This window comes from Vigna umbellata, chromosome 3 (genome assembly GCF_029865625.1).
Source record: "Vigna umbellata cultivar VRB3 chromosome 3, Vumbellata_1.0, whole genome shotgun sequence".
Lineage (NCBI taxonomy): Eukaryota > Viridiplantae > Streptophyta > Magnoliopsida > Fabales > Fabaceae > Vigna > Vigna umbellata.
The window spans coordinates 17,265,235-17,388,473 of NC_142167.1; the positions used below are offsets into that span (position 1 = coordinate 17,265,235).

At 34.1% G+C, this 123,239-nt stretch overlaps 8 protein-coding genes and 1 long non-coding RNA gene across 13 annotated transcripts; 6 read left to right on the top strand and 3 right to left on the bottom strand.

Annotated features, from left to right (window-relative positions):
• Nucleotides 1–2,149: 2,149 nt before the first annotated feature.
• PRR3 (pseudo-response regulator 3) lies at nt 2,150–31,970 on the top strand. Of its 3 annotated transcripts, XM_088108770.1 has the most exons (14): nt 2,150–2,252; nt 2,418–2,472; nt 3,042–3,113; nt 3,555–3,676; nt 3,782–3,923; nt 5,121–5,282; nt 5,390–5,523; nt 17,445–17,606; nt 24,734–24,914; nt 25,001–25,448; nt 25,535–25,562; nt 30,204–30,977; nt 31,418–31,491; nt 31,579–31,970. In XM_088108770.1, the coding sequence occupies exons 4-14, from the start codon at nt 3,578–3,580 to the stop codon at nt 31,652–31,654; spliced, it is 2,280 nt and encodes a 759-aa protein (XP_087964896.1). In that variant the 5' UTR covers nt 2,150–2,252; nt 2,418–2,472; nt 3,042–3,113; nt 3,555–3,577; the 3' UTR covers nt 31,655–31,970. The 3 variants fall into 3 exon arrangements, with proteins under 3 accessions (XP_087964896.1, XP_087964895.1, XP_047147556.2); XM_088108769.1 differs by having other exon boundaries at nt 3,042–3,676; XM_047291600.2 differs by having other exon boundaries at nt 3,042–3,923.
• Nucleotides 25,569–29,437, top strand: LOC148201744 (uncharacterized). Its single transcript, XR_015784811.1, has 2 exons — nt 25,569–28,832; nt 28,911–29,437. It is a non-coding gene; the product is annotated as an uncharacterized LOC148201744 (long non-coding RNA).
• A 22,363-nt stretch (nt 31,971–54,333) lies between the features above and the next one.
• Nucleotides 54,334–58,389, top strand: LOC124843719 (putative serine/threonine-protein kinase PBL5). Its single transcript, XM_047320530.2, has 5 exons — nt 54,334–54,615; nt 55,231–55,484; nt 55,758–55,947; nt 56,047–56,438; nt 57,786–58,389. Exons 1-5 carry the CDS (start codon nt 54,516–54,518, stop codon nt 58,098–58,100), a joined length of 1,251 nt encoding a protein of 416 aa, XP_047176486.1. The 5' UTR covers nt 54,334–54,515; the 3' UTR covers nt 58,101–58,389.
• A 4,314-nt stretch (nt 58,390–62,703) lies between these two features.
• Nucleotides 62,704–63,759, top strand: LOC124843720 (uncharacterized). The gene is made up of 2 exons (XM_047320531.2): nt 62,704–63,208; nt 63,409–63,759. The coding sequence occupies exons 1-2, from the start codon at nt 62,944–62,946 to the stop codon at nt 63,615–63,617; spliced, it is 474 nt and encodes a 157-aa protein (XP_047176487.1). The 5' UTR covers nt 62,704–62,943; the 3' UTR covers nt 63,618–63,759.
• A 640-nt stretch (nt 63,760–64,399) lies between these two features.
• LOC148201745 (uncharacterized) lies at nt 64,400–65,077 on the bottom strand. The gene has a single exon (XM_088109478.1). The coding sequence runs from the start codon at nt 65,075–65,077 to the stop codon at nt 64,400–64,402; it is 678 nt and encodes a 225-aa protein (XP_087965604.1).
• A 7,063-nt stretch (nt 65,078–72,140) lies between these two features.
• LOC124843715 (phototropin-1-like) lies at nt 72,141–82,901 on the top strand. 3 transcript variants are annotated; one of them, XM_047320527.2, is made up of 25 exons: nt 72,141–72,418; nt 72,515–72,812; nt 73,828–74,477; nt 74,767–74,949; nt 76,146–76,237; nt 76,637–76,913; nt 77,150–77,369; nt 77,684–77,754; nt 77,977–78,083; nt 78,299–78,348; nt 78,459–78,563; nt 78,830–78,889; nt 78,968–79,057; nt 79,214–79,290; nt 79,572–79,656; nt 79,853–79,933; nt 80,203–80,306; nt 80,533–80,582; nt 80,912–81,018; nt 81,105–81,227; nt 81,356–81,407; nt 81,648–81,760; nt 81,990–82,130; nt 82,209–82,309; nt 82,715–82,901. In XM_047320527.2, the coding sequence occupies exons 3-24, from the start codon at nt 73,840–73,842 to the stop codon at nt 82,305–82,307; spliced, it is 2,925 nt and encodes a 974-aa protein (XP_047176483.1). In that variant the 5' UTR covers nt 72,141–72,418; nt 72,515–72,812; nt 73,828–73,839; the 3' UTR covers nt 82,308–82,309; nt 82,715–82,901. The 3 variants fall into 3 exon arrangements, with proteins under 3 accessions (XP_047176483.1, XP_047176482.1, XP_087964906.1); XM_047320526.2 differs by having other exon boundaries at nt 72,141–72,812; XM_088108780.1 differs by lacking the exon at nt 72,515–72,812.
• A 4,196-nt stretch (nt 82,902–87,097) lies between these two features.
• Nucleotides 87,098–89,603, top strand: LOC124843721 (BTB/POZ domain-containing protein). Its single transcript, XM_047320532.2, has 2 exons — nt 87,098–87,941; nt 88,211–89,603. The coding sequence occupies exons 1-2, from the start codon at nt 87,408–87,410 to the stop codon at nt 89,159–89,161; spliced, it is 1,485 nt and encodes a 494-aa protein (XP_047176488.1). The 5' UTR covers nt 87,098–87,407; the 3' UTR covers nt 89,162–89,603.
• A 616-nt stretch (nt 89,604–90,219) lies between these two features.
• Nucleotides 90,220–111,234, bottom strand: NRPC1 (nuclear RNA polymerase C1). The gene is made up of 28 exons (XM_047320535.2): nt 110,859–111,234; nt 110,440–110,548; nt 110,220–110,349; nt 108,947–109,096; nt 107,558–107,720; nt 105,599–105,786; nt 105,332–105,441; nt 105,003–105,102; nt 104,491–104,706; nt 104,128–104,276; nt 103,891–104,032; nt 103,678–103,818; nt 102,028–102,216; nt 101,242–101,455; nt 99,804–99,897; nt 99,131–99,365; nt 98,859–99,050; nt 98,102–98,200; nt 97,488–97,691; nt 97,083–97,352; nt 96,760–96,907; nt 96,480–96,631; nt 94,466–94,621; nt 94,269–94,385; nt 94,086–94,171; nt 92,588–92,795; nt 92,278–92,480; nt 90,220–90,732 (listed from the first exon to the last, which is right to left on the bottom strand). Exons 2-28 carry the CDS (start codon nt 110,511–110,513, stop codon nt 90,678–90,680), a joined length of 4,185 nt encoding a protein of 1,394 aa, XP_047176491.1. The 5' UTR covers nt 110,514–110,548; nt 110,859–111,234; the 3' UTR covers nt 90,220–90,677.
• A 3,136-nt stretch (nt 111,235–114,370) lies between these two features.
• LOC124843732 (kinesin-like protein KIN-5D) lies at nt 114,371–120,349 on the bottom strand. Its single transcript, XM_047320542.2, has 22 exons — nt 119,922–120,349; nt 119,691–119,820; nt 119,243–119,398; nt 118,678–119,154; nt 118,340–118,437; nt 118,075–118,231; nt 117,893–117,962; nt 117,657–117,733; nt 117,518–117,571; nt 117,360–117,440; nt 117,141–117,252; nt 116,910–116,996; nt 116,644–116,819; nt 116,406–116,567; nt 116,220–116,327; nt 115,992–116,150; nt 115,796–115,879; nt 115,498–115,703; nt 115,319–115,420; nt 115,126–115,235; nt 114,874–115,025; nt 114,371–114,736 (listed from the first exon to the last, which is right to left on the bottom strand). Exons 1-22 carry the CDS (start codon nt 120,089–120,091, stop codon nt 114,515–114,517), a joined length of 3,150 nt encoding a protein of 1,049 aa, XP_047176498.1. The 5' UTR covers nt 120,092–120,349; the 3' UTR covers nt 114,371–114,514.
• Nucleotides 120,350–123,239: the final 2,890 nt, after the last annotated feature.

Consider the following 123,239-nt stretch of genomic DNA (forward strand, 5'->3'; position numbering starts at 1 on the left):
CACTCATTCCACAATACCCAATAGACACTCATTCCACAATACCCAATAGACACTCATTCGGATGATACGTTGATGAGCGGTCACGGGAGGTTATGCACTTGTGATGACTTCTACTTCTTCTTACAAATACACTTCCAAAATACTCCACACCATCCACAAGATTAGTCCTCAACACTATGTCTAAAACCGACACATAGACTAGGACCTCCTGCCCCTCTCACAACATAATTCATCCTTCTCTACTTGAGACGGGATGATTATTAGAGTATCAGGATAACCTCTAACAACAGGACCCTCAACATCAACATATACACTCATACCATATCATTACAGAATCTCTCCACGAGACTCATGTCATGTTCATATTCATCAACTCATACCATGCTCAAATTCATAATTCCATATCCACCACAATAACATGAATTCATTATAAATTTTCATTCCAACAAGATATATTGCACAATAATTTAACCGTACATAATCTGTTCAATAAGATTTAAGTTAAAAACTTGTCGAGTAGACTTCCAGGAAAGAGAGGTGCGTCACAATGGACAACTTAAGTACCAAGTCTTTCCTTAGCCAAAATGTTCCTCAACTAGTTTTAAACAAATTTCTTATTTACAGATTCAAAACAACAACATATAATATTAACACAGAAATTCAATATTGATAGATATATAACAAGCACATATGTTTTTCTTTAATAGTATTCACACAAAATTTCAAGACATAAATAGTAATAAAATAATACTAAATCATAATATAAAAGCTTAGAAAGTTAGCTCCCCTAACTCTATTCCAGACTTGGTTTCTTGATCAGAGGTTGTTCCCGGAAAACTTCCAGAATCTTCACACTAAAATCCTTCTTACTCTAAATTCTTCCTAATCTTTTGATTTCTCTCTACTTCTTGGTGCAAAATCCCCCTCCCCCTTGCTTGGTATTTATAGGCCAAGATTTTGGTACTATTTGGTGTTTATTATTATTATTATTATTATTATTATTATTATATATATATATATATATATATATATTTTTATCATTTCAATCACTGAAAGATATTTTGGTGTTTTGCTATTTCAATCACCGAAAGTTTATTTGTCCATTTGTTTTTTTTTAAACAAAAAGGTAGAAAAGAGTTTGAACCCATGTTCTTGAAATCACCACAATTTTCTACCATTTAAGGTACCAAAATTTATTATTTAGCTTTCCACATTTTATGTTTAGATAAACTTATTAGTAATAAAATTATTACTATTAAGATAGATATTTTTTTATAGGTCTTACAACTGCCTCTGTCATTTTTCTCATCTCCTACAATCATTGTTTTTTTCTTTTATAAATCACTTAAATTACCAAACATAATTATGTTTCAATCCAACCATTCAAATATTCAATAAAAAGAACTTTGCAAGCAACACCATAGTTTTATATACAATTAACTAATATAGAATGGACAAAAATTCTCCAACAGCATGAAGCTAATATTCAATAATAAAATAAATTTTTTTTTTAGTTCTTAAGCCTGATAATGTGATTTTTTTTTTCAAATTTTAATAGGTCTTCAAACTTTTAAAAAGAGATTGATATAGTTTTTCAATCTAAAGAAGTTAATTTTTTTATTATAGTGTGAAAGTTTAAAATAAAGATGAAATTATATATAAAGACTAAAAATATATTTAATTTTAATATTATTAATATTTTATAAAAAATAAAATAATTATTACAAGAGTGAACTAATCATGTGTTGAATGGATAATGACCTAATCATGTGCTGAATGGATAATTTGAAATATAAAAAAGATGAGATTTTGAAAAAAAGTAGGGGCATTTGAAGGAAGGCACTTACCAGAGTGGTACGGTGTGTGAAGTAAACGACAGCGTTTCGGGGCTTGTGGGTTTGAGGGGAGAACCTTTATACGCGAGGCGAGTGAGCCACGTGGTGGGATCCAGATCTAGAAGATCGTATTAGATTCGGAGGGGTGCACATAACCTCGCGGCTTTTGATTTTGTCCACGTCACGCAATCAACTCGTCAACAACGCGCCACGTCACGCGGGCCCAGCGTCCTACGTGGAGTTCCGAGCCATTCACGCCTTCATTTTGTACACGTCAGCGTGCTCAGAATAATATCTTCTCCCCACTCTCTCTTAACCTTTTGGCTTCGCTATTTCTCTGCCAGTCAAGTGGTTTCCATAGAAAATCGTTTTTCGCCGAATTCGAAACGGAAAGAAAAGAAAAGCTTTGGGAGAAATGTTAGAACCTTGTTTCCTGAGTTGCCGAGTTTCTTTCTTTGATTGTGACTTATTTATTTAATTTTTTGCTGTTGTGATTTTTGTTTTGCTCTAATTTCGAAACGAGATTGGTGCTCTGACTGTTACGATTTTTGATTTTTTTGGTGTTGGATTGTTTTTTCCAAGTTGCTGCATCGAGCTTGCAAATGGAGGTCTGGTTCTTGTCAGTGAAGCTCTGAAGGTTGGTTTCGTGGTCCTGTGAATTTGGTGTTTTTAATTTTTGCGCCTCTTTTACTTTTTTGGGTTTACTTAACATAAAATAAGCGCTTGAAAACGCGGTTTTAGATTGTGCTTTATGGATTTTTTTTTCTTCTGTGTTTTGTTTGGTTTGGATAAGTAAAAGCTTCATTGCTATATTTGTAAGAGACATTAACCTTTTTAAGTTTGAATTTGGTTTCCTTCCCTAATTTATGAGGTCCGAGCTAATATATTCGTGTAAAAGAATCTACGGTGCGTTTCAGTGTAATTATAATTTTGGCATCAAATTTATAGTAAATAAAAAGAGTGCATCTATCCGGTGATATGCAAATTGGATGGAAGTCACTTTTAAAAAAAGAAAGTAAACAAAGAGGATATTTAGGTTGTAGTTTTGGACTTTGTTTGTTTTATGTTGTCGTATTAAATAAGCCACTAACTATTCGAGTTTCTGAAGTCTGCTGGAATCTCCATGTAAAATAATCTGTGAACTGTCTCTATTTATGTAAGGAATAGGGCTGTTAAGTAAGTTTACTTATTATATTAATTTAACAGGATATCGGTATGAATGGGAAGTTTACCTTGTGCTGAGACAAAAGCTTTAAGAGTTCTTTGATGCAGGAACAGGTTGTCGTTCCTTTTCATGAAATTTGATATGAATTTTTGTTTTTGAGCTTTTGATTTCTGTCTGGGGGCTGGAGTTTGGAGGTATGGATCTATATTTTTCTATCTTAACTTTTTGAATCACAACTTTGCTTTTATTACGAAGTGTAGGTTTTTGTCATGTAAAGTCTGTTAACAATTACCGTATGCAAATTCTGATTTACTCCCATGATATTTGTGTGGGTATAAATTTGTTTTGGCCTGTGGAGTATGCTCAGGTATAGGGTATTTTTTTTGTTTCTTTCAGAGTTATTATAAAAGTATCATAAAAGTACTGACTTGACTGATGGATAGGGTTGTTATTTGCAGAAATTGATAGTTGAAGTGCTTGAGATGTGGGGAATCCATGACTCACCTGACGAGGGTGTTGCATTTGTGTGTTAATTCCTCACAATGTTTTTTCAGTGTGGTTGATATAGGCTGGTCCAATGAACAATAATGTTGGGAAAGGGAAAAGAGGTTTGGCAGAACGTAATCATATGATTTTTGACAAAAAGAGCCTCAATTTTGGAGTAGCCAATGGAGGGGTAAGTTCTGGATCATCAACAGAAGATGACCCAAGATTTAATAAGCTGAGTCAAGATGGAAACAATGGATTGAAGGGTCTGATTCAAATCAATGGGAGCTTGCAGGTTTCACAGCAACCACCTCAAGGGCCAGTCATTTGCTGGGAGAGATTTCTCCCTGTGAGATCAATAAAAGTTTTGCTGGTGGAAGATGATGATTCAACACGCCACGTTGTGCGTGCTCTTTTATGCAATTGTAGTTACGAAGGTATTTATGCTATCTTTGTGGTCAGTTATGCCTTAGTAACAAGATTATAACCTAAGATTCAAATATTTTTTGCTAAGCTAATATTTTGTTATAATATGGACTGAATTGTAAGATTCACTAGCAAGAAAAACTAACCTTTTAAGCACCATATAGATGATATATAGTGTTCAATATGATACTTTTAAAGTAAAAACAGATAAAACAACTTAACCATAGGTTTTACTAAATGAAAGTATAGTTAAATTTGTGTTTGTGAATTCTCTATTTTGGAAGAATGGAAACAAATCAATGAAATCCAAATAGAGTCCACGCATTGCATGAGTGAGTGAAAAATAAAGTAACTCAGTAATCAAATAAAATAAGTTCACGTTTGCTTCTTCGAGATTCCTTTTCGTTTAACAATTTTAGCATATACGAAGTTTCGGTTTATTTCTTGAGAATTAGTGAAAAAGAAGTTGGTAAAGGAATTTTTTTTTTAATCATGTGATTTGGATCAATGATATGAAATTGAACCAATTTATTCATGTATTGTAAGATTTAAAGTCATTCTAGATTCATCTTATGCTATGAATTGATAGCTTGTTGAATCATATTGTACATTTCAAATCATGAATTGTAAGATTTTTGTATTTATGATTGTATCTTGAATGCATTTGTATCAACGTGTATAAACACACATATACATACATACGTACACATACAAAGTATGGTTTTTGATATATCCAAAGTCATTAAGTTTAAACTTTCTTATAGGTTTTATGTTTTATGCATTTATTATACAGTCTTGCTTTATTCTTACCGTTGAATGATTCTTGGCCACTTATCCACTCAAGGGGTCCCAACATTGGTATACAACCTTTCAGTTAATGTATTTTAATATGTTCTGTGGTTATTTTGAGATATATATTCTTGCATATTTTATCGTGATAGATAGCTTATATACGAAGGGAATGATCCTGTGTTGAGGTTAAATGTTAAGCTGAAAGGTGAGGATGATGCTTCCTAGTTTCCAGCGCTGATGATAATTACAATCTTTTTGCGTTCAAAACTGTTAATAGTCAGATTTTGGGCCTGGGGTGACTTTAATGTGTCGTTATATTTATTTTATTTTAATATGAACCAAATTGTTTCTCTAGATGTAGGAGCTCAAACAACAAACACCAAAATCATAAAATCCATGTTCTTCATCTATTACAGTTACTGCTGTTTCCAATGGTCTTCAAGCCTGGAAAGTCCTAGAAAATCCAGAAAATTGCATCGGTCTGGTCTTAACAGAGGTAGCTATGCCAATTTTGTCTGGAATAGGTCTTTTGTGCAAGATCATGAACCACAAAACACTGAAGAATATCCCTGTGATTAGTAAGTGGTGTACCAAAGTTATACTTTGTCACAAATTTAATAATATATTTTCAATGATTATTGCTCATGTGTTGTTTCTTTAATTGCACGTGTTCAAATGCATGCAGTGATGTCGTCTCATGATTCTATGGGTATCGTCTTTAAGTGTTTGTCAAAAGGTGCTGTTGACTTTTTAGTGAAACCTATTCGGAGGAATGAACTTAAAAATCTTTGGCAGCATGTCTGGAGAAGATGCCACAGTGTGAGTTGATTTACATTTGTCTCAGGCATTACTGTAACTAATTTCAACGTTGTTTTATCATAGATAATTACTTCATTCTTCCACTTGAATATTAAATGATCTTTTATATTCCTGTGTTTTGAATATAAGCTGTTGTAAATAGAGGATTATTGGGATAAAAATATCCTCAATATCTTCATAGTAATTAGGAGAAAAATATCTTTAGAATCTTCCTATTCATTTCAGCATATTTTTATTTCTTTACTTTTGAATGTTTGATTGTTGTAAATAAAGGTGGTGAAAATGTAATTTGTGTGATTGTTATCAATAAAATCATTCTATTTCCTTGCATAGTTTAAGTTGGTAACAAAGCTCCTGATGTTGGGAGCTCTATTTCTGCTGCCACGTAAACAGCTGTTGCTGTCCTTGCCCTTTGAGGTGGGGGTGGTCAAGAAAGGTGTACCCACACTGGTGACAGCTAGGTCAACAATCGCTTCACTGACCATTGTCATGCACCACCACCAATATCAGCACATGTAGCTCACTCCCTCTCAAGTTGGTAAATGAATATCATTCATTTTCAACTTGCCTATAAGATCATGAAATGTATCCTGAGGGATCCCTTTTGTAAAAATATCTACTATTTGAAGTTCCGTAGAAACATGAATTGTAATCATAAAGCCTCTGTTTAGATTATCTTGGATGAAATGAAATATCTGTCAAACTTAATGTGTTTGGTCCTGTCATGTAATGGATTATGGGCAATACTCATGACAAACTTATTGTCAAAGTATAATTGCATGGGGTTGTCCACCTTGACTTTAAGGTCATCCAAAATGATTTTTATCGAGAGTCTGTCACACATTCCTCTAGCAAGAGCTTGGAGTTAACCTTCTGCACTAGAACGTGATACTCTATCTTACTTTTTGTTCTTCCACGTTACCAAACTATCTCCAAGAAACATACAATACCCAAAAGTAGATTTTCTTTTAGTAATAGAACCTGCATAGTCAGCATCAATATATATTTTCATAGTCAATGTGTTTTCCCTTTTGAACAATAGCCCTTTTCTTGGACTTGACTTCAAGTACTGGAGAATTTTGACAATTGCTTGCATGTGTCTCTCTCTTGGATCATGCATAAATTGGCTCATTACACTGACGGCATAAGCAATGTCTGGTCTTGTGTGTGATAGATAAATCAATTTTCATACCAATCTCTGATATTGGGCCTTCTTTACAGGAACACTTTCTTCACTTCCAATTTTGTGCTTTTGTTCTATAGGAATTGTTGAGGTTCTACATCCCATCTTTTTTGTTTCTTTGAGGAGATCAAGTGCATACTTCCTTTGGGAGATGAAAATTCCGTTCTTGGAGTAAGCAACCTCTGTTCCAAGAAAAGATTTGAGTTTTGCTAAGTCTTTCATTTCAAATTGGGCTGCCAATTCTTTTGCTTCATCATCTCTTGCAATAATCATATCATCCACACAAACAAGCAATAGAGTGAGTTTACCTGTAGAAGAATGTTTTATGAATAGAGTATGATCTCCTTGGCTTTATCCGTATCCCAAGGAAACCATTGCTTTTGTAAATCTTCCAAACCATGCTTTAGGAGATTGCATAAGATCATACAATGCTTTCTTTAGGAGACATTCCGCGTTTCTTTCATTTTTCACTTCAAAACTTGGGGAAATATCCATGTACACTTCCTCTTCTAGATTTCCATGAAAAAAGGCATTCTTCACATCCAACTGGTGTAAGTCCCAACCAAAATGAGCAGCCAAAGTGAGAACAACTCAAACTTTATTCATCTTTGCCACTAGGGCAAACATCTCCTCATAGTCAATCCCATTAGTTTGGGTATAGCCTTTTGCCACTAAGACTGCATTCAGGACTCATCAAGGGCATTATGAATTTCTTGTTATGTCTTTTGGGCTAACAAATGCCCCAGATAGTTTTCAAGATATGATGAATTCTGTCTTAAGGCCTTTTTGGAGGAGTTGTGTATTGGTATTCTTTGATGAGATACTTGTTTACAGTAAGACATGGGAGGAGCACACACAACATCTCACGCAGGTCTTGGGAGTGTTAGCCAAACAGAAACTCTTTGCCAATGGAAAAAAAGTGTGAATTTGGCAGAAGGCAAGTTAGATATTTGGGACATAAAATATCTGAAGCAGGGGTGGAGATGGATGAAGAAAAAATTGCAGCTATAGTGGATTAGCCTGAGCCAGAAACATCAAAGAGTTGCGTGGTTTCCTGGGCTCACGGTTTACTATCGGAGGTTCATTAGAGATTATGGGAGGATGGCTAGGCCTCTTACTGATCTACTTAAAAAGGGGATGTTCCAGTGGTCTATCACAGGAGTTGAAGCTATGCAGAAGCTCAAAGAAGCTGTCACTATAGCCCCAGTGCTGGCAATACCAAATTTCTCCCAAACTTTCTACGTTGAATGTGACGCGTCTGGAACTGAAGTGGGGGCGGTTCTATCACAAAACAAGAGGCCAATAGCTTACTTTAGTCTTCCCTTACTAAGTCAGTATATGAGAAAGAATTGATGGCTCTTGTGTTAGCCATCCAACACTGACGGCCATACCTATGGGCCAGAGATTTGTTGTGTATACGGATCAAAGAAGCTTGAGATATTTGCTGGAGCAACGCATTACTACCCAAAACCAGTAAAATTGGCTAGCTAAACTACTTGGGTACGAGTTTGATATAACTTACCGGACGGGGGCATCTAATTGAGTGGCTGATGGGCTTTCAAGGAAGGGGGAAGAATGGGAGGAAGGAGACAAGGTTCTGTAGATGATCTCTAGGCCATATTGGTTTGAATTCAAGGAGATAGTTGAGGAGGTTGAGAATGATGAGAGTTTGAAGAAGATTGTGGAGGAAGTGAGGGCAGATCCCTGTTCCCACACTGCATATACCATGGAGAATGGAAGATTGCATTATAAGGGGAGGCTGGTTCTCTTTGCTCAGTCTGCTTGGATACCTTGGCTGTTAGCAGAATTCCATATCACAGGAACAGGAGGGCACTCTGGAGTCTATAGGACCTATAGAAGGCTGGCTCAATCTCTACATTGGGTGGAAATGAAGAAAACGATAACAGATTATGTGGCTGCGTATTTGGTCTGCCAGTAGAATAAATATTTGGCATCATCTCCCCAAGGCCTTCTGCAACCATTACCCATTCCTAAGGCGATATGGGAGGAAATTAGTATGGACTTTGTGGTGAAATTGCCTAAGTCTCACGGCTACGACACTATATTGGTGGTGGTGGATAGACTTAGCAAGTATGGGCATTTTATCCCATTAGGCACCCATATACCACAAAGACCGTAGCTGAAATTTTTGTGAAGGAAGTGATTAGACTCCATGGGATACCAATGACTATAGTAAGTGACAAAGACTCCACTTTTCTGAGCGTGTTTTGGAAGGGGATTTTTCGGTTGCAAGGAACACAACTCCGGATGAGCACAACCTTTCACCCAAAAACTGATGGACAAACTAAAGTTTTAAATAGAGTGTTGGGGACATATTTGCGCTGTTTTAGTTCATAACAACCAAAGAGTTGGAGTTCAGTGTTGCTATGGGCAGAATACTGGTACAATACCAGTTACCAGGGGGCCTTTAAGTGCACACTCCCCTTTGAGACAGTCTATGGAAGACCACCTCCAACACTGACTGCAGTTGCTCAGGACTTACAAACCCGAGATGAAGCTTTGAAGCAATTGAGGTTTCATCTGGCCAGAGCCCAATACCAGATGACCTACTATGCTAACAAGAAGAGGGTGGAAGCCAAGATTAAGGAGGGAGATTGGGTCTTCCTTAAAATTAGACCTCATAGACAAATGTCTATGCCTACTAGACTACATCCTAAGCTATTAGCATGGTATTACGGGCCATTCCTAGTGGAAAAACAAGTTGTGCCGGTAGCTTTTCGGTTGCAGCAGAAACAACGAGAATACACTGAATATTCCATGTTTCCCAGCTGAAAATAGCCATAGGCGCACATTCTGTTGGAAGAGCATTACCTGTGGAATTGCAGGATGACAAACCCCTATATAGAGTAGTGAAAGTGCTACAGAGGCGAAACAAGCAACAACAAGGGGAGGAGATACCCCAAGTTCTGATACAATGGCAGGAAGGCGGATTGGAGGGTGCTACTTGTGAAGAGGAGCAATATATCAACCAATAGTTCCTGATTTCAACCTTGAGGACAAGGTTGATGTTGGGGAGGAGGGTAATGTTAGGAGATTAAAAGTATATGAGAGAAGAAATAAAAGAGGAGGGAACTAAAGGCGGGAAAAGTGGTTAGTTATTTAGTAGAGAGAGAGAGTATAAATAAAATTTAGTTTGCTGAGGTGAGGGGATTATTCATTTTTACTTTTGGGTATAGGCTGGATCTCTGTTCCAGTGGAGGGAGTCATGCTTCCTTGAGGGGGTGAATACTTGTATTTTCCATTAAGTCATGATCAATAATACATATACTTATACATTCAATTATGTTGTGTGTGTGTTTTGCTGAGAAGAGAGGGATCAACCAGGTTTCTTGAATAAAGAAACCTAACATATTCCCAGAGCCGCATATAGGTATACCCTGATTATTCGCAATTGTAATAAGTTGTTCTCTATTTCTTTTACTATGAGTTGAAGGACATACAAAGGTGTCATATGATCAGTTGCTCTTGAATCAAGAATCAAAATACCTTGACACACATGACCAATAGTATTGAGACAAATCTTACTCATTGATTCAACAATTGCTTTCAAATGCTCGACTTCCTCCTTATAAGCTTTCATATCAAGATCTGGTGATGGTGAAGTACTAGATTGATTGGTCCCTTGGAACGCAGTCAGGTGTCTCCGGTGACCCTACCCGAGACAATGATGACATGTGGGCTACACCGGGAAAAAGAGAAGAACTTAAAACTCATATCTACTAAAATATAGGCCAAATGGGACGTCATCAACCCGTTGAACGAACTCAGAGGCGGCGGCGAAACTTTTTGTGACGTCTGTGTTAAAATGGAATACAGGAATATGTATTACTTGAGGTCTTAAACACCTCTACACTTACATAGAAAACAAAGTAACTAACCACACTCCTTTCCAACTCACTCTTAGTTGGAACACACTTGAACATAACTCATACACAATAACCAATAATTCTAACACTCCCCCTCAGGCTGGAGCATACAAATTGTATGAACCAAGCTTGGAATAATTGAACTCGGTTTTGAACTGGATGATTTGTCTTCAAGAGTGTGAGGCAAACAGAGATGGGTTATCAAATGTCAATGAACTAACAACAGCTTGTGAAACTTCAACTTCAAAAGTGGATGAAGGAGAGCAGCGGTGGACAATGACAAACTGCAATGACTGAATCCCCATCAATGATGGATGAGTGACGGGATCTGCAGTGGCCGAAAGCTATAAAACTGCAGGGACTACACTGAATCCCCATCAATGATGGATGGGTGATGGGATCAACAGTAGTAAAAGCTACAAAATTGCAGGGACTACACCCATGCTAAACTGCCTTACTTGGTTTGCAGGATGGGGGATGGGATCAACAGTAGTAGCTGAAAGTTAAAAAACTGCAGGGGCGGCGCGGTTTGATGCCGATGCCGAGAAGGCGGCGCATGATGAACACGCATCCGAGATCTACCGGAGAGAGGAGGCGCGTGATGGTGCATGCGGACGAGACAGATACGGCGACCACCAGGGTTAGGTCGCGCTTGAAGAGATGGTCCAGATCCACAGGACACCGGTCGGAACTGTGACGGTGGCCGACGAGAAGGCGGCGCGTGACAAATACGTACCCGAGACTAGCTGAAGACAGGCGGTGCGTGAAGAGGAGTCTGGTCTTGACTCCGACTAGGTTGGCCGTCGCTCGAGGAGACGGCGGAGAGGGGCGATCGGTTGGGTTGCGGCTCGCGACGGCTGACTGTTACGGAGGGAGTGTCTTTCTAGGGTTCCCAGGAGACTTTAGGTCTGTTTGATTCTGGGTGCTGAGATTTAAGAAGAAGAGAAAATGGATCTTATGAAATTTTTAGGGGCTGCCGGCCGCCAATAGACAGCAAAGACCACCAGAAGAGATCAGAGAACCTGCTCTCATACCAACTTGAGATGAAAATATGTTCTTTAGGGCTTCCATCTTGCTCAAGGTGGTCATAATGTCCTTGACCGAGAAACCACAGTTCTACGGCAGCGACCAAGAAAGGTAATTCTTTCCGTTTAGCTTTTTGGAAGTAATTGAGGGACTTCCAAAGAAAGAAAGAACACTTCCAGACGCCATTGTTGATAAAAATAGGAGAGGAACCAGAAAGGAGCCAGAAAACCGAGAGGAACTAGAAAACCCTAGGGGTTTCTTAGGGTTTTCTTCAAGGGGAGCTTCTGGACCTCATTGAAGCAGGTTTTGAGGGGCAGCTACCATGTTAAAATGGAATACAGGAATATGTATTACTTGAGGTCTTAAACACCTCTACACTTACATTTATAGAAAACAAAGTAACTAACCACACTCCTTTCCAACTCACTCTTAGTTGGATTACACTTGAACACAACTCATACACGCATAACTCATACACAATAACCAATAATTCTAACAGTCTGGAACTAGGCAAGTGGGCTATACATGCGAACGGCGGCGGTGCGTGGCGGCGTCTTTCCTAGAGCGATTTTCGGTGTTATGTTTGCCAGAGTTGGGCACACTTGTCTACCTTATCAACGACCAGGTATCGGTGGCAGTGACTAACGGAGCTCCCAAGATCGGGAGCTCTGATACCAACTTGAAAAGGAGAAGGATTTTTTATTATTATTATTCATACCTATTACAATCTAATCTTCCAAAAATAAGGAAAAAATATACTGAAAAATAAACTAGAAGATTTTACCTATATTTTCTCTAATTAGGAAGATTTTCCTCTAATTACAGCAGTTATGAACAATAAGTATGAGGTAATTCAAAGTTTTTAAAAACTTTTCCATCTTGTCCAAAATCAATTTGAAAAAACATCAAAATAATTATGTCTAATAATGGTAAAGAATATATGAACATGAATTCTCAATTTTTAATGATATTGTTCATGAACTAATGTGTTAATACTCCCCAAGAATGTATGTCATAGAAATGAAGAATTGTCTTCAAGAAGTAGGTAAAGCCCTTCTATTCCAAATGGTTTTTATCAAAACCAATTGCTGCGAAATTGTGTACTATCACATACCTCATAGGTAGGTTATCCACTCTTGTCTTAAAAGACTTAGTGAAATTGAGTCTCTATTGTTTTTTGTTTTCTCTTCTCCCTTACTGTAAAGTCTACCTTGCAAGGTCCTTCAATGTATTGTGTTGTGCTGTGTTTTTTTTTTATTTTTTTTGTAAAACTCATGCTAGGCATCACTATGCTACTTGACATCTCTGCTATGATGACACCCCAAGGTACTTCTATCATTTGTCATCACATGAAAATATTGTTAAAAAAAATAAATAAATAAACAAAGCTCATGTTGGTACCACACCAAAACCCATGAACAAAATACAAGCCAACTATAAAGCTATTCACAACCTAACTGGCCTTATACATAGGAAAAAGAAACCTGTTATGATAAATGCTAGCATTACCGTGTACCATTTAAACACTCGTTAGAAGACAGGCCTAAACTTGCCAATTTATCTGCACAACAATTTCCTTCTCTACCACTACAAAACTTTACACATTTCCTCCAACGAACTTTAATACACTACAGTACCAGCTCTTGATGAGGGAAGGCTTGACGAACCAAAGTTGAATCACATTCCAACCAGTCTTCTAAATCTGACACTTCTAGCATACTCAATGGTGTGAATAGCTCCCATAAACTCAGCAAAAAGTGCATTCTGAAGTCCCAGAAACGCAGAAACTCTCAATATATTCCCCCCTACTTCCCCTGAACATACCTCCACAAGCTGATAAACCGGGACTTCCCCTAGCAACTCCATCCATGTTAACTTTAACCCAAGAAACCTGAGGAAACTGCCATATAATCTATTTGTACTCAGTAGCTTTGCTCGATCTTTTGCTAAATACCAATAACTTTCAAAATCCTCAAATCAGCCACCGTGTTTTGTGTATAGGTAGCTTTGAGTTCTAACCTGATCTTCTCATATGCCAAATCATCCAGCCAATACCAATAACCTCTGAGTTGAAAAAAAGGACCGATTTTATTATTCTCAATCATAGAAAAAATACATTTTCATATCCTCTATTTGTAATAATCTAATTCTCCTAAAAAGGGAAATAGGGAAACTAGGTAAACAAAATAAAATAGAGGATTATATATTTATTTTCTCTAATTAGAAAGATTCTAAAGATATCTTCTCTAATTACAACACACTGCCTATCAAATCAACCTGAGACTGACTTGCCTTTTGAGAAAATCAATAATTAAATCAGTAGAAGCAACCATCAAATTTACAAAAAATTGTTTCACCCACAACCAGAACTTGATGGCCAACATCAAAATAAAAATAGAGATGAGATAGAGACTCCTCTTTCTTGCCACATAAGGAACACAAGGAACATAGAAAGATCCCTCTTCTTTGGGCAGTATCATTCACAGGAAACCTACTATGTAAAAGTTTCTGTTGGAAGTCTCACATCGACTAGAGAGAAGGCCAATTTAGAGTATATAAGTGGTTGTAAACCTCACCTTACAAGCCGGTTTTGTGGGGTTGAGTTAGGCTTAAAGTCCACTTTTTAACATGGTAATAGAGCTAGGTTAGAGCATATCTTAACGATATTTGTTGTTTGTTGGGCATAGTGTTTCATCTGCTATCGGGTCACTATCGGATCACCCATTAATGTCTAGTCTCACGCTTGAGATGTATATACCTCGGCGTGAAGGGGGTGTGTTGGAAGTTCCACATCGAGTAGAGATAAAGTCAATTTAGAGTATATAAGCGGGTGCAAACCTCACTTTATAAGCCGATTTTGTGAGGTTGAATTAGGCTTAAAATTCACTTCTTAAAAGTTTCCATAACACGGGATTTGGCAGGAAGAATAGCACCAAATAAAATCAGCCCCCCGCCCCACCACACCAAAAAGTAATTCCTAGCAGCTTTTTGATTCAGAAATACCTGAGTTGTCCAATTTCCAATTCGGTGTATCCCTTTCCTCAGGGATCTCCAGGGGAAAAAAATTCGCATAAACCAGAAAAAGCAGGAATATCTTGCCATTCAAAACCCATCCAAGCATCCATAACACGAGACATTAACTTAATCCTGTCTTGAAGAGGCACTTTGGCCCATTTAGATATGCATCTATTAACAGTATCTCTCCTACCCAACTCGATCCAAACATTACATTAGAACAACATATATACCTAGGCCACCCTACCCACATTGAATAAAAATTCTCTTTCATTATTGTGCTGTTTTGCTGTCACTGCTATTGCAGCGGCTGCTGTTGCTTCCACTTATGCTGCTGCCATTGTTACAGCTGTTGCCACAAATTGCAGTAATTTGCAAATCCACCCTACCCACATAGAACCAGCAACTCCTACGTTATGTTTTACTGTATTTTAAGTTTTTAACTTGAAATTTGTGGTGTTTTAATTTGATTTTATTGTTATTTGAACTTCTTAGACAAGATATTAATTGTTATTTATATTTTTGGATTTTCTAAAATTATCTATATCTATATATTGTATTTTTTATGTTATCAATATGTATATATTATATTTTATTTCTGTCGACAATGTTTCCGCCATAACCTGTGACGACTTTTGATACATTCTCATAAAGGATTTTTGGTATCCAATATTATTCGATATTAATAACAGTGATCAATATTCATTTCCCAACTTCAATGAAGTTGTTGTAAATAAAGGATTATTAGGATGAACATGTCCTCAATATCTCCATAGTAATTAGGATAAAAACATATTTCCTATTAATGTCAACATTTTTTTTTATTTCTTTATTTTAAAGGGTTTGATGGCTTGAACTAGAGGTGATGAAATAATTTGTGTTTTTTATCGATAAAATAATTCTTTATTTTCTTACATAGTTAAAGTCAAGCAATAATCTCCATTTTATAGCCTAAAAATTCAAGGTTATCAAAATCAATATTTTCCTTCATAATGGAGAGGGAAGTTTGGATAGTAAATCAGAAAATCGTAACATGGATTGTGTTTGAAGTCCTACATCTACTAGAGATAAGGCTAATTTAGAGTATTCATGTGGGTGTAAACCTTACTTTACAAGCTGGTTTTGTAGGGTTAAGATAGGCTTAAAGTCCACTTTTTAATATGGTATCAAAGTCATGGATTAAAGCCTATCCTAGCGAGATTTGTGTTTGTTGGGCATATCATTCCACATGCTATCTGGCCATTCCACCTGCTATCGGCTATCGGGCCCCACTAATGTCTAGTCCCACGCACGAGATGAATATAGCTCAGTGTGACAGGGTGTGTTGAAAGTCTCACATCGACTAGAAATAAGACTAATTTAGAGTATATATGTGGGTGTAAACCTCATCTTACAAGTCGGTTTTGTATGATTGAGTTAAACTTAAAGTCCACTTCTTAACCGATTGTTAGATTCCTCAAAACTTATGAAGTGCACAAAGGGAGAGTGGAGGTCTTTGCTTTTTGGTAAAGGGAGAGAGGTAGTTTTTTTGGGTTACATGAGGTTTTTAAGCAACAGGGCTATCTTTCTTCAGTTGGTTGGGTTTAGAGGGAAAAGTAATTGTGACGCCCTTTGTTCAGCTTGTGAGAGCAATTACGCTCACCTATTGGGAAACTAAAACAGAGGAGTCATCATCAACGGAAGCAGGTATATCAACAATAACTTTACTTGGTACATGAAAAATGGTGGAACAAGTAGAAGCAAAATTAGGGACATCAGGGGACCCCAAGATCTGATCATATGAACATATTGTTTCATGAATTACATTTGTACTACCGTAATTTCATAAAGAAATAACTTCAAATATGAGGAAATCACTAATATTAATTTTTGAGTTTTGGTGTGCGACAAAGGACTACAAGTACAGCCCTATTCATATAATCATATGCTAGAATTTTGGGTACAAGTCAAGCTCAATAAAAATGATGGAAATCTCACATCTAATTATAATATAAGTGAATGCAAATCTTGCTTTACAAACTGGTTTTGTAGGTTTAGGTTAGGTTTAAATCCACTTTATGAGACAAACAATCCTATTTAGGATTAAATCATATTAAATTTGTTAAAAAATGGAAAGAAGAAATAAACACAATAAGCACATGCTGAACATGTTACAACAGAATGACTTTGGAACACATTATGCTGAACATGTTACTTCGATGATTTGAAACCGTACTAGGCAATTACGGTATATAGACTAAACAGCGCAGTTACTTTCTAAAATAAGACTGAAAATATGGTACATATCAATCTTAATTACAGTACACTAGTTAGGGACTGCTTCCACAATATATATTAGCCTGGATGAATAATTACTCGACTAGAATATAGCTATATGACGACCCATCTAGAATATAGCTATATAGCTATATGGCAACTTATACTAAGTCAGTACTGTTCATTATAATACTTAACCACAACCCATCTAGTTTGTACAACATCGTTTACCTTGTTGATCTTATATTTGATAAACTTAAATATTCAATTTTCTAGTTCATTAATGTTCAATACCTCTCCTTAACTGATATAAGGATCGACCAAGAAATTTTGCAAAAGATAGATACTGTTCACCTCCTTTCAATCAAATTGAAGTTTCTTTTCTTTTATGTAGAAACCTATGCCTTAAAGAATCAATAATGAATTAATGTATTTCATATGGTTTTTGTGCATGATATTCTATCCTATGGACCTCATCGTTAATCAACATGAACATTAAATTCATTATTTAAGAACCAATTCTTTCCTCAACTTGAACTAACACGCTTCCTCAGTCTAGCGGCAGTGGGAGTGAAAGTGCGACCAACTTCAGAAAATCTACGAAGTCAAGAAGTAATGATGCTTCTGAAAACAATAGTGACAGCAATGAGGAGAATGACTATGGAAGCAAAGGCTTGAGCATTCGAGATGGAAGTGACAATGGAAGTGGCACTCAGGTATTACACATATCTTATAGTATAGATTAGATTCTCTTAACTGGATAACCCTTATGTAATATTTTCCTGTACGGGGGCAAGATTACCATAATTTTCTGTGTTGATATCATTTTCTGCTCATGAAAATTAGTTTCTAAATTCTTGTGTTGTTACTTTTTTCTGTTTATTTTGAAGCACAACAGATGCGGTTCTGCTTTTAAGAACACATTCATCATTTTTTATGGATAGATCAATGATTTTCTAATGTCTCAGTAATAGTGTGTAGTGTTTCATACTGACTTGCTTCACATGTGCAATTTGATATGGTAATTCTAAGCAGCCAGAAAATAAGGGTTTAGAAATTCTGTAGAAGCCATGTGGGTCTACAAAGCACGGCTAGTACTGCAATAGATAAATAAACAACATAAGAACTGTTGAGTCTGAATTGTCGTTTATGCCTTGTTGGGTTGGAAGGCGAAAGATGGAACATGATGTAGATAATGTAATGTGTTTGTTGGGACAGAAAAAGAGGAGAAATAATTTTTAAAAATGGTGGGACCCATTGGGTTCTCACTATTTCTACTCATCCCTATCCTCATCTGTTCTCTATTTCTCTTAAACCAAACATCTTTAATTTCTATTTCATTTCCCATTTATTTTCACTCTACCAACTTATTTCTATCTAACCTATTTTTCTCCTTTTAAACAGAGCATTAGGGTAATTATTAGTTAACTTGAGTGATCAATAAAGATGAGAAGGTAATGGATGTCTTTAGTTGTTCAATTTAACCTACATAGGGTTCACTTAGCATGTGGCAGTTACTTCTCATAACAGCTACCTAGTGCAATAAGTCAATAGGTGTCATCCATAGTTCTTTTGTCATTCCATTGTCCCATATGCAACCATTGATGTTCTTGTTGTTGTTCGTGGAGTTGACAACAGTATGAAGCATGCTATTTTTTTTTTAATTATTATTGCACCCAATTTTGAATCACATTATAGAAATTAGCTATTAATTTAGGGAGAATCACAATTTTGGAATTTTAGCAGTTATTTTCTGTTCAGGAACAATTTAGTGTAGAATTGTTAAAGTTGTTAGGTGGGTGGTTAATGTATCAATTACCTCCCTTAAAAAATATATTTATAGGGTTATCACTTAAATTCGGAGTTTCACTTGAAAAAACTTGAGCATTAAAGAATCTAGTGAATTATGCAAGAGGTTATTTGTTCTCTCTAGATGTGTTTTCTAGGAATTATAAACCAGAGTTTCTAAGTCACCTTGTGAAAACAAGTACAATACAAGGGAATGGTTAATATTGAAAACTTTTGAACATTTTCATGATGTTAGCATCTGATTGTTTAAAAGGAACTCTCCTTTGGTTAGTTTTTGTTTAACAAAATGTAATATAAGGAGATTGGAATGGAGAAAATATTTAAGCTTGGTGTTTTTATATTGGTTCATGTATAAAACCAAACTATGTCCTAATCTAGATTAAGTTCCACTAGATAGACTATCGTTGCAAAATAAGAAGGTGAATATTCTTTGGGACCTAACCACTCTTGTCTAACATTAAGTGTTATTTAGACAGTAGTCACTCTTGGCTAAGATGGGGTATTGTTTGAAACACTTGAGATTAGAATAGAGAAATACATTTCTAAGAGGGCTTAAAGAACCCTTCTAATACATCTGTATTTATATATATGAAGGTTGATACAGTAGGAAGGCTAAAAGGCAAAAAGCGTTGTCCTAGGCTACTTGGACTAAGAACTAGGGGTGAAGGTTATCTAATGCTCAACCTCTTGTCTTAGACACAGTGATTACTTGAATTTTCAAGCTATTTCAACACTCCCCTGAAGCTGGAGCATACAGATTGTATGTGCAAAGCTTTGAACAAATAAACACAATATGAGGTCCCCTTAAGGACTTGGTGAACACATTTGTGAGTTGGTCGTTTGATCCAACAAACTCAATACATATTTCATTTGTCAAAAACTTTCTCAAACAAAATGACAATCAATTTCTATATGTTTAGTTCTCTCATGAAATACTGGATTTGATGCAATGTGGAGAGCAACTAGATTATCGCAATACATCTTCATAGTCTGGATGTCGCAAAAATTAAGCTCTTGAAGGAACTGCTTCACCCATGTAATTTCACATGTTAGTGACACTATTGCCCTATATTCAGCTTCAGTTGTTGATCGGGCCACTGCATTTTGTTTCTTACTGTTGGAAGTCCCACATCAACTAGAGATAAGGTCAATTTATAATATATAAGTAGGTGTTAACCTCACCTTACAAGCCGATTTTGTGGGGTTGAGTTAGGCTTAAAGTCCACCTCTTAACATGGTATCAGAGCTATGGTTAGAACCTATCCTAGCGATATTTGTTTGTTGGAGATTTGTTCCACCCGCTATCAGGCCGTTATCGCACCATTCATTAATGTTTAGTCTCACACTCGAGATGTATAGACCTCAGCGTGAGGAGGTGTGTTGGAAGTCCCATATCGACTAGAGATAAGGCCAATTTATAATATATAAGTGGGTGCAAACCTCACCTTACAAGCGGTTTTATTGGGTTGAGTTAGGCTTAAAATTCACTTCTTAACACTTACTTTTCCTTGAAATAATGTTTCCTCCAAAGAAAACACAATGTCCAGTAGACCGTTTGTCAATAGGCGAATCTGCCCAATCTGCATCACAATACCCAAATATGTCCTTGGCCAAGAAACTAAATTTCAACAGCAGCAGACCAAGAGAGATAAGTTTTTCCATTTAGCTTTTTGAAAGTAATTGAGGACTTCTGGAAAACGAAATAACACTTCTAGTTGCCATTTCTAATAAAAGAAACAATGAAGGAGCAAGGAAACAGAAAGCCCTAGGGAATTTCTTCAAGGGTAGCTTCGAACTTCATTGAAATGAAGTTTTAAGGTCAAAACAGAGAAAGGAGGGACCGATGACAGCTATAGAGGTGGCGCAGTGATGTTACGTTGAGCAGAAGGCGGCACGTGAGTCAGAAGAAAGAGAGGAGGGACTGGTGACAACTATGAAAGTGGCGCGGTGACGTTACATTGAGCAGAAGGCGGCACGTGAACACTATGCGCCTGGCTGCAACAGACAAAGATAGTGTGCGTGGTGGAGAATTTGCCCTCAGCACCACTTTCAGAGGTAATCCAAATCCGATAGTTGTTGGACGAAACTTGCACAGGTCGATGGCAGCGGACGACGACAGACCCGCATAGAACAGTGATTGACAGTGTTGGACAACTTTAACCGGTAGTGGACAACCATACAAAGGGGCTGGACAGTCGCAGATAGCCGCAAATAGTGCCATATAGATGGAGACAATAATGACAGTGATGACAGATGAGATGAGATAGAAATCAGAGAAATATATTTCTACAGGGTTTAAAGAACCCCTCTCATAGTTCTATATTTATATATATGAAGGTTGATACAATAGGTTGATACTAAAAGGTTGACAAAATACTTGGACAAAGAACTAGGGGCAGAGGTTATCTAACACTCAACCTCTTGCTTTAGGCTTAATGATTATATGGATTTTCAAGCTATTTCAACATAATCGTAGCCACTTTTTGGTAAGATCGAGTATTCTTTGGGAAGCCGTCGCACTTGGTTAAAATTGAGTATTCTTTTAGTATGCAACTACTCCTTGGTTAGACTCATTATTATTTGGAACGCAAGCACTCCTGGCTAAGATTAAGTATTCTTTGAAATGCAGTGACTACTAGCTAAAACTAAGTACTATTTGTGTTAGATGTAATGGGCTTGGCCCATCTCTTTATATTTTTGTATTTATAAATGCATAACCCTATAAAACAAAACCCTAGGAAAACTCAAATATTTTCTTGATATAGAGGTCGCTTACTGGAAGAATAGAATTTTCATCTCCCAAAGAAAATATGTACTTGATCTCCTCAAAGAAACAGGAAAGTTGGGATGTAGAACCTCAACAGTTCCTATAAAACAAAATCACAGAATTGGAAGTGAAGAAAGTGCTCCTATAGAAAAGGCCCATTATCATATTTGTAGGAAAATTGATTTATCTATCACAATATCCTTCTCCTATTTACACTACTTTGAGTTATCATAGATTATGTCTATCTTTTCATACTTGTCTTTCGTTTATCTTTACTCTTGTCAATTTCAAAATTTGTTGGGGATGCCTTAGCCCATCCTAGTTGGTGTTAGAACATGCTTAATGAAATTCTTTCTCTTCAGAATGGTACAACTTGGGAGCTCATCCCATTACTATTCGGAAAATCCATTGTTAGTTGTAGGTTGGTCTTTGCTATCAAAGTTGGTCTTAATGGAACTATTGGTCATCTTAAAGCTCGTTTTGTGGCCAATGGTTACACAAATTTTTGGTTTGGATTATGGTGATACTTTTTCATTAGTGGCAAAGATGACTTATCTTTACTTATTTATAGCCATGACTGCTCTTCAGCAATAGGATGTCAAAATACTTTCTTAGAGATTTGTAGGAAGAAATTTATATGGAACAACCTCCAGGTTTTATTGCTCAGGGAGTCTTTTAGATTGGTATGTCTTCTCCTAGGGCTTGCTTTGGAAAATTTAGTAGTGTTGTTCAACAGTTTTGTATGACTCGCAGTGAGGCAGATCATTTACTCTTGTAGCGTTCAAGTGTTGGGTGTATCTATTTAATAGTATATATTGATGATATTGTTCTTATAGGCACTGATTATGATGACATCTCCAAGATGAAATAACACATTTCTCACCACTTTCAGAACAAAGATCTTGGAAACTTAGATATTTCTTGGGGATTGAGATAGTACACAATGGTATTATTATGTCTCAAAAGAAGTATGTACTGGATATTTGGGAGGAAATTAGGTTGATGAATTCAAAATTTGTTGACACACCCTTGGATCTTAATACCAAACTCCTACCTAATCATAGAGAGCCTTTCCCAAATCTAGAGAACTACAGAAAATTAGTTGGAAAATTGAACTATCTTAGTGATACTCCTCCTAATATTTCCTTTGCAGTCAGTGTGGTAAGTCAATTTCTCAATTCTCCATATGTAGATCATTAGAATGCAATCATTCATATATTATAAGAACATTAAAGGATCTCTGGGAAATTGTTTGCTATTTGGTCACTGTAATAATACTAAAGTTTCTTATATTCAAATGTTGATTGGGTAGAATTTCCTTCTGATAGATCTACTTTCAAATACTGTGTTTCCATTGGAGGTAACTTGATTTCTTGAAAGAGTGAGAAATAAAGTGTTGCGGCAAGATCTAGTGCAGAAGCAAAATATAGAGTTATGACCTCAACCACTTGTAAACTTGTTTGGCTTAAATAATTACTTGAAGAATAGCATTTTGGAGATGTCACTCAAAATATTTGTTTTAATGATAAGTGAATAGTACACTTGAGTACAATTAATAATTAAGCATCAATTTTTAACCAACTAGAAAGCTCATTTTCAGCAATAGTGGCCACATTTTTATTCATATGATCAACATAACCTGAACTCTTAAGCCAAAGTATGATGTTTGATGCCCAAGTATCATAATTAATTTCATCTAATTTCACAATGGATGGATGCACATTAATATCCCACATCAACTCCATATAAGACTAATTTACATCATATAAGTGGGTGCAAATATTACTTTAAAAAGCCTATTTTGTGAGGTTGAGTTAGGCTTAAAGTTTACTTTTTAACAAATATAATTGGTATAGATGGCCATATCAAACATAAGAGTGGCAAGGAGGCCAAATATTTGTAGAGAGAGAAAATGATTGCCAGGAGACGGAAACAGTCCTAAAAAAGGGGGGAAAATTCAACGAACTTTCATAACGATGAACGTTATAGATATGGAAAGAGGTTGGATACATTGCCATGCATGGTGGGAAGCAGGGGTGCCAGTGAGGGCTACAGTGCTAGTGAGGGCTGGGGTAGGGCATTGGAACTGTGATTGCCATTATTTTTGTGGCGTCATGGTTGCCTAGTTAAGGCGAGCAAAATCGTTGTCACCTGTCAAAATTGTGGCAGCGATGACCATGGCAATGTAAGCAACGTAGATGGTGATGAGGAGAGCATGGCTTGGAGACTAGACTGGGTGGTGGTAGCACCGGGATGGCGAAGAAACAAAGACCAAAAAAAAATTCCAAAAGCAATTTAGCATCGATTCACCATGGAGGCAAGGACTAAACCTAGTTCTAGATACCATGTGGAAATAAAAGAGAAAGAGACATGGCCTGAATCCCTAATTTGTGTAGAGCGCATAGGGTTATGCATTAATAAATATGAAAATACAAAAAGATGGGCCTAAGTATGTTACATCTAACGTAAGGGAACTCCTATCTTTCTATAGACACAACCTATCCCTATAATTATCCAACAAAATAAAATATAAAATATAAAGGGAGCCTATGCTCCTAATCTTGAAATGTAATTAAATCACTTAATTTGTGGAATGTAATTAAATTTGTACAAGGAAATATCTCCAGTATATTTCAAGGGATTCTGACAATAGACAGGAATTATTGCAGAACTCTAGGCCCCACCCCACTCTTCCCAGTTTTCTATATTAGGTCAGATTAAAAAAACTATCTAATTATCTAATTTCATAATAGACAGGAATTATTGCATTGTAACATTAGAAACTATCTAATTATCTAATTTCCTACAAAACAACCATTTTGACTCTTGTGGCCATTTGATGTGTGCTACTTTGAACCAATTTTTGATCCGTTTGTAATAAAGGTGTTGGTTAAAACAAGGAGGCCCAAATTTTATGGCAGGTGCAGTTTTTGAAAAATCTTTGCTGCTCTTGGTTGGACTGGAACACATGCGTCACTTTTGTTTATGTTACATTTTATGTATAATACGATAATGTGCATTGCTTCCTTTTGTTGTTAGGCCTAACTAGGGCTTGGGACAAAGAAGGGTCGCTTTGCTGTATTAGTTTTTTTTTTTTTGTGATATTTTCTGCGCTGTTTTCTGTTCTGGTTGTCTTGTCACTTCATTTCTATGCTTTTTCTCCATTCTCATTGATTCTTTTTGTTAAAAGATTGTTAACCACTTGTTCACTTAATTGTGCACTTCTCTGCCCGATTGCCCCTTACATAAAGCTCCCGTTTTTTGTAGAGTTCGTGGACTAAATGTCTGGCTCAAGTTGGCAGTCCTCATCCACTTTCACCACATAAACAATTGGTTGATCCCCCTGATAGCACTTGTGCCCAAGTGATGCAAACGAAGACTGAAAAAGCTAGTAGTAGATGGGTGCATGCAACAGAAAAGGAGTGCCTTGAACTTATTGATCATCTTGGTATGGCTTGATAGTATCTATATTGTTTAGACTTGACTATATGGATTTGGATATATCCCCGAATAAACCACTTATTTTCTTTCCAGATGATGTTGCAATGGGCAAGGACTTGGCTGTTGGAATATCTTTGAGTATGCAACTAGAGCATCGACTTGAGGGACTGTCTAGCAATCCAATGGGTAAAGGGGCAAATAAAATGTCTGATGATGATGATATGCAGATAGTTAAAGGACAGAGTAATGCCTGTGAAAAAGGAGAAATGGAATGCAATGGTGGTAAAACCAGGACACAGGAAAATCAGACTATGAATGTTATTGATGTTACTGATAGCAACAGTCCACAGGCTGAAAGCAGAGACTTGAACACTCCAAATGGGTTCTCTGGTTTCTCACTAACGAAAGAAAACTCTTGCCCCAAAGAGCATCCATCCCTGGAACTAACTTTGAAAAGGCTGGGAGAAGTAAGAGATCCTAAAAATGTCACGGGTGAAGAATGCAATGTTTTGAGACATTCAGACCAATCAGCATTGTCAAAGTAAGAAAATTTTCCAGCATAATTGAGTTCTAGTGGAAACAAATATTATTTGCATTACATACATAACATTTATTTTCATTGTGCAGATATAATACTGCTTCTTCTGCTAACCAGGTGATTTCCTTTGATAACTTTATGTATTGTGTTGAAATTAAGATTTTTGAGTTGCATGATTTGATTTCCATCCGAAATCCTACTCACCTCATCAACCTGTCTGACTGGCTACACCTCACTATGAATCATCTATGAATGAATATTCGATTTCCTCTCAACCAACAAATGGGGGTAAAGGGATGGAGTGAATCATCACAAAAGTTATAATAAACAATAAGAAATGTTAGATAGATTGTGTTTTATGTTAATTAGGAAAAATTAGACTTTTGATATTGTTTGATATTGGTAGATATTGTTGATATTGTTTTTCTAACAATATCTTCTATTTACCATGTTTATGTTTGTTGCCATATATACTTGTATCATTCTTTATTATAAATATATTACCCTATGCGTATTTTAGACACAAGGGAGATTAATCTCATACCTAGTTTTACTATATTCAATATGGTATCAGAGTCATAGGTTTGAGCTTATTCTCGCAATATTTGTTGTTTGTTGCGTCTATTGTTCCCCCCCATTTTTGAGCCGCTACCGGAACATCCATTAAATTTGTATAGACATCTCAAACGAGGGACTAAATATTAATGGATGGTCCGATAGTGGGCTAAATAATATGCCCAATAAACAACAAATTTCACTAGAATAGGTTTTGATACCATGTTAAGAAGTGAACTTTAAGTCTAACTCAACCCCATAAAACTGGTTTATAAGGTGAGCTTTGAATCCACTTATATACTTTCACAATTTAAGATAGAATTATTGATATATTAAATTATGCTGGGAATACAATTCATATATACAAGGCTAGAAAGCTATTGTAGGAAGTATACTAATAGGTTTGAGTGAATTCCTTAGCTACTAACCTTGCTTTGTATCTCTCAAAGGATCCATCAACCTTGTATTTTATAGTATATACCCACTTGCACCCTACTAGTTTTCTTCCATTTGGGAGAGTAACCAAATCCCTGGCACTATTCTTTTGTAATACTTCCAAATCCACTCAAATAAACAACAAAAAATTTACCTTCAAATCCATTCAATCACTCTCCCCCAAATCCATTCAAGTGAACAACGGCTAAAAGAAGAATGTCCAAGGCAACAGTGATGTAGGAAGACCTTCTCCTTGTTGGTCTTTATTGAATCAGAGAAAAAAGAGTTGTTATTTTCCAGGTCTGGTGGTAGATTCAGATTGTCCAAGTAATAGAAGTCATTCAATTCTTTAGCATGTCCAATCGTCCTCCCTGAGCTAAGCCTCTACCATTGTTTTTGTTTTTAAAATGTAAAGGTTTTTGAACCATAAAGCCTAAGCCCTTTGCCATTATTTTTTTTTTATGTTTTGTAGTGAAAAAACTTAAAGCATTATGTCTGAAAATGCATCAAATTCAATGAATACTAATCCAAGTGCATTTTCATCCATTAAAAGTAGAAGAAAAAATGCTGGATGGAAACATGGGTTTGATATTTGTGGTAATGGAAGAAAAGGTTAAATGTAACTATTGCTCAAAGATTGTGAGTTGAGGCATTTTTAGATTTAAACATCATTTTATTGGAACAAGGGAGGACTATGAACCTTGTGCTTATTATTTCAGAAGAAATTATGATAAAAAGAGTTTTAGAAGCTAAGGATGCTTCATTGAAGAGAAAAAAGTTAAATGTCGTTGATGACGACCTTAAAGAAAGTCACAATGTTGAAGGAGGACATAGGGTGTTCAATTTTAATAAATAAAAAGTTGCTACTACTAGCTAGGGGGCAGTCCAAGCAATTATAAATCAAATGATAAAAAAAGGATACAAAGAAGAAGTTGATGCTCAAGTGGCTGAACTCTTTTACACTCTTCCATTCCTTTCAATGTAATTAGAAATCCAGCATTTGCAAAGATATGTGAAATAATTGGTAAGTATGGAGTTGGCTACAAAGCACCATCTTATCATGGTATTAGAGAGAAGCTCTTGAAATAAACTGTGAACAAAGCAAATACAATCCTTGAGGAATATAAGGAGTGGAAGAGAACTTGTTGTACCATTATGTTTGATGGTTGGACGAATAAAAAAAGATGTTTTATTTGCATTTTCTTGGTGAATAGTCCTAAAGGGATGGTTTTTGTTTATTCACTTGACACCTCAAACATTTCAAAATTAGTTGATAAAAGCAATCAAAATGTTAGATGACGTTGTTGAGTTTGTTGGAGAAGAAAATGTTGTTCAAGTTGTCACTAATAATGCTGCAAATTTCAAGGCAGGTGGAGAGTTATTGATGCAAAAAAGGAAAAAATTGTATTGAACTCCATGTGCAGCACATTGAATTGATTTGATCTTTGAAGATTTTGAAAAGAATTTGATGGTCCATGAATTGACAATTAAAAAGGGAAGAAGGATTACCACTTACATTTATGGAAGATCAATGTTGATTTCATTGTTAAAAAAGTTCACTAAAGGTAGAGACTTTATAAGACCGAGTGTGACTAGATTTGCCACGGCTTATTTAACTCTTGTTTGCCTTCATGAATTGAAGACATCATTGTTGACCATGTTTAGCTTAGAGGAGTGGGAGACAAGCAAATTTGAAACTTCACAAGAGGGGAAAAGAATAGAACATGTGGTATTAGACAGTCGGTTTTGGAAGAATGTCTCCACATGCCTGAAAGTTGTTACCCCTTGTATGGTGGTCTTGATATTGGTGGACTCAAATGTAAAATTCGCAATGAGTTTCATTTGTGAAGAGCCGGGTTGTGCAAAAGAGAAGATTAGGTCCAACTTAAACAATATTAAGAAGAGGTAAAATGTCAAACTTAGTCATTCAAAGTTTAATTATTTGTGTGAAATTATTTCTAATATAGCATAATTGGTTTGGGAATTGTATGTAGTTATGAAAAGGTTTGGAAAATAATTGATGCTTAATGGGATAATCAACTTCATAGGCCTTTGCATGCAGTTGCCTATTTTCTAAACCCCTATTTCTACTATGAACCTAACTTTAGATGTGATGATGGTGGAGAGGTGAAAGAATGATTGTATATGTGCATGAGAAGATTGGTACCAAATATGGTAGAAAGAAGAAAAATTAATTTGAAGATTGTTGAATTTCATTTTGCTAGAGGACTTTTTGGAATGGAAGATACAAAGGAATGCAGGAAAGAATTAAATCCTGGGGAATGGTGGGCAATGTTTGGGGATGGAACTCCGGAGTTGAAGAGATTTGTTATTCAAATTCTAAGCTTAATTTGTAGTTCTTTGGGATGTAAGCGTAATTCGAGATCATTTAAAATGGTAATTTAAATCATTTTTAATTTATAATTTTCTTTATTAGGTTTATATCTTTACTAAAAATTTGATATTTCATTTTAGATCCATACAAAGAGAAGAAATCATATGCATCAGGAAAAGATGAATGATTTAATTTATGTGATGTATAACTTGAAGTTGTAAAGTAGAGAAATTTGAAAAATTGTTGCTCTTCCATTTGATGATATTGAATCATCTTATAAATGGATAACTGAAGAGGTAGATAATGTTGTTGAGATTGAGCAAGCTGAAGGTGAAAATGTTCACTTAGATGGAGGAACAATGTATTAAACTCTAGATGTTTTTGATCTTGATAACATAACTTTTGAGGACAATGAGGATACACAACATTGATCAGGTGAAGAGTTGAATGAAGATGATGACGAAGATGATGATGCCATTATTAGAGGATTAGACATAGAGACTTTGACATTTCAATTTATGTTTTATAATATTATTTGTGAACTTATTTATTTTGAAGTTATATAATTTTAAGAACTTATTTGAATTAAGATGATATTCATATAAAAAGAATTCAATGTAAAGTAAACTCTCACGACGAGTTCATATAAACTCTCAGAGTTTGACAATCTTGCTTATTGTAGTCATCATAGAGGCATCAGCTGGGAATATCTTTCTGTTGCTAGGGCAAGGGTGTAAGAGAAATGTTGAGGTAAGGATGTCATGTGGTCGGTAGCCCCACAATCCAGTATCCAATATGGTTTATAGTTTTTATCCAAGGCATTAAGTTCAAAAGAAAAAAAAAAACTCACTGAAGGTACCTGAATATGCTAGAGAATATGGATTATAGTTTTTATCTAAGGCATTAAATCTAAGACAGTCTCTTGACCTTCCATCTCTCTACTGTATCCACTTTTTATCAATATAAATAGTAGAACATGAGAAGGGTTCATGTAGCCCTCAAATTATATTTTTCTGTTTTTAATCTCGAGTCCTTCTTTCCACCGGTGACTTTTTTCAGGAGCAACTGCCTATTTTTTTTCTAAGAGCTGCTTCAGCTTGCACCCACCCCAAGCAGTTCAGCTGGAGCTTGTTATATTATAAACAATAATGGATTGAATAAATTGAAGTGGAAAATAAAATAGATTAAAAAATCATTTGAAATGGAAAAGATATAAACAAAAAATATCTGAGGTAAACGGGTTGATTGTAAAAAAATATCTTTCCTTTTCTGCATTTTTCAAATCAAACGTGTTTATAAGTAAAATTTCTATTTGTCCATTCTTTCCATTTTTTTTCTTTTCCATGAATTTCTCTCCACACATTTCTCTTCCCTCAACTAAGCAAAGGCTTAATCTTTGGGCAAGCCTTATGTTTTTCTTTACCTCTTGTCAGGCTCAAACAGGAAATGTAGGAAGCTGTTCTCCACTGGCCAATGGCTCAGCTGCACCTAATGCAGAGGTAATACACAACTTTCCATCTCACTCAAATGTCACTCCTCCAAACCAGCAATCTAATGGGAGCAACAACATCAATGACATGGCCTCCATTAATACATATCTTGGCACCAAACCTTGTACTTTTGACAAGATGCCAGAGTCTGTAAGAGGTTTGGGCTCATTTAATTCCTCTGAACTCCGAACAATACGGAACAATAGTATCTCTTCGTCTCAGAAGAAAACCTATGCCCGGGAAGAATATATGGAAATTGTTAGAGGACAAGTGGGAAGCTCTGAACATGACTTCAAAGCCGAGCACACTCATTATGAGCTTCACCATTATAATCACATTTCCCGTAAAGCGGCTGTAGATCTCCAATCAGATCATGATCTCTTACTCAAAAGATCAACCAACACTGCTCAGCAATGTGTATCATCAAATGCGTTTGGAGGGCCAGCAGAAAGTAATGCTGCAAACTACACAATAGATGGAAATGCTGGGGAGAGTGATCACGGGAGCAATGGACATGGGAGCAATGGACAGGACGGAACCATGACAATGAGGACAGTAAATGTGGAAAATGGCAATGTGGCTGTTGGGAGCATTGGAGTTGGTGGCATTGATAGGAAAACCATTGGGAATGGGGCAGATGAAGGACGACTTTCATTGAGAGAGGCTGCTTTGACCAAGTTTCGTCAAAAGAGAAAAGAAAGATGCTTTGAGAAAAGGGTAATTCTATTTTAAATTATGTGCTTATAATATGTTCGCTGAAGATATTTATCGAATGTGGATTTTGTCAATTTGAGAATTGCGATGTGGTTATGCCCTTGTTATCGTATTCGTATAATCTCTACAAATGAATGGTCTGGAGATCTTCTCTGGATTCTGTGTATTTTATATATCTGCAGTTTTATCAAATTATTTTCCCTTCATTTATAAATTAAGATATTTACTGCCGAGTTACCCTAGCCCAGTAGTATTATGTGATTTATGTAGTCAACCTACTTGTAGGATAAGGCTTTATTGTACTTTGTACTTGCCTCGTATGACTTGTATGTCCATGTTTTCGTGAATGAGTTGATCCTAATCTTAATAACCACGAGATGTTATATATTGTCGTCATGAATTTGACTTGTTTGAATATTCTGAAATTTCCATTCCTTTTCCAGGTTCGATATCATAGCAGGAAAAAACTAGCAGAACAGCGGCCTCGTATTAGGGGACAATTTGTTAGACGAATAGTGTAAGTTGCTGCATACTTGGATTCACTTTATATATCTCTGTTGCACTATATAAGCACTGGATTAACTTGTGTCCAAATTTTTCTCAGGTCTGAAGCCAAAGAAGAAAAAGATCACCAAAGTGACAACCTGGTACCTGGGGATAATACCGACATTCCTCAATAACACCAGCCAAATGCTGGCCATTATTTGACTGATTCTGTTCCAGTAGCGACCTCCAGCTTCTTGCTTGTCAGACTAGTCCTTCGCACAATCACCTAGGAAGGAGCTCGGAAGTTTGTCTAGTGGGAACCTGTGATTAGGTAGTTTACCTTTACCTCTGTTGTTTTGAAGAACAGATATTTAATTTGAACCTTCAGGACAACTTTCTATAATCTGATCTTGGTTGTGTGAACTTGAAAACTCCAAATGGACCCATGGAAGTGGTTACCTTTGGATAGGTTAACCTCTGATGAAATAAAATTTATCATGTTAGCTTTTACTTCGTTTTCCTGAATTCATTGTCGTGGCTGAAAAGGAAGAGAGAATAGAGTTTCTCTGCTTCTTATCTTCATGTCACTGTTCTATACGCTAGGATTTTCACATCCAATTTTTTTTCATTTAACATTATCTTTTCATTATTTTTTATATTTATTTTTTCTTTATAAATACAAAATTTTACATTTTTATAACTATTTTATCTTTATATGAATTGTTGTCAAATAATCTCATTATTTTCTCAACAATTCTTCCCTCCCTCACTAGGACTTCTTCAACTGGAACAGCCACCTTTCCTTAACTTGTGCTGTGACGTCAATCATAAATCAATTATTGTGATCAGAGTTCTGTTCTTAGCAATAATTGTTTCAGCTGTCTGCTTCACATTCCCAACAACTGCCTTCAAAACGCCTGATAAAGATATATAAAATACACAGTACTCGATTAAAAATATTTTGAGCTTTTAATAATTAGGTTTAATCCTTTTCGACATCCCTATTTATGTACAAATATCTCAGATGGGTCCTCGTTTTCTAAAGTGTATCAAAATGGTCCTTAATTTTGAAAATTGATATCAATTGAGTCATTTCCGTTAAGTTGGCTGGACGGCGTTAAAAAAATTGATGAGTGGATGCTGAGATGACGAACGAACGCTCGTCCATCAGCGAACGAACGCTCGTCCACCACCGAACGCACGGTCGTCCAGTGTGGAACGAACGGTCGTCCAGCAGTAAGAGGTCGACGAGCGTTCGTTCTCTGGTGGACGAGCGTTCGTTCGCTGGTGGACGAACGTTCGTTCGTCATCTCAGCATCCACTCATCAATTTTTTTAACGTCGTCCAGCCAACTTAACGGAAAGGACTCAATTGATATCAATTTTCAAAATTAAGGACCATTTTGATACACTTTAAAAAACGAGGACCCATCTGAGACATTCGTACATAAATAGGGATGTCGAAAAGGATTAAACCTAATAATTAAAATATTATGGTTTCAATAAAAATATCTTTTTAGATATTCTAATATATTAAAATCATGTTCAATTTTTTTTCTTAATAAGTGCCTAGAAGATTAAATAGTTAAACTTGTGTCTGTCTGTACACCTAAACTGTGAGTAGTTGAAGTTTGTTGGTGGGGAGGCAAACATCTAGGGTTCTCACTCGAGTAAAAATTAAAGTTGTCGCCATTGTTTCCTTGAACCATCTATGACCCACATGGAACAACTTTTTCATCTTCTTGTACCTTCCGGAATAACATAAATATCTTTTTTAATTCTTTACATTTTTTTTTTAGAAAAAGCATTTTATATCATCTAGTAATAACACGAATCTTACTCAGCGTAATTCAAACTCTTTTAATCATGTGAACTTAGATTTTGGTAGAAATTATATATATATATATATATATATATATATATATATATATATATATATATATATATATATATATATATATATATATATATATATAATATAAACGAAATATGAGAAACATAGTTTCACAGCTTCTTATTACCTTACTGTGAAGTAAATATGTTCTCTCGTCCAAACAACCCATTACTTAAAACACCGTGTTAATGATTTACGTGAATTCTAATTTGAAAGAATTGCTGGTCAAGAAATAAATTTTATTTAAGGAAAAAGGTATACTGTTTCATCTAAATGATAGACTTTAACTTTTGAAACGTAATTAATTAAAATTAAATGAAAAATATTTTTAAGTTCCTCGAATTCAAACAATTCTTCTTCTTTTTTCAAAAATACGAAAAAATATATTTTCAGCAATAAAAATGTGTTATTACACAAGAACGGGTACTAAAAAGTTACTTCTTGACATTAGGGATAAAAATTGGTTTATAATATATAAAAAATATGATATTGTAAAATAGTGTAACATCCCAAAATACAGTAATCACCATAAATCAGAATTAATTACAATTAACAGTAATCACAAACAGTCTTTGTCTTAAATCAGATTCACAAAAGCCTAAACGGCATCAGTACAGGGAACGCTTATAAACGCATACAAAGGAAACCCAAAACGGACGTTCTTATATGCACAAAACAACGTACGCAAAATAGGGGAATACATGATTAAGACGAACGGCCTTACAAAATACTTGGCCGAACGTTCTTTAAGCACTAACATTTACAATTCCTATTCTAATGAGCGCCTCTAAGGCTCGGCCTTCACTTCAACCTCTACCAGATTGGCTTCATCCAAATTTTCTTCTTCCAGCACTTGCTCAAGGGATGCACCACCATCTGCTCACATCCACAACGGATGATCATTGCATTTGGACAAGACGGATATACATGAACAGTAGACAACACAATGGAAATGCAAGGGTAAACTTATAATATTTAATTTATACAATCAACACATACAGTTACGTTTCAACACACACATACAGCATGTGATTCATCAAATAATAATCATAGAAAAATGTAATATAAGACAGACCGTCCGGACTGTATGAACCATGTAGTTACAAGCGTCCTTGCACCCGAGTGGTGTAATAACTGATCAATCCCCAGCTGCCAATCGAGGTTAACCCTATCTGTCCGAAGTACTCAATGGACTAGGGCCTCCTGCCATTCCCACGCATGAATACCCCCTTCTACTTGAAGAGGCGTATCACGGAATATCAGGATGGACCGCGAGGCTTAACTTATCCAGGTTCATACTTTACCATTCAATATTTCATATTCAGCACATCTGAGACGTTCCTCCTTGGAACGCTCGTTAAAATCCACTTCCAATTATTCATTCAAAATATCATTCGCCCATAATAACCAGTTCTCTTTATTCACATTTTCATTCAGTGTTCCATTCTCTTAACATTAACAACATGCATCCTTTAATCAATTAAAACGAAAGTATTCCAGTTTGTTTGACCACACGTTTCTGAACAAAAGAAACAAACTCTTTTCCATTTACGGACGTTAAGAAAACCTAACATATTTAAATGAAATTGAATTTAGAAGATTAGTATAATACTTAGAAGATTTGGAGTACAAGAACTTTATGTTGAACAAAGAGGATAAATACCTTACAAAATGACTTGGATAAATAATCAGAGTAATTGTAAATCAGAAAACAACACTTACTGTCAATGACCGAACGTTCCATAAATAACCGTGGACGAACGCCAGATACGTTCGCTCAGAATTCAATAATAAGGACGAGCGTTCAGTTATAAAACCGAACCCTACTTGGACGAACGCTGGGTCAATGACCGAGCACAAATCAGAACGAACACTTCGGTATAAGACCGAGCGCCAATTGGGACGAACGTTCAATATAAGGCCGAACGCTCTGTAGAACGAACGTTCGACACAAGGTCGAACGACATTAAGGACGAACGCTCGACTTAAGGTCGAACGTCATTGAGGACGAACGCTCGACTTAAGGCCGAACGTCACGTATTTATAAAGTTTCAAATATTTATCTATACTGAGCTGAACCGAACGCTCATTCACTAAAAATGGGGACGCTCGTTCTCGAGCAGAATTCTTTCCAAATGAAAGAATTCCAATCTAAGTTATTTAATGAAAACCGAACGGTCTAAGACCGTACAGTGACGAGCGTCATTTAGCAAAGGGGATGATTTAAAATTTCAGATTTCACAAACTTAACAGAATTTTCCAGATTTCCATCTTATAAACCTTATAACTTTCATTCCAGATTTAATTCACCTTCAACTTCACCATCATACAGATTTCAACATTTTAATAATTCCAACTATACAATAATCATATTCCATTCATACATAATCAAATCAATCATGCATTTAAATCAAGATCAACAACATATAATACATACGAGCAGTGTTCGTTCACAACAGATCATTCCAACCAGATTTCATATCAGTAAATTTCCATAGCAGCTCAAACTTCAGAGGTATCATACATGCAAATCAGAATATAGAACATACAGTATAAATTAAACATATAAGCTTCCCTTACCCGGATTGGATTTCCAGCTTGTCCTAGATAGAAAATGGCTGTGTCCAACTACGCTTTTCTTACGTTCTTGACTCTTCCAAAATAAAATCTAACCACGGAATGCAGATCACTTAGAATACATGTTTGCATGCAACCAAAACCCTATTTTTTTTTCCAGAATCCTAAGGATGAGCTACGGAATGAAACTTACCAGTTTCAGTTCTTGAAGTTGTTCGGTCCAGTGAATAGCTCTCAATGCAGTGGACGTTTCTACGGTGCTGGAAATGGAATCGGAGGAGAAACGTGAGAATTACAGTAGAGAGAAGTTTAGGGTTTCTAGAGAGAAGTTGGAGAAAATGAAAGGTTGGTTTTCTGAGGAAGAAGATGACTGATGCAGGTGAGCGGAAAGGTTTTCGAAAATTACTTTTGTTCCTTCAAATTCCAGACGAGTGAGCGTCTCATTTTCGGACACCTGCAACCCCCATTCTGATTTCAGAAACTTCCAACGTGACAAGTGGCATGCTTGCATGCAGAGTTTAGTGCGTTTTAATGCACTGAGTGTGTAACGTGGTGCGTGTTTCAGAGAATGATGAGCGTGGTTCTTCGTGCACGTCAGAGAGGGATAGGATCAGTTTAGGGAGTGGGTTTTAATGGCTGGGAATGAGGTGGCAAGCATTAATGGTGAGATGTCAGGATTAATTTAGGCTAATTATTAAGGGTTTCACATTCTCCCTAACTACAAAAATTTTCGTCCTCGAAAATTTAGAACTTACCAGTGAATAAGTGTGGATACAAGTCCCTCATTGCACTCTCCACTTCCCACGTTGAATCTCCAGTCTTAGCGTCCCACACTATCTTCACCAAACGAATGTCCTTTCCTTTATGTAATTTGGTGCGTTCTTCTTCAATGCGGACTGGCTGCAGCTCCAACGTTCGGTCTGGACGCAGTTGAATGTTTTCCAGCTCCAAGACATGAGAAGGATTAGCTATATATCTCCTAAGCTTAGACACATGGAAGACTGGATGCAGATTTGATAGCTGAGGAGGCAATGCGAGTTCATAGGCTACGGGTCCAATCTTCTTCAAAACTTGATACGGTCCTATGAACTTGGGAGACAGTTTCTTTGGACGAACAACTCTTCCCACTCCAGTGATTGGATTGAGTCTCAAGAATACGTGATCACCTGCAGCGAATTCCAATGGCCTTCTTCTCCTATCCGCATAGGATTTCTGTCTGCTCAAGGACGTCTTCAGTCTCTCCTGGATCAACTTCACTTTATCAGTAGTTTGCTGGATAAGCTCAGGTCCAGTTAACACATTCTCTCCCTCTTGAAACCAGCAAAGTGGCGTTCTGCACTTCCTCCCATAGAGAGCTTCAAACGGCGCCATTCCAATGCTAGCTTGAAAGCTGTTGTTATACGTGAATTCCACAAGAGGCAGTACCTCATCCCATGCGCCTAAGTGATCTAGGACGCACGTCCTCAGTAGGTCTTCTAGCGTCTGGATAGTACGTTCGGACTGGCCGTCCGTTTGTGGATGGTATGCTGAACTCATCTGCAGCTTGCTTCCCAATTCTCCTTGTAAGGATTGCCAAAAACGAGATGTAAATCTCGTGTCTCGGTCAGAAACTATGCTTGAAGGCACCCCATGCAGACGAACGATCTCATTTATATACAGCTTGGCCAAATTAGTCATGGACATCTTCAGGTTCACGGCCAAGAAGTGTGCGCTCTTCGTCAATCTATCCACGATCACCCATATTGAGTCATGATTCCTAACCGTTCGTGGCAGATGAGTCACGAAGTCCATGGAAATGCTGTCCCACTTCCATTCTGGAATTTCCAACTGTTGAAGCAACCCTCTTGGTCGTTGGTGTTCGGCCTTAGCGCGTTGACAAGTTAAACAGGATGCCACAAAACGAGCGACATCACTCTTCATTCCAGGCCACCAGAACGAACGCCTAAGATCTTGGTACATCTTAGTCATACCGGGATGTATGCTAAGACGACTATGATGTGCCTCTTCTAAAATAATCCGCTTCAGCTCTCCATCATTAGGAATGCACGTTCTACCAAGGTAACGTAGCATACCGTCCGTCCCAACATTGAATTCCTTAGCTTTATCTGAACCGAGCGCGCTAAAGATCTTCACCAACTCTTCATCCTCACGTTGCTTCATCCAGATACGGTCAAATACGTTGCTTGATATCCTAAGGTTGCAGCACTTGATGCTATTCGGTTCCAACTCAAACTGCAACCTTAGATCCCTGAAGCTCTCCACCAAATTTAACTCTTTCACCATCATAACCGAGACATGCACTGCCTTCCTGCTTAGAGCGTCTGCCACTACATTGGCCTTCCCAGGATGATATAGCAATTCAAACTCATAGTCTTTCAAGAATTCTAGCCAACGCCTCTGCCTCATGTTCAATTCCTTCTGATCAAATAAATATTTGAGGCTCTTGTGATCACTGAAGACTTGGAAGGTGGATCCGTATAGATAATGCCTCCAAATCTTCAATGCGAACACGACAGCTGCCAATTCCAAGTCGTGTGTGGGGTAGTTACGCTCATGAACCTTCAATTGACGAGACGCGTACGCTACTGCTCGTCTCTCTTGCATGAGCACACAGCCCAACCCTTGATGAGAAGCGTCACAGTATACTTCAAAGGGTCTGGACGTGTCCGGAATAATTAAAACTGGAGCGCTCGTCAACTTATTCTTCAACTCTTGGAAGCGTTCCTCACACAAGTCAGTCCACGCGAACGGTTTGTCCTTCCTTGTGAGCTGTGTCAGCGGTGCTACTATCTTAGAAAAACCTTCAATGAAGCGTCTATAGTAACCCGCAAGACCAACAAAACTCCTCACTTCCGTGACCGAACGCGGGCTCTTCCATTCTAACACTGCTCTCACCTTAGAAGGATCCACTGAAATACCTTCAGCCGAGACCACATGGCCCAAAAACTGCACCTCCTTCATCCAAAATTCACACTTGGACAGTTTTGCATACAACTCCTTTTCTCTCAACACGCTCAGCACTGCCCTCAAGTGTTCTTCATGCTCGGCTTGTGTCTTGGAGTAGATGAGAATGTCATCTATAAAAACGACCACGAACTTGTCCAAGTATGGCCGGAAAATGCGGTTCATATAATCCATGAACACTGCAGGAGCGTTCGTGACTCCAAATGGCATCACTACATACTCGTAGTGTCCATAACGCGACCTAAAAGCAGTCTTCTGGATGTCATCCTCCTTCACCCTGATTTGGTGATATCCCGAACGCAGATCAATCTTGGAGAACACCGTTGCCCCATGCAGTTGATCCAACAAGTCATCAATCCTTGGCAACGGGTACTTGTTCTTGATGGTCAGCTTGTTTAATTGCCTGTAGTCTATACATAACCGAGAGCTGCCATCCTTCTTCTTCACTAAGAGCACAGGCGCTCCCCAGGGCGATACGCTCGGCCTTATGAATTGCTTCTCCATCAGTTCTTCAATTTGCTTTTTGAGTTCAACCAACTCTGCAGGCGCCATCCGATATGGTTGAACTGAGATAGGTGCTGCCGTGGTCACCAAGTCAATGGTGAATTCAATTTCACGCACAGGAGGCAGTCCAGGGATCTCTTCTGGAAAGACATCCTGGAATTCGTCCACAACCGTTCGTCCTTTAGTGCACTTAATGGACGAACGCTCAAAATTCTCATCCGCACTCTCTCGGTCTTCATGCGTCATGATCAAGTAACAAGCCGCGCCTTCCATAATGTCTTCTTTCAATTTACCGAGCGTCACACCCAACTCCTCTTCATATTCTTCAGGAAAAATTAACTTCTTAGCTCCACAATCTATGAGAATGCGATTGGTATTTAGCCAATCCATTCCCAGAATTACCTCTAAGTCTTTGAGAGGCAAACAGATAAGATTCACCTTGTACCTACGTCCTTCTACCTCAACAGGACATCTCACACACATGGTAGACGTCCTCACTTCACCCGCTGGTGTTGACACCACCAGATCAAAGTGCATCTCGCTCTCAGCTATGCCCAACTTATCAACGCACGCCTTCGATATGAAGGAGTGTGTTGCCCCCGAATCAAACAACACACAACATTGCATTCCAAATAACAAGCACGTACTGGTGATAAGTGTACCTGAACTTGCTGCTTCTGCCCCAGTAATTGCATATACACGCCCAGTAGCTTGGGCTCGTCCACCCCTTCCTTGCTGATTTCTTCCTGCGTTCGGCGGCCTCATCACTGCACGTCCGCCCACATTACACTCATTTTCCAGATGGCCATTTCGCCTACACCGAGTGCAATATTTTACTCCAACCAGTTGAGGACATGACGAACGATAATGTGGCCCTCCACACTTGTAACATACCACACTACCTTGCTGTCCAGACTGTCCGGCAGGAACCAAAGCTTGAGATCCGCTCGCGTTGGCTGCTGGACGAGCGTAAGGGGATCCTCTCTGATTCACATTTCCCCTTGAGACAATCGGCCCCCTTACTGTTTGCTGTTTCTTGTACCGTTCTGCCTCTGCCAAATTCTTCTCTAACACCTTAGCTCTTTCCACCATAGCAGGGAACGTTCGGATACACAAGCTGGAAATTACAACCTTCAAATCACTGCGCAAACCGTTCTCAAATTTTCTGCACTGCCACTCCTCACTAGTGGCCATTGTATTGAAACGAATCAAGTGTTTGAACTTGTTCGTATATTCAGAAACTGACATTCCTCCTTGGACCAGCTGTAAAAACTCAACCTCCTTTGCAAAACGGACGCTGTCAGCGAAGTACTCTTCATAAAATTTATTCCTGAAAACCTCCCAAGTAATCTGTTGTTGAGCGTCCGTCAAGATGGCCCTAGCGCTCGCCCACCAGTGGCTCGCCTCTCCAGTTAGCAAGTACTCTGTATACGCCAAGCGGTTTTCATCCGGACATCTCTTGGCGTTGAAAATTCTTTCCATATCCCTCAGCCACTGATCAGCTTCGTCCGGTAGACCCTTCCCACTAAACTTGGCAGGGTGATGCTGAAGGAAACTCTCCAGACTCCATTCAGCGTTCGGTTGAACAGCGTTTGAAGAAGATGCTCCAGGCGCACCTCTAGTTGCAGCCAAGATCTCCATCAACTGCCTTTGCGTGTTTTCAGAGTTGACACGCGAGGCCTCCAAACCTTGCATAGCAGCTTGGTTTTGCTGCATCAGGGTGGCGTTCTGCTCCAGCAACGTTGTGTTCTGTTGATGCAGCCTTTCAACCACAGTTTCCAACAACCTAGTGTTGCTGGACGTATCGGACTCACTCGGTTGGGGAGGAGGAGGAAGTCTAGGCGCCATTAGTTCTCTGGATCAGAGAAGAACGAGCGTTAGTAGAGTTCAAGAGTTAAAACAATAACTCATTAACACATAATAAGCACACAGCAAAAACGTAGTGCACTCATAACCTACAGTGTTCCTTAAAAGAACAAAACTCCTCTGATACCACTAATGTAACATCCCAAAATACAGTAATCACCATAAATCAGAATTAATTACAATTAACAGTAATCACAAACAGTCTTTGTCTTAAATCAGATTCACAAAAGCCTAAACGGCATCAGTACAGGGAACGCTTATAAACGCATACAAAGGAAACCCAAAACGGACGTTCTTATATGCACAAAACAACGTACGCAAAATAGGGGAATACATGATTAAGACGAACGGCCTTACAAAATACTTGGCCGAACGTTCTTTAAGCACTAACATTTACAATTCCTATTCTAATGAGCGCCTCTAAGGCTCGGCCTTCACTTCAACCTCTACCAGATTGGCTTCATCCAAATTTTCTTCTTCCAGCACTTGCTCAAGGGATGCACCACCATCTGCTCACATCCACAACGGATGATCATTGCATTTGGACAAGACGGATATACATGAACAGTAGACAACACAATGGAAATGCAAGGGTAAGCTTATAATATTTAATTTATACAATCAACACATACAGTTACGTTTCAACACACACATACAGCATGTGATTCATCAAATAATAATCATAGAAAAATGTAATATAAGACAGACCGTCCGGACTGTATGAACCATGTAGTTACAAGCGTCCTTGCACCCGAGTGGTGTAATAACTGATCAATCCCCAGCTGCCAATCGAGGTTAACCCTATCTGTTCGAAGTACTCAATGGACTAGGGCCTCCTGCCATTCCCACGCATGAATACCCCCTTCTACTGGAAGAGGCGTATCACGGAATATCAGGATGGACCGCGAGGCTTAACTTATCCAGGTTCATACTTTACCATTCAATATTTCATATTCAGCACATCTGAGACGTTCCTCCTTGGAACGCTCGTTAAAATCCACTTCCAATTATTCATTCAAAATATCATTCGCCCATAATAACCAGTTCTCTTTATTCACATTTTCATTCAGTGTTCCATTCTCTTAACATTAACAACATGCATCCTTTAATCAATTAAAACGAAAGTATTCCAGTTTGTTTGACCACACGTTTCTGAACAAAAGAAACAAACTCTTTTCCATTTACGGACGTTAAGAAAACCTAACATATTTAAATGAAATTGAATTTAGAAGATCAGTATAATACTTAGAAGATTTGGAGTACAAGAACTTTATGTTGAACAAAGAGGATAAATACCTTACAAAATGACTTGGATAAATAATCAGAGTAATTGTAAATCAGAAAACAACACTTACTGTCAATGACCGAACGTTCCATAAATAACCGTGGACGAACGCCAGATACGTTCGCTCAGAATTCAATAATAAGGACGAGCGTTCAGTTATAAAACCGAACCCTACTTGGACGAACGCTGGGTCAATGACCGAGCACAAATCAGAACGAACACTTCGGTATAAGACCGAGCGCCAATTGGGACGAACGTTCAATATAAGGCCGAACGCTCTGTAGAACGAACGTTCGACACAAGGTCGAACGACATTAAGGACGAACGCTCGACTTAAGGTCGAACGTCATTGAGGACGAACGCTCGACTTAAGGCCGAACGTCACGTATTTATAAAGTTTCAAATATTTATCTATACTGAGCTGAACCGAACGCTCATTCACTAAAAATGGGGACGCTCGTTCTCGAGCAGAATTCTTTCCAAATGAAAGAATTCCAATCTAAGTTATTTAATGAAAACCGAACGGTCTAAGACCGTACAGTGACGAGCGTCATTTAGCAAAGGGGATGATTTAAAATTTCAGATTTCACAAACTTAACAGAATTTTCCAGATTTCCATCTTATAAACCTTATAACTTTCATTCCAGATTTAATTCACCTTCAACTTCACCATCATACAGATTTCAACATTTTAATAATTCCAACTATACAATAATCATATTCCATTCATACATAATCAAATCAATCATGCATTTAAATCAAGATCAACAACATATAATACATACGAGCAGTGTTCGTTCACAACAGATCATTCCAACCAGATTTCATATCAGTAAATTTCCATAGCAGCTCAAACTTCAGAGGTATCATACATGCAAATCAGAATATAGAACATACAGTATAAATTAAACATATAAGCTTCCCTTACCCGGATTGGATTTCCAGCTTGTCCTAGATAGAAAATGGCTGTGTCCAACTACGCTTTTCTTACGTTCTTGACTCTTCCAAAATAAAATCTAACCACGGAATGCAGATCACTTAGAATACATGTTTGCATGCAACCAAAACCCTATTTTTTTTTCCAGAATCCTAAGGATGAGCTACGGAATGAAACTTACCAGTTTCAGTTCTTGAAGCTGTTCGGTCCAGTGAATAGCTCTCAATGCAGTGGACGTTTCTACGGTGCTGGAAATGGAATCGGAGGAGAAACGTGAGAATTACAGTAGAGAGAAGTTTAGGGTTTCTAGAGAGAAGTTGGAGAAAATGAAAGGTTGGTTTTCTGAGGAAGAAGATGACTGATGCAGGTGAGCGGAAAGGTTTTCGAAAATTACTTTTGTTCCTTCAAATTCCAGACGAGTGAGCGTCTCATTTTCGGACACCTGCAACCCCCATTCTGATTTCAGAAACTTCCAACGTGACAAGTGGCATGCTTGCATGCAGAGTTTAGTGCGTTTTAATGCACTGAGTGTGTAACGTGGTGCGTGTTTCAGAGAATGATGAGCGTGGTTCTTCGTGCACGTCAGAGAGGGATAGGATCAGTTTAGGGAGTGGGTTTTAATGGCTGGGAATGAGGTGGCAAGCATTAATGGTGAGATGTCAGGATTAATTTAGGCTAATTATTAAGGGTTTCACAAATAGCACTAGAATTTTTGGTCAAAAGAAAAATACGAAAGTGTGATAAATGTTTTAACAATCTTATTTAAAATGAAAAAAAAATTATGAAATTTAGTAGCGAATTATAAAGAGAAATTCTTATGATGATGTAATGGCACTAAAATATTTTCATCTATAATTAAAGTTTGAGTTTAAAAGATATATTTACGTTGGTTTGAAAAAACGTAGGTCAGAACATTTAATAAGTACAGTCAAGTATGTTCTGTGTAAGAATAATCATTCTTAGTATAAATTTCTTTTCTCAATTTTAAGGTAATAAAATTAGTAAAAAGGTCAACGTTTTGAGTTGCGCAATTAATTTATCACATCAGATTTCTATAAACTTGACTAATAAAATACAAGTTATTTTTTATTATCTATACCTATGTTAAAAAGGATTTCTATTTTGGATGTTTACGTTTGCTTTTCAAAATTTACTCTTTAAGTTACATTATTTTAGAATTAAAATAATTATATTATCAATTTTACTATTTCTTTAAACATTTTTATAAAATTATCAATGAGTAAAAATTATTTACAATAAAATTATAAAAATTATTTATATTTAATTTCATAACTATAATAATAGTAATAATAGTTTTATTACTATAAAAACTGACAGTTTTTATTATTATAGTATAAATTAGCTTATTTCTAATCAAAATAGTAGCCAATAAAGATTTTAAATCAATCTAAAGGTTATAATACTCAAACAATTCCTTGTAATTGATACCAGAATCACTAGGGATGGCAACGGGTCGGGTCGGACACGGATAGTGCCTACCCGCAACTCGATCCGACAAAAAAAAATCCACCTGTTACCCGACCCGCTACCCGCACGGATACCCGCTTAAAAAATATCCACGGGTATTTTAAAATCTGCGGATATCCGCGGATACCCGCAAATATTAAAAAAAAAATATTTTAATAAATTATTAAAATAAAATTTAAATGGAATTACAAAAAATATATAAAGTATAATATAAATTAAATTAAATATAAATTTAAATTCAATTTTAATTAAATTTAATTTTGTAAAATATAAATTAATGTTAATTTTAATTAAATTTAACTTAATAAAAAATAAATTAAATTTTTATTTTTATTTTTTGCAGGTAGCGGGTATCCGCGGGTACGGATAGTATAATACCCGCACCCGACCCGTTTATAAGCGGGTATTAAACTATCCGCTACCCGCGGGTTGCGGGTAGTAAATATCCGCGGGTATCAACTATCCGTCGCGGATTTTATCCGCGGATATCCGCGGGCGCGAATTTTTTTGTCATCCCTAAGAATCACCATTCAAAAGTGCAATTTGATATTGATCTTCGAAAATGATTCTCAGATCTCACTGTTTAAGAAAAATATTATTTAATTGATACTTGTCAGAATCTCATCAAATATTAATTATATATTAACATTCTTGGCCTTAATTTCTAAAGGCATTGTTACAAACAACCAAATAATACAATTATTTTCTACTGAAAGTATAGCCGTAAAAATAGGTAACTTGGTTCGACCCAATCCGATCCATTATGGGTTGATCTTTAGTGAGTCAGTCCAATTCAGTTCATTTGTTAGTGAGTCGAAAAAATTTGAACCTGGTCCGACCCACCACGGATTGGTGGATTAAACGGGTTGGCTCATTGACTCGTTTAACTTTTTTTTTCACCCTCTTTTTGTGATATTTTTATAACATTTTACTTTGATCGATCAAATTGAAATAGTAATAATTGGAGCAATTGATATAAAAGAAAATGAAATAAAAAACTCTATTGTTATATATTATAAGCTATCAACCATAAAATTTTGTTTGATCAAGAAGCCGTTAACAAAAATATATAGCAACAGAAATTTTTGGATAAACAACAACACAACCCAGTATAAAAAACTCTATTGCGAAATAAAGGTCATATGTTTTGAATAATTAATTTAATTTTAATAAAAAAATATAATTTAAATAATTAATTTAATTTCAATAAAAAAAAGGTGGATTGATGGACACTAATCAACTAAATCATACCACGGTCACTCATATTGTCGGTTGATAAAATCCTTTGTAAAATACGTTTCAAATTTTTAAATTGAAGTTTTAGTTGCCTATAAAAAAAATAAAGATTCCGTTTATTGATACACTGTTTAACACATAATATGTTATTAAGATGGGATCATAGAAATTTCTTGCAAAATATTTATAGAAAAGAAAAATATAAAAAAATAAATATTGTCAACTAAAACTAAGTTATTTATAAGTTAAGTTGTAATAGCTTTTCATATTAACTTTCTTTCGATGCTTCTCATATTAGTTATTTTTTTTTTTCTTAATATATGTATAAGTTAATTTAAACTTATAAAAAAAGCTCTTTTCCTTAAAAGTTTAAAAGAAAATTTACCATGCACTCTGTAACTTTATTTCGACGATGGAAATAATGTCCTTTAATATTAAACCTGTATAATTAAAGTTTTTTTTTATATAAATATCAGAATGTCATCACATGTACAAACCCAACATGAATAAAAAATTATTATCAAGAATGGAGATTAAATATTAAGATTATTAAATAGAAGTTATTGAAAATTTATAATTACCCAAAATTGATGTCGTAATAAGGGTGATAAAGGTTGAAAGTTTTAAACAATCATGAAAATCTTAAATTATAAAACCTTCACCAATGAATGGCTATTACAATATTATTAATCTTTACATTCCAGTAATTTATATTCTTATACTTTATTATTTTATCTACCTTTCTACAATTTATTTACTTGAATCTACTTCCCTGTATAATCCAATTTACACATTTTATATATTTCTTTTTACTATTTGCTTATCTATCTCGAATAATTTTCGTTTCAAGTAATATATTTATTTGTAAAGATGTTATTAAATATTTGTATTTAATTTATAAAATTTAACACAAATTCATGATGAAAAATCTCCTATAAAGAATGAAATGCCTTTAAAGAAAGTATTTATCTCCTGTCTCAAAAATACATGTTTATTAATTTTTTTATAGAAAAATTACTGAAATCACATACTACCATTAATTTTTATATGATTTGGAAACAATTTACAAAATAGTTAGATTATATAAGTGGAAGTCTTTTTCTTGAGGTTTTCTAGAAGAAATCGTGTGTTTGTGGATGTGTGTGATGTTTTCACATTACCTCTAAAAAATATGAATGTTTAAGAGATGATGAAATGAAGATCAAAAGAAAAAAAAAATGTTATTCTTTATTCAAAGTGATTGGAACATTATCTTATGATTCATGAAACAAAGCTTATGTTGGATTTAGCTCCACGTGTTTTGAATCTTTGTCATGTTGTGTCTTTTAGCATTAATCATCACACAAAAAGAAAATAATATTACAATCATAGAAGAAACACTTCAATACGTACCTAATCAACTATCTATTTTCCTTGTCGTTTTCAAAAAGCCTTGCTTTACTCTTCGTCTTCTTATCAAATCAACATTTTTAAAACAATTTGTTATGTTAATTAACAAAAAGTTGCCATCAATATCATTTAGTGCTCATAGACTAATGTGGAATTCTTATAATGTAATCCATGGTGTTAAATTTGAGTTTTTAATACATAATAATCTTTTATTATTTAGACTAATTCTTTTCATTAAAATTGATTTTATCCCAATGGGTTTTAAATTAAAATAAAATGATATTGAAATCAGATATAAAATATTTGTATGTGTTCTGATTTTAAGTTTGTCGATGATATCGGTTAATAATGCTATATTTGAGATATTATTTTTTTTAAAATGTTGTTGTTATTCTTAAAATATACATAAGAAAGAGAAAGAATGAAAAATTATTTAAATTATTTTAAGTATTAATTTTTAACCTATATAAATAGTATGCTTTGCGTTATTAAATAGAACGTGAAATTCTATTTAATTAGGTAATTTTTTATAAAAGAAATTATATTTGTGGTGTTGTTTTTCAAAATAATTTAGTTTCATTCGGTACCTGCGCAACACTATTCCTGTTTCGTTATAATTGTAATTTTGAGATTTTTTTCATATTTATTAAAAGAAATAATTAATATGTTTTCTTGTATAACTTTATTGAAACGACGTCTCTTTTCTTTATCAAATGTATTATTATTATTATTATTATTATTATTATTATTATTATTATTATTATTTTCGACAAAAAGAGAATAAGTAAGTGAAATATTAATTAAAAATAAACAAGGGTTCATCAAAAGGTAAAACTATCACAAGTTATATAAACAATTTTGAAGTAGAAAAAGCATACGGTTTTATTAAATAAATGGGAACTGAATCGTTATAGTAATTTAATTACTAAAGTTTAAATTATTAAGTTATCATAACTCACAAGACTAACAAATATTCAAAATATATTACTAGTATAAGTTGAATTTCATTTACTAAAAGCCTTATAGAATTCAGTTGGATTAATTAAAGTATTTTTAAAATTCAGTTGATGTTTGTAATAATTGAGTTAAATTATAATAGAATTATTTAATTTCCATCCATATCCTAAGGAAAAGTTATTAATGTTTGGATGGTGGAAGTTTCTAGATGATTTAAATTGTGTTGTTTTGGTGCACCGACCAAGTACTCGTTAACGTTACGAATTTTGACACTTGTACTTTGGATTGGCAAAGATGGAATGTTAGTGTGATTCAGCATGCATCACTACGCTCATTTCTTCTTTTGATCGGCTCAAAGTACTACGTCGTTTCACTATCTCTTTCTACCTCATTCTTTATTTTGCTATCTAATTTACAAATGGATCGTGTCATGGCTAACCCTTCATCGTATTAACAATTAAGAACTGTTTGTCCTTTTATTTTTTACAATCAAAACCAATTTTTGTTTATTCTATTATTACCTTTTGTTTTTTTACACATTAAAAAAAATTAATTAAATTTAATATATATATATATATATATATATATATATATATATTATAATTATATTATATTACTTTGTTTTTGAATTGATTTATTGGTTGTTCATATGTTATGATTATATGTTATACATAAATAGATGATAGTGCAAACGAGAGAGATTATTACAAAATCGTAAAAAGAATAAAGTTGATAAATTTATATATTATTTTTTCAAAAGACTCGTATTATTTAAAAAATTATGATTATTTACGGATTTAGATAAATTTTTTTCAAGGAATGAAAATTATTTACTTGTGAATGAAATCAATTAATTTCTAAAATATAATGAAATTGATTAAATATAATAGATCGCTGATATATTCATCAAAGATTTATACGTTTTTTTTTATGATTTTTAGACCAATCTAAATGGTTATAAATCTCCATTCCAAATTGACGAGTGATAGAAACTAAATTATTTTTTTGAAATTAAGTCAATTAACAATTAATATCCTATAATTAAACTAATCAAATTTTTATAATTATGTTATACATAATTACATATCTAGTTCAAAATATATTATTATTTATATATATTGTCAGAGCCATTAAAAATCCACTCAGGATTCGTTTTAGTGAAATTCACGTATCAAGAGGGGGGTTCGACACTCAGCTGGTGTAAGGCAAGTGTTAGCAGATGAGCGGACGCTCGTTTTAACGTTGGAAGGAAAAACTATGATTTTCATAAATTTGTCACACTCTCTGCATGCACCCTTCTTCCCAGATTTATGAAAATCTCCAATTTATCCTCCTTCTCACTACATCTTCTTCATCTTCTCTCTAAGAAATTCTCACATTTGCTTCCTCTGATCACCATTCAGGCATCGTTTCTACTCCTCTGGTGTCAAGAGCTTCAGTTTGAACCGATCGATTTTGGGTTCTGAACTGGTAAGTTCTTCTTTTCACTTAGTCGTGCGTTTTCTGGCACATGCAAACCAAGATTTCTGCTGGTGAGCTATTCTATATGAGCATGTAAGGAAAGCTTATTTAATTTAATTTGTATGTTGCTTGTATTGCATGTATGTTGGTTGAGTTGCTAAATTAATATGAAATATGAAAGTTGTTATGTTCTGATTGTATGAAGTATGGAAATTTAATATGATATGGATGTATGAGATTTTGAAGATAAATAATTCTTAAGTATGAAATTTCCCTAAGTTGATGTGTGTTCGTTACTGAATGGTCTTTGACCGTTCGGTTTTTATAGGGGACTCGTTTAGAACGGGATTCTTTCATTTGGAAAGAATTTATGTTGAGGACGAGCGTTTTCGTCTAGTACAATTTGTGTACAGGCGTTCCACCAAGGATATCCTTTCCTTGTTATTTTATTATAAATTTAAGTATATATGTGTAGTAGTATGTTCGTTCGTTCTTGAACATTAGTCAAATGATATCCTATATTCACCAAGCGATCGTACTATTCTGTGCTAGGTCTTTCACCAAGCACTCTTATTATTTAATGTTAGGTCTTTCACTAAGCGCTCGTATGATTTAGAGCTAGGTCTTTCACCAAGCGCTCGTACTATTTAGTGTTGGGTCTTACACCAAGCGCTCATTCTCTTTCTATAATCTATCTTGATGAAAATAGCGTTCATCCAAATTCAATAGAGTTATAAGTCTTCTAAGTACTATTATTTGAATGTCTTGTAGTGTCTGTCTCCATTGGTTTCGGCCTAAAGTCTTAGTACTAGGTCTAGGCTTTAATCTGTTCAGTTTAAACGCTCTTGGGTCAGTTCATCAAATTGATTCACCTTGTAAATAACGTTCGATCCTTTTAAATCTTGAGAAATATTATTGAACTCGGTCTCTTTCAAATCCCGATGGTAATTCTCTCTCGGTTTTGATCTATTCTGGAACTGGAAACCTCTCGGTCTAAGTCCAAGTGTTCGGTCTCGTTAAAGGTTAAAGTTTTACGTTCGGTTTTTTATATCTTAAGTGATCTTAGTTAAAATTGAAGTTAGAAAATGGAAGATGATGGAATATGATGTATATGAAATGTATTTGATTTTGAACGAGTATTCCGGGGAGGAATATCTCATGAATGGATATTGGAATTTGGTAAAGTATGAATGTGGACATGCTAAGCTGGCGGTTCATCCTGATGTTCCGTGATTACTCGTTCTCACGTAGAGAAGGGTAAGTCATGTGTGGGAACGACAGGTGGTCCTAGTCCTTATGGTTAATTTGGACAGATAGGACTAACCTCGGGTGACAGCTGTTGAGGGTATCCCAGTTACTACATCACCCGGGTGCACGAACGTCGTAGTTACACAGAATTCATACAGTCCGGACAGTCAGAGTCTAGTATTAGGCTTTGCATGAACGAGTAATGAATTATCATTGTTTGGTTGATTGTGTGAAATATATGTTTATACATGAATTGAATTACATAAGCTTACCCTATGTCTTTCTGTCTTGTCTGTTTTGTACGTTCGGTTGTCTTTCTGTTGCAATGATCATCCATGTGGATGTGAGCAAAAAGAGACGAGCTGCTGGAAGAAGCGCTGGAAGAAGAAAAATTAGTCGAGATAGAAGTTAAGACCGGACAGTAGAACCGTTCGGTCAATAGTATAGTTTGATGGTAAGGTGATCGTTCGATCACCTTTTCCCTGTTCTTTTGTATGACCGTCCGGTGTGGGCTTTTGTAAACCGTTCGATCAGAATTACTTATCTTGTACAGTTTAAGTTTTTAGTCCTTTCTGTAAGGCCGTTCCGCCACAAGCATATTTCTCTATTAATGTAAGACGGAGCTGTAATATTATTAAATGTGATTATTCTATTATATAGTTTTAGATTGTATTTTTGGGATGTTACATATATTATCTCCAATACATAATAAAAATATACATTAAAATTATCTTTATTCAAAAGTCAATTTAAAAGAAACATCATCTCAATATATTAAACATGTATAATTTTCATCACACCATTACTTAAATCTATCAACCTTAATAACTTCAAACACTATAATTTAACTATCCATGACTTAAAAGCTTACAATTCAACCCCTTTATTGCAAAACAAAATTTTTACTTCAACATATAATATTGCTTTTCACAAAATACCAAGAGTGAATCTACTTTGCTTTCAAATCTAATGTGCAACAACTTAATATTATAAGTATTTTAAAGTTCTAATCTCAAACACGTAACATAAAAACTAACCTACTAAAACCTTTACAACTAAACAAGATTCTATAAATCCATCATTACCCGATCATTAGAGATAACTTCTTTTACTTGCAATCACTTTTTCTCAAATAATTTTCAAATTCAATATAAAATAAAACAAGTAGAGTCAAATTCTTTAAACAACTATATACTATAAATATACATTAAATAGCTTAATTATACGTTCTCAACCTCTACAACTTTACATCTTCTTTAAACACCCGCATGTGCAAGTAAAAAAAATCGGTTAAAAGTTTCTCCTTCTTGTTTGATTCTGAATAATTAGTCTAAAACATGTTCAATTAGTATCAAATCATTTTTTTTTTCTAAAAACTTATTTTATTAAAAAAATTAAAGCAAGGTTTGGACTCAATTTCTTTTTAAAAATTAAATTTCAAGACCACAATACATGGAAGAAACCAGCAAAGTCAAATTAAAAATGCTGCTATATAGCATGCCATATTTCACCTACCACATATATACTATAAACAATTCCCCTCACTGCGTTTTTACTAAATAAAAAAAATAGTAAAAGTCACCCAAAAGAGCAATCATCCAGTACACCCAGTTCCACGTGCAACCCTTCCCTGATTGGTTGACTCGCCGCCACGGTCTCGAGTTACGGTTCCGTTACGGCGGCGGATACAGAACGCGTGATCACCGTCAATTTCATTTTAGCGACAGTTTGGAACGAAAGTTCGAAACCATATCAATAGTGCGGTACGCGTAGGCAAGTGGGCCCATTTGATCACGTCACCTGTGGCCCACTGCGATGTTCGAGAGGTTGACTTTTTTGTTAATTTCTTTTCCAATTAAATAAATATTTTTAGAGAGAAACAAGACAGGGTTTTGGTCAAAGCGTTTTGCCAACGTTGAAACAAAACAATGTGATTTAGGGCTATTCAAACGACACACACGTTGCTGTTAATGTTGCGAACCAGCTCGCACCACACACTGAATCCATCGCCACCTAATATTCAAACTTCATCAGAAAACGTACTTAACAATAAAGCGTTTTAAATAAGTTAAAAAATACGGTTTTTATATCATGAATTACAATAAACTAAACAAAATTTAAGTCTTTTTGAATTAAACTAATGAGTACATAATATTAAAAATTATATAATTTAATAGATTGCAGTTTACATATATGTACAAAAAATAAGTTTCTTACATTTAATGAGTACATGTATTAAAATATGGAAATCAGTTAACGGAGTTATTTATAAATAAATATATTGTTTTAATATAAGTTTTAAACTCTTAGGTACATTAAAAAGATATTTCTTACATTAAAACAAAAATATATAATACTTTTTTCAGCAAATACATGCTAAATTAACTTTAAAGGTAAGAATTAACATTAATAAGTCTCTAAGTAACTTTCAATCTTCTTTTTTTCCTTTTGAAGTCAAGTAGTGACTCTTTTGTTAAAGAATGCAACGTGGTTAAAATTCGGACTTCAATGTGTAAAACAAGCAAAAGTATAAAAATTTAATTGCATTAAATGTTTTTATTTGTTTAATAATTTATAATAATTTTAACAATTGAAATATATATTTTTATAGTTACTTTTTTCTTGTATGAAAATAAATTGATTTATAGTATATATTATTGTATGTGATGGATAAAATGTTAAATGTTATCTTATTTTATTAGTTAATTAAAATAATATTTTCAGTCAACTCTTAAAATCTCACGCTTAGTGCTTCAAATCAATGTTCTCAGTCAGATAAATCTCATCAAAATCTTACTCCAAATCCAAAACAAAAGGAAGAGGAAGAAATACCGAAAAAGCCCCTGATCGGAGACAAATCGGCCTCAGGTGATAACATTCTCTTCCCCGTGCGTGTAAAATGACAGAAACACCCCTGGCTTCCTTTGTCCTCATTGTGGCTTGTTGGTGACTATGGAACATTTGTTCACAATTAATTTCCACCTCATATTGACCAAGAATATATTAAAGCACCCACAATACCCAAAAACATCAGAAAGGACTCTCTCTCTTCTCTCTCTCTCTCTCTCTCTCTCTCTCTCTCTCTCTCTCTCTCTCTCTTCTCTCTCTCTCTCTCTCTTCACTCTCTCTAAAACAGATAGAGTTTGTGTCACTCTTTTATTCTCAGTTTTATTTTTTTAAAAAAATTGTGTGTTTCTTCTTCTTGAGGGGGGTCTCTGTTTTCTTGGTGGAGTTTGGGCAGAGAAAGAACATGGGTTGCTTTTGTTGCGCGGGGAAATCATGCACCAATTCGGACACTGAAGAGTATGGCCAGAACTTCGACCAGAAACCCTCCAACTTCACTGCCGCAGGTAAATTTTTATTCTTTTTACTTTAATAATGCATTTCACTATTTCATATGAGCACACTCCTTCTTTTTTGTGACCCATTTTGTCTGATCGTGCCGATTGCTGTGTTTTTTCAGTGGTTTTCGTTTTAATGTGAAGATTAGGTGGTGGGTGTGTCATAAGCTGATCAAAGTTCGTATTTTTTTGGGGGTGGGGTCATCGAGTACTTCTGTTTACGTTTTGGAAGAGTTTTTCTTTTCATTTCTTTTCAGGAATTATCGTTCGGGCATATGCAAAAGGAAACAAAAAAGGAATTTTGATTAGTTTGTTTGGTTTCAATATTGTAGTTAATTTTTGTATTTGGCTTGTGACGTCTTTTCTGGCCATTTTTTATGCTCTGAGTCTTTGAATAGCTTTATTTTGGGTGGCTTAAAACTAAAATTAACCGTGATCACATTTTTGTTTTGTTTGGCTGCGAGATGGGAATTACTAGATCCACCATCAAAATTGTGTTTGTCATTTTGCACAGCTGTTTTGGTTCTGTATGTAGTATCTCCCCGGATTAAAATATTTTTCTTGGGTGTGATTTTGTTTGTTATCGCTCCGCTTTGCCTTATGTGCATTTTTTGTATGCTGTAGAAAGCGTCAAAGTTGATTTCAAAGTGAATGGGAAAAAAGAAGATGGTTCTAAAGGTGATCAGCTTGCTCTGGACGTGAAGAGTTTAAATTTGAAAGAAGAGGGTTCTCAGGATGAAAGAGATAATGGCAATCGGGCGCAGTCATTCAGTTTTAATGAACTTGAAGCTGCGACGGGAAATTTTACGGCAGATTGCTTTTTGGGTGAAGGAGGCTTTGGCAAGGTTTACAAGGGACACTTGGAGAGAATAAACCAGGTTTGTTGAAAAAAAGAAGAAAACTCTTTCAATGCATTGGATGTGATCCTTGTGATGTATTGTGCATTTATGTGTTAATGGATTGTATGGGGTTTCGTAAGGTTTGTTAAAAACCACAATTTTGAACTTACTGATGCACTGAACCCGATCCCACTCTGGTCAATTTATTGTGCATTTATGCACTAATGATGAGTGTATGGCGTCATGTTAGTTTGCATGTTAATTGTTACTTTTGATTTGTGGTGAAAATAAGATTTGATAGTGGTTGTGTAGGTTGTAGCTATAAAGCAACTTGACCCTAATGGACTTCAAGGGATTCGAGAATTCGCGGTTGAAGTGTTGACATTGAGTTTGGCAGACCACCCTAATCTTGTGAAGTTGATTGGATTTTGTGCTGAGGGAGAGCAGAGGCTATTAGTTTATGAATTCATGCCATTGGGGTCTTTGGAGAACCACTTGCTTGGTATGTGTTATCATTCTATCATCTCAATTTTTCCATATATTTTCAGCATCATTCCTTACAGCTAGCTCATCTCATTTGTTATTTGCCTTATCATCGTAGATCTTCGGCCTGGTAGCAAACCACTGGATTGGAACACAAGAATGAAAATAGCAGCCGGGGCAGCTAGGGGTTTGGAGTATCTGCATGATAAAATGAAGCCTCCTGTGATATATCGCGACTTGAAATGCTCTAACATTTTGTTAGGAGAGGGATATCATCCTAAGTTGTCAGATTTTGGCCTGGCAAAAGTAGGTCCAAGTGGTGATAAGACCCATGTTTCAACAAGGGTTATGGGCACATATGGGTATTGTGCCCCAGATTATGCAATGACGGGTCAGTTGACATTTAAGTCAGATATTTACAGCTTTGGGGTTGTTCTTTTGGAGCTTATCACAGGGCGAAAGGCTATTGATCATATGAAACCTGCCAAAGAACAAAATCTAGTTGCATGGGTATGTCACTACTTTTTACCTATTGTATTCTTGAATGAGGAATCCATGATTGTTTGTTGATTTACTTTTGTAAACCAGTGTAATTAGTTATAGCACAGGTGGTGCCACTTTTAAGCCTTGATGAGTTTGTTTTGTATTACTTTAATATTTCTGTGGCACTTTCATGGTTGTTAAATTCATGAGTTCACTTGTAGACGTGGACAAGTTCATGAGTTTGTGGCCATCACTATGTTCAACTCACATTCCAACTCATTTCTTGGTGGGCTTGGGTATACTCCAGCAAGCTTGTCTCGACTCGCAATTGCATGGGTGAGTTGGTGATTCTATTTGTTGCTGAAAAAACTGACCCAAACGATAATGTTTGGGTTTTTCCAAGGCACAACTGGCTTTAACACAATAGGGCAATAGTGGAGGCTAAATTCACAACACCCTTTTCAGACACCCTACTTGTGATTGTGTTCTTTGTTGACTATATTCAGTCTCTCTCTTGATGCCATTGTCTGTGTTGAAGAATCCCTTTTCTTTTTGTGTTTTGTCTGTGTTCTGTGGCTTCAACTTCTGTTACAATCATTTCTTTCTGCCTTTCTCTGTTCAACAATATCTGGGCAGCTAGTATGAGCTGCAAGTCAATCTGGTAGCAAGCCACGAGTGAGGCCCCAAAAGCCCTCCCTTTATTCTTTTGTCTTTGTACTGGCGTGCTCTTTTTTGAGTGTAACTTTACTTTGGTTTTATCTTGGTAACAATCCCTCCATTATTTTGTCTTCTTGGTTTCATTTAAGGAATCGGAAGTTTCAATGTGTGAGATGCTTAATCAAATGATTTTATCATACTAACTGTAATGGCAAGATGTTAGTCATGTGTGATACATGGAATTTGTTTCACTTTCAACATATTTGTTGGTTTCCATATCCTAGCAGTTATGGTTTTCTTATTTTAAACCACTGTATTTATTGATTTTCAGTCTTTAGTATGCTTTTTATATTTTCAACGATAATGTACTGCCAAATTTTGTAAATAAATTGTTGTCGATTATTTCTGTGCTCTTACTTGACTGGAACTATTAGTAACCAGAAAGCTCAATTTTGGTAGTGCATAGTTACCATTACATTTTCCATTTTTGTTCTTTATTAATGTCCTTATTCAGAATAGTTATTGCCTTGTACACAAAAATCTCAGTCAATCTCGTCAATCTCTGAAACATAATCATAAAGCTCTGAATCTTTCCTTTAAGGTGAACAGCTCACATTTTTGTTGAGTATATTAAAATTGAGAATAAGTGTCTTGTTTACTTGATAAATGACCTGAATTGGCAAAATCCATAATATTAACATGGCATGTTCTTTTCAGGCAAGACCCTTGTTCAGAGATAGGAAAAAGTTTCCCCAGATGGTTGATCCTTTACTTGAAGGTCGATATCCGGTGAGAGGGTTATACCAAGCTCTTGCCATTGCTGCAATGTGTGTTCAGGAGCAGCCTAATATGCGGCCTGTAATAGTTGATGTTGTTACAGCTCTAAATTACTTAGCTTCTCAGAAGTATGATCCTCACCTTCATCCAGCACAAAGCTCTAGAAGAAGTCCACCTTCTCAGGTAATGCAAAGGGATGATGATGATGAACGTAGACTTATTTTAACCACCGAGCATGTGACAGACAGATCATAAACTAGGAAAGTAGATTCTTTTTTTTTGCCTGTTCATATGCAGTGTCATTCATAGTTGCCAAATTTTGTTTCATGGGGAGATAGCAGGTGCCTCATCAAATGTAAGTCTCTCTCACAAAGGAATTTTCTCACTGTACATGCCAGCAGCTGCTTCTAATGTACTTATGATGCCTTTCTGTAGGAAAAGAATATTTCATTGTTTTTCTTCTTGCCCCTTTGATGAATAGAACTTAGCCTCCGATTATATAACAAAATGACTTGATCTATGATGTCATGTTCTCTTTGTCCAACATCTGGGAGTTCATCCTTAATGTTTGCACAGAATGTTTTTCACGAGTGGACCACATCAGCTCCTTTTTTGTTTTGTGCTTGGTGATGTTATGGGGCTTGCAATGATTGAAAGGGATATGGAACTTTGATTTGGAAGTGAAGGTGAAGTTGGATATAGCAGAGAGTTCAAGTGTGTGGTTTAGAATGACTTCGACAAGAAAATGAAAATATCTTGATTTTTACACGACTATTTTTGACTTCTAACGTAAAACAACATGAAAAAACGAACAACCATTGTTTTGTAATCTCGAATTTTGATTTTGTTTGAAAGCTAGGCTTTTTAATTTTATCCATATTTTTTTTCTTTAGTGTAGTCTTAAGAGAGTCACTTGTTACACTTCTTTTCGTTTTCTTATTTCTATGTTATTTTTTCTTTGTTATTTCATCACTTTTTCTCTTTTCATCTTAAAAGGTTATAATTGAAAAAAAAAATGTTATTTTGAAATAAAAAAATGATATACAGAAATACTAAATTTCATCAAAAATTTGACAACAGAGAGAATAATTTGTTTCTTGATACATTTGTAATATTTTCCTATTATATTACAATTTTTGACTAATTTTAGAATGGTTTATACAGGTATTTGTTGGGTTAGAGGGGGAGAGAAATGAGTAAAAGGAACTGTTCAACTATTTTGTAAAAGAATTAAGCAGGTTTATTATATTTGTAAAACAATAAAATACTAAATACATATGAATGGAGGAAAAGTTTTACAAATCCAAAACCATGCAATTAAGATAGTTATAATTTTTAATTATTCGAACTTTGATCTAGAATATTAAATATTTAATGTTCAATTTTATTAATACTGTAATCAAAATGTTATTTTCATGGTCTTTCCAAAAATAAACATGGCTTTAGAATACGTAACTTACTTTACCGTTTATTTAATAGCTTTTTATGATATGAAAATTAATAGCAATTACATTGTGAGAGTTGAGGGTAAGCTTCCTGGTTTCTTTAACCACGGAAATTTTCGTAACTTTGAGGGGATTAAAATGTTCTAGAATTTCAATTTAAATTGTTTTTAAAAATTATTTTATTTAAGATAAATTATGTTTACTGTCTAGATTAATTATTACAATTACTTCCGTATAAAGATGCTTATTTTAATGTTAAATAGTATTTAAAAATTAAAAAATGTCATTCCATCGAGATTAGGTTATCTTGCCATATTTTTTTTACTTAATACTAATACATTTTTCTTCTCCCTTAACTTTTAATGACGACTTTTATAATTATTTTAAATGACATAAGTAAAAAATATTTTGCATGCAGTGTCTTAGAGAAATTTTTTTGGTAGAGTTTTTAAATTCAAAAATATTTTTTATAAATATTGAAAAAATCAACAAATTTCTAAAAAAGAACTTAGTAATATGGATAAAAGAAAATCTAAGAGACATAAATGTAAGACAAGAAAAATTATAAAAACTTCCATATTTTTATTTTTTTTCATATAAAAAATAAAATCCTACCATTTTAAATAATCAAATTATTACAATGATTTTTTTTTTAAATTGTTTTTTAATCAACATATTTATATTTTAATATAATTTTTTTCAAATTTTCTAAATAAATAAATGATCATTAGAAAAAAATTACCAAATTGAGAATAAAAAAATAAATTATACGTGATAAATACGTTATTATGTTCTTTTTCTTAAGAAATTGTGTCTAGTGACACAACTTCAAGTTTTACATAGACAATCAAAAATACTTTTCAAAACTTGTTTTCTCAAATTTCTCTTTAGATTAGTTACATTTGAATAACATGCAATATAAAAATACTAGAAAGAAGAAAGATTTACTCTATATATTTTTATACTGTTTTGTTTAGAACACCAAACTACATCTAGTTATCAATTAACTTGATTGAGTTTCACAAAAAAAATTATTGTTTAGAAGATACAAATAATTGTTGTTTAAACATAAGCTACTCCTAATTAAAACAACTTAAGTATTGTTTGTACTCATAAAAATCAAGCATTATTTGGAATGAAACTAGTCTTAACTAAATCATTGAGTATTATTTGGAATGTAGTCACTCCTAACAATGACTAATTATTGTGTTCACACAAATTATTCCATTAAGTAGATCTTATATAAGCCCAAACTGATAGGATGCATGACAACATGGGTAGAACTCTCCAAGTTTGTGCTAACCTATCAAAATAAGGCATCAATGGAGTCATTATTTATAGCATATTTCCTCATTAAGTTCTCGTCCAAAGGACAATAACTCACATCATGATCTCTTAGCATCGATGGGTCCTTCAATAAGAAGGGCAACGATGTAGAAATTATCTTAGAAGGATCCGACAATCTCATCCTAGAGTAGGTAATCCATTTTAACTTAAATGCTTTCAACAATGAAGACAAGTATGAGACCTTGATTGTCGAGCTATGTTCGGCTCATGAGCTAGGAGTAAAAAGGCTACACTGTTATAACGATTCCCAACTTATCACATGCTAGGTAAAAGGAAACTATCAAACTAAGGAGTCATCTTTGCAAAAAAAAAAAACACACTTCCATAAGATAAAAGAACTTTTCAAAACAGTTAGATGAGTTTGAGATCAATCATATGCCAAGAGAAGAAAATGACAGGGCCAACCAGTTGTCCAAACTGGCCAGCACAAAGAAAATCGGCCAAGATAGAACTCCCATCCAACAAACCCTCTCAAGTCCAAGCTGGGATCATGACAACATATTCAAGATTTCCTCAACCTCACCAAGTTGGATAACCTCAATCTTAAGTATCTGTTGACTTACCCGTCAACTCAATATAAGCAAAGTACATACAATGACAAGTGAAATTCTATCTTTGCATAATGGAAAATTCCTTAGGAGAGGGTTTGTCGTAACTCTACTCAAGTGCCTAGAACAGGAACAAGCCCAACACATGCTTGTCGAGATACATCACAATACATGCGACATGTACTCTAGAGCCCGATGCATATCTACGTGAGTACTATTATTCGAGTACTACCAGCCTACGTTAAGAAAAAAGGACCTTGAATACATCATGAAGTGCCAATAGTATCATTAATTCAGCCCACTACATTAGGTTCCTCCTGAAAAGCTATACACCATAGCTACTTCCTAGCATTCGCTACATGGTGAATGAACATATTGGGTCCCTTCCCACTAGCAAAGGAGCAAGTCAAGTTTCTCATCATGGTCGTAGACTATTTTACTAAATGAATAGAAGTAGAAGATCCTAAGCATGGACCTTCAGACAAGTGGCAAGATCTGAGTAGATTGAAGAACCTTGATGGTTGGAATGCAAGGAAAGATCCACCAATAAAAGACTCTTTGATGATCAAGTTAGTAAGAGAGTTTGAATATTTTAAGTAGGAAATCATGAGAATGAATGAATGTTGGTATTTCATGTGAAATGTCATGTGTATTTATATGACTTATAGGTTTTATGAATGATGCGATAAAATCATATAATAACAATAAAATAACAATTTTTTGTATATATGATAATTATCAGAATAATTATAATAATGTGACACCCGAGACCAAATATCCTACAAATATATAATTATCATAACATAATCAAATTATTGAGATTTGATACATATTGTTAATATATAAATATTTATACCAACAAATATATCTATGGGTTTGATGGAGTCGTATTACTTAACATATTTGTTGGACTGGATATCTACACTTTTTATTTTTATTTCTTAGTAAATATTTTTAGACCCCAACATGAGAAAAATAATGGCATATTAATTTTTTAATGTTTTTTTCTTTCAAAGATGTAAAACACTGTCCATTAATAATTTAATACCTTAATATATTGGGTTATAAAGTTTACTATTATTATTATTATTACCCGTAGAAACAAAGGCAGCGAGTGTGTCTACTATGATAATAAAAACTGATATTTTAATAAAATTAGTCGATATTAAAATTATAAAAATTGTGTATATAAAAATTTATAAAAGTAAATTCTTTATTAACTTTTATAATATCACAGTTATATAACAGAAGTATTTGTAGTTTTCTATCAAAATAATAAGTAAACTTATAATAAATATGTATATAAAAAACATCTTTAAAAATTTTAGTTTTTGTCAATTATTATAATTATATAATAATGAAAATATAATCTAGATAGTTTGTTTAGATAATAAAAAGAAAAAAGTGGTTAATAAAATATAAATATCGAAAGGATAAAAAAGATTAAAAAAAAGGTACAAAATTCAATTTCTATTATTATTATTATTAGTGTTTTAATAATTTTAATTACCAGTTTGCTACAAAAATAAAAACGAAACCGAGTAAGAATGATTACATGTAATTATGCAAGAGTGAAACTGCGAACTTTGAGCTCAAAACACGAGCGTGACCCGTCAAAACGCTTTCCCGCTCAAATTCTGTTACGAGCCTTACGAACAAAACCAGCGAGTTTCCATCTGCGAGCTACTTTGCAGATTTTTCCTCTGATAATCACATCCTAACGCTATTTCTTCTTCTTCTTCTTTTCTCTGAATCGAAATGCAGCAGAGATCTTCAAGCTCGAGCTTCCGCACCAGCGACGAATTCAGAGCCATCAACATCGGTGTAGATCAGCAGCAACACACAAAGCGGAGAAGAACCTTCGATGAAGACTCGCTCGACGAGCTACCGCTTTACCACCGGAGCGTCGGCGGAAGGAGAGACACTTCCCGTTCACGCTCACCGCCGGCGGAAAAATGCATTCACTTAATCCCCGTGATCCTGCTGCTCTGCCTGTTCACTCTCTGGTGGTTCTCTGTTCCAGGTACGTCGCCGTTTTAACCAATATAACTTAGTTTTCCGTTAAGCACTTAAGCTTAGCTTATACTAAGCGATATAGATTCAGAATTGTGATCTTCTTCGAGGTTTACAGTCCAATGTTCCTAGTTAAGAAGCGTTCGGTAACTAAGAACTGATGAGTATTGCTTTCAATTTGTCGATGCGAAATCTTTTGAAAATTAACAGTGAATGTGGAGATTAAAGACGGTAGGATTACGGCGATTCGGCAGATTCATGCACCACTGCCTAACAACACTCGAATTGATCTTGCCATGCTGGCAGTTGCCGCGTCATCACCGATTCCTGCTAATAATCCTCAAAATCTGTCAGGTGAGGACGAAACTTTCTTGCATCCTGCGAGTTCGCCTAGTGAAGAAACATTTTCTTTTTCGTAAAGTGGAAGACCTGAGTGACTGAAGAGTTTTCGATTGATAACATAGGATAGAAATATAATCTGAATTTGTGCTTCTTTGATAGCGTAGAAATATAGTCTCCGATGTAAAGAAGAATAATGAACTTTGAAATGCACTTTATAATTTTTCAAGAATACAAATTCAGGTGGAATCCATTAAATGCGTGATTCAGTAGGTTTCGAATAACTCCTTTAGTTACATGTTAAGGTTGTGTTGTCAATATTCCAATGGTAGGCTTTTTCACCAAAATAGGCAAAAACGAGCAATTTATTACGGATCTAGGCAAAAATTGACCAAAAGTGAAGTCGTGGGGGGTAAAAACGACTTCAAAAGAAGAAGTCGGTCCCCCCCTACCCGACTTCACACTGTTCATGTGTACAGTGATGAAGTCGTGAATCCTAAACACGACTTCTGGGGCATGTAATCGATTACAATGAAATTGTAATCGATTACACAGTGTTGAAATGCAGACTTCCAGATTTTGAAATGTGTAGACAGAAAACGTAATGGTAATCGATTACGGCTTGTGAGTAATCGATTACCAGGATGGTTTAGTGGGAAGAAGCACTCTGGTAATCGATTACAGGGTGTGTGTAATCGATTACCAGTGTGTTTTTGTTTGGTTTAAGAAAATGATTTTGTATTTGACATATGTTATGTATTGGTTATGTTGTAGGAAAAGAGTAAATAAATATATCTAGGAAATATTTATAGTAATATATGAGTAATGGATTTGATTACAATTTGGTAACATTAAGAAAAAACTATTGGCGAAAAGGACAATTTCCCCTATGATGACCTTCGTTGCGGCAGTAAGAGCATTTTTTTGGGTTATCTGGATTGGATTGATCCATTTCATTATGAAGCCTATTTGTAGATGGTCTTCCGGATGCCTTGCGTCGCATTTTAGGATCTGGTATGAAGTTTGGACCTGTATACAGAGACCAATAGTCTTCATTTTGTATTGGGTGAAATTGTACTTCATATGCCTTGAAAATGTTGTGAAGACTGTATACTGGATCGATTACTTGGGTTAGGGGGATATGCGAAAATGCACAAACACCAATTACATGATGACATGGGAGACGAGTAGCTTGGAAGTGTCCACAATCACACCACCATTCATTTAGACTGACCTTGTACGAAAGTGGAAGTGGGCGGTAGTGGTGAGGTGTTGAAATTTCTTGAACATCAAATTCAGAATTTTCACGATTGTAGCGATGAACATGACAATATGCGGATTGTTGTTGATTTTTCCTAATGATGTCGGCGATCTGTTCAGGATATTGGTGTCCTGCTTGTATCATAGAGTTGGCCTTTAATCCGCGTTCAACAAACCATGATTGTGTCCTCTCAAATGTTGTTCTGATGAGAGCACAAATTGGTAATGAACGTGCTCCCTTTAAAATGGAGTTGGTGCACTCAGCAAGATTAGTCGTCATATGTCCATATCTTCTCCCTCCGTCAACAGTGCAATGAAAGCGATCCGACGGATGAAGACCAACCAACGCACGATCCCACACCGAGACAACAATCACAAAGGCGAGCCCAACGAATTCGACGACGACCACCGTGTGGAACTGGAGGACATAGATAGAATGGTTGCCTTCTTTATTTATAAATATGTAATTTGTTTACTTCTCTTAAAGTAATTAAAAAACAGTTGTTATCATCATTAACTCATATTACCTCATTCAACTTAAATTTATATACAAACCAATTTTAATACATAATGCATTCAATAACTAATTTAACTTAACAGGTCCAAAATTATCTAAATCCACACACAACAATGACTGATAATCGATTACAGGTCTTTCGTAATAGATTACTACTCCACCAGTGTTAGAAGTTGCAGGATTTTTTGAACTATGCATAGCAATCCACACTGGTAACCGATTACATTCTGACCGTAATCGATTACCACATTTCCGTTATAGGACTTCCAGGATTTTCCAAAGTGGACCACACCAGACGGACTGGTAATCGATTACCTGTTTATCGTAATCGATTACCAGAGGGGTCGTGTAATCGATTACATCAAACCTGTAATCGATTACGCGACTAACCCTACTCTATATATTCAACTTTTTCTCTCTCCTCACGCACAACCACCCCTGCCACTCCAGCTGCAGCGCCACCAACGGTTCTTCCACCCTCTCCAACCTCCAAAAATCACCTAATCTTCCACCTTTTTCACTCTAAAACACCATAACTCCACTCCCCTTTCAATTCTCTTCACTTTGCACCGATTGGATTTTCAAATGGCGGAATCTTCGAAAAGGCAAAGAGTAAGGGGATCATCTTCTACAGGTGGGGGACGTCGCCGCCGTCAACCTTCACCGCCAGAAAACTCTCCGCCACCCTCACCACCGCCGTCACCCACCGCTGAACACCACAATGTTAAGTTCTCAACTCCTGCACAAGCCCAAAGGTATTTATCACTATACAAAGACCGCCCAATCATTGAGCCAAAATATCTAGATGAGCAGTATTTTGAGAGCCATGATTTTGAATTTTTTCGGATGCTTCAAAATTTGGGATTGGATGAATTTTGCTGCGATTTTAGTGCATATAATCCTCATTTGGTGCGTCTATTTTATAGTAACCTAAAATTTGCTGAAAATGGCACAATGAAAAGTGAGGTCAACAATGTCCAAATTATTATCAAACCCAGCATTTTCGCTGCTATAGCCAATCTTCCCTCTGTTGGGTTGCCCTTTGAAGGGAAATTATGTGAGGATTGGGCCAATGATTTTAATATGAACGCAGCCAGACAATTAATTTGTTTGCCACACAATCGCCCCACCACTAGATTTCTAGCCGGGAATATGACAGCTGAGGCTAGAGTCTTACATTATACTATATGTCGTGTTTTGTTTCCTCGAGTTTCTAACTTTGCACAGGCAACCGAGGAAGATATTCTGATTATGTGGGTTATAATGACGGCAAAGCAGATCAACTGGACCCATCTAATCCGACATAGGATGAAGAAGGGTTTGAGGGACGGTGCTCCACTTCCATATCCAACATTGGTCACCCGCATCTTGGAACATTTTCAAGTTCCACTGGAGGATGAAATATCGGTGCCACCAACTAGGCATTGGATGATATCAGGAGCAGTCATACAATCATTTGGACTCATCAAGAATGCTGACAACAGATGGGTGCACAGAAATTCTCCTCCACCACCTCAACGTCAGCGTGACCCACCTCCTGAACTATACATACCACCACCACCTCCTCGTAATCGATTTGATGAAGTCATGACGGGGATAAACGATCTCCGAACATTTGTCGGCGACAGCTTCAATACACTTAATGAAACGATGAATGCAAGATTTGAACAATTGGAGCTGAATATGGGTGACCGGTTCGATACTATTGATGCTAGAGTTGAAAATGTGGAGCACGACATCCAGTATCTACGTCGTCATTTTGGTCCACACGGAGGATCATCTTCGTAGATGTCTTTCAATTTCTACTGTCATTTTCTTTACATTTTAGGTTGTTCTTCTTTATGTAATGCACTTTTCATTTAATAAAATACTTTGTCTTTTCATATTATGATATTCTCTTATTTTTATTAAATCAAATGATATACTTTTCCTATACAAAACAATACATCACAATGTAATTAACAACGATGCGTCCTTACACAACTTCATATCAACACACTTAATAAACTTCAAAAGATCCACCACAATTACAATACAAAATTTCATAAATCATCAAAAAACACACTGGTAATCGATTACCACGACCCTGTAATCGCTTACCAGTGCCAATCTTACACATAATAAAACCTGGTAATCGATTACACACATTCCGTAATCGATTACCAGTGCATTTTTCCCATTCAAGTTGAAGTCCTGCTGGACCACCACGATTTCAACACCTTGTAATCGATTACCATCACTCAGTAATCGATTACAGTCCACTGAAGTCGTTTTTGGGGTGCACGACTTCAGCACTGTAGAATTCTACAGTGTGAAGTCGTGCAGGGGGGGCACGACTTCTTCATCTGAAGTCGTTTGGGCCCCCCACGACTTCCCCATTTACGTAAATTTGTTTGACTTTGCCTATTTTGGTAATATAGTAGGCAAATTTGCCTATTCTCGTGCAAAAGCCTCCAATGGTAACTTCATACATATACACAAATGCATTCTGAACGGATAAGAGCTTCTTATATATGCTTAGTTGACTTTACATCTATAATAGGAAGGGGTGAGGGTAAAAGAAGATGATGACAACTGTAGCTTTTGATATTATGATCAACAAAAATAGTTCAATTTGTATTTTTCGGACCTTCTGTTGGAACAACAGCCAAAAATTAAGTTGGAATTTGGAGCTCAATTGCTACCTTAGGGACTCAATTCACTCATCAATTGTCAGCTTATATGTACATAGTTGAGCTGTTGTGTGATTTTCAAGAAAACATACGAAGGTCGTGACTGAATAAAGTTAATGATTTCGGTTTTAGGATACATTTCAATGTTAATAAACTATGGTAGTTTTAGTTTTTAAAAGATTATTTATGTTTTCAAATTTTAACGTAATTTTAAAACATAATATATCCATCCTGTAACTGGCCTTTTTTTTTTTTACTTTAAGAAACACTGACTTCTTTTTAAATGCATTATATTTTTTCTGTAATTTCTTTTTGCACCTTATTTTTCTACCAGGGCACTTTTAATTTGTGGTGAAATATATTAATAAGACATTAGTGTATCATGAAAATTGATATATTTATTGGACAACTAACAATATAAATACTTTCTATCGGTAAAAAAAATTATTGAATTATCATTACTGTTATTAAATATAATTACCACTTGAAATATGTTTTATGGATTTATAAGTAAAATTTAGATTTACGACATTTTTAATTAAAACTAAATTTAACTATTTTTATTAGTTTTCATAATTAGATATTTGTTTTTATATAATTAAGGTAGTATTGATTTAGTGGATAATATCCACGGAAATTCATTAATGGATAGATTGAATGAATTTGATCAGATTAATCACTTTTTAAATTTATCAAAATATACTACTAATAAATTATTTTTATCCAATTCACTTCCTAAAAACACAGGTTTGCTTGATAGATTATTGATTAGGTAATAGATAAAAACACAGATTACCAGGTCATGATTGGAATATTGGTTGCACCTGCACGGTCCCATGACACTTATCACCATATGTGACCTCATTTCATTGGACGTGTCCCCATGTTTCATAAGGCCTAATAGGTTCCCATACACATATCTTTCCTCATAATGCAATTAATTAATATATATGCTAATCATATTTTAAAATAATATTTTCGACAGCGTTTTTTCTTTTAAACTTAAAATAATTATTTTCAAAGCAACAATTTAAACAAAAAAATATATAATTGAAGAAGTTAATAAAATGAATAAAAATCACTCATTTTTTTAAATAAATAGGTTAAAAACACATAAAAAATATAAATGAAAGGTATTTGTTTTATTAAATTAAAATTTCTCTGAGAAAAAAAAACTTATGCAAACTTGCCTCTAAGAAAATGAATAGACATTTAAATTTATATGTAAATATATTATTGTGTGTCTATAGATGGCACGCACATTCAAATTAAAAGATTGCTAAGTGTTAAAATAGACTTTAAATATAGAGCTTTATTCTGCATTATCCTATAAGTACATATATTTTCATACTTTTGCTAAAGTTACTAATCAATGAATGAGGCAATGGTCATAAAAAAGGGGGCGATAGCCATAAAGGAGAATAATGGTGTAAGTGCAATAGCAATGTAACTATATAAAAAGATAAAAAAAAGTCCCATAAAAATAACACTTTGACTATGTAGAAAGGACAAAGTCCTATAGTCTATCGATATACAACTCTCTAATTACAATCACGTACCAAAATATTAAAACAATGAAAAATGTTCTACCAATAGAGTAATCAATCCAAATAAGGAAGGGAATTAGGAGAGAAACATAAGTTTTTTTAGATTTAGATATTCAAAATAGATAAAATTTCATTATATTAAACTAATATGATGTTTTCAGGATATGTTAATTTCACAATTGAGAAAAAGGATGCAACTAACGTGAAGTTTTTGAAAACTAAAACTATTTTTTTTTTCAAAAAGTTTTAAATTGTACATTTTTAAAGAATTACATTACAGAATATAATTTTAAATTGTTCCGAAAGTTTTATTAGGTAGTGTTAATTAAAATAGGTAAAAATAAATTACGTATTCTAAAATATATTTTTCTAGGCTCTTGTTAATATGTGTTAAAATTTGAAAGTCATTTTTGTCAATATAATAGAAAGTGTGGCAACAAGAATATGGAGGTCTTGTCTTTTCTAAAATAGACTATTTTTACATTTTGTTTTTCAAAAAGTAAAAAACATTATATTCTGAATTATTTTAAAATTTTTATTTCTTGCACTCCCATATTTTCTTTCTCTATCTCTCACTTTTTAAAAGTGAATATTTTGTTTATTCTATTTTATAATTTATTTAACTTTCAAAACCTCCATTAATATTATTGATTGATATGCTGAACTGTTGCTTTAAACATTTAATTTAATAATGAATAGTATTTTATGTAAAGGTTCTGTAGAGATTATTCTTTGAGTATTTTTTTCTCTAAAATATTCAAGCATCTTTTTGACGTGGCAATAATTTCCGTAAATAAATTTTAAATTTAACTTAATTTTAAAACATTTATTTATAAAATAAAATTTACATTTATATATTATAAATTAACTTTATTTTTAATTAATATAAAATATCATCATATAAGAAAAAAACAAACATAAAAATGTAAGTTGTTCCTATTAAATCTAGTAATCTTACCTCGTTTAAGAGTCGAAGCAGGTTAAATATTCATTTTTCTTTTTATCCTCTAAAACCTTTTTCAAAGCACCACTTTAGAAATGAAACCATACTCCAAAACACAAATATATGATAATTAACTTAATGTTATCATTTTGACGGAGTTGATATCGGAATATAAAAAATACTACAATAAATTTAAGTACTTGGTTTTAAATATGTGCGACTCCTTTTATTACTCTTTTTTGTTTTCGGAGTTTAATATATTTAAAAGAGGACTATTTAACACTCTTTTAACATATTCTTGCTATGCATTTTTATTAAAATATTGTTATAAATTATGAGTGGAATTATAAATTATAGGTGGACTTCATTAAATAAAAAAAATACTAAATTTTATACTACAATGTGGATAATTTAGAATTTTCTCACATCTCATTAAGTTACAAGAAGAACCGTGAAAGTGTAGAAAGTAAAAAAGAAAACCCATTTAAATGAATAACCCACTTTCAAGAAATCAAGTTGTCGTGTGCGTTTTTGTTTTTCTTTTAGGAGATTTCCTTTTGCACCCACATAATTTTCTTCTACGCATTTATAAATATATAAGAAATTCTCATTTCGTCTTTTCTATTTCTTGAAACCATTTTTTCATGAAAAAAAATACACTCATATTTCACAATCTAAAAATAATATTTTACACCCAAAAAAAAATTCTGTATGGGGTATCTTCTGGATTGTATAGTTCTTTAGTCATTTCTTTTGCATAAAAAAGTTTTTAAATTGTGAAATCTAGAAGTAATTTTTATTATATAATTCAAAATTTATTATTGAGAACTGGAAAATGTAGGACTAAAAAAAGATATGATTGAAAGAACAACGATAGAAATAGATGACAAAGAACTAGTGACTTTCGATAACTTTAACATCAAAATCTTTGGACATAACACTCGTAATTGCATAATTAGAAACTTAATTACATGTAGATACATAAATTATAAAAGACACACTTCTGCTATTATCTAATCAGTTTACTGTGTAAAACTTTTTAAAGTAGGAAAAAAAAAACTCTATTGAGTGGTATATTTGACATGATCAATAACATAAGATAATTATTTTAATTGAGTGCATTGGTTTGAATATACCACAGAGTTGCTACTATCTGTGAGATTTCAGACTTGATTCAAATCTCTTCTCGTCCAACCATCATGGATAAAATCTGAAGGAAGGGACAGTTGAGTTAATTAAACTCAATAATATATATTCCTGTTTTCTCTTTGTTTAAAAATTTTGTTCTTGCAATATTGGGAGTAGTTGGTGAATGGTTGGTATTTAAACGATTGCAGATGACTTATCCTAGGTATTCTTGATCTTTCACATCACGAAGTTGATCAAAGAAGTCCTTCACTTTCAATCATTTTACCATTCAGCAGGCAACTACATAAAAAAGGTAAACATCAATCACCATTTGATACCCACTAAAAGGGAAAAATATACACTTAACTCAAAATCTTGAAGATTATTTGTGGTCACGAATCATCCAGCGTCGACCAATATGGTCTCATGTGTCCATTTCACAAGCTTATCCTTGTGACCATGCCCTTTCAACAAGCTCCTCTTTTCTTAGATATGCAATGCAAGAATTACCCTTGTGCAAGACAGTGGGTATATTAATATTCTATATGTTTTTCAAGACGCAAAAGAGTGAGGATATTTGCCATTTTTGGTTGTCTGATTTTGCATTTGTCCTGGGCTATAAGTCCACAACCTCAGACATAGAAAACCAAACAGTGTTGTCCTTGGAACAAAAGGAGGGTACAGCTAGCCTGCAGAGATTAACATGCTTGTGGAGACTCATATAATGTTCACGTTCTCTGTTCTTGTTGCTTTTCTATTTTGACACCCCACTTCCAGACTGGCACTTACGTTCTGACATCAGAAATCATTGAAGGTAAGACCCAGATGAAGAAGCAGCATCAGAAGATAGAAATACATCACTGTTTGGTTCCTCCACTCTGTAAAATTTTGTTTCTCTCAAATGTTTTAGGACTCCAAAGTGAACAAGGTTGCACCATTATATAGCATACTTTTAGGAATTCGTGCAAAGAGGAATGTCCCATGTGAAATATCCAGACACAGGGATGGGAACCCAAACCTTTCCAACAATGATCCCTTCATATTTTTATTCCACCTGTCCTCCTTCTGCACTATGAGCCATTTCTAGAAATCAGTTTTCTCTCTGTTTATATTGTGTGCAAATTTCTTTAACAATAAGCAGCAACACAAGTCCACACCTCCTACCACTGCCAAATTCAGAAGATTTCTGACCCTGCAAAGCACAAGAGGTATTACACTGTAAAACATTTCTAATCACACACAGCAAGAGGTATTATTAAACTGTGAAACATTTCTAATCACACTCATGATTTTTCTTTCATGCTGGAATTAGTTAACTTTTGAACTTTTCTCACAATTCTATGACTGTCCTTGCACTACGTCAATTTATATCTGGACAGTTTAGGAATCCAATCATGGTGGTTTAGGAAGTCATTCTGATTAGTCTGTTAGATGGATGTCATGAAAAATTCCCCAACTTTCATTTCTGTTCCACGCAAGCAGAAGAAGCACTTTGCTCACCACAGCTTTTCATCCAAATTTCTCTCCCATCATTACGTGTCCTTCTCTGGGGATTTTCCTCTATCCATTGGGGACACTTGTGTTCTGACATAATTAGCGAAAAACCCAGACAGTATCTTATCTTAGTTGTGTTTCGATGCATTAATTAGTGTCCCCTCCTAAGTAATCAACCTCCACCACTCATTGCAATATCCCACCCTCATGCAAACAAAATTAGCCTGAAAAAAAATGATGAACCAGCAAAAAGCCCCACACAACTCATCATTCGCTGTACGAGTCCCACTCCTATCACATGCCCTTGCCATTCCAATTACTAACACTCCACCACCATCATATCATACTTCGACAACATCATATACTAGTTCCAAAGTACACATCAAACACTGAACTCAATCTCTATCCTCATCCCACATCAACAACATGCAGAGATTTAGTATTCATTTCCCAAATTTACCATACAACACATCCACTCATGTCTTTTGTTCATACCAGATGTGACCCCAGTCTTTTTTTCAAATCTTTTGTTACCAACTAACAACAACAGCACACAAATTCTATAACATGAAACTCATAGTCTTCCATGAATTTTTTATTCTCATTCAACAGCAAAATGCAGGGATTTATTGTCTATAACTATGGTGATTGAGTACTGACAAGTGATTTGCATAGTTAATTCTTACTTTTTGAGAGATTAATTGTGTGACATGTGCACGAACGGAACAGAGAGTGAGAAGAATGGAGGCATTTCCCAGAGACCAACGTGGCTCGCTCGAAGTGTTCAACCCTTCGTCTTCTTACTCCAACGAGAAGCCGGTCAACTCGCCATTGCGCACTCAATCCACGTGGAAGACGTGGATGGAGTCGCGAGCCGAGGAGCCACAGGAGCAGCAGCAACGCGGCGGTCCCGATGAAGTCACAGCCACGTCGTGGATGGCGCTAAAGGACTCCACTCCGCCGGTTCCATCACAAACACTCGCCGCGGTGCTCGGTGAGCCTCCGGCGGAGGTCGGAAATGCCGCGAAGCGCGCTGCGGAATGGGGTCTGGTGCTGAAGACGGACACGGAAACCGGGAAGCCGCAGGGAGTGGCGGTTCGGACCTCCGGCGGGGAGGAGCCGAGCGCGAAGGTGACCGGTAAGCCGAGGAGGGACTCCGGAAACTCCGTTCGGAGCTCCGGCGAGTCCTCCGACGACGGGAGGGAGTACCGGGGAGGAATCCCGAGGGTTTCGGAGGACCTGAGGGATGCTCTGTCGGCGTTTCAACAAACTTTCGTGGTTTCGGATGCTACCAAACCCGATTACCCGATAATGTATGCCAGTGCCGGATTTTTCAAGATGACGGGTTACACATCGAAGGAAGTCATAGGGAGAAACTGGTACGTCGAAGTTACTTTTTTTAATTGAGAATTACTAAACTTAATTATGAAGGATTAAAAAAATATAAGTTTGTGGAAACATTAAAAAACAGAGAAATGAAGTCGAATGTGGTTTTATACTGTTATTTAATGAGGGATTATGGAGTTTAATTAATTCAGATTAAAGTGAACAGAATAAAAATTACAATTATTGAGGAAAAAGAAATATGATGGAAGAGTGTCTATAACTGTAATAACTGTAAGGAAAAGGACAATAAGAAAACAATAAACGGGTCGGGTGGGTTGGCAGCCGGTTTTTGCAGGGAGCGGACACGGATCCGGATGATGTGGCAAAGATAAGGGAAGCCTTACAAACGGGTCAGACCTACTGTGGAAGGTTACTGAATTACAAGAAGGACGGCACTCCCTTTTGGAACCTTCTCACTATTGCCCCAATCAAGGACCACGATGGCAGAGTCCTTAAACTTATAGGGTACCCCACTTAAACACTTTCTTTACTCATACTTTCTTCTCTATTATTGCTGTAATTAATTATTGTGGCCAATGCCCATCGTTGCCATGGGACCTTATATATATATATATATATATATATCATACTCTCATATATAATCGACACTTCCTTCCTTTGGTCATTGTTCACAGCTTGTCCTTTGCAAATTTTAAGATAAGAAACACTCCACACCGATAATGACCCTTCTGCCATATCCTTTTCTTTCCAATCACAAAATGCCAAACACTGCTCTGTCATGTCTATTATAACTACAAATTTTATATTTCATCATATGCTATTTTTATTTATTTATCTATCTATCTATATAATCATCATACATCTACCCGTTGATATCTACCAAATAAATTTGATTTAATGCATTTCGTGTAATAAGTATCAATTTTTTTCTTGATTATATCTGAACTTGTGTTTTTAGTTAAATTCAAGAGAAAAGGTTCTTTCTTTTAAAGGAATAGAAATGTTGGTGTTATTTGAATTTACTTGGTATAGGATATTTGTCCCAAATTTATGAATATAGGCCATTTTGATCAGTTATAATGTTATAGATATTTTAGTACTTAAAAAGAGGGAAAGAGTGTGGGTCACGCCAAACCTGATATGTGACTAGAAAAGGAAACATGAGATGTAGAGATGATGAATGCATTTTTTTCTTAGATATTTTTCTATTTTAGGCCAAATAATGGATTTTGTTCAATCCATATCTTTGTTACTGTTCTTCCAACTATATAATTCATCATTGCATCAGCTGACAAACAGGAGACAAAGATGGACTGCACGTGGATAATTTTTTTTTTTAATTTAGTTTTGACTTGCACGTGGCTCTTGAGATGATGGAACGTTGGCATGCATCGTTGTCTGATACAGATACCAGCTCCCGAAGTCTGGTTTTTCACTTTTAGAAGGAAAAAAAACGAATTTCAGAGCTGTGACTGCTTTTTAGAAAATTAATTATTGAAATTTATGTAATTTAATAATGTCTTGTACATGTGTATGTATTTGATCATAGTTTTAATTATTAAATCTTTATTAATAATGAGGATTCCATCAAAAGATGCACACATAATCTTTTAAACGTGTACTGTTAAGTAAATTTAATGGAAGTTGTTCTAAAATGAAAACAGACTCAATTAAGTATTGTATGTGTATAATGATGACAGAATGCAAGTGGAGGTTAGCAAGCATACAGAGGGGACGAAGGAGAAGATGCTACGTCCCAATGGATTACCCGAATCCTTGATTCGATACGATTGTATGTATTGCAGATATCCTATCATATTTCTAAATTGTATAAGATTGTGCAACCTCAACCTACGTCATCATTGCTTTTAACGAAAGAATAATCACAATATTATCCATGATTAGAAGTATAATTAAGAAAGTAAGGTATTTATATACTGTTATAGTTTCGATTCAAATTCGTCGAGTGACACTGTTACAGTAAATCACCGTATTTATAATGTGAGATTATTAGATGTAGTATCCAAATATGAACCTACATTTCAAGTTACATTAGAAAGTTAGTTGAACAGTGTATTTACTCATTTTCTATAAGGTTTTGAATTAAAGATGGTGTTAATCTTTTACATAAATTGAACTGATATGTTATTGATAAATTGAACTTATATGTTATTGATGTTGTATAATGCAGCTCGACAAAAAGAAAAGGCAAATAGTACAGTATCTGAGCTGTTGCTGGCTGTGAGGAGGCCACGGGCGCTGAGTGAATCAGGAGGCCGTCCCTTGATCAGAAAGTCAGCATCCGGTGATGATGATCAAGAAAAACCAGAAAAGTCATCGAGGAGAAAATCTGAGAGTGTGGCTTCTTTTAGACGCAAATCACATGCAGGAGACACAAGTTCAATGGAGAGAATCACTGAGCTACCTGAAAAGAAACACAAGACATCTCGTCGCCGTTCCTTCATGGGGTACGTATGCATGCTTATTTACTCGAGTTATTTATAAAGAAATAGTTTTTGAACTACTTTTAAAAGGAGATTCTTTTAAAAATACTACTTTTCCTTCATGGGGAATGATCTTCTGGCTAAAGTACAAGTTTTTTGAATGAGTGTATGTGATTTTCATTTGATCCTATGTTCCATTTCTGTTTCTTTTAGTTGAATAATAAAGCATCATCTTTCTAATTTCTCGGTCCATGGTTCAGGTTCATCAGGAAAAGTCAGTCCAACTTTGGAAGCTTCAATGACGAAGCTGTTATTAAGGATAGTTCTGAGAGTAGTGATGAAGATGATGAGAGGTCTGGTAGTTTTGATGGCAAAGTAAAGAAGAGGGAAAAGAGAAAGGGTCTTGATCTTGCTACCACACTTGAACGTATTGAGAAGAACTTTGTTATTACTGATCCTAGGCTGCCTGATAACCCCATTGTAAGATCAGCTTTTCTTTTCTATTCTTTTCTTTTCAAATTAAGAGAATAAAATTAGAAGAAAACGATGATGAGAATGCGTCTACGTAGACCACAGACAATTTGAATGTTGGGAAGTTCCAAATTAACTAAAGTTCAATTTATAATAGGGGAGCAAATCTCTTAACTTTACAATTCAGTTTTATAAAATTGAATTAAGTTTTAAATTCATTTTTTAACATGGTATCAAAATCATGTATCACAAATTATCTTAACGAAAATTATTGTCAGCTGAAACAAAACAAATTCTCATTACTCAACAATTTGGTTTTCCAGATCTTTGCATCTGATAGCTTCTTGGAGCTTACGGAGTATAGTCGTGAAGAAATCTTGGGAAGAAATTGCAGGTATGGTTGAAACTGATACACACTTACCATGAAATGAATATCAAAACACTGAAATTGATATCAGAGTATTGCATATTGGTGCTTCAAGCATTACCTCAGGCTTCATTAACTGGAGTATATGAATGCTTCCATGAAGGACCAATGGAAAAATTCAGTAAACTGACCTCTAAAATTGTTACGTTGGCAAAAGTTATCTTATTTATATTCTACATGATTATATAGGTTTCTGCAAGGGCCTGAAACTGATCCAGCAACAGTGAGAAAGATTAGAGAGGCCATTGACACTCAAACTGACGTCACTGTGCAACTCATTAATTATACAAAGAGTGGTAAGCTTATTACCTTTCTTCAATAAGCTAATTTGCTTTAGATTGGTTAAGTGTTGGTATTACCTGAATAATTCGTATGGAAAGGAAAAATATTTCAATATTTTCACATATAACTATGTTTTCATATCATGAATCCTTCTTAGGGTCTTACAATGAAAATCACTATTTAATAACTTGAAGCTAAATATGGTTGCAAATTGTTCTGCTCGATTCAGGTAAAAAGTTCTGGAACTTGTTTCATTTGCAACCTATGCGTGATCAGAAGGTACAGTTTACAATGTCCTGCAATATAACTTTTGTTTTCGTAGTTAATCATGTCCCGTTTACCAAATCTTTGAGCAGAAACAATTTCTTACTTGTTTCTGTGTTGAACAGGGAGAGGTACAGTACTTTATTGGAGTTCAACTTGATGGTAGTCAACACGTGGAGCCTCTTCACAACCGCATTGCAGAAAATACTGCAAAAGAGGGAGAACAATTGGTCTGGTTTCTATCCAAGTGCTTCATTCGTTTAACATATATTGAAATCTCCAATTTTCTGTTGGATTCTCGACATCATTATATAATCCAAACAGAGGCTTTTAGTTTGAAAGTCTACAAAATAAAAGCCTATGGTTCCTTCATTTTGAACTAAGAGAGTTTGTGTATAATTTTTGGGTATTATATGTAATAGCAAGAAACTTTGTTCATTTTATTGTGCTTTGTACTTTCAAAGTTATAACAAATTTATTTGACATCCATCCTCAGGTAAAAGAAACTGCTGAAAATGTTGATGATGCATTGAGAGAACTTCCAGATGCTAATTTGGTAACGTATCCTAATCATCAGTATCCTTTGAAAAGCTCTGGCATTCAGTTTTTCTCATAATATTTTGATTATCTTCAGAAACCAGAAGATTTATGGATGAATCATTCAAAAGTGGTTCACCCGAAACCACATAGGAGGGATGAAGCTGCTTGGAAAGCTATTCAGAAGGTATATATATTACTTGTGTATTTCAAATTATGCCAAATTTTCTGTTATTTCTTGCTATTGCTATTGACTACTGAAAAATTTAGGAAGTAGCAGTATAAATTATTATCTCATGTAAGTTACATTTTGCAAATTGATTATGTGATCGTGGTTGTGCAGATCCTAGAAAGTGGAGAGCAGATTGGCTTGAATCATTTTAGGCCAGTTAAACCTTTGGGATCAGGAGATACTGGCAGGTTTATTTCTCGATTCTCTTTTGACTTCCCAATATTTGAAACGTGCATGAACAATTTCATGAGTCTTACGTTAGTAGCTTACTGAAACATGTTGTAACTAAATGACTGTGATGATTTATCTGGAACTAGTCCGTAGTTTAGCTGAAAACATCTTGGAATTCTGAAACCATGATTAGAGTTTCTTCATTTATTTGAGTGATGCGAAGTTTTTCTATGTTCATTATTTTTTCCAATCAGGCTCCAGGAACTACATTTTTACATCACCTGTTATTGGATTTCAGTGTCTATCTGGTGGAGCTAGGTGAAACTGGCCAATATTTTGCCATGAAGGCTATGGAAAAGGGTATTATGCTCAATCGTAACAAGGTACAACATTAAATTATTTGACACTTTTTTTTGTTTTAAGGTGTCACCTCCTACCTTCAACAGTTATAGAAATGTTTATTTGGAAATTGTTCAGTGCTGAGTTGGCTTTATATTCTGGTGATACATTTACTTTTTATAAGTTATTTGAAAAAAAAAATTCCAAGTGGGTCAGTTTTAACAGCAGCTATAACTACAGGTGCATAGAGCTTGCACAGAGAGAGAGATCCTCGACATGTTGGACCACCCTTTTCTTCCTGCATTATATGCTTCCTTTCAGGTTTGTAACTACCAAGTACCAACTGAATATATGAGAAAATAACAAAAGTTAGTAAGATTTTGCATCTTCTTTCATGTCTGTTAATTATTATTAGAGAGTGCATGAACATCAGGATCTTTTCATGGGATGGTTTCAGACGTCATAAAAAGCCTTTATTTTCTATTTCATCAAACTCAAAAGTTTCTACATGGTAGAAAACAAAATTGTGCATGCATTTCTACTTACTATAAAATGAATTTTACCTTCTTTGGAATTTGATTAATTTGCAGACAAAAACACATGTTTGTTTGATAACCGATTATTGTTCTGGTGGAGAACTATTCATTCTTCTTGACCGACAGCCAGCTAAGGTTCTCAGGGAAGATGCAGTGAGGTATATATATATATATATATATATTATACAAGAAAGAATCTATGCATGTTTATCAAAAACTGAAATTTCTTTGATTAATCTTTTCCTTATTTTTCTATACATACATATATTTAACTACAACTTTATTAAACAGTTGTATATTCCCCCTATAAAAGCAGATGATCCTTCTTCGACAGTTACTTATTCTATTTTCCTTTTACTGAAATAATGTGCTTGATAATAATAGATTTTATGCCGCTGAAGTAGTTGTTGCATTGGAGTATCTTCATTGTCAAGGTAGGTTCTTATTCATCACCCAACATGATCACAATATATAATTGTTATTATACTTTTTGGGTAATATCAAAATCAGTAAATTCTGCGGCAATCATCCATAGATGTTCAAAATTATTTTTCTCAAATCTAGTATAGATGTTTAAACGTTTTTTTTTCTCGAAATATGTTCGAAACCTTTTCTTTTAATTAATCCAGTAGCATTATATGATCCTTTCTCGGACTGAAATTCTCTCCTAGCAAGAAATTTTACTTAAAATTATGTATTTGCATTATATTAAGACACTCAGACAGCATCTAAGATAATAACATTGTTTGGTGAAAATCCACAGGGATAATATATCGGGATTTGAAGCCAGAAAATGTGTTACTACAAAGCAGTGGACACGTGTCCCTAACAGATTTTGATCTGTCATGTTTGACATCTTGCAAACCACAGGTATGTTAGAGACAAAAACTTTAGATGATGAAGCTTTTATTTAGAACTTAGACAAATTTATGTGATGCTGGTTGTGTTCTTTACAGCTTCTAGTTCCATCCATAAATGAAAAGAAGAAAGCAAATAAAAGCCAACAACCTCCAATATTTATGGCAGAACCTATGAGAGCATCAAACTCTTTTGTGGGCACAGAAGAGTACATAGCTCCGGTTGGTTGTTTCTGGACATATTATTTTATCATTTATGCTCCAATTTCTTATCTTATTGAAACTTGCTTGAACTTTTTGTTTCTAACAATTTGTTATAAATTGTATTTGACAGTTCAATGATTGTGCAGGAAATTATAACGGGTTCAGGCCATACTAGTGCTGTGGATTGGTGGGCTCTTGGTAAATTTTTACTTCTTACAACTAAATCAATTTAAAAAAGTAGAGTCTTTTAAAAAGAAAATTGAATGCATTGTATATTTACTATGTGGTGGATAAGTTTGGGGTTTATCAGTGAAAAGTTTTGCCTTGAAGAAATCTTTCTCATCAAAGGGATTGTCATTGACTGAATTCACTGGCCGAAACCAATTCTATTGGTCTCTTTCTCATCATGTTTTGACTGCATGAATTACATTTTTTCAGGAATTCTTCTATATGAAATGTTTTATGGATATACACCATTCAGGGGAAAGACCAGGCAAAGAACATTTACAAATATTCTTCACAAGGACCTTAAATTTCCCAAAAGTAAACAGGTGAGGTTGTTGTGCTGCACAATGACAACTATGGTTTTAAACCGTATTGCAAAACAATGTAACAATTTGCTTAAATTCATGATCTAAAAATTGGACTTCCAAACGAAATGCTTGTGAAAATCCGAGCTGGTTAAAGTCTCTGGAAATGCGTGATGCTGAAAGATTAAACCTGCATAGTTAAAATGAATTTATATGTAAATAAATTAAATGAGATAAAATGATGATGCAGGTAAGTTTCAGTGCAAAGCAGTTAATGTATCGGTTGCTGAACAGAGAGACCAAAAGCAGATTGGGTTCAAGAGAAGGAGCAAATGAAATTAAAAACCATCCATTCTTTCGGGGTGTCAATTGGGCCCTAGTTCGTTGCACTGTAACATCACTCAACTATTGCTATATCATCTTTAACTGTGTTAAATGTTTGATTAATGGAACATTCTTGTGTTGTCAGAAACCTCCTGAGCTTGATGCACCTCTCTTCGGAACAACTGAAGAAGAAAAGGAAGCCAATTTTGAAGATAAAGTGCAAGAGGAGATGAACGTCTTCTGAAGGTCTCTATATAAACATTCAGAAGCATATACTTTTTTTTATTTTTTACTTTGGAGATTCAATTCTACAAGTGATTCGTTAAACTTGGTTAATGAAGCTAATCAGTTAACTTTAAATAAATGAGCTGAACTTAAGTTAAGTGCGGTTTGATTATTCATAAACTGGCTATCACAGTAATTCTAGTTTTGTACGAAACAAATGTACAAACAAAAGTTTTATCTGTATCGAACTGAATCACATTTGAGTAAAACAGAAACGAAAAAAGTTTATATGAAATTTGAATAGTTTCAGGCTAAATCAATTCTCATGAAATTGAGGCAAATGTTGAATTGGACTCATTATAGTCTCTGGTTTCACTGCACTGACAACTTTAGTGACTTGTGCTTGAATTGTTTACTGTGGTGCAGTGTTTGCAGGTCAAAGGATGAAAGTTTTATATGTTTGAGCTATTATGTTGGTTGCCAAGTTGAGGAATCTAAGTTTGGTTATGTAAAATGTTCGTTGTAAGTTATGAATGGTGTGATGTTTCTAATTCACCAAGTTGTAACTTTTTTTTGGTCTTGTTTGTTTAATTTCCTTGTGCCTTTCGTTCTCTGCTTCGTTGTCATGCCAATGGACACAGACAACTTCACAGTCATTCGTAGTTACAAAATAGAAAAATAATATTTTAGTTACAGAATTATTCCCACCAATAAAAGTATAAAATTTAAATAAAAGTACACAATCAATTTAACGTAGCTTGATAATTAAAAACACTTATTTTATTAAATACTCAACTAAAAAAAATAAACTTTTTAATCTTTTTATTATTATTATTTTTTTATAAAAATGGCTAACCTTTTATAATTCACAGCTATCTGGATTTTCTACCTCTAAGTTACTTTAACAACTTCTAACTACTACTTCTATAAAAGTTGTGATGGTAAACTTTATTAAAATCTTAATCATCACTTCCCAAATCTAAATATTTGATTAATTGAAAATGAAACATAGAAAAATACTTGGAGATTTGAATAGTGTTTTGAAAAAAAAATTGGTGAGAAATGTTTAATATTACTTTGCATGGAGAAATTGGAAATTCAAATAGTGTTTTTAAAATTTTTTTGCAAGAAATTTAATATTACTTTATTGGGGTTAAACGATTTGCAACAATAGTTAAACACCTTAGTTTAAGTGTTGAATGGAAAACTGTTTTAAAAACAAAACCAATAAAACACACTTTGATTTTATATTGATTCATTCCAATTGAGCTATATTGTTCTTCCTTAACAATCTGTTGAGAGGTTCCACTAAAACTAATAACCACAAATAGTTTACAACACTAACCAAACTTTGGTTAGACGAGTTTAATCACTCATGATATCAATACTAGACCAACTGTTTAAAATGTTTAAGTCTTTTGAGTTAAACTTTACAGTTGTTTGAATTCACCTCTGGATCTAAAACAATAAAGTGTTTTAAAAATCTTACAAGGCAGAAGAAAACTCTCATACAAAGGATGTAAAATTAATACAAAAAATTCTGAAAACTTGTAAATAATCTTTTCAAAGATGAGTCTTAAAAGAAATGGCTTAGAGAGAAGCAATGAATGTATATTGATCTTGATACCCAAAGTTCTTTTTTTCTTTTCATGTAATCTTCTTTATATAGACATCTTTAAAAAAGATTTGTTACTCAACTTTTAACTTTTCTTCTAGGTGTGTAGTCTTTATGAACAGTCAGAAGCTATGTTGCGTCTTGCAAACAATTATGCTGTGTGTACAGATGAGACAAGAATAAAGTATGTAGAAAACATTCTTTATCTACGTGTCTCTAAACCTTCTAACTATGAGCCGACTTTTGAATAAAGTTGGTAATCTGCACAAAAAAAAGATAGCACAACACAATAGACAAACAAAAGAGTACATGAGCTTTAGACGACCTAAGTATTTAGGCATGACATTTGTACTAGCATTTATTGCGTGTCTGTTTTGAGTAACTTTTATAGTGTTTGGGATACCTTAATGTTTAGTGAGATTATATGTGTATCCTAAATGGTCTAATTTTTATTAGACTTTTTAATGATTAGACGTTTTGTTATGAATTCTTTATCATTTAACGCTTATTAAACATACATTAGACACTATTATTTTGTTAGAATCTCTATTGTTTAGAAACTTAGAGACTAGAGTTTAGCACAATTCTAACATATGTCCTAGATGATAAAACATTATTTCGTTTTAAGTGTTATGTTAAACTTTAAAACAAAGTGCTTAGATAATATTGTTTAAAAAAAACTGTTTAGTTTGGTATTTCTTGAAATATAATATTAAATTAGTAGATGTCGTATACTTGTTACTGGATAAAAAAAATACTACATTTACTCTACTCCATTGTATTTAAATTTATTTGATGAAAAATGTTTTTCTTCTTCGGAAGATTACATATATGTCTCTCATTTTATTATTTATATACATTGACACTGCATTATTAAGCTCCACACATTATATAATGTTACAAAATTAATTTATAAGTTAAAATTTATACTTATATTTATATTATAAATTTATTTTATTTTTAGTTAATGTAAAATGTTCTATATATTCATTCAAACTAAAACATAAATATCTCTAATAATAATTATTATTTTCAGTATGCATAAAACACAAGAACATTAATGTAATTTGAAAATAGAAAAATCCAACAACTTATTTCTATTCATTTAAATCAATCACGACAACTTACAAAATTTTCATTCATTTTTCATCTTTTTCACTTTATTCTATCAAATCCAAAAGTAGAAAAAAAAAACTAACAACTTATTTTTCTGTTCATTTAAATCAGTCACGACAACTTACAAAATTTTCATTCATTTCTCATCATTTTCACTTTACTTAATCAAATCCAAAAAAAACAGTAATTTTCATTTTTTCTCATTCTTTTTTTTTACTCTCTCTTTTTATCTACCTATTTTCCATTTTCTCACTTTTCATCTACTCATCCAACCAAAGCATTAAATTATGTGCTTCCAAGTTTTCAAATTGTATTGTTGGCCTTTGTTACCCTATTCAGAGAGATTGGAAACATCATATAAATACAAATACTTAATGTTTGGGAAGTTTTAACTAAGAAATTAAGTTGAGTTAAACTTAATTAGAATTGACAATAAAATATTATAGTATTTAAGTCAAGTGAATTTTGCTTATAACAAATATATTGATACAATTTTCAATCGGAACTGAAAGCTGGTTTGACTGTTTGAACTCAAATTCAAATGGATCTTTAATATATTTTTGGATTTTAAGAAATTAAAAGAATTGAAACAAACAATTTATTATTAGTTTTTAACACTTTGAAGTGAATTTTATTTTTAAATTATATTTAAAAATAAATAATAAATATGTTAGTAAATTCTTTAACAGAAACTAAAGTTAATTTGTATTTAAAAATTTATTTGAATGTTTAGTTGTTATTTTATTGTTCTCAAATATAAAAAAGAAAAAGAAAAAGAAAAAAAAGCTTAAGAATAAATAAAAGTTGGCAACGACCTCCAAAGTAGTAATCGTGTACAAAACTTTTGCGTGTTATGAATCCCAATTCTCAATAATACAACTCATTATTTCTTATTTATAACCAAATAACCACCACGCAATTATGTCTTCTCTTATTCCTATATACTCATCAAATTAAAAATATATATATATATATATATATATATATATTATATATATATATATTAATATATATATATATAACTCTCTTTTTTCACTTTATTTCCAAGGGATATGTGCTTCTTTTCATCATTTTTAGTTTTGGAATATTGTATGATTTATTCCTTGGACTCTTTGACATGACTGTATAAGTAACGAAACAAGATACAGCAAGAAGATATCTATCATTAATATAACAATATCATTTTTATTTAATTTATCATATTATTTTAATAATTAATAGTATATTTTTTTATATATTTAATCACTTAATTATTCAAATATTGTTAAAAAATATTCTAAAAAAATCAAAGTATAAATTAATAAAATGAAAATTTATCAATTCATTGACTCGTATCTAAATAAAAAAAAATTGTAAGAACTCAATCCAGCATGAGTCTTTTTTAATAGACGAGATAATAAATTTATTCAAATGATTGTATCCATATAGGTCATAAATATCTAGATAATTGAATGTTCTTAACTTAACCAACAAAGTATAGGGCGTAGCTTCTACCAGCTGTATTATTTGTTATTGTAAATCTCATATTTAAAATTTAACTTGTATACATAATTAGAATGAAGAAAATGTATACATTCAAAGGAATTCATTTCATAATTACATCACATCAATGAATAAGACAATGGTGAAGATAAAACAAATTATAATTAGATGTTAAATTAAATAAATAGATCCAATATAAATAGTTAAGATTTGATATAGAAATGCAAAAGTTATTTTCCAATCTCACTATAAGTTATATTTTTCATTTTTTTTAGTGAATTTATGCTAAGAGAGTGACAAGTATCTTCTTTTATGTTGACCCATGTCATGCAAGTAGCTTTAGATTATATCTTAGACACTTTATTTATTTAAAAATGATAAAAAAACATTAAAAACTACTTTATATATTTAAGAATTGTACTTTCTAAATGTGATTTCAGAAAATACAATATTTTCAATGTCATTATCTCCTAACAGTGAGAGACTGATTAAAAAGCATGATTATAACTAACAATGTTTTTTTCCATTTTAGTGTTGATATCACAAACAACTTTTGTGAATAATAATAAAAAAAGAGAATTGAATAAAAGCAAAACAGCGTTTTGTTGGTAAGTGAGCATGAAAGGTAGGGCAGGTGTGTGCACATGCAGCTAATAATTCTTCTCTTTTTCTTGAAATTAAAAAGGGTAAATTGTACAATTTTTATTTTATTTTTATATGAATTTGAAAGAACTCATCTTGATGAAAATGGTATAAAAATAATGTTAAATTGATAAAGAAATGTTATGAAAAACTGTCATCGGTGTTGGATTCTCTTTCTCTCTCATTTTCTGCAGTTTGAAATTGTGAACTTTTGTAGAAAGTAAGAAAATTGCAGGAAGAAGAAAAGAGTGAGAGAATTGAAGAATGGGAGGAGAAAGTGGTTTGAAATCGAGGGAAGTATCAGCGATGATAAAGCAAGGTTTCATACCTGATCCAACGCTTTCATTCTCCCCTTCTAGAACCTTCTCACCACCACCATCCTCAACTCGCCCGAGTCCAACTCAACCTCAGGCTCACCCGCACACTCAAACCCTCTTCGACATGATGTCGGAGGAGCACAAATTCTCCGACGACAAGCGCCGCAAGGCGCAAGATCGGCTCTCCAAGCTCCTCCGGGAGCCCGCCTTGCTCGAGGGGGGCGACGTCCGCCTCACGGTGGTCGGGCGGGACGGCCTGAGGGTGTCGATGGAGGTCCGGAAGAGCGTTCTGGCCGAGAAGAGCCGGTTTTTCGCGGAGAAGCTTCGCTGCGACGGTGCGGTGTCGCACTCGGTGGAGATCAGCGACTGCGACGACGTGGAAGTGTACGTGGAAGCTGTGGTTTTGATGCACTGCGAGGATCTCAAGGCCAGGTTGCGTTCCATGGGCGATGGGGTTCCTAAAGTTTTGAGCTTGCTCAAGGTATGCTGCCAAAGTCTCACACTTTAATTACGCTTGTCTAATTAACTTAAACAAACAATAAGATGATAAAATAATATAGTTTTATACATAATTAGCTTATATATAATTAAAATCAGATTTTGGAGAAGTTACAAAAAAGAATGTTTAAGCCAGGACGTTCTCATTTTGCTTTCATTTTGATGTTCATTGTTTTGTACATTCTTCTTGTTCTTGTTTCTTGACTGCAATTGGTTTCTTATGTTGTTACTTTTACTTGCCTTATTTTGTAGGTATCGGCAGCGATCATGTTTGATCTTGGGGTTATGTCATGTCTAGAATATTTGGAATCTATTCCATGGAGTGAGGATGAACAGGAGGAAGTGATATCCCAGCTAGAACATCTGCAGATTCATGACTCTGCAGTTGAAGTTCTTCAAAGAGTATCATCGGATCCATCCACTGCTGATAGGGCTGATGACATCTTCTTGAACCTAATAAGTGGTGTTCTGCAAGCAAAAGATGACAAAGCTCGTAGGGAAATGAAAGCTCTGTTGTCTAAATTGCTTAAAGAGAATGCACCTAACGACAGCAGCAGACTTGATGTTTCCAAAGACACACTTTACCATCTTTGCCACAAGTGCATCAGTTCCCTTCTGCTTTGCCTATCGGAAGCAACCGGCGGCGATGAGAGGCTGGACCGGGGGGTTGTAATGAGCGACATAACTCGTGAAGCTGACAATATTCAGTGGATTGTTGACATTTTGATTGGCAAAAAGATAGGTGAGGAATTTGTGGAGATATGGGCTGAGCAGAAAGAACTTGCTGCACTTCACTCCAAGGTTCCAACAGTTTACCGGCATGAGATCAGTAGAATCACAGCACAACTGTGCATTGGAATTGGAAGGGGACACATTCTGGTGCCAAAAGAAACTAGATTTTCTTTGTTGTCTACATGGCTAGAAGCTCTGTATGAAGATTTTGGATGGATGAGGAGAGCTTCTAGAGCGGTTGATAGGAAATTGGTTGAGGATGGACTAAGCCAAACTATATTGACACTTCCTTTGCTCCAGCAACAGGCTGTGTTACTGAATTGGTTTGATAGATTTCTTAATAAAGGAGATGATTGTCCTAATATACAGAAGGCATTTGAGATTTGGTGGAGAAGGGCATTCATCAGACAGTATTCAGCTGAGCCTGATAATTCCCAGTTGCAAATAACTCTTTCTGATTACCCCAGCTGAAAGGTATGCAAGGGACCTTAACATAAAGAGATTAATTCACAATTGTAAATAAGAAGTGCCATTTTGCATTTGCACTTCTCATTTGGCCTGAATCGACCAATTTCACATTCATTTGTGCTCATTTCCGTATTTTGACATAAGAAAATAGATGAAAGTCATGTTACCTGGACTGTGGGAAAGCTTTATATTGAAGATAAACATTGAAGGGTGGGAGAATTTTTGGGGGAGGGAGGATAATAAAACTGTTTGAAGAATATGTTGTTCTGAGTAACGGATTGAATTGAAATGGTGTAAACTTCCACATTGTAACGGAGGAATAAATAAATGATTTCAGAATGTGCTATTCAACACGAGAGATCCCAGTGAGAAGAGTGTGGTGGTGGACAGTTTGACCTGGAGAAAACGTACGAAGAAGAGAAGTGGATTAATTTTTTTTTTATCATTAACTCGTTTGTAACATTTTCTCTTGTTGTTCGTTAATTGTCTTAAAACTAAAGCCCCCGACTTAAAACTTGCACATTAAAAAAACCTACAATTTGTAATTTTATGGGAATCAAGAAAACTTGCAATGAAACACATTGAATTTTATTATTACAAGTTTAATTATGATGTTCTTTTAAAAGAATTAAGTTAGACAGCAAACAGGAAGATCGTATATGTTTAATTATGATTTTATTAAGTATTAAAATTTCATATGCCATGTTAGCTTTCTTAACAAAATTAATTTAATAGGCTGGGCCATTTTGTGTCTAAAAACCATGAAAGTGATAGACCATTGTGCCCATCATTTATTATTCTTGTTTTGTCTTCACATAAAGAAACCTCCAAGATCCTCTACAACGACCATATTGTTGTAAATGTAGTTCTATCTAGTTCCATCATTCACCCTCTAATAAACTTGAATTTGTTCTATTTTAGTGTATACAATATATTTGGATGGTGAAGACTTGAGCAGTTGAAATTTCAACTAGAGATAATCCAATTCCATCATCTTGCACTTCGAAATTTTCAAGACTTCATGATTAACGATCGTAGACTTTAAAAACTTGCGATGAAAGTTTGGTCAGGGGTTTTTGTGCCATTTATTTGATGTTGATAAGAAAATATAGTCAAACACTTTATAGGAGCACTAATGATGCTCCTGTTGATTTTTGACAAAAAAAATATTAATTAAATGATATTATAATACAACTCTCGATTAACCTAGCCGGATATTTACAAAAGACTAGAATTCACTAAATATTAATAAATATTTAGGCTTGAAGATACAAATAATGGTTAGTTGAAACCAATGCTTCCTCCCCTTCAGTTGTGTTTTAGCTCTATGTTGATAACTCAAGACCATTTGGAAACCAGTAATCTCATTTCATCCATGCATCTGTAAGCAAAGTAATGTTGTGAATTATTACTGGCAAATATATGCACATCCATTAGTAAATTTTCCCAACTTCAGTTGATAACATTCGTTGCACCCCAACCACGATGATGACCCACATCTGTGCTGCTAATAACAACTTCAACATTGAGACAAAATAGGACTGGCTCCATGAGGCAAATCTGGAGGATCCAACCTAAGAAAGAGCCAAGAGGGGTTAGCCAAAGTAAGTTGTAAGGACCAAAATACTAAATCAAGTAAATGACGCATATAATGGTGCCACACAAAAGTTGTTCAGAAAACAAAGAAACGTGAAAGTATTACTGGATGAATTCCCTATTTATGAGCTATATGTCGGTTTCTTAATCTATTTCACAACTTTTTATAAAGTAAAAATTTAATAAAATTAACATTTTCATGAAAACGTATAATACATTTTAGATAAATAATAAAAACAGAAATATAATCTTATAGTCAACATTTACTTATATTTTAAAGATATGTTATACAATATAACAAAGACAACAAATGAAATGCCAATTAAAGTTTAAAAATAAAGAAATATGTTTTTGGAGGGTCCCTTCTCATATTCTTCTGTTTATACTAATGAAAAGCTGATGCAATAGGAAGATGAAAGATCAAGAGACTTATCCTAGTAAGTAGAGATAACCCAACACACTACTCCCTACTAACATGAGTAGACCTAATAACCCAACACACTTACATTAATGTTTAGACTTACGAGATTTAGTATTTGAAATCTTAGAAGGGTTAGATACTCCTCAAAACATAAACATCATGCTGGTTACACTTGCAATCGATGTGTGATCAAGAAAAAAACATTTGGACCATGGACAAATGCAAGTGACCAAATAATAGATCTAAAATACACTCTAATACCATTTTAAAGTAATAGAGCCTGCTACCTGCAAATGTCTACTAAACTTTAAATTTTAGATATCTAGTCTTGCTGGTGAAGGAGGTGTTCGGATGTAATACCCCGGAGATTAATATGGACATAATAAAATTGAACCCCAAAAAAATGTAGGTGGCAAAAGTCAAAACTCATGAACCTTAACCACCACCAGGATCAAATACCATGTTGAGGCTTAATCTTTCAGGTATGGGCTAGTGAGTGACATCTCTATCAACAATCAATTTGATTTATAAGATTTTAATTGTTTGGTGGCCCAGGCCTCTGTAATTTTATACCTCCAAAATTGGCTAGTAATGAAATTGGTTTCTCCAAAAAAATTCAGTGTTTTGATACTTGGCATTTAATAAATGTTATATTGGAATTATTGACAATAAATTTATTACTATTCAATTGGTAGCGTTGACGTATAAATATCCCAGTCAGATATTTACCGACATTGCCAAAATTAACATGTCAACACTGCTAATTCGAAGGTATCATAGTAACTGTCAGAACCAAAGTAACCTTGATTAAATGTTGGGAATAAAAAAACACTGCAACAAATTTTAAGGAACCAATTTTAGATGTACAAAAAACTTACGTGACCTTTATTTTCATATTATAATTTTATCTTTAAATTGCAGAAGCACCTAACAGAAGATACTGACATACCTAATCCTAACTATAAAATACGACTAGGCTAACAATGGCCCAAACTTCCTATGTAATCCAACAGAGTCATTGCATGCATGTACCAAAAAATAGGACTAACATTTAATGCATTACTATGAAGCCACATTAACAAACATGACATTCACGTCTCACCTTTGTTTGACCTTGATCATTCCAGTACCTATTGTAATTGGTATACCCATGATTATGGATTCACTTACTCCACCAATTGAGTCATCCCTCCCACGTACAGATGCCTGGAAAAGAATATCTGCTGTCCTCTCGAATGATGCAAGCATTAATACACTTTTGCCCATCTTTGAAATTCCAAATCTATTTATTCCGAGGATATTACCCTAGTTTGAAAAAGTAATTATATTAGCGAAAAGCAGCTTATTTAGCATCAAGGCAGATATAGTAACTTTTGTTTAATTTTCTACTGAATAATCTCCAAAGAACTCACTGTGGAAGTCATCACATCTGCTAGAAGCATCATATGCCGCGTGTCTATATTCATTCCATGTGTATCCACCATTGTATACTTTATCTCCTTAACAATACACTCTCTGGCAGCTTCAATTCCCAGAGTGTCCCGCACTTCAAGAATATGATTACTAAGAGTTCTACATCCATCAACCCCTTCCACTCCCATAACCTCTCGAAAGCCCATGCTGAGAGGGAAAATAACAATGCATGCAGATTAGGAAATCAACTTAACAAATAATAAACATCAATAGAATTGAATGCTACGAATTGCCGAGGGGGCAACCACGTATACATGCAGATCAGGAAGTAAACTTAACAATTAAAAAACTACAAAATTATTGCTTCTGAGGGATGATAGTTTTCTTTATCATTTCATCACTAATCCTTAAATGTACTGGTAAATATAACAAGAGTGTTCCTTCTTAAAACTAGCTCAAGTTCAACTTATACAATAGAACAGTCCTCTATCGAAGTTCTTTTAGTCCATAATCCACCCTATAATCACTTCATATGTGATAGTATATGTGTTAGCCCATGTTGCTAAAGGCCTGACTGCAAAGGCTGCCAACTCTACTACTAGCTAACTGTCCACTGTCTTCCAGAGACTTCAAATACAATTAGGCAGGTATCTATCAAGAAGATCTGTCACAGCTGTAGCTGTTTGTCAGTTAGAACTGTCTCAGTTTCTCATTACTTTTATGGAGCGTTAGCTAGATTCCTAACTTGTAGCATAAGCTTATAGTGCAAGATAAATACCTAAAAGTAGTATAACAGTTTGAAAGCCTTTTGAGAAGATTGGTTCAAAAAAAAATTTAAGGCTCCTAGACTGTCCAATTGCTCCAAACTGTCAGTAGATGTATATCTTCTAATATCAATGTGGATAATCTCACTAAAACATCTAGTCTCTTGGCATCTACAGGTATTAGTATCGTTTGAATAAGCAGTCTAAGTCACATTCCAGTTCAATAATAGGAAAAACTGTTCACATGTCTTTTATGTTAGTTTAGGCATGTTTTACGGAAGTTAGTTACCGTAGTTATGTTACATAAAGAAGAACCTATATTGACAGTTATTGTTAACTGAGAGTTGTTCAACTATAATAACAAAAAAGTCTGATTTGAGCAAGAGTTCACTGAGAGAAGAACTTCAAGTTACGACGTCTGTTCACAATGAATTCTCTTGTGGACATAGATTAAAGTTTGTTAAAGAAATTTTTCTCCTAGTCAAAGAAAATTTGGATGAAAAGAACTATCCCATTTAGTAAAATCGATTAGCTTGCTCATGCACACTTAGTAAAAGCTCAGATCTGTGATTAAGCAACAATATTGCTGGTCATCACTAATCTGTGTCTGAAGTTTACTTGAGCAACCCTTTGGTCCAAATTCCCAACCTCAAAAAGCCATATAATATGCATGCAAACATGTATATAAAGTAGATGAAAGGAGCATGAGTCATAAAAAACAGGATGAACTAACCCTTCTACCAGTAATTTGAACTTTTCAGCCTTGGTGATTTTATCTTCTTCTTTACTGATAACAACTCGATCAGCAGTTTTAATTCCCTGCAATTAAGAAAATAAATACAAAACTGAAAAACCACACAAAGCAAACATAATATTTCCTTCATTATGCATCATTCATGAAGTCAAAAGCAAATACCTTTACCACAACTGTTGGAAGCAAATTTTTTAGATAATGAAGCTGAAAATGCAATTTACTTCTATCGGCATCTTGGGGAACAACTCGAAGCTTTTTAATATCTAAAATCTTGATGTGCTGCATATCAACAAAAAACTTTGAATACTGTGCAGGCATAAAAAAAAAAGAGATCAACAATAACAAAATTAACTTTTCACCTCTGGCTTCAGTTTCGTCTTTTTAGTTTGTAAAATTGATTCTTTAACAGTATTAGCATCTATATTTAGATGTGCGTCCTGGATTCTTTCCATGTCAAGGGTGATAACAACTGACGCTAATCTTGAAGTCAAAACAACTTTTATACTCTTCGCAACCTATATCAATTGGCACAATTAAATTAAATGGTACACAGAAAAAAAAGCTGTCCAAAGACATTAACAAAAGAATGAAAACATGAAAATAGTCGCTTAATCAAGATATTGATACAAAAACATGATTGATACTTACAAATTAGTAAAGATAAAACTAAAAAGTGGCCCCAATGCTTTAAATAATAAATGGTTTTAAATGAATATAATTAAAAATGATTTTAAATATATCTTTAGAATATTTTAGAATCTCTTAGATTATCAATTACGATTGTTTTCTCCATATTTTCTAATTATCTCATCATTAGCATAATTAAAAGTTCGGTTAGAGGACATAACATACGTATATTCGTAATTGTATAATATTGTATTAACCACAACTTGCTAAAGATTATATCTTATCTTCATAAGGCATCTATCAAGAATTATCCTTCCCTCTTGTCATAACCAATCAACGGCAATCAGATTAAGTCACATTTTCTCCCTATTCGTGATTCCAGTCATGGTATCCAGAGCACGGTTCAACCCTAATGCATTGGTATAGCACTCCTACACCAACTCACTCAACCACTGAGATTTTACCCTCTGCTATCTCTTTTGTCAACTATGCAAATTCCTCTTCTGATCTACTAATGTTCTCACACAGCATTTCTGGACACCAAAAACTACCTTCTATGCTTGCAACAAGTCGAGTATATCATCATAGGTCGTCACCTCACCATCATCATTATTTGGTGAATTCCTTATCTTTCATATATTCTAACAACTACTACAAGACAAAATAGTAGAAGAACCTCGTACGAAAAGCATGACCAACAAAATTCAAAATGACAATATGTTGTAATTTGAGATAATATCTTAGAATCTTCCTAATTAGAAGAAATAGATACATAATCTTTTATTTTATTTTTCCTAGTTTTTCTAGTTTTCCTAGTTTCTCTATTTCCCTTTTTAGGAGAACTAGATTATTACAAATAGAGAGTATGAGAATGTATTTTTTATCATTGAGAATAATAAAATAAGTCTTATTTTCAACTAATATAATCAACTACACTGTATACACTACGGTAATTAGCTACAGAGAATTTACTGATACTCCTACACCAACTCACTCAACCACTGAGATTTTACCCTCTGCTATCTCTTTTGTCAACTATGCAAATTCCTCTTCTGATCTACTAATGTTCTCACACAGCATTTCTGGACACCAAAAACTACCTTCTATGCTTGCAACAAGTCGAGTATATCATCATAGGTCGTCACCTCACCATCATCATTATTTGGTGAATTCCTTATCTTTCATATATTCTAACAACTACTACAAGACAAAATAGTAGAAGAACCTCGTACGAAAAGCATGACCAACAAAATTCAAAATGACAATATGTTGTAATTTGAGATAATATCTTAGAATTTTCCTAATTAGAAGAAATAGATACATAATCTTTTATTTTATTTTATTTTTCCTAGTTTTTCTAGTTTTCCTAGTTTCTCTATTTTCCTTTTTAGGAGAACTAGATTATTACAAATAGAGAGTATGAGAATGTATTTTTTATCATTGAGAATAATAAAATAAGTCTTATTTTCAACTAATATAATCAACTACACTGTATACACTACGGTAATTAGCTACAGAGAATTTACTGATACTGTTGCACCTATTCACATGCAATAACAATAATCTGTAGTAAACTGATGCACTTGATAACAACAATCTGTTTGACAGGAACCCAAATATATACCACATTAATAAAGACAAAGACGGAAGAATGACATCCGAAAAAATCAATAATTAATTAATTTATGAATGAAAATAACGACATAATTGATGATCAATGAGGCTTTTTTTCCCGCAACTGCATACCTGGCCCAAATTTGTTTTTTCTATTCGACCTTTTACTATTCTTGCTGTATTTGCACTGTCATCTCTCTCAAGTATTGCCGTGATAATTGGTGTACTGATTTTCTTGTTACCATTCATTATTTCTTTGACACGTGGAACTCCAAGAGTGACGTCTAATAACAGATTAAGGGACAACAACATTCCAGACCAATCAACATAAAGCAATATTAAATAAAGTGTTTAAAAAGAATATTACTAGCAGTGATTATCAAAGTAGACAACATGGTCAAATAAAGGATACTCATGCTTGCAACTCCAGCAAAGTGGAAAGTTTTCAAAGTCATCTGGGTCCCAGGCTCTCCAATACTATGAGCTCCAGTTGCACCCACAGGAGCTCCAGCATCCATTTTTTTTGAATGATAACGAGATAGACAAATATCCAGAAAAACCTGAAAAGTAGGGTACTATGTAAATAAATACAAGCACAAATTATAAACAATAGTACATAGATTAAAGGAAGAATAATCAGACCAATAGGAAATAAACACATTCTTAGAACCACGTGTCCAGGAAGATCAGAAGAACATCACGAAAAATAAAACCAACAAAAAAGACCATTAATACCTCTAGTTGTCTCTGAGTGATCCCAGATATCCTCTGCCCAAATTTTTTCAGGATTTGGGAATTGTCATCAGTGAAAGCTTCTTCTGTTAATTTGGTACTACCTTTAATAAAGGACTGTAGAGACTCTACAAACTCTGCAGAGAAACCCACCTCTAAAACCCCTTTTTCCACTTCCCTAGACACACCAAATTCTGACAGCTTCTCTTGAACTACTTTGCACACAGTTGAGGAAGATAAAATTTCATCATCATCCTTAATGGGACATATGGCCTACAAAAAACCATAACCCAATGCAAAGACAGAAAAAACAACTTCTTCAGAATGTTAAAAAATTCCCAACAGTAACAACGAAACTAAATAAAACAACCAAGAAACTAAATAAAACAACCAAGGCCGCTTTTAAACCTTGCTTTTAAGAAACATCCGCTCAAAATTTAATGGTTTTCCATTTTTTCCTTCCATGCCTGATGGATCCATGCCATCATCTCCATAGCAAAATTGAACAATAGAACCACTGGCATTTCTTACAGTGTAATCATAATGTAAAAACAAATCCTCCATGGATTTCATTAATTGACGAGACATATATCCAGTGTCTGCAGTTTTAACCTGCAAAGACACAAGCAGAAAGAAAAATCATAAAATGAAGACCAATATTTCTAACATCCAAAGTTAATTATTGACTAACATCCAAAATTTCCATGGTTTACCACTACCAGTAGCTCTTACATACACAATAGTCAACTTTATATAATCACAGTCCAGGTAAAAACTATAATTGTGTAAAGTGGTTGTGTAACAAGAACACATTATTCCAAAATGGAGAAAATGAACATTTGTTCAAATGACTTTCCTTTGCATAGTTTTGTATCCAAGTGAAAAAACATGTAGCCTTGATTCATATGCCATTAATTAGTCTAGATATATGACTTGGTTTTAATAGTTGATACAATGGAATGAAGTTGTTAATTAAGAATATATCATGCACAATTTATTCAAATTCAGAATAAGAATCCTACTGCTGTGTCAACAAGCCCTTCTCGCCCTCCCATTGTGTGGAAGAAAAACTCAGTAGCAGACAATCCAGTGTAAAATGAATTAGCAACAAAACCTTTGGCCTGCACCAAGAGCAGCGCAGCATTATTCAATGTTAGGAAACAATTACAAGTTGCATCACATAACCAGAGCAATATTCAACAATGGAAATCTAAAACAGTGCAGAGAAGGTGATAGAATTTACAGAATTGGTTCGATATGCAATAATGATCAAAGATATGGTGAAAAATAAATGAGGAATGTGATATAAATCATAAATCACCAATCCTTACTTTATGTTGAAATAAAAGAAAAAGAGGCATAGGTTGAATCCCTAATGTGTATAGAGCACATAGGATTAAGTATTTATAAATAGGAAAATACAAAAAGATGGGCCTAAACCTGTTACATCTAACAACTTTAATAACAGAAATATCATAAACTGAATCGGGAATATCTAACACTTTATTTATGGAGAAATTGCAATCTTAATCAGGTTAGCACTACAACCTGTACCAATCATATGCAGTATTAGTATAAATGCTAATTGAAAAAGGAAACGAATGAAGAGATCATAATGAAACAAAGAAACAAAAGAAATAAGGAAACTAATCTTAAGATAATCCCATAGTTATCAAACTCAAGCGTTAACTCATACACAAGAGCAAGTTTACGTTCCCATGCCCATTGTCCATGTTTACAATGGATGATAGAGTCACAAATAGAGAGGGCAGAACATACAGCAGGGGTTTTTGCATTTAGAGGGAAATGAGGAAGACTCCGATCCAGGAACCCATTAGGTGCACGACGACCACCAACTGACTGTTGACCAACAAGAGCAACCATCTGACTGATATTAATAGGAGATCCTTTGGATCCACACTGTGACATGATCAATGGACTATTTCTCCAGTGAAGGGTTTGCATGCAAACCTGTGAAAATTACAAAGTCATTGACATGCAGACATTTATTCTGAAACACAAACAAACTATTTAGGAAAACAAATGGATACCTTCCCTGCCATATCACGCAGTCCATTTAATACCCCAGTAATCCGAGTCTCTAATGTTTGAGCAGCATCACAACCAGCTAAGAGTTCTAGTTTTCCTTTATTGAAAGCTTGAATGTGATTATCACATTTCGTATAACCTTCTAAAAGTGTTTCATCTTTCTTCTTAATCAGTATCTCTTTTGGTTGGACGTCATCAATGCCTATGGTGAACCCATGATTACCAATCCATCGCGCACTGCATCCAAGTAAAATGATCATGTTTTGTGAGGCTCCTAAACCCACCTATCCAAATGTAACATACAATACTGAAATGCATCAATTAAAAACTTTTAACAGAAGTTCTCCTTCAGCATGTTTCTCTCTTACAAGTTTCCTCTTTCCTTTGGGTGCTTACTTAAGGTACTGATGCTACCCTCCCCACAACTGCTTTCCCCTGCTGAATCAATTTGATTTTACAAAGGCAAATAAAGACAGCAGAGCTCAAGCTCGCTTTGGTCCACATACACTCTTCCAAGGTTACTTGAAAAGCATATTTTTAAGTTCCAAACAGGAACTTTAAGAAAGTGCTTTAAATTCCAGTATGCGTTTATTCTAATTCTAATTCAAAACATTTCACACATAATTGATGTAAGACAGACATCACTATTACCACCCATAAAGCAAACAAATTTACCTAAATTTAGCTACACGATTCATGCAAGACCCAGCTGCATGTGCTTTATAGTCTCTCAGCAGCACAGAGAACAGTCCATCCTTATTGCCATTTCCTGAACTCCATGCAAAACAAAGCAGGACATGAACAATATTGCAAAAACTGCAAAAATTTGTAAAACAACTGTTTTATAACAAACTAGGTGCATGTGAAGATGTTAAAAGTAAACTAGACTGCGAATCCAGACATTTTTAAAGAACCACTGCTGTATTATTAAAGGTGAGTCAACTCAAATTATCAGATCTAGGAAAAAAGAGATAATTGGAAGCATATAAAGGAGTTTATGCAGCTATGACTTCTCCAATTTCCCACATCTATTCTATATAAAATTATTTCCTAGTCAATCTGCACAGTAGTGCATGGAAAATGAGAGACAAGTTGCCTATTGCTTTATTTCCGTCTTAATGGCCAATAAACAGTTGAATAAACTGTAAAAAAGCCCCAACATTTAGTGTTGATAATGATGATTTCTGCCATTACGAATATAGTAGAGATTTGGCATAATAGGAATAGAATTAAGCTTGACGGAAGCAGAATCAATACAGCATATCAAAAGCAGAATTTTCATTCTTCTAATTCTTCTTTGGATACAGGTAACATGCGTTCTACTATTCATGAATCTGAAATTATTAAGCCATGTTTGGCTGTTTGCAGGCCAAGGAAACAAGGTAAGATTATTCAAGTGGATTGGACTTCTCCAGAAATAGGATGGATCAAATGCAATACGGGGTGGAGCACACTCTGACATAGACATAAATCAACTTGTGGTGGTATCTTTAGCAATTCAGAAGCTGAAATTATGGGCTGCTTTTTCAGTACCTTTATAGGTACAGTATACCTTTGAAGCAGATTACACATGCTATTGAGATTACTGTGAAAAAAGGATGGAGAGCTCTTTAGATTGAGATTGGTTAGTTGCTTACTATGATATCATTTTATGATAGTCCTTTGAGACTTGAAAGTAATAGATGGCTTAATGTTTTAGAGTCCATCAAAAGTATATATTTCAAATTTACTTATATTTTCAGGGAGTAAAATATATTTTCTGGGAGAAAAATATGTGCACTGATGATTTAGTAGCTTATAGTTTGAGATCTCCAGTTTTTTCTTGGTGTTATCAATACGAATTTTGTTAGGATAATTGTGATCTTCCGCACTTTCATTTCTCTTAATGGGTTGGATTTCCTCCCAACCCCCACTTTTTATTTCTTTTCCCTTTAATAATATTTCTAAGAATGTTGCATATGGTTGATACAAGTTGTAGAGCTAACCTAGACAGGTTAGCAACTTCTATATTGATGATGCTATGGCATTATGTCCTATGATTTAAAAAATATAATCTTCTTGAACATAAAAGTCTATAAAACGAAAGAAACAAGGCAAATTAATGGTAACTAACCTAAAGTAACCTTTCCAATTTGGCCTGAGATCAACTCAGTATTACGAAAATAAACAAACCCATCATTTGGGCACAATGTTTTCAATTCTCTTTTCTTGTCATCAAGCTTTGTGTACGTTTTCTCCTTAACAGTAAGATTCACATAGACTTTTACATTTGCATGTGGGCGCAGTAGAAGGCTAAATAACTGCTTCCCACTCCAAAGTTCAATGGGCTGCAAAGAATAATGACAGTAAGATGATATATAAAGTGACAGTATAAATTAGTAAAATGAATGTCTCGTTGTGATAAATAAAATTTCAGCCAGCTATAACTGGCTATTTTTCCACATAACACATCTCTTGCAGAAAATTATTTTGGAAAAAAAGTCAATTATTAAAAGTAGATCTCCTTCCACTAACATAGCTTCGAGATAGGGCGTTCTTGACACTTATTCATTTAAACAGAATTTTAACAATCATTACATAAATCAACCATTAGAATGAAACTTTGATTGAGGTAATCAACAAGTCTATTGAATTTCATACAACTTAAAATAGTCAGACATTTCACCTTTTTATTTTAAGGAAAGTTATGAATTTTTTTTTTCGGGTGATCTCTTTAAAAGTTGTATACCACATAATGAAGATATCAAATTATTCAACAATTCTAATTGTTAAATTTTCATATTACAGAAAGTTATTCAAAGGCCTGAGAAGTAGATAACTTTCTTTCATACATATTAATAAAATGGCTAAACATACTAGTGAATTTAGTGCATGTCACAACTATAAGGTCCAGTCTCACCTTAACAATTGCGGGAGTTGGCAAATCAATAGGATCCAAGCCATCACCTAAGTAAGAGCAAATATTTGTAAAAACAGAACGGTCATAAAACGTATCTTTTCTGGTTATGAGAAAGGAAGAGGTTAAAAAGTCTTGAGTAGAGGCGACCAGAATCTCGCCATTTTTTGGTGTGCATAAATTGTTTTGCACCTGAAAACAAAAAAAAATAGTAACAAAGTAACAGTTAACCCCATTTGAGCCAAAATATTGTAAATATCATACTTTTGAAAATTGATATCATTTTCTGTACCAGTCTGAGACTACCAAGCCAGCAAACCAGTACGGAAATGGTTCAAAATCGATAATTTACAAAAAGAAAAAATAAGATTACTTTTTAATTTAGATAAGTAAAAGAAGACATGTTTAGTAAAGTTTACAAATTAGCATAAATTGTTTTATCTTTGAGATTAGCTTAAATTATTTTATCTTTGAAAGATGAAATTTGCACTTATATATTATTATTTGGTCATATCACAATCCATGTAAAATCTCCAACATATTCCTTCAGACCATGACTGACATGGATTAGGAAGTTGTAAGTGATCCAATAACAACTCGATAGAAGGTGGCATGATACTTTGGCCATATTCTAATGAGATGTGGGATGACCAATCCAGGTCTCACACCAGAGACATGTGGTTATAGCCTGATAGTGGGTGGCATTGTACACCTAACAAACCCCACTACAATATTATTAGAAAGAGAATTTTAAGTCTAACTCAATTTCATAAAATCAACTTATAAAGTAAGATTTATATCCGATGGTATACTCTATTTTAGTAATCTCTAGAGGATATGGGATCTCAAACATTACCTATTATTATCAATTTTTAATTATACTAAATACAATTTAGTCGTTTATATTAATTTACATTTTTATATCTTAAATTCTTACAATTTGTTTATATTATATTAATTTGTCATTTCGGTTTTTATTCAACATTTGTTACTGCTAATTGACATTGATTAAAATATTTCATTAAGATTTAAACATTAGCATGATATATTTGATTTAAATTTCTTGGTTTATTTTGAATGTTAAAGAGTTTATGCAATTGTGCTTCTGTTTTAGTTTTAAGTCTTATAAAGTTATGATATTATATTTATTTAATAATATTTTAATTAGTATTTTATTAATATAGATTCGATTACAGTTTAATCACAATTGAACCATTAAAGCTTAAAACATTCTCTTGACCAATCCAGTTCAGAAACATTAATAAATAAGAAATGTTCTGTATGTATGTTGTCCAGATACAACAATTAGGGTAACTGTTATTCTTTGTATTCATCAAGTATCATAACAGCCTCTGGTATGCAATTCATTCCCACACATGAAATTCAACACGTCTCTAGATTTCCCTCAACTGCCTACGTATTTCATTCCATTAAAACAAGTAAGAAGTACACAGAAAATACAGCAGAAACCATGAAAGAAAAAACATAGTGGAAGGATTCACACAAAGGATACATAGAAATGAAAGGCCCACAAAAGAAATTGCTCAGTGCAAAGCCAAGGATTCACCACAGAATTTTTTTAACAAAAATAACTTGGACCAAAAAACATTATATATTGTCAAAATGCAGATAATGAGATTTGGTGATTTTTACCCCCATCAACAAAATAGCCTCTGTCCGAGCCTCCTCAGTTTGTGGGACGTGTAAGTTCATCTCGTCACCATCAAAGTCAGCATTATATGGGTTACATACAGATTCATTGAATCTTAAAGTTCTCCAAGGCATAATCCTTGCCTGCATGAAAATTAAAGATTAATGCAATTGGATCCAAATCTGTCATGATTCTACATTTCAATCTTAAATTACCCTGTGACACATTATAGACATCCGATGTAAGCTTGGTTGTCTATTGAAAAGAACAATGTCTCCATCTTCTAAATGGCGATCAACAATATCACCAATCCTCAACTCATCTGCAGCACGCTTCCTACAAAGAACTTTTAAGGACCTACAAAATAACAATATGCTCTTTATCATTGTCAAAGAAATAAAATTGGCTTGAGAACTCCAAAAACCAAAAATTAAATAACACAAACTACAAACCATGAGTGACCTCCATCACGTCTAAGCATTCTTGCACCGGGATACTTATCAGGACCATTTCTCACACATCGTCTCAACTTCTGTATGTTATGGTGTGTAACACGCTCAGGATAAGTTAATATATGAGCCATAAGGATGGGTATTGCAACCTAGAGCAAATGAGAAAGTTAAGAGGCATATATATGAACCTAGGAAAAAGAGGTAACTTCCTTATGTAATTGTTTCCATGGGAAACATAATGACAGCAATTAATATCTTCCAAAACATATTTGTGTTATATACATGTATATCCTAGTTTATGTCTTATGATCTAAAGGATAGAAAGTACTTAAACATAATTGCTGGCAGGGTTTAATGCCTAACCTCAGAAATCTTCAGATTAGGATCTGGAGAAATAACTGTTCTGCCTGTATATTCAACACGTTTTCCAGACAAGTTGCCACGGAAACGTCCATGCTTACCTTTCAAGCGCTGAACAAAACCAGCCAATTGCTTGGTTGATTGCATATAGAATGGTATCCCTCGAACTTCACTATTTATGAATTGAGCAACTTCCATTTGAAGGATATCCCAACCATCCTAAACCAAAATCACCAACAGTATCACACCACCATTACATCATGGAACCAAAACAAATAATAATCTCATCATATAAGAACAACATAGAAGAGAGCAAACAAATGTAATAATACCAGGCAAACAACAATCAGCATCTAGAATGTACACAATTGGAAAAACATTCTACCAAGAATAAATTCCATAGCATAATATATATATTATATATATATATATATATATATATGGGAAAACCTATTTGTTTATATATGAAATTCAAAGATTAAAAAAATATGATCACTCAAGATGCCCTACTATACCAGAAGCTTGGATGAAACACTTGATTCTTGTAATTCCTGGCGCAAAACAGCATTTGCTTGGATTATGTTCTTTAGCCTTTCAGTTATGTCATTTTCATTGCTACAACAAACGAAGACAGAAACCATAAGATTTAGTTATTATCATTTTCTGTAAAAGATGAGTTGAGGAAATATCTGGAATTGTCCTGAAACAAAGGAGAGGTAAAATAAATCATAGAAATACAAGTTTCATTTCATTAGAGCTCTCTAGTCCCTCAAAATATGCACAAAAGTAAAGCCTCGTGTTACTTAAGGGGAGAAAGTACAAAATATAGCCAAACAGGCATTACCTCAGTGATTCATCCATTACAACTGAAGGTCGAATAGCTATAGGTGGCACAATAATGTTTGTTATTATAAGTTTCTCTGGTCTTTCAGCAACATAAAGTAATTCACAGTCCTACAACCAAATGTAACAAAAATGTTCAATTTGTGAGAAAAATATACCTCTTCATAGCATTCATAACGTCCACTAAAACACAAATTTCTTAAAATGAAATGGTCAAGGAGTTAGAAAAATCAAACCCAAAAAGATACATATAAATATAAATGTTCACCTCGTCAAGCATCTTTTTAAACAGCGAAAGAACTTGGAAAGGATTAAGAATTCTATTAGACACATTGGTTGTTGCCCTAGAGTCTTTTATCCGAGAAAGTGTGGATTCGAGCTCTTCAACAATATTATTGTTACATTTTGAACAATCATGCATGATAGTTAGTGAAGCCGGAAGCTTCTTCACTGAACCTGTATAACAATAGTCATCACAAATACCATCTCAGATACATGAAAAATGCATATATTAACATGCATTATGCAAGGGAATCATATATAGTCCACTTAAAATGGTTATGTGACAGCAAAAAATGGTTTTATTCATGCCAACTGTATTGATAATCAGTTCAACAAAATGGGGGTCTTGAAACTGCAATAGAAGTTTACCAACAGTTGAGGCTGTGTTAGTTAAGACTGAACCATTCCAAATTTTTCATATAATAAAAGACTAATAAAGCACCAAAAAGAAATTGCATTATTAGAACATAAAAAAGATAGTTGTTTGAATCTGGTAAATATGTTAGAATCCTAAAATATCATTATTTTTTAGAAACCATGTTCGTTCTATGGTTGTTGTATTTTTTTCACTGTCACAGTTAACCGTTGGCAACATCACTATTCAACACGGCAACTTTCCGGCAAACCTTTACCAGCCACCACCATTACCAGCATCACCAATTGTTAGCTGTCTAGACATCTCATTCACAGTAACTGTAGTAAGTCAGTTCCTCAACCCTTCACTGCAATGACTCGCATTGTTTACCTTATTTTCCAGCTACCAGCATCACCTTGCCATGCTACGAATTACCTTATTGTTAGCTGTCTAGATATCACGTTCGCAGTATATGTTTGCAGTATATGTAGTAAGTCAGTTCCTCAACTCTTCAAAGCAATGACTCGCATTGTTTACTATACATCAAAGGAGCTCCAAGAAAGGTTGTTTCCTATGAAAAAAAGGACACACTCCAGTTGTGGGGTATTCTGATGTAGAGAGAGCAGCCTCCCCATAGATTGAAGGCTCATCTCTGGTTTTTGTATAACAGAGATAGTCTTGTTTCTTGGAAAAGCAAGAAACAAGATATTGTAGTCAGGTCTAATGCATAGCAGAGTATCAAGTATGGTTGTAGCCAGTCAGGAGCTTACATTTGCTCAACCAGATTGGGAAGATTACACGGTTATAAATTATAAGTGACAATCAGGCCACCAAGTATATTGTCTTAAATTCAGTATTTTATGAAATAATTAAGCATATTGAAGTTGATTGTCAATATGTCAAAGAGAAAGTCATTTCCAGAAAAATATCTACTAGCACTATCAATTCCTATAATCAACTAGAAAATATATTCATGAAGTCACTAAGGAGCCCACAGATTAACTACATATGTCACAATATCGGTGTATATGACCTATATGCTCTAACTTGAGGAGAAGTATTAGAATCTTGAAAATATGTTAGAATCCAATAAATATAGTAACTGATGATATTAGGATCAATTAGATTGATTTTACATTTCTGTTATCATCCTGAAATAGGGAAAATGAATATTCTGTAGTTATGTTCTTTCTCATATAAATTGAATAGTCTTATTGTTGTCTAAACAAAAAATTTAACATATGCTTTCTCGGTTTCTCTCTTCTCAACATTAGTGATTAAAAATATAGTTCATCATAGGTTTTGTACACCTTTTGCTGTACTTTAAAGTGTCAACAAAGATTCAAAGGGTACATGATAGGCAATAAAAAATGTATGAGCTTATTTATATCTAAGAAAAAAACAGCAACAGAAAAAATAAAATAAAAATTTACTAAGATTCAAATTACCATATCCTTGGATATTAAATTAAAACCAAAAAATGTGGAAGCAATTATGTTTTTACCATTCAGAAATCAAGTCACCAAGTACAGTCTTTAAACAAATTCAAATAATAAATTTGTTGATTGAATTAATCATAAAGAAACTAACCGTTGATATATCCGCATCTAGGGCAATTCACAACTTTGCTACAATCTTTAATTACATGAACTTTCACAAAATCAATCTTATCCAGCTCACTCTTTTTGGTACTTCTCATTTTCTTCAAATGCTTTTTACGGGTATCTTCGTCAAGGAGAATCCGAGCACAGCCCTGGTAAAGTAGAATGTCAATTGGTATGACATTGTAAAGAGACTTTTATGCACCAACATAAATTTTGAATGTATTACAACCACTTTATTCTTTTGCTTTTTGTAGATGCAGAAAAAATACTTTTTTTCAGACAGAACACACAGTTTCGACTAGTCACTATTTTTCTTATAAGTTGATGAAAGTGAAGATCAAAAAGGCCTATTAAGCCAACCAAAACTTAAATTGGGCTCAGAAGAGAAAAACTTGCATTTACAAAGAGAATGGATATATTAAGTTTGAGTTGTTTTCTTGCTGCAAATGAGGCTCAAATCTCAAGTTTTGGGGAGAACAAATTCACTTAATGTCAAGTGAATGACCATCACACAAAAGACCTGACAGTGCTTAGAGTGAGATAGGAGCAATGAATTGAATATAAAAAAAAATACGGAAGAAAGAATGAATCTTTATCACATTCACTCACTTAGAAAAAAATATCCCTGCTGCCATAGAAGATACAAGAATGTGTTACTGCAATTCAAAAGCCTGATCTCTCCCTTACACCCCAATAATATTTGTGTACATCCCCCATCCCAATTGCTTCCTATATTCTCATCATGATGGTTATTACGATTGAGATTCTCTTGCAGTTCATTAAACCTTCTCTTAGCTTCTTGACTATCTTCCACAAGTCTCTTCATCAGAATCTCAAAACACCTCTCTAAATTTCAACTCTCGAGTGAACCATGAAAAGCCACCCATATTTGTTTACTATGAATATCAGTGTAAGGAATATATATTGAATACAAAAGAAGGCATAGAAGAAAGAACGGATCTCTATTATATCCACTAGGTTAGGAACAAAATATCCCTACTGCAATAAAAGATACAAGAATATGTTACAGGAATTTGAGATCCTGATCCCTCCATACAATCCAATAATATTTACATCTGTCCCTATCCTATTTCTCCTCCTCCTTATTCTTGTATACAACTGATTTTACTCCTTAATGCACTTTGGACCTCTTCTTATATAAACTCTCCTTATTGGAGGTTTGTTACTAACAGAAACTTAACATTACTTGAAAACGTCATCTCCTAAAGCTAATCATTCCGAAATTATGCCATCCATATATGCATTATATATAAGTAGTAACTATAAGTCCATTTAAATGAGATATAAAACAAGAGATGTGCTGACTATTAAGGAAAACCAAAATCCAGAGAGCACATATGAAACATTTGGATACCTTACAAATGCACTTCAGTATTTCCACAATGCTACTTAAATATCCAACATTGAAAACAGGAAGGGCAAGGTTTAAGTATCCATAGTGTCCTGGGCAGTCATGAAAATTCCCATGGCATGTAGCACAGCCAAGACTCTTATTAGCAGGACCCTGAATTACGCAAAAAAATAAAAGGTATTTAGCATTTTGTGCATGAAAAGAGCAAAAACATGAGCAGTAGGGCAGAATATATATATACACACACGTACATAGATGATGATAAACAGCTTGAAAGTCCTAAAAAGTAATATCACCCAAACCCAACTGACTATTACGGCAACCTGAATTCTTCAACATATTCTAGGAAAAGGTCTGCTGATACCTCTTCTCATAGAGGCTTAAAGGCAAGACTTCTTAACAATCAAAAGCAATTAAATAGATTTTTGTTGGTCACTAATCAATATCAGTATTTAAGAAACTGTAGGAAATAACATCAAAAGAGAGAAGGAAAAATAAAAATACATATGCATTAAAGCAGAACTAAAAAGACATTTTCCAAATCCAAACTACACACCAACATTCAAGACCTAATCCATAGGATTCTAGCAATTTCCATAAATTTAAGGTGTAAAACACTAAAACGTGTAAGTAGAAAGTAAACTAGCAGTGAAAAATCATTTAGTCCAGTTTAAGAAGTTCATAATATTCACATTATGTGTGTGTCTCCCCTGTGAAACAAGATAGAATGCAGTGGAAACATACAAGCTATCAAAGATAATTTGAGAGCAAATAAGAACAGCATTGTCAAAACAAGCAAGATAAATCAAACATATGCATTATAAATGAAAATGTCTGAAAACAATCTAAAATGTCAAGAGACGAAAGAAATATTTGTCATACAAAGTTAACTATAAAAGTCATAGATAAGCCCATGTTCAATTACTCATAATCCATAAAATCACACATCCAAATTAAATTGGCAATTTCCTCGTCCACATAACCTAGACAATAAGAAAATAAACCACTACAGGGAAACTTCCAAAACCAAATATTCCAATGTTGCATCTGCCATCACACAATAACAACAAACAGGGAAAAAAATTAATTTCATCACAGTTGAAAATTCTAAACAGTTTCAAATTAGACCCGGAACACAAGGACTAATTTTACATTCTATGTTACAACTAAAGTAGCATGATGATCATATCAAAATCTAAAAAATGCAAAAAGAAAATCAAGCACAAGCATCAACAGAATTGAAGGTGAAAATGTCCAAAAGGGAATTAAAGGGTACCATGCGAGGATCCAACAAGCCACCATGGATAGGTTTCTTAAAGGAATCATAGTAGGATCCTTTCCACACTTGAACTTCACCAAGTTTGCTTATGTCCGAATCTGATAACGTGGAGAACATCATGTTCTTTCTGCAATAAAGAAAGAACAAAATAATAACAATCTCTTTTCAACAATCAAATGTATTGTATGATGATAAGCAAGCACAAGTCAAAGCTCACATCTTCCGAGGCCCTGCATCCTCCATGAAAGGTTCCTTCGTAAAGGTTATGCCTTCAGTTCTCCCCCTATTCATGTCTTCTGTCTTTGGCGGACAACACAGCGAAAGGTCTACAATTTGAAATTAAAAAAAAAAAAACACTTTGTTTGTTTATTACGAACCTATGTGATGCACTTCAGAAACTAAAACTGTTATATTTATCAAAAAAATGAGTTCCGGAAAAGTTCACCGGAGAAGGGCGGAGAGTGTTAGAGTTTTGAAGGTTGAAAACCTAAATTACAGCATCATAACTAGCATCATAACTGTCATGAAGAATGCTAAAAAATAAAAAGGCACTGCAATCCATCAACCACATTTGTCTCCTTACACCAAAGATCGCCCACAAAGGAAGATAAAAAAAAAATAAGTAAACAACCTAACCTTAGAGAGAGAACGATTACAGCGCGCAGCGGAGGATGATTGGAGGAGCAGCGACCGCGACGCGCAGGAGCAGCGACGAGACGAACGCGACGACAACAATGACGAAAAAGAAGCTCTGTGTGCAGTGGACGAAGACGAAGCTCTGTGTGCAGTGTCGGCGAAGACCAAGCTCTGTGTGTAGTGTGAGAAAAAAAGAAGCTCTGTGTGTAGTGTGAGGGGCGTTATTTCTCCAAACAAATAACATGAAAACCTCTGCAAACTTCGAGAAGAAACAAGGTAAAACTTCCAAAACGAACTAACATTATGAGTTAACAGAGAATCAATGGTTGAGATTGGGTTGGGTTTGAAAGTAGGAGAGAAGGTTTATAAAATGTATAACTTTTGCGCTCTGTTCCAAAACATAGGGTTCCCAATTGAATCACCTTGGGCCTAATTTCTACTCTACTGTTTCATTTATTAGGAAAAATAGAAACAAATTAAATCAATTTTACAATTTCTGTAGATCATACAGATATTCTTATGACTGAGATTATGTTGTTCAAATAATGTAATATACATAGTCCAGCTCAAAATTTACTTAAATATCTATATCTATTAATAAAGAAATTGTTTTTATTCAATGCATTTGTTTTATATATTTTATTATCAATTTTATTCTTGTTTATATTTAAATTTATGCATATAAAGATTCTCTTTTTTACCATATTTTCAAATTTTTTAAATATTTTTTTAAAATTAAAATAATTATTTTATCTTTCGTTAAATTTAATCATTTTTTTATTTGATCGTTTTTTGAAACTTAATATTTTTTAATTGTAAAATTACCTCTATAAAATAAATAAAATTATTTACCATGAAATTATAAAAACATTTATATCTATACAAAAATTCTTCTTTGATGTTCGTATTTGTTTTTCAAATTTATCTCTTAAATAAATGTTTTCTTAAATTAAAAATTATTTTATTAATTTTATAGTTTCTTAAAATTTAACTATTTTCTTAAACTTAATTATTTTTTTAGCTGTAAAAATACTTATAAAATAAATAAAAATGATTCACAATAAAATTATAAAAATCATTTATATTTAATTTCATAATAATAATTTATTATGTTATAAACATGCAACATGTGTTTTCCCTCGTTTATTAAAAAATAGCTTTTATGATTACTTTTTAAAAGTATATTTTCTCTAAATTGAATAATATGTTTTATTTTAATAATAATAAGAAAAATACTACTTTTTAATTATTCTAAAATAAAAGTGGACAATCTCCACTAGGATAATTAAAGCCAATACAATTATATATCTGTTTATTCTCATTTCTCAAAAAATAAACTATTTTTAACTTTTTTTTCATTGACATTATGTACAGAATATTCCAAATATGACAACTAAAAATTTGTTATAAATATTAAAAAGTCTAGAAAATTATAACTAATCATCAAGATACAACTTTTCTTAATTAAAAAAAGTAACAACTCAAGGACGACGTAAATTAGTTTAGTTAGACCTAAGCTGGATGTGCCTTGCAGCTTTGAAAATGTAAAATGGTTTGAGAAAAATGAATTATTTTCGCCTTTCCTTTATACAATTGTTGGGGGAAGGATTGAGTAAGTTAATGGATTAAGTAAGTTAATGCAGGAAAAATGTTGATGTCGATCATCATGCTTACATGCAAGGCAATGTGTGGACAAATCAATGGTTTGGGATGATCCTTACATAAAGTAGCATAATTTTGATTGTAATTTCACTTTGATGTTGTTGGAATTTTTTAACTTTTAATAAAATGAAGAGATTGATCGTAATAAAAGACCTAAGACCACTTTTAATTTAAAACCATAAAACTTAATGTTTGTAGATTTTGTTTTTCTTATATATCACTCAATTATTTATTTATTTATTCTCACTATGACACATTTAACTATTATTTGAACTCTTAATATACTTCTTTAGCACATGTTTGATTGCTTTTGCATACTATAATGTATTAAATTACAAGTTGCATTAAGATCTTTTACGGAGAATCAGGTATATACTACGTTCTGCATATTTTGGGTGGCTGCTTGTATTCTACTGCTAGAGATGCAGAATTGTTGCACATTGATTTGTTTGAGAAGATAGAATAGAATGTGAAAATATTTAAGGCGTAAATTTGGTTAAGATTATGTGGATTTTCGTATATTACATAAATGTTTTTTTTTATCATGTTATCTAATTTAATCTAACAATCAAAATTTACGTATAGCTCCTTCTATACGGATCACGGAGCTAACTTGAAGTTGTGTTGCATCTAACAACATTCTTATTTTACCTGTAATATGTTTCAAATCTATTAAGATCACAATGTTAATGCATTGGATGATTGTGTTCACCCCAGCAAAGAATATTATGTAATGTTAATAACTCTCGAATTAAATAAATTGAGATGTTTAATTTACCATTTTCTAAACACCCTGCCATCAAATTGTTTTCTTTTTCACTCAATGAATTTTCATGGAAGGTTTGAGATGCAACAAAAGCATGTCGAAATCATATAGGGTGTGTTCTTTTTGATGGATTTGAGGGAGATGATTTGGGGAGATGATTTGAATGGATTTGAGTGAATTTGAGGGTAATTTTTTTGTTGTTTTTTGAGTGGATTTGTGGGTAATTGAGAGTGAATTTGAGGGTAAAGTTTGTGAGAATTAGTGTAGGATTTGATTGATGTGACAGATTTAAAAAATTAGTTTAATTGGTAGAAATTAAAGATTACCAAAATGTCCCTAGCTATTAAAGTAATATAAAATGTTAATTTTTAATGTTATATTTAAATGTATAAATGTTAATAAAGAGAGGAAATTAATTAATAATAATTAAAATTAATTTTAAAATATTAAAAAAATTATAATGTAGTAAAATAAAGTATTAATGTTATATTTAATTTTAGAAATGTTTATAAAAAAAATTAAAATTAATTATTAAAATGTAAAATAATAATAATAATAATAATAATAATAATAATAATAATAATAATTATTATTATTATTATTATTATTATTATTATTATTATTATTATATTATTATTATTGATTATTATTAATAAAAATATGTAACCTGTGAAATACCCCAATACCCACAACGGACCCCACCTGGGATCCCTTCCCTGCCAAGAGTTCAACTTTCTCCTCTTCCCTATGAGCAACCCCTCATTCCCATCTGTGTTCCAGAAATCGACCCCGCTCTTAGCCACCTGAATCCCAAACCAGATGTCCCAAAATGGAGGTGAAATTATATAATAATTATAGGGCAAACAAGACTTTTTGCACTTCATCCCTTCAAATCTCCGCACATCTCCGGGTGATGAAAAAGGTATACATCCCGCAAATCCCTTCCAATCCGTCTTTGCATTTCTTTTGAAACGAACACAACACTGAACTCAATTCCTCGCTTACAAAACTTCGTAAACAGTGAAATCTGTTCAAACGAACAGAGCGATAATAATCCAATGTCAGTTGACATCAACAGTAGATGTATCCATGTGGAACCAAACTGTATTAAAAAAAATTATATATTACTGTTTTTTTTTCCTTCTTTCTCTTTCCAAAATAAAAAATAAACGAATTTGTAATTTGTGTGGAAATACATTCGAACACTATTTACAGAGTTTTGACCGCTCTAGTTGATTGCTATAAGGGGAAGTCTGGAATCCCTTACAGATTGTGCAGCTTCATATGCCCCAATGTATCTAACGTCACCATTTGCATGTTTTGAAGATTTAGAATCCCCGAATGATTTCAGTAGTTCCTCAAATGGTGGGGTCCTTAGTTCTTCTATGGACGAAACACTGGGCAGATTGAAGGGTCTCTTTTTGGGTGTTGAACAGGATGGTTCATCTACCTGTATTTCATGTAGCAGTTTAAACACAATATTAGAATCCACAAGACATGCCACACACAAGGATGCCACACACAAGGATTTTTCGTTACCAGAATCTATACGTATATGCATACTAAGTGGTACTTGAAGTCCCTTACCACGTATTCACTGAGAAGACATTTCCCTGCATTTTCAGTTATCTCTACGATTCTATGGTAATGACCACCATTCAATTCTCTCAAGTCACCACAGCATGGGATAATCCTAGAGTTTATATTACCACAGGCGTCGCGATCAAGTTGCAATGAATCTGGCAAGCATAAATAATTTGTCAAGTGACATTTGTGGCATAATCTACCAAGGTATTTTGTGGTGCATAGCATAGCAGAGATATGAACGCTAGTACTTACGTTCAATGGAAGATTTAATATCCTTGTTTGCTATTTCTGCATCTTCAAGAGTAGTTGACGCAGCACCTGAGAATCGGGCTCGTACGAGATTATTAGCTTCCATTCCTCCCCTGTTCGAAAGCAGTGTAAAAAAAATTAGCAGATAAAAAAACTTAGTGACAGTTTTGATCTTAGCAAGGAATGAAAAATCTACCGAATAATAGTGTCAACAGAAGCAGCATTTCTCTTCTCTTGACTAAGTATGCATTCTTGAGCATTTCTCCATTGTTGTGCGCCTAGTTCGGCTTTCTTGCGGCTGTGCAATTGTTTGGTTAGGGTAGGTGCTCAGTGAATACAAGAGAATAGTAAGAACAAAATATCCATATTCCATACCAGTGCTGGAGAACCTTCACAAGGTCATTCTTTCCAGATTCTACCGCTGAAGTATCCTCATGATAGTTGGACTCCGATTTTTCCATGTGACTTTTCCATTGTGCTTTAATAGAAGAAGTGGAATCTTGCATGGTTAATGTTTCTTGCCTAAGCTTACTGATTTTAGTGTTTGCACTCTCTCGGAGATCATTAACTGCCATTTGGACCTAACAAGCAAATAAAGATGGTAAGAAACTGCAGTCAGGTAGTAACGGAAGCTAGCGTAAGGAAGATTAGACTGTCTAAAAGAAACCGCTACCAGTTTTTTCTTCCTAGAACTAGAGCTAGCAAGCATTTCTGCCACTTTCTCCAACATTTGTTTTTCTTCAAATGCAGTACATTCCTACACCCAATAAATAATAAGAGACGCGTAAATGTTAAAAGGCAAAGGAGTATTAAGAAATTTCCAATCGTGATTTGTGCAAATTCCGCAAAAGAAGGGCACTTTCAGTCACCTCAAACTTCTTTTGAAGTTCGTACAATTTCTGGTCATTGGTACATTGTGATTCTTCCACAATTTGGATCAAATTGGATGCATGCATGTGTAATGTCTCAAAGAAGTTCATAGTTATTTTAGATACCGCACGTGTATTCTCGACTGCTCTGGCATGTGCCTGCATTCAATAAATAGAATTTAACATCTCTAACTCTGAAGTTCACCCAACATACAAGAAATCACGCACCGCTTCCTGTTGTCGAGCATAATCAGTTAACTTGGCCTCTTGCTTTTGGAGACTAGTTTGAAGATCCTTCAGTAATGAATCAGCTTCTAATGCAATTCCTTTAAACAGCTGAAGAACAAAAAATATAGTAAATGCACCAAGAAACTCACGTTGAATCAATCAACTTATAAAGTGTCAGACACTTACATCCTCCAAGGCGGATGAATGCTTGGCTACTTCAGAATTCAACTCTCCAAATTTTAACTGGTTATTTCCTTTAAGCTCCTCAGCTAAATTGTCCAAAACTCTAATGCCGGAACCATACATATTTTTTAGTTTTCCTACCTGTACTCTAAGATTTTCAATAGCCTGAAAGAGGGAAACAATAACAAGTTTGTTAATCTGATAAGAAAAATAACAAGCATCATTGCAAATGGAAACCCACCTCTGCCTTTGTTGATACGAAAGAGTGCATATCTTGTTCCATTGCCTTCAGTTGCTGCTCTTGTTGCATTACAGATGCTGCAACAGCCTTGTGCAGATCTTCTAGCTGTTGAGCTAACTGAGACTGGAATTTCTGGATAAGTAATCTGTTTCCTTCTGCAATTTTATCCTTCCGTTCTAAAGTTTAAAAACAACCATTTATGTGATGTCAAGTTATTCCCTCTAATTGGGGCCCAATAAAACTACCAGTTGAAAAATGATTCTAACCAATTGTAGAAAACAGGTTCGACACATCGGATGCAGCATTCTTAAGATCAGATCGTAGCTCAATTGCCTGCTCCACGAGTGTTTTTTCTGGAAGATGCAGAGAACGGAGAAAAATCACACGTTGGAATGAGGAGAAAATGATTTTGATCAACCAACCAAAAAAAAGTATGGTAAGGGTATATTCAAACAGCTGGTTGATACAGAATAGGAGTTACAATTAACTTCACTAACCAGATTTCAGTAGATTAAATATTAGAAATTCCTTTTCCTTAATTGTTGCATTTGCTTGTGTGTGCTTTTCCTCAAGTTCAAATAATGACTGCTCAGTTTCTTCAAGACTTTTCTGAGATAATATGAACCATAAGTAAATTTAATTCTTGAACCAGATCAGAAGTTCAAAATAAAGAAAAATCAGTTAGTGTACAGCCATCTCTTGTCAACGTTTTTTACCTCAGTTTTTTGTAGTTTATCACTTAGCTCGACTGTCAAAAGTTGCTGACGATCGTAGAGTTCTTGAAGTTCCATCAGTTGCTGCTCACAAGTAATGAGATGCTTTTCAATATTCAAGTGACTATACCTATATTGTAATAATTTACGACCGAAAATACCTTATCCTTGGACTCTGCTTCTTGTTCCATGCGTTCTATCTTTTCAACCATGGCCTATAGAATATACAGTTTTAGCAATAGTAATGTCTCAAAAGCATAATTTTATTCCCTATTCTAATTAAGACACGGTCAGAGAAACCTTCTTCTCCGCTTCTTCTTGAAGATGACGGTCACGCGGTATATAAATTCCATTCTTCTCTCTTGCAGCATACACCTCTGCAAACCACATAAATAATAATAAAAAAAAAAAAAGCCAGCACAGAACTATGACATAAAAAGTAGTTTATTAACATGGTGCAAATTTCTCTGTTTAGAGAAAACTGAAGGAGGGACAATGCAAGGTGACTAACAAAATATTTGTAAACGCAGGACAACCTTGCTTCAGCCTGTCAATTTCAGAATACAGATCCTTAATGAGTGCAGATTTAACCATCTTCTGATTGATCTGACAAAGTATTGAACTCCAAACTATTAGATATGTTGCATTGCGGATCTGTGATAAGAAACAAAAAAGCATTGTAAGGTTTATAAAGAAAAGTAGGAACAATGAAAATCACCTCTGGTTTGTTCTTGATATTTTTGGCACGGTGTGCATAATCCAAGGTACTAAGAGTTTCGTCCAGACAGTGAATAGAAGGTGATATTGTAGCAACGATGCACGTCTTGGTTTTACCGCCCAAGGAATCCCTTAACAATCTTGTTAATTTGCTATCCCTGGTATGATGGGACAACTTGATAATACAAAAGCATTTTTTTCTCCGGGTTTGAAAATAGAATCAAAAGATGCAAACGAGAGATAGCCAGAACGTTAGTCACTCTTACCTATAAGGAACATGACCTGAATGCTCCACTAAAGCATTAATCACTCGACCTAGAGTAAGCAAGCTTTTATTTATCTCCCCAGCTTCCCTTGCTCTTCCCTGCGAGTATTTTCTCACAAGTGAAGCTCAAAAAGGCAATACCATTTTACTCTTGTCAGAAAAATGTCAAGAAAAAATAAAAGTGACCTAAAGATAATATCAGAATTGAAGATGACTAAATAGACGAGGGGTACTTTTTCCAATATTAATATTCTATCAGATTAGTAAAGCTGTCTACTGTTCCAAATTATATCATTTGAATGGACACTGCCCAAAATAAATGCCATAATCATTTCATACCTCTCTTGCACCCGAACGTGAAATATTCTCAGAGCCTGCAAGATCCACAAGGTTTAGCTTTCCACATTTAATCATTTCTTCACCCTCTGGAGTACACTCCTTAATGTGAATTGTGATAGAAAATATGGAGTGGGAGCGACTGCTTTGTTTGTTCAGAAGAGTCTCAGCTGTTCGCCTTTTCGCAGAGCCCTTTTCCAATATCTTATAAATTTCATTTGCAGTGCAAACAACCTCTTCCTCTAAACCTCTAACAAAAACTCCCCCCTTTCCATCCTCCATGAGAGCTATTGGTTTCTTAGATTTATCATCCACAAATTTTAAAGTCTCCTCAAGGGCCAAAAGATCAGTTATCTCCTCGTTGTAAAGTTCTAGAAACGTTACTTTCATGCTATACTCGGCAGTCTGAGATTCTAATATATCAAAAATCTGCTTCACAGCTCTTGGGATGACACCAGCATCACTGGGAAACTCTCCATTCTACATAACCAAAAACATAGAAAGGAACAGATTCAGCTCAAAGCAACAAGACATACTATAAAAAGCTATGCAAACAAAAAAAGATTACCTTTTTTCTTGCACCTCCTTCCATTGTGTACGTCTTCCCTGTCCCTGTTTGACCGTAAGCAAAAATGGTGCAGTTATAGCCTTCAAGCACTTCATTCACAATAGGAGACATGGCCTGCTCAAACAGTTCTTTCTGCTTGGAGTTCGGACCAAAAACCTATTTTATAAGAAACAGAATCCCGATGAATGCACGATTTCAAGTGAAGAATCCACAAATAAAAAGATAAAAAAAGAGTAATAGTTTGTTGCCATGACTATTATTTATGATGGATAGAGAACGAGGCAAGTGACTACTACTCGATCAGTTCAAGAATATAAATACTTTCACCAGCACGAACAATTCATAAAATCCACAGAGTAATCCACACTCCAAACAATAAAACCAGTAACTCCTCGAAGTATGCATTACCAAAAAAGTCATCATATAAAAAAGCAAAACGCGAAAAAACCTTATCAAATGCGAAGGTTCTGTCGATCTGTTTGTTGGCTATACTCTGCACAGCCGAAACCTCTCTTCTACCTTCGTTACACGAAATCACGATCGGCGTGTTCAACCTCGCTTCATCTTCACCCAACGGCCTGAACAAAAGCAGAAGCAAAATAAATTCCATCAGCGACTTTCAACGAGTCATGCACAAACCGAACTCAATGAAGTGAAAATCGGAGTTGGACTCAGCGACCTGCATCGAACGAGAACCTGCACATTGACGCCTTTGTCCTTATCGGACTTGCTGTGACCACTGGAACTAGAATCCGCAGGTCGCAGATCTCGCGCCAGCTTGTCGCCTGAGCGCGCCGTATGCGACGGCGATAACGGCACCAATCCTCCTCTTCTCTGCTGAAGCTCCATTGCACCTAACAAATTCGAAGTTGAAACCTCGTTGAAGAATTGAAATCGGAAGCAATGGAAGAACAAAATGTGTGGTGTGGAGGAGTGTGAAACTGAAATCCAAAAGAAGAATAATGGTTATCTTAGAATGTGCAGTTAGTTAGGTTGTTTTATTCAGATGGAATTTTGCAGTGTCAGAAACTTTATTCTTGAGAGATGAAAAATAATATAATAAGTGAGTGTGTGAGAGAGAAGGAGGGAGTGGTGTCTCTGTTATGGAAGCTGGAAAAAAAGGTAAGACAAAGGGAGAAACTGAAAATGGAAACAGAGAAGAAATGGAAACTGAAAGAGGCGTTACCGTTATGTTGTTACGCGTGGAAAGACGTTTCAAAACAGTAGTACTGTAATCGGAAAATACTGGGCGAGGATAACGGCGTTAAACCTGGGACGTTTATGGCATCACGCGACCGTTACATCCAACACAAAAAAAAAACACAATAATCAAAACCTCTTTAATGATTTTTTTTTAAAAAAAAATTAAAATTTTAACAGTCAACTCACTAGTTCTCTGTTTCTTACTACTACTGTTTAAATTGATGGTTATAATTTACATCGATGATTAAGAAGATATTTAAGTAATTTTTAAGTTATTTATGAATTTCATTATTTTTTATTTAATTTGTTGGTGATTGAATATTTAAAATTTGCTTATAACTTTTTAGTAAGTATTTTTCATTCAATAGGTTAAAATTCATTTAAATAATTGGGAAATGTGTTATCCTTTTATTTAAGTTTTTTATTTACTTCTTTCTATGTAAAAAAAAGAACTATTGAAATTAATTTGAAATGATACTTTAATTAGTTTATACCTATATATTTATGTATAAACAGGATTTATTACTTTGTGTGTACACATTTCTTTTCAATTTTATTTTTTAAGTAACTGATATTTTAAATTAAAATAATTACATTTTCCTTTATACACTCACCGTTAACCTAAATTTAATTATTTCATAGCATAATTATTTTAATATTTCATTGTTTTAAAAAATACTTTTTTAAATATAAATAGTAATTTATAATAATTAATATAATAAAAAAAATCAATTATTTATTTTTATCTATATCCATGTATAAAATATTTTCTCTTGCAGTGTCTATATCTGTTTTTCAATTTTACTCTTTTAAGTAACTATGGTTTTAAATTAAAATAATTATATTTTTATTTTTACACTTTAAATCTAAATTTAATTATTTTATAAATTAAAATAACTATTTTAACATCTTATTTTTTAATAGCTAATTTTTAAATAAAAATAATTATTTATAATAATTAGTTATTTAATAATATATATATATATATATAATATTATTTATTTTATAATTATTTTTAAAAAAATGGTTTTATAATTTGTTTTTTAAATAAAAAAGTGGACACATAAATAGATACTCATCATAGGTAACATGATATAAATTATTAGAAGTTTTGTCTAATTGTTTATCATTTTGCATATAATATTAATTTATATGAATCATAAAATTTTACTTAGTAACATGTAAAAAGAAGTAAAATGACTACAAAAATCTAATATAAAGATGAAAAATTTCATGGATTATCAATTGGAAAATACAATAATTTTGTACACTCAGATACATTAAAAATAAAAGACAAAACTTAACAAGAACTTCATTCCAAATATCCAAGAAATAACTCTAACTTAATAAAACCTTTTAAAAAGTACACGGATTTTAATTTAGCCAATCTCTTAACTATGGTCAACATAATAGTTGGTTTCAAAATTTTACATTATAATTCGAATTTACTTAATTGTAATTTATTTTTCAATCCCAAAATATATTACAATTTTTTTAATTAAAATATAAATAAAGTTCAATCAAAGACACCTAAAATTACATTAAACTTTAAATACAGTCTAAAATCACAAAAATATAATTCAATCTAAAAATATCTAGAGATATAAAAATATTTAAAATTTTTATTTTTTAATATTTAGAATTTGTAGTAGGTTAATGAATCAATCTGATTTACAGTAGATTGAATCTAGATAAATCACAATCTTAATAGATCAAGTTTTTTTTTAATCAAAATTTATAATTCTTTAATCTAATCCAACTTTAATCAAAATTTATAATTCTTTAATCTAATCCAACTCAAATTTGTGATGAATTAGATTGACTGGCCAATTTTTTTTAACCTGTGTAATGTCAGCAATGAACAGAAAGCATTTGAGTAGTTTAAGGAGAAACAAACCAAATTGGGTGGCAAGCAGCATTGTTTCTGTTTATGGTTCATTGGTAGCATCATTTTGAACTTTCCTTTTGGTCTACAAATCTTTTCTATAAAAATATCTAGGAATGGAGGAGACTGTTGGGCTGGGAAAGAAGAACAATGGGATTGGATTGGGCTTGAGACAGAAAGGTGGGCCCAATTTTCTTGATTTTATTAACATTGGGATTGCAATGCTTCAACATAACAGCTTTTATAATAATATAAGACTTTTATTTTGTTACATTCTCAAGTAACTTCATTGCCCAGAAAAATGGATTTGACGTTGAAATTTTGATGAATTCAGGATTGAGACATTTTGCCTTCCAAGATAATTTAGGTTAAGGTTGCCGTGTACTCCCTAACAAACCAAAAACAAACATGTTCTCTATTTTTGTAACTTTAGTCATTCAATTGATTGTATCCTAAATTTTTTCTTTTGCTACATATTTCTTTATTTGTCAACACCTACCCAATTCTCTTAACTACTTTTTCTTTTTCTTCTACTTCTTTTTATTTTTTTAATTATTTCACTCAACTTCACTTTTTATTATATTTTTTGGGGTAATTTTAAGTAGAATTTTTAGATCAAAATGTAAACGAGTTAATATATATTTTTTATCTAAAATAAGTAGAGTTATTCTTCACTGTAAACTTACTCAATCATGAATTATTATTGTGTAAATTTGTTTTCTATATTTCCATACTTATATATTTTAGTTGTTAATTTCAAATTTATTCTCCTTATCTCATTACTTGGCCATGTATATCATTTAACAACCATTATTTTTAATACATTTAAAAAATGTAAACTTCGAAATCAGTCGTTTTCGTTTTCCTTGTTAAATTTGTTACCTTAAAAATGTAAAATATAATTTCATT

Excerpts from the sequence above, each read along its gene's own strand:
- LOC124843732 (XM_047320542.2), bottom strand. The coding sequence starts at position 120,091 with ATGGAGCTTCAGCAGAGAAGAGGAGGATTGGTGCCGTTATCGCCGTCG. Across the intron at positions 115,704-115,795 it reads GTTCTAGGAAGAAAAAACTG|GTCCAAATGGCAGTTAATGA; the intron begins GTAGCGGTTTCT and ends TTTGCTTGTTAG. Across the intron at positions 115,026-115,125 it reads TATTAAATCTTCCATTGAAC|ATTCATTGCAACTTGATCGC; the intron begins GTAAGTACTAGC and ends TATGCTTGCCAG.
- LOC124843715 (XM_047320526.2), top strand. The coding sequence starts at position 73,840 with ATGGAGGCATTTCCCAGAGACCAACGTGGCTCGCTCGAAGTGTTCAAC. Across the intron at positions 74,950-76,145 it reads AGAGTCCTTAAACTTATAGG|AATGCAAGTGGAGGTTAGCA; the intron begins GTACCCCACTTA and ends TAATGATGACAG. Across the intron at positions 78,084-78,298 it reads CATTAATTATACAAAGAGTG|GTAAAAAGTTCTGGAACTTG; the intron begins GTAAGCTTATTA and ends TGCTCGATTCAG.
- LOC148201745 (XM_088109478.1), bottom strand. The coding sequence starts at position 65,077 with ATGACGACTAATCTTGCTGAGTGCACCAACTCCATTTTAAAGGGAGCA.
- NRPC1 (XM_047320535.2), bottom strand. The coding sequence starts at position 110,513 with ATGAATAGGGGGAGAACTGAAGGCATAACCTTTACGAAGGAACCTTTC. Across the intron at positions 103,819-103,890 it reads TGTCTATAATGTGTCACAGG|GCAAGGATTATGCCTTGGAG; the intron begins GTAATTTAAGAT and ends ATTTTCATGCAG. Across the intron at positions 97,353-97,487 it reads GGATGTTTCTTAAAAGCAAG|GCCATATGTCCCATTAAGGA; the intron begins GTTTAAAAGCGG and ends GGTTTTTTGTAG.
- LOC124843720 (XM_047320531.2), top strand. The coding sequence starts at position 62,944 with ATGCAGCAGAGATCTTCAAGCTCGAGCTTCCGCACCAGCGACGAATTC. Across the intron at positions 63,209-63,408 it reads CTGGTGGTTCTCTGTTCCAG|TGAATGTGGAGATTAAAGAC; the intron begins GTACGTCGCCGT and ends GAAAATTAACAG.
- PRR3 (XM_047291600.2), top strand. The coding sequence starts at position 3,578 with ATGAACAATAATGTTGGGAAAGGGAAAAGAGGTTTGGCAGAACGTAAT. Across the intron at positions 5,524-17,444 it reads TCTGGAGAAGATGCCACAGT|TCTAGCGGCAGTGGGAGTGA; the intron begins GTGAGTTGATTT and ends ACGCTTCCTCAG. Across the intron at positions 25,449-25,534 it reads GACCAATCAGCATTGTCAAA|ATATAATACTGCTTCTTCTG; the intron begins GTAAGAAAATTT and ends TTCATTGTGCAG.
- LOC124843721 (XM_047320532.2), top strand. The coding sequence starts at position 87,408 with ATGGGAGGAGAAAGTGGTTTGAAATCGAGGGAAGTATCAGCGATGATA. Across the intron at positions 87,942-88,210 it reads AAGTTTTGAGCTTGCTCAAG|GTATCGGCAGCGATCATGTT; the intron begins GTATGCTGCCAA and ends CTTATTTTGTAG.
- LOC124843719 (XM_047320530.2), top strand. The coding sequence starts at position 54,516 with ATGGGTTGCTTTTGTTGCGCGGGGAAATCATGCACCAATTCGGACACT. Across the intron at positions 55,485-55,757 it reads ACTTGGAGAGAATAAACCAG|GTTGTAGCTATAAAGCAACT; the intron begins GTTTGTTGAAAA and ends GTGGTTGTGTAG. Across the intron at positions 55,948-56,046 it reads TTTGGAGAACCACTTGCTTG|ATCTTCGGCCTGGTAGCAAA; the intron begins GTATGTGTTATC and ends TTATCATCGTAG.